Source organism: Anguilla rostrata, chromosome 8 (genome assembly GCF_018555375.3).
Source record: "Anguilla rostrata isolate EN2019 chromosome 8, ASM1855537v3, whole genome shotgun sequence".
Lineage (NCBI taxonomy): Eukaryota > Metazoa > Chordata > Actinopteri > Anguilliformes > Anguillidae > Anguilla > Anguilla rostrata.
The window spans coordinates 20018505-20140860 of record NC_057940.1 but is presented as its reverse complement, the minus strand read 5'-3'; the positions used below and the strand labels follow the sequence as shown (position 1 = coordinate 20140860).

The 122356-nt window shown below is 38.3% G+C and overlaps 1 protein-coding gene across 2 annotated transcripts; it reads right to left on the bottom strand.

Annotated features, from left to right (window-relative positions):
- Positions 1–5173: 5173 nt before the first annotated feature.
- Positions 5174–108653, bottom strand: pth1r (parathyroid hormone 1 receptor). Of its 2 annotated transcripts, none has more exons than XM_064346933.1 (13): positions 107279–108653; positions 56422–56524; positions 41755–41865; positions 39903–40027; positions 33630–33724; positions 24607–24793; positions 24081–24234; positions 15383–15443; positions 13310–13376; positions 12853–12947; positions 9497–9638; positions 8479–8520; positions 5174–8008 (listed from the first exon to the last, which is right to left on the bottom strand). In XM_064346933.1, exons 1-13 carry the CDS (start codon positions 107351–107353, stop codon positions 7646–7648), a joined length of 1620 nt encoding a protein of 539 aa, XP_064203003.1. In that variant the 5' UTR covers positions 107354–108653; the 3' UTR covers positions 5174–7645. The 2 variants fall into 2 exon arrangements, with proteins under 2 accessions (XP_064203003.1, XP_064203004.1); XM_064346934.1 differs by having other exon boundaries at positions 107893–108653.
- Between the last annotated feature and the right edge of the window lie 13703 nt (positions 108654–122356).

The following is a 122356-nucleotide window of genomic DNA, read 5'->3' as shown; positions in this document are numbered from 1 at the left end:
GATTATTGTAAAATATTGGGAAACATTGACAAAAAGTCATTTCAGTTATCTGTATTGATTCAAGAGACTATTGCAGGCTTTTAAGGAAGCTTGGTTTTGTAACCAAAGGAGCTGGATAGTAGCACCAAATAATAAGTTTCAATGATTCAATGGTGCACCCCAAATTCTTTACTTCATTGTGCATCTCAGCAGACTTGTGAGAGGGTCCTCTTTAAGTTCTTTTACTTTACTGCCCTTAGAAAAATGCCTTTTCACGTGCAAATTTAAAATTTGCACATGTGAATTAAAATATACACGTGAAAAGAAAATGTCATACGTAAACTGGACATAGTAAATGTGATTAGCTTTTTTCACATATGAATGGAAATGTCCACATGTAAATAGAAAATAGCTCACATTGAGTCATTTGCATCTTCACATTTTCATGTCACTGACTTAGTGAGGATATTTCTATAGTTCACATGTGTACTCTTCACATGTTGGGTGTTCACGTGTGGTTTTTGAACATGTGATGTTTTTGTAAGGGTGGCATTAAGCAGATGATCTTTTTGAGAGCGACTTAGTGTGCTAACACATGTGCACCAATCAGGGATGAAAGTGCTATAATTTCCCAGAGGGAAAATATAGTCCCAGGGGAGATCTTTTAGAATTTACCTTGTTTTGGAATCGCTGATTGGATTTTAATATAACTGTTACCACTGTCAGTTAGGGACAGGACATACTAGCATACCCATCCTCTGAAGAGCATGCTACCAGATGTCTTATCTTCTTCCATAGCTTTCCAATCAGTATTCCACCAAATGTGCTACACAGCACACAGCCATTAGGTATACTTTATGGCAAGAAGGTACAGAGTATGAATCCTGGCCAATTGCATTTCTGTGTGGAGTGTGCATGTTCCCCCCGTGTCCGTATGGGTATACCCTTGGTATTCTAGTTTTTCTCCCACAGTCCGAACTATAAGTGAATGGTATGTGGGCCCTGCAATGAATTGGTGATCTGTCCGGGGTGTATTCGCGACCTTCACCCAATGTGTGCTGGGATTGACCCTGAGAAAGGGTGAGTGCTTTTGAAAATAGATTTGAAAATATTTTCACTGCAACATGTTTTCATCATCCAAGACAAATCCAATCATCCGTAAATCCTTAAAATGTATTTCTGCTGGATCTCAGGAGGATGCACAGCTGCCTCTAGCAGACCGGCCAAAGGGTTCACTGTTACTTTTAAACAGGGTGATAAGATGCCCCTTCATCCCTCCTTCCCTGGATGACATAAATGCCAACTAGTCTCAGTCGGTACTGGTCAAGATTTGATACCATGCCACAAAGCATGGCACTGAACTGAAAACAAGTGCTTTGAATAGACATGCCATTTGGGAGCATCATTTTTTATATACAGCCAATGAGAATTTTTTTTAAATGTGGAGCTAAATGTGCACTAAAAAACCTGACAACCTTCAAATCCAATGTGCTAGTATACAGTCAAAACAACAAATATTGTATCCCTGTTCAAATACTGCACATGTTGGAAGATAGACCGTCAGGCAGACACATAGATAGATAGATAGATAGATAGATAGATAGATAGATAGATAGATAGATAGATAGATAGATAGATAGATAGATAGATAGATAGATAGATAGATAGATAGATAGATCAGGAAACCTTGATGTATAAACACGGGCCTGAATAACATTAGCCATGGGAGTCTGGATGGAAAACATATAGTCAGATAAGGGATGATGATTATGTTCAATTGCTCTGCAACTCAGAAATTCCCAGCATATTTTGCATCTTTCTTGGGAATGGCTATGGAGTGCAAATTATATACAGTGAATTCTTGCAGACTGTAACAGCTTTACCCACCACCTCTCATGTTCATACTTTATTTTGCATCTTGAATTGTGAAATGTGATTTTAAAGCAATTTTATTTAATTTGTTTACTTCATGTTTTATGTTTGCACAGTGTATGAGTCTGGTCCATACTTGTTTTTTTATCTGTTGGTTGTCCTACTGCATTTAATCTTCCGAGCAGCATTTAATCACGAGACCGGACACAGTTTTGATTTTTAAATGAAAACATACAAAGCCATTCCCAAGTGCCCAAATGTGACTTGACACAGTGTGTGCACACAAAGAAATATATAACCTTTGCCATTTTGACTTTAAGCATTTTTGTTTCACAAGATAATCCACAATGAATCTTCTAAATCACTTACTGTCAGCATGCACATGTCCAGCAACAGTGCCATTTTGTCATTTAAAACTACATTTACATTGTTTCCAATAATGATTCTAGCATATTTGTATTTACTGCAGGGGGGATTATAGATGTTTATTTTAAAATGTGGTTTCAGACTGCAGTTTATATGGCCCTAATAGTTCCTCTTAACAACACCCCCACCCCCACCCCCCACCAATTATTTTTGAGGATTAGCACATTTGCCAGTGTAATATGATATAAGTGCTCCAACAGCCATTTAGAACATACATTATATAATACAGCTCTGGAATTGTAACCCAGTTGCAATTAACCATCATAAATCAAAACCCTGTATGGCAAGATATTATATACAGGGATGTATCTAAACAAAATGCATCTATAGATTAGCTGTTTTTTTCTAGCTTAATTATGTTTTTATTTAGGAGTTAATCATTTTTATTCATTTCCAACAGGAATATCTGGGTCAGTCAGTGATTGACTGTACTGTTTGTGTTTGTAGTAGTGCATCACTCATATATGTCATGATGATTACATGGGGCTGTGGGACTGTGGGGGAGGAGTGCACTGTGAAGTTGGGTCATACAGTAGGTCATAGACAACAAGAAAATGCGTGTCAGTCATTCAGGAATAATATTTATCTTATGAATTAAAATGAACTTTTTGCTGTGTAGTCACCATGGCAGCACAGTCATTCCGACAATGACCGCAGTTTAGAAATTCTGCAGGCGAACAGCGCATGAAAAAGTAAAACTGTGCTAAAATTTGTTCCCTTGCCTTTAGCGGTGGGAGTAATGAATTAGTAGAATGCTTTACCCCACAGGTAGTGTACTCTTTGTTAGGCCAGCTTTATAAATTTTAATGCATTACATTACATTACAGGCATTTAGCAGACGCTCTTATCCAGAGCGACTTACACAACTTTTTTACATAGCATTTTACATTGTATCAATTTATACAGCTGAATATATACTGAAGCAATTTTGGTTAAGTACCTTGCTCAAGGGTACAACGACAGTGTCCTACCTGGGAATCGAACCTGCGACCTTTCGGTTACAAGTCCAGTTCCTTACCCACTGTGCTACACTCCGACGTCTAATGCCGTCTCTTTGGAATTTTTTTACTTCATGTGAGCTTGTCTACATTTTCCAAGGTAGGCTATGCAACAGGATACATCAATTTTGCACTTAAAAGGCATTTATTCCATTTGTTATTCAATTTTTATTATATAAAGAAAAATGAAAATGAATGCTGTAACATTAATATATTTCAAATTAATATTTCATGTTTAACAGAACCAATAAATAAGCTATTTAGGCCTAGTTGTTGTGCCAATGTTTTATTTGTCGTGCTGACATTAAAGTATATTAAAATGGATGAATGCACAACCTATTTAGGTTTATTTTAGTTGCAAAAACAAATGTAGCTTGCTGAGTTGAAACTGTTTCATTTTGAAATTTTTACATTCCACCTTTTCATTTTATTCATCTTTGAATATTCATTAGTTTTTATTGAAATAGTAGTAGGACCCTTTCTAATCAACTTTACACAAGTTCATATTATTTAAACTTGTTTTCAATTGTGTGCATTTCCAGGTGAGTTCACCCAATGTCAGTCTGAAAGGCAACTGAAAACTGCTTATCCTTAACAAACCTGACTTAACATAAAAAATGTAAAAAGTAATAGTTTTGTCAAACAACTTAACCACAAGTGGAACAAGTGGTGACAATGGAAGTCTAGCCAGAATGACCTTGGCTTGTTTAGTGGTCTCAAGCTGGTTTGTCTTATTGGGGAAAATAAATACATTATTTAATGGATTTGATGTAGATCCTCCTGTTAACAACTGCTAAGCTTAGTTGATTGCAACTCAAATACATATTGCTCTGGCAGCACAACTAAACCACAATTTTAATAACCGCAGGACCTAAATCAGCTGTTCATTGTAGAGCTCCTCTGAAATCAGTATGACTGTTTTCCTGCCAATTAATTGCACCTAGGAGTGAAGGTATCATTCATCAATATTTCCCATCTTTATCTTTGGTTGTTTCTATTCCTAATGGCTAAAGCATCTGCTTCATACCCAGGTTTAACATAAATATATTTTTTTTTAATTAAAAAAAAAAAAAAAAAAAAATACATTTTTTAAAATCAATTTATTATTCTAATCCATTTGACAGTCTGATTTCATGTTCTATCTGTTCATCTTCTCTTTGATTAGCAAAAAATAAAAAATAAAAAAGGATATCTACAGTGTAATTAGAGAATAGGTGTTTTTCTTTACATGGCTCCTTGCAACTGACATTGTTCTCAGATGACAAATGTTTCCTTATTTGTGTTGTACCATAATTCCAGTTAACCAAAAATCTTCTTCTAAGGATTTCATAACCACTAAAGAAATCATGTCCATGGAATATACTTTTGTGCATACCCTTTTGTTGTTTTTACTTACCATGTGAAATGCACTTTTGTGATTCACTGAAAGCACCGGCTATGAATAAAATAAATACATTGTACATCTGAATCTCGATAACCCTGTTATAGTGAAAACGCGGATACATCTTGCTGTGGTCATAACCATTATTAGCCTGAATGTTCTGATTACCCTGTTTTTGTAACCCTGGGAACCCCTGTAGTGATACTACAGCAGCATGCAGTATAGTAGTAGTATAGTCAAGCTTCATGAACCATTACTTGGGTGGAGCTATCACAATGTATGAAATAACTCAGTGACAAAAAACCAAAACTAATTGTAGTTTTGAATGAAGTGATGAATTCTCCACTGACAGTGCAAAGTGACCCTACACATTACAGGGTTTGTGATGCCCAGTTCCCCATCAGTCTGCTCTGAGAGACCACAGGTTTGCAGCTCTGTACTTCTGCCACTCATAGCTTTCGTGGCTTTTTATAACAACAATAGAAATATTTAAAAAAGACTCAACAACAAAATCACATCAGTAGAATCTCCATGATATTTTACTGACTGAATACATCCACAATCAGTATACACGATACAATCAATAGTACATATGAGGGGGGTGTTAAAGTGCTTAAATATGCTCATATTGAAAATATTAAATGTGTTCTTTGTTTAAATTGCCTCTTTATAGTTCCAGTAATTTTGCTAATTGTTTCCACTTGAGCAGACACCAAACAGTATTGGGAAACCCATTGCAGCAGACTAAAATTGATTTTGGCCAGGATTATTTTGTTCACACCAACTGAGACAAGTTCTAGATATTTCTTACATCAGCAATTGAGTTCAATAATACATTATAAATACATTATAGTTAGATGCATAATGTATAGGGAAACCTTTATCAATATAGGGATTAATATTTCCACATGGTTATTAAGCTCTTTAAAATGTGACAATTTCTCTCTGAATTACTGAAATGAGAAATAAACCATATACTTATCATACATATATTGCAAATGCAAATGAGTGTTTTGAATATTCTTTAAAACCTGTGTTTATTTTGTTCACGTTTCATTGACAAATTATCCAAAAAACATTTAAAATGAATAGCTACTCTTAATATACAACATAATCCAACATTATTAAGACATTAATTTACCATGTATAATACCACCAAAGCACCTTTACAAATGACATTTTGTGACCGTGTTAAAAAGATATAACATACATTTTTAATCTTCCACATTACTTTCCAGTCTTCGTAATTGTACACCACCACACTTGTACCTCAACATGTGAATCACAACTAGATGGAACTTGTAAACATTGTGACTTCTATTTAATGGAAAGTATTTAACATATATACAAGAAAAGCAGCATAACACTGGACCGTACACTAAATACGTGTGCCATTCCTTCTATTTAGATATTATTTGTTTATTTATTGTTTTAATATGTTTACAATGTAGTGTAACTGTAGTGACTCTCATTATTTGTTTGGAATTATAATTGTTGACTAATGGTCTGACTTGCTCATACATGCCTCAGCATTTAAAAGGCTCAAGCACTAGTTTTATAATCCAGAGGTTTTTAAGGGATGCTTGACTAGCTACCTGGCAATGCAGACATGTTTTATTTTCAATAGACTTCAGGTGTCACATGCATCCTTTGTACTTACTAGCCACAGACACAAATCTGTAATACATTTAGTGCAACATAAATCTAATACTGACCACAAGTTTCAAATACTATATTTTCATCTGTGTTTATAACTGTAATGTAATAGAAATGGAATGCACACGGTCAATATAATCATCTGAACCAAGTTTTAAAATGAGATGTTTTCTTAAGCTTCGAACCCTCTTTGGCCAAGAACTTCTTACCCCTGCTGCAAATGACTAAATTAAAAAAATTCTCTTCCAAACAGCCCTGAAAAAAATATTCCTGTATAAAAATGCATGTCAGCACCTGACAGTGTCTTACATGGCAAACCATCCTACAGGTAATAGCACTGTTCTCCATACTTGGGCACTTCCTCAGTTGACAGTGACGTGAGCTTTGTTGCTATCCTTCCATCTCAAAGTCCTTTTCAAATGGGCACTTGAGTCAAAACTCCTGTCCAAGCTCTGAGATTAAGTCTGCGGAGAAATGAGTCAGAACCACTGTGCAGAAGCAGAAGCCAATTGAATGCAAGCATCCAACGACATTAAACACAGAAAGATTATTTGTCACTGTAACTGTCACTCAAAGGTGACAGACGGCAGTGGTCTGTCTTCCACCTCTCGGACAGTCCCCAAACTATTAGTAGCCTTTTCCCTTCGGCCCAACAGTGAGAGAAAATCCATCTACACCGAATCCAGCCATGCACTGGATCACTCCCAATCAATAACCACAATTTAAAAAAAACATGCAAACAGTGGTGCTTTGTGTGTTTTTTTACAAATGTTTTTCATTCATTTTAGGCCTGAGAGGGACAAGAATGAATTGTGGTCTTCCAGGCCTGGTAAGCGTTACCTAGCTGCATTCCAGAATATGTCAAACATGACAGATTTCACATAAAATACCCACACCATGGGGTAAGCATTGAAATGATAGGAGTTAAAATATTTTTTACAGCCATTACAGAATCAAAGCCATTACAACACAATAAAGTAAGCAGAAAAGATGAATAGGAGCGTGTAAGAAGTGCCACATCACAGGCTACCTGTTCGTTTTTATGTTTGTTTTTGACCTGATAGCTCCTCGTGTTACTGGTGGAACCCCAGAGACACCTGTGATCCACAACTGCGCTTACGTGTGATTGCCCACACAGTATCCCCTAACGGAATGCTTTCTACCTCTCTGATTCACAATATCCAGCTTCAGATCGTGCTTCAGAGATGTCAGATTTGTTATAGTGTTGTTGTGTCTTTGTACATCGTCCTGAGAAAAAAAGTACTCTCCCTCCCTTTCATGTTTATTTCAACCAGTTCAACAGCCATCAATGTTAAAACTGAGGCTCGGGAGGTCACATGACCGTCTCCCTCTCCTCCTCCACCAGGGGCGCAGGCTTTTCCTCTTCGGCGGGCCCGGCCCCGTTCGGGTGGTCCTCCTCGGGGATGTGTGCCTCCTGTCCCGTGGAAGGGATGGAGTTCTCCGAGACAGAGCCATTCTTCACGTAGCCCGGGAGGTTGCGGTGGCCGTTTATGGACACGGGCCCCAGCCGGGTGGTGAGGTGCAGGGCCAAGGGGCCCCTCGCCGTCACGTTGGTCACGCTGGTGTGCGAGACCATGGGGCCGTAGCTGTACGTGTTGCTGCCGCTCCTCGCCTTCCTCTTAAAGTCCAAGGCCAGTGTCCTCCGGCTCCAGGATTTTTTAATTTCCGCCTGGACCTGAAATGGCAACAGAAAAAAAAATCTAAATCGACACTAGAAAAAGTTAACACAACATACTTAACAACAAGGATTCAAAATAGGTGAATATATATATATATGAGCTTGAAAAATATTGATGTTATTTTCAGTACACACTGTATCAAATAAATAAATAAATAATCTTAAAAACTAGGACCATGCATGATAAGCAATCATTGTTACTTTCACTCTGCAATTTCATCCACATTACTGCTCTCCCTGTAATAACCATCAGTGGCCACTTTAATGCTATAGATTCAGTCTTACTCGAGGCAATTACGTTTATTAGCTTTGTGTGACACAAAGAGGTGGCAAATGTTCCATTTCGTTAAGTGCAATGAGATGTTCCGTGGGTGTATGGTATGTATTGTGGAGAAGATTAATGATTATGCCAATTGAAACTTCACTAAAGTAAAACTGAAAGGCATCAAAGGAAAGTGTGCACTTACCTCACCATTACAGAAGCAATATATTATTGCCACAAAGAATCCCTACAAGAGAGAAGCACATCATTATATACATGGTACTTGGACAGCTATTATTGCATGCAAGATTACAGCTAATGTGATATTGTCTTGGTGCATCACTGAGGATTAGGCTGCTAATTTATTTGCAATGCAAAGCAGTAAGCCTCCTGATTAACACTGCTTTGTTGTCAACCTTTGACAGAACCATTGGGGGGGTGGTATTGTATTTTTGTGTGTTGTCTGAAGTTTGACAAGGAAGACTTGTCCTTGTCAGTGTCATGTGACATGGCACCATCTTTCTTGCACATGTGCAGTACAGCAATGGGTAGTATGGCAACAAGCTAGCCATGACCAGGTATATTTCATTACATGGGTTTGGAGGCTATTTTGCTATTAGTGTATCTGTGTGTGTGTGTATGTATTAATTAATTCATTTTCAATTAATCATTTACTAAATCATTTAAAGCACTGGAGCAGATTCAAATCAACAGCACATTTGTGCCAGGTTTTTTTTCTTTCTTTTTTTTCTGGCCCAACCTGGTATTTTCAATAATACATTTACAAACATTTCTAGGTATGTATTAATCATACAAAATATATTTTGGAATGATATTTTAATGGTTACATTACATATAATCTTGTTAAGAATCACTTATAAATAAAAGCAATAATATGCAGTGGTGCCCAATGGTATTTATGGTCACTGCACTGGATTAGATTCTCAGGTGCATGGGGAGGCAACCCCGGTTCTGGAGTGCCAGGGATGTTCCTGGTTTTTGCTCCATCCAAACTTCTAACTGCATAAGAGGATTCATTCTGAGGTGTAAAGCAGGTGACCTTCTGCTCAGCGTTTCACCAGTCAGGCTCTGAATATTCAGGAACATTCAGACTCTTAATAACTGTTCAAAATCAAGCTGAGGTGGAAAAACCAGAAATGGCACTGGCACTCCAGGACCACGGTTGCCTACCCCCACACTGTTAAATGAGTTCTACTGAGTACCTGGAATGAATTAAAGAGCATCTCGTAGTGCATCTGTATCTGCCAGGGGACCCCTGTGACTTCTGTGTAAGGCATGGCCATGAAAACAATGTAATGGACTCCAAAAAGAGGCATGAGGACCAGCGTGGACTTCAACAGCTTCCTGTAGGGACAACAGACAATACAAATGCTGAAGGCTTCTTAGGCCCTGAGAAACTTCAATGCTATTATTCTAGTGTGGAAAATTACGAAAAAGGTCTGTATGAGATTAGTTTGTCAGATTTGTAATTATCATTCTGAACAGAGGGATGATATTGCAATACTGTCAATATTGAAATAGTGTCCCTGAATTATCATAAAAAAATTATGTGTGACAACCTTATTTATTTACTCTATTTAATGGCCATATATTGCCACATCTGTGCAAATATTATATTCATTATGACTGTATGAATTCAATTTCAGCTGCTGCCAAAAATAAAATAAAAAAATAAAAAATAATTAACATTTAATTGTAAGGTGAAGAAAAACAAACTTCATCTAACAGCTATCTAATTTCAGAGCTATCTGAATAGCCATCAGGGTTTCCGCCAGTGTACTGCAAGCCCGGCGGCCCGCCGGGCCTAAGTTGATCCCCCGCCGGGCCTAAGAATCGGGGAAATTTTTTTAAACAAATTTTAAAATGTATTTTACAGTTACAGTGGGGCAGCCTGGTTGAAAAGCTCACCAGCGACATCTGTTGGTTAAAATGTGAACGCAAAAGGAAAACAGCAGGTCTGAGATCAGTGTTCTTCACCCTCATTGTGCGTACAGTGACATTCAACCTTTTTACAGTCTCTGCATTCAACACTTGACGCTTTGAACTATCACAAGCTAACGTTACCTAGCAAGCCACCATTTCTTATTTAGTAGGCTAACTAACCTCGTTACAAACTGCGTTATCATTCCATCTCGTCGGTAAGTACATTCTTTTTATATTAACTTCTTAAGCAGTGTGTAGGTAACGTTAAACTAGTAGCATGAATGTAACGTTCGATATATTGTAACATTACATGACTTATTAATCGCCAACGAAATAACGACTTCACTTGTTTATTAATAACGTTAGCTTGATGACATTGATGTGCACGACAATGTTGTCATAAAAATTTTCCCGAAAACTGCCTGACTTGTTTACATTTTGGACAGATGTGGCTACAGAGTAAATCCGTCGGTGTTTCCGTCCCAGCACTTTTGACGGTGAAGAGTGCCTGATCAGCAACCGTAGAAATGTGTTAACACAGCGGCAAAATTAGGCTATATCTAGAAATACCATCTTTGGGAAAAAAACGCTACGGTTGAGGCCGGTCAGGCATTCTTCACGATAAGAAGAAATTTCAGGATTTTTTCAATATTGCTTGTATCTAAAGTGCTGCGGCGGAAACAACGATAGATTTACTCAGGAGCCACATCTGTCTAAAGTGTAAACAATTCAGGCAGTTTTCACGGTCGGGAAAAAATTCATGACAACGTGGTCATGTAGCTAACTTAGCTAGCTAGCCAAACAGTCAGTAACACAGATACTTCCTTGATGCCATTTAGGGATAATGTCAAGGAGGAAAGGTAGCCTACTGTAAAAGCCACAAAACTTTAGACAGTTTTTTAGATGTTTAATGTGCCCAGCATACCAAGGCTTGTTGAAAGATTCAGTAGCCAATCAGGACTTGAATACAAGTTTTTTGTAGAGTGCAAAAACCTTGATATTATTTATTTTAATTTAATTTCTTTTGTTGTTGTTGAAATGTGCCCAGCATTCCAAGGCTGTAAGAATCAGTAGACAATCAGGACTTTTTTCAAGTTTCTTGTAGAGTGCAAAAACTTCGATATTATTTATTTTATTTTATTTTAATTTAATTTAATTTTTTTTGTTGTTGTTGAAAACACAGCATTCCAAGACTGTACATTGTTGTTAGATTCTTTGTAAGACTGCTATGCTGTAAATAGTTGTTGATTTTTTTAAAATGTGTGTTGAATAAATGACTTATTTATAAGAACATTCACATTATGTAGTCATATTTTCAAATCTGCAGTCAGCTTTTAGCTCTGACTTAATGTAGGGTCCTATGGAATCTGTGTTAAAGCTTTTTTAAATACTCAATTCTGCGATTGCGTCTGTGATTCTGTTATCACAGAAACTATAGGGCCCTACCTTAATGCTACTATCAGTCTGTCGCTGGCCCGCACCGGGCCCTGTCAAAAGATACTTGCCACCGGGCCTAACAACTTTTCTGGGGGAAACCCTGGCTATCTTATTCAGAAGTGTAAGACAAAAAATATAAAGTTTATTTTTTAAAACTTTGTACCCCAAAAAGATTGCTAAACGACACTGAATGAGAACTATGAGAAGTCAAGAAAGTTTTAATGGATGTGGAGGGAGAAAGAGTACATTCTGGCTGTTGAAGTTTTTCACCAGAATGATTTCTGACCCGCTGTCTTTGGAGGTGATGATTTTGAAGCACTTTATAAAATACTGGATGGGCCCTTTGAGACTCCAGAGAGTGCAGATAAGTGCATCTAGAGGACAAAGGAAGTGGACTGAACAGGTGAATGGTGGAGTGGGGGAAGTGTAGATGGAGGAGGTGTCTGAGAGGTAGTGCCATCCATTCATGTCAAAACAGAAGAGACTTGGGTGAATGCACATGCATACTATATTATTTATAAATGTGGACGACTGCTCAAATTGAAATACCTGTGCTGCCCACACAGCTATGCACAAACATTTCTACTTTAAGTGGAGACTGTGATAAATAAAAAGAAAACATCTACTGAAAAGCTAAACTATGATATTTGTGAAAATGCTGTTCATTTAAATTCACTCTCAAAATATATTTAACTCATAACACTGCCTACCATACCTCTCAAATACTTTGCATATTCAGGTAAACCTTGTGTATATGTACAAACTACACTAATAACTTGAGGATTGAAATCTTTTTGATAATATATGAATGACATCAACCATAACTCTAAATTGAGCAGAGCGGGGATAGAGTAGCTTTCATCTAGCATGATAAACATCATCTGGACTACAGGCGGGCTTATTCTCAGGGATCTTTCTTCACAGATCCACAAATCCTCATAGCATCTAGATACCTCAATCTAGTCATTTGAGCCCCCTATAAAGCCAACGCTGGCCACAGATGGATCACTGGACCTGCGTATTGCCAGGTGTGTGCTGTTTTACATGAACAAAGAAAGTAAGATAGTTAAAATTAAAATTAAAATTAAAATTAAATAAAAAACATGAATGGAGTTTGGACCAGGAAAGGGTGCATGTAGCAGTTTCATTTTCTTTCCAGTGAAGAATGAAAATAAGAAAACTAGTCAAAACCTCCTACCTGTACTGTTGCCTGGTGTCACACCTGCCTGCATTCGTCTCTCTCAACTTTGTTGCCAGAACTCTGATTATATTCAAGAACAATACAAAATTCACCTGGGAAAGTGAAAACAAACAGAAAAAAGATCAGCTTGCTTTATTTGTTCTATTTGACTTTCATGGTGATGAATTGCTCCACGCTGCCTATGGCAAGGTCCAAATAATAATAACAGAATTGACAATGAGCCAGTTCATGGAATTCAAATGCTTTTCACATACAGGTTTTCATCATAAGTGCAAATATGTAAATAACCCATTTCCAGAACAACAATAATGCAATAAATAAAATAAATACATTTTAGATTCTGGTTTCCATATGTATTGCACAAAAACTATGACTCACATAGATATAGTAAATTTCATTTTACAATATACAACTTTGTATTGTTTTCTAGAACCTTCTGAGCCTTCACACTCACCACTATTGCAGCCAAAATTGGAACTTGGACAATCCATTTAAGGTTTCCTGCACTGAGGTCCCAACATCTGTAAAGAAACGAATCCCACATTTATGAGCCATGTGTATAAAATTAATCACCTACCATGCTCAATTCCAAGATTTGGCCAGATCTTATGACTGGTAGTCAATTGTGTCACAACATTTGATGAGATGTGTTGACGAATCAAACAATGAAACATTACAATTTGCTTAGCAGACAGCCTTATCCAGGACAACAAACAGTATTTACATGCATTAACCATTCCGATATTTGCCATTCCATTCGCCATTCTGAATATTTACTGAAGGAATTCAGGTTAAGCACCTTGCTCAAGTGCCACAGTACAGTGTTGTTTTCCTGAATAACATTCAAATATGTTCATTTGTAACCGGGCTACATCATCTACATCATATGTTTTCTACAATCATCGGTCATGAAATGAAATTTGCACTTTTTGTTCAGACTCTCTATACTATGTATTCTATTTTAAGCACATTCAATTACATTTGAGTGTAAACTGAATCTGTGTATTTGTGTCCCCATAAAAACATGGTTATCGTGAGTTGGTTCACTGAGGTGTGACAGTCCATGCTTTAGTACATGAGTCTGTGTTTGCTTTGATGCACATCTCGCAACAAGCCGCTACCTCTGGGAATCAGAGTCTGTCTGAACTCATTGAAAGTCAATGTATGGACCTTGTGCTTATTCATAACAAAAGGCCATAATGGGCTACTAAATCACTGTAAAATCTGTACATACATATATACACACAAACAGTGAGCTCCATATATATATATATAAATACGCACTTGGGGACATTTAAGCTGAGATGTTAAAGGTTGAACAACAGAGACACACTTGGAGAATTCACTGCTGCAGGTTCCAAACTGCATGTCTCAGCAACCACTTAAATCAGCGGTCATAATGGGACTTTTATCCCGGAGGCCCACAAGGTCAGTAGGTTCTCATCCTGCAATAGTTCTTGATTGACCCATGGTTGAGGTCATTATTTAGACAGGAATGCAACTCACCACATGTCCTGACCATATACCATGTTTTTTTTCCGGTCATTGAAAGATGACTGAAAAAACCACAGGCCTCGCTCATATAAATACTGCAATTCTTTGTTTTAGCTAAACTCCACTTTCTTTTCTGCATGAAATAGATTATATCAAATAGTTCTGAACATTGCCTACTCACTGAATTCCGGTGAGTGTCATTATCTTACTTTTGGAGCCCGGCAGGTGACATGAATAAAATTTCTTTACAAGATATAATTTGTGCTCGCAAATTAATGTAATTTGCGCGCACAAGATATAAATCGTGCTCCTGACTTATAATCGTGCTCACAAAATATAAACCATGCACACAATTGCTTGCCCAGTGTCAAATGCATCTGTGTGTATGGCCGTGCAGAGACCTTTGAGGGGCAAGTGCCAAGAGGCAAGGAGGGCAAGTGCCAAGTGAGAAAAGGGCACGCCAACCTAGAAAAACTGTTTTACAGCAGTCAGTTACAGGACAGGGTAGATTTGACCAAAATGAATTAATGAAATTTAATGACAGCATTGCAACAATAATAATAGGAATATTATTTTTTTATCCGATCAAAAGAACATATCAGATACTTGGGGCAAAAGGGGCAGGTGCTCCGGCACCCAGATCCACCCATGCACACGATTTACATTAAGTTGTGAGCACGACTTATATTTCCTGTGCACAATTTACATTCATTCATGAGCACCATTTATATATTGTGCGCACGACTTATAGCTTTATGAGCATACATTTTTTAAAAATCTGCGGGGCTCCGTAGTTCAGGTGCAGCATTATATAACCATGCACTAAAATATGTACTTAAACCACCTATGAGTACTTATGGCCTTACGCTTTCTTGATTATAAATGACATACTACATGGTAGATAATAGCTTTCCTGACTCTCGGTTTGTCCTTGAGTAAGGACACTATGTGCCGTGGCTATTTCAATTTCTCTGGAGCAATACAGTGTTCATTTCTCTCGAGAAATGCTGATGATGAGCTCTTGGTTACTCACTCTGTATCCGCCAGAGTGGCTCTGACGCTTGCCCACACCGTCACAAATACAGCTGGAACCCCTGAAAAACAGAACATCAGAAGGGTGAGGGTCAAATTGCACTGTTGTCATGGAGATAGTTTTCATGAACAGGTGCGCAAATTTGACAGAATTCCCAGCTGCCAATAGACATGATTGCAAACGTTAGTAAAGGAAATTAAGCCAAAGCAGAAGCTTCTGTGGCACTCCAGAGCAAGAATAAAGAAGACATTTCTCTTTAAACCAATCGAACAGCAATTAAAATTTTCCAGCTGATGCACAGCTGGAGAAAAGACATTTTGTTGTTGCAAACTGTAACTATTTTTTACAAACCATCTTGTGTAAAGTGCTTATTAAATCAACCAGTTCAGTGAGAGAAACAGTCATGCTCCAACTGAGACTGAGTACCATGATGACACAGAAAGGTACTTTTTCAGTCTTTTTCAGTGGCATTTGCAGCATGAAGGATGGCTGTCTGTTACTCAATAAAATTAATAAAATTATTTTAAGGAAAACTAATAGTCCAATTAAGAAAAATAAACTTTTAAAAAATCAGAAACGAAAGCAAATTTGCACCACATTACACAATTAATTTTGAGAATTTTAATGGAGGTCTTCTTCATCAGAGGTAAATCTGTCTATTCGATGTTTTGCTAAGTCCGCCATTATATTAGCAATATGCCATGAAGCAAATGCAGGTGGCTTTAAAGGGAAGGGAAGATGACACTCAGATTGGTTTATCAAGTTGCACCCAACACACACCTATTATTTTATTTAAACCGCTAAGTTCAGCCCTTTTGAACCTAGCGCCTTACTTTGCGCAAGCAAAACTAGCTGTTAAACTAGAAAAAGTTGATCTGGCCATGCCCTAAATGCACTTGCGCATTGCGCTTTAGACCATGTGCTAAGCTTGCTAAAATAGAGCCTTGATTATTTTTCACACACTTAGAATAATATCAATGAAGTTTTTCCTGAAAGTACAGAAGCTACAAAATGTTAACTGCAAACACAGGTGATGAATAGTATTTCTTCTGGATCCTAGTTCAGAACCAATGAAATTAGATCCATCCATCCATTATCTATACCCGCTTATCCTGAGGAGGGTCGTGGGGGGTGCTGAAGCCTATCCCAGCATGCATTGGGCGAGAGGCAGGAATACACCCTGGACAGGTTGCCAATCTATCGCAGGGCAGCTCTTTTATTCATTTATTTATTCAAAAGGAAAGCAGACAGACCGCATACCTTTCAAATTTTTTTTGGTTTATTTAAACCGAGAAAAAGCAGAGTCATGGTGGCAGCTCAAACTACTTGAACTCCAAAAGTAATTTATATATAGCCATTAGAACACAGCCCTGAGGAACTATCAGGGTTCATACACGTTTTCACCAATGATTTTCAATGACTTCTCCATGACTTCTCCACAACCTTTAACTGAATTTCCATGACCAAAACAAATGACTTTATCTCAGCGGGACGATTTAGAATTATTTATTGTAACAGCTCCAACTACCCTGTACCGTCCAACAGACCCTGAATGGTCTTGATATCTGGGTAGAGGAGCACAATGAAACTCAACCCAAAGAAATGTAAAGTTTTACATGTCACCCACATGAGGCATCCACCCGCCCTGCCGACTCTCTCCATTGACCAGGTCACCATCCAGAGTAATTTGCGTTGGGACAGTCAGGTGGACCGGAAGCTTTTTGCTCTGCGTCGCCTGAAGAAATTTGGTGTCCGAGACCCAGAACTGGTTTCCATCTACACAGGCTACGTACTCCCGGTGCTGGAGTATGCAGTCCCCGTCTGGCACAGTTCCCTGACTACAGACCAGGCTAAAAGGCTGGAAAGCACGCAGAAACGGGCTTGTAAAATCATACTTGGCCAGAGGTACTCAGGGTACCCAGAGGCTCTCTGCACTCTCGGATTGTGCACACTATCAGAGAGACGCACTCAACTGTGTCTTGGCTTTGCCAGAAAGCTGCTAAAGTCCAACTTCAGTGACTGGCTACCCCCCCTCAGGGAGGAGGTCACAGGTCGTCAGACAAGGAACTCAAACAAACTGGCCATCCCAAGATGTCGAACTGAGAGATACAGGAGATCACCAATCCCCTATATGTGCAGACTCCTAAATGACAGTGGATTTTAAATTTACATTTTGGATACGAAATTAGATCTCAACTTAGATAATTGCAATATTTACCATTTTTTGTCTACTTAGTATTGATGTTTTATTGTAACGGCAAAATAATTCCGTGTTTTTAATGACAACTGTCTTTATGAACCTGTAATAATGCTGAAAGGTCAATAAATAAATAAATATATTCGCATAGTTTAACATTTTTGTTATGTCTCAAACAGGGCTCGAAATTGCGACCAATTTGGTCGCATATGCTCCCGAAATTTACTCTGTGCGACCTCAAAATATAATTGGGAGCATTTGTGCGAGTGCAAATAATTGTTCTGGTGCGACCTTTTTTTTTCCCCAGTCGAACGTCTCTTTCTCTGTACATTCGCTAGTTAGTACACTCAGCATGTCCCTTGTGAGCTGACGGTGACCCTTCTAACCAATCGCGAGCTTGACATTCTTACCTTTAATGCTGATTTTAAATTGGTTAATATTAGCCTTCAATCACTCCCTTTCGCTGCACTCCACTGTCACGCGACACAGAGAGCTAACGCGTTAACTAATGTTACCTGAAGACAAAAGTTTATGTTCAATTTATTAGCGTTATCGAAAGCTGAAAACTTGAAGCGGACGTTTTGTGTAGCGACCCGGTTGGAACAGCTAATTTCTCCGATGCAGTTTACTGGCGGTTGATTTAATTAGCGGTATTAATGTGACGAGAAGCGCTTTGTCGTTTGAATGCATAACACGCAATTCCTTGAAGAGTCGACACATTTTATGCGTGACAGTTTAACTGTTACTTGTAAACCGTACTGTTATATTGTCGTTTTCTAACCAGCTCTCTGCTTATTTCTCTGAGAACAACCTGCTTGATCCCCACCAGTCTGGCTTCAGGCCTGGCCACTCGACTGAGACTGCACTCCTCTCGGTCAGTGAGTCACTCCATGCCGCACGAGCAGCCTCCCTCTCCTCTGTCCTGATTCTCCTAGACCTCTCCGCTGCATTTGACACTGTGGACCACTCTACCCTCCTGTCCTCCCTGGCAGCAACAGGGATCCGCGGCACAGTCCTTGACTGGATTGAGTCCTACCTCTCTGACCGCTCCTTCCAGGTTGCCTGGGCGGGTAAGGTATCACCACCCCGTCCCCTCACCACCGGAGTTCCCCAGGGCTCAGTCCTTGGTCCCCTTCTCTTCTCCATGTACACCAGATCCCTTGGCCCTGTAATATCTGCCCATGGCTTGTCCTATCATTCCTATGCCGACGACACGCAACTCTTTCTCTCCTTCTCCCCATCGGACACACAGGTCCCCGCCCGCATCTCCGCTTGCCTGAGGGACATACAGAGCTGGATGGACAATCACCACCTGAAGCTCAACCCGGGAAAGACGGAGCTAATCTTTATTCCTGCTCTATCCTCTCCCCTCCTCGACTTTTCCATTTCCTTAGGGGACACCGTAGTGACATCATCACCCTGCGCCAAGAATCTCGGAGTGATGATGGACAACAGGCTGTCCCTCTCCAACAACATTGCAGCAGTAACCCGGGCATGCAGATTTTTCCTATACAACATCCGCAGAATCCGCCCCTTTCTCACCACCTACTCAACCCAGCTCCTGGTCCAAGCAATGGTTCTATCCCGCCTGGACTACTGCAACTCTCTTCTGGCTGGACTACCGGCATCTGCCACCAGACCCCTGCAGCTCATTCAGAATGCTGCGGCTCGTCTGGTCTTCAACCTACCCAGACACTCCCACGTAACTCCCCTGCTCACTACCCTCCACTGGCTGCCTGTTATAGCTCGCATCAAATTCAAAACATTGGTTCTAGCATACCAGGCAGTCAAGGGATCAGCCCCAGCATACCTTCAAAAGATATTCAAACCCTACATGCCAGCCAGATCCCTCCGTTCTGCTACCTCAGGACGCCTAGCACCTCCCCCTCTTCGCACCTGCACTTCCAGAACACGTCTCCTCTCTGTTCTGGCCCCACGATGGTGGAATGACCTCCCTGTGGAGGTCAGAACAGCTGAGACTGTGACCCATTTCAAACGACGACTGAAGACCCACCTCTTCAGGCTGCACCTCTCCCCATCCCTTCCCCCCCTGTAAATGACTAAACTTAGGGTTGTAACTAGGCAGCTGTTTAATAGGTGACTTAGTTGATGCGCCAGTCTTAACGACTACTTGTATCTTTATTTATTTTATTTTTCCATAGATTGCGTTGTTGCCGTTCTCGTTGTTAGTGTTAATCAGTTTAACCACCAGGGTCCAGGTTGAACTATGCGGTTGTTCCCTGTACTTGGACCGGTACTTCTCTCTAGGGGTTTCGTCATACTTGTTCCTGGTTATGGTTATACACTTTGTTGTACGTCGCTCTGGATAAGAGCGTCTGCCAAATGCCTGTAATGTAATGTAATGTAATGTTTTTTATCAATAAAAAATCTATTGCATATATTGTTGGTGCTCCTTACATTTCGGTGGCTGTTCCTAAGTTTTTGAAGTTGGGAGCACCAGTGCTACCAAGTAAAAAAGTTAATTTCGAGCCCTGATATATTATTGAAGCTGCACTTCCCTGGCATATTGTCGGCACAGTAGGGCCTACGTTTACTAACTGCTACATCAGCAGAGGCGTGCCTGTAAACAGACTGAGCCGGACCGAATTAACTTCTCACACCACCAAAATACCACGAAGGTTACGTGCCAATTTACGTTTTATTACTATACATACTATTTTTATGATTGGATTAATTAGTAATTATATTTGATGCAACTTTAGCTATATTTCCATTACTTCTCCAAAACTTTTCAAAAAATATTATTTTCCATAACTTTTCCAGGGCCTGGAAATTGCATTTTAAATTTCAATGACTTTTCCAGGTTTTTCATGACCGTACGAACCCTGAACTATTGTGTTCTTAATGATAGTATTAGACAGCTTGCCAAAAATTGTGATACACAACTCTACGACCCAGAAAACCATTGAGCTGTCTATAAATGAACAATGATTCTCTACAGGTTCCTTGATTCAAATAAATTAACAGACACTTTGGGGACTGACATAGTTTTTTTGTTTTTTACTTAAAGAGGGCATCTGAAGAATGCCATATTGATTTTTACCAGTTGTTTTCAGCCAGGCTCCAAAAGTCGGGCTCAATGATGCTTATTAATATGCAGGACAGTGTTTTGGCCAATTCGAAATTAAATGAATACAAAGTCGGCTGTCAGCGCACAAAAGGCTGGAGACATAATTTCAAATTTGCCTAAAAATGGATGCACAGGTGCCTAATTTTGCTTCCACCTGTCAGGGATAGACAGAACAGCATGGGAGACAATAACCTGTGTGAGTAAAATTTACATATTAAATTGATTAACAGGAAGATTCAGAAATGGTGTCTGTATGGTGAGACATACATACGTACATACATGCACACACACACACACACACACGTACGCACGCACGCACAAACACATGCACACACACACACGCACATGCACACAGGACAGACTTTATGAATTAAACAATGCAGCAGCAACATCAGCAGCAGGAACATTGTAAAGAAAGAAAGAAAAGGAAAGAAGTAATAATAATTGAAATAAATTTGGTTGCAACAGAACTCTATCAGTAAGCCTCTATTATTGTATTTTGATATTATTAATATTTGGTATGTATTTGTGTGTATTTGAGTGTGTGCATGTGTACGCATTCTGTTTGTCTTTCTGCTCATAGACTTTTTTGTATGTATGTATGTCTCTTTTCCTATACTATGTAGGGGTACATACAACTTTCTTGCAAGTCAAAATGTGGTCAACCACATGATTGCCCTTATGAAAAAATCACATGAAATTTGACTTCTCACATGTTAACATCAGAATTTCACGTCAGAAGAAAATGAAACATGTGAACTGGAAATTTTAACATGTGATTGGCTTTTTTCACATGTGAATGAAAATTTCCACATGCGAAAACACTGAAATCATGTGAAATTTCTCATGAACTACAATTTTCACATGAAAAAAATGTGACTTGAATAGCACCTTTTCCCACTGTTATCTTATAAGTTGGACTATTTTTCCAGTTCATGTGTGTACTCTTCACGTGTTGGGTGTTCACAGCTGGTTTTTGAACACGTGATTTTTCATAAGGGGAAGCAGACTGCTAAATGGTTATACCTATTTAGTACGTGAATTGGCTGGCTGTATCATAACCTTTTCATGCTAACAACAAAATGAAATGCTTTTGCCTTAAATCAGCGTAATTCATGTTCAATCACAAATGAAGAGAATTTAAATGATTTCCCCCATACTATAGATAAAACAATGAATGGGTTTAGATCTGATTGAAGTTTTCATCCAAAGAGAAACACGAAAGCTAATCCAACACTATTGCAATGCTAATACAGTATATATTTTATATCCCCTAGTAATGACCACATGGCAAGATTACTGCTAATAAAACCATCCTTTCTATTAAAGCACACATCGACAGTATGAGGGCATGCATATAAGAACACAGGCGCCTTATCAATGTTGGGACAGATTACTTAAAAGCAATGGGGACTGCCTCACATATATACTTTATTTATAATCTCACAGGATGTCAACCATCACCATTATGTACCCACATATATATAACACAGTGATGCATATTAACATAATCATGTCACGGTGCAACTGATTGCTTCTCGTCTCTCACAATGCAATGTCAGAAGGGTGGCTACTGGGGCTAAACAGCATCCACATTGTATGCGCTGTGTGTGCAGAACTGATTCACACAGTGTGTACAATGCAGGGACTGTGAAGCCTGTCTTCTTTTTGTCCACATGTGTCCCCTTCCTTATAGAGTGTAAGTAAATAAAACAGACTAATTAAAGAAAATGTATGAATATCTGCATATCATGGTAAATAAATGTAGATTTCTTTTTGTTCTTGTGTTCACATGCATTGACACATGAATGCTGACAGATATTCTGACTGATATGGTATACAGTACTACAGCCAACATACAATAATGGCCTTCTTCCCTGAGGACTTTACTCTTACTATATTTATGTGTAAAGACAATGTGTTCATGAATTAAAAGCAGGTTTAATTAACATAGTGTCAGTGATATTTTATTTACTGAGGGACAATAAAGTATTGTATTATACATTTATAGTAAGGTTGTCAACACTGGGAATAAATAGGCATTAGAATTTAACGTTATAAAACTGGTATGAATTCAAATATATGTGGATATCGTTGGGTACAATATGTATAATACTAGTCAGTGACACTTCCTCTAATCTGTTAGAGGCCAAAGTAATATCATCCACAAGGGTGTAGTATAACACAGTAGGACATTGACAACATTATTCAAAATATTCTTTGTTTTAGTATTAGTACAGCCTTAATTTCTAATACTTGAAACAGTTTTCAACATGTATTTTTTTTAAGAATGAGAATAGCACAAGTACCGCAATGCAAAAGTGCATCTGAACTTCAGCGAACTGTATTAGCCACTACTAAATTGTCACTCATGCCATTTTGTGATTTGGCAGAAATCACAAGTCAGTGTTGCTTTTAAAGCTGTCCAGTGCTGAAGACAATTCTAACATGTTTCCTGATGAGCAGTGAAGTAGTCCCTGTGCACAGCCTTTGGACAAAATTCATCATTATGCAGTTGTCAGCTCATACAACGGGGACTGACAAAATAATATTCCTTGATGAGCTTGCACACAAACTTTTAGTGAAAGAAGGTGTGTTGGAAAGGCAACCACTCAACAACTTTATCCTAATGTGAGATTCCATTAAGCGCACAAGTGCAAACCTGCTTACAGGCCCATAACTCCACAGACCACATGTGCCCTTTTCCAATACCATTGAGGATCTTTCTTCAGCCAGGTGCTGGGAAGTATCTGACCATTTCCCTTACCAGCAGGAAAATTCCAGAAAGCCATGGAGGGGTCCATATGAATATATCAATTCTGAGCAATGGCATGCAAGAATATGTTTTTTTTCTTTAAGGCAACTTTTTAATGCTTTCTATCAGACGCAGTCAATTTCTAAAACTTTTTTATGAACCTTTACCTACAATGGCCCATAGAGTACAAAAATGCATAGCGGAAAAGAAAAGCTCATTCAGTTCCAGAAAAAAGTGGGATGTGAATGATTTAATTTGAATTAAATTTTAATTCTTCCCTCAAAACTAAACATTTCATTTCATTTTCACTTCACGGTACAACCCTCTACAGACACTCTTACCCTGAGTGGAAAAAGGCAGAAAACAAACTGAAATTTGTGCAATGAGTTTAGTAACAGTCATTCTCTCTGGGATATGTTGCTCCTGCTTTATGAAGAAGGTAGAGATTGGAGGTCTATAATCACACTTTGAAAGGAAGTAATTTAATCTGAAATGGACCACTGTAACATTTAAATCTCTCTCTTCCACGTTAGTATGGTTGTTTTTCTTTTTTGTTCACAGGTCAATATCCCCTCCTCCCCTTTCGCCTCTGTCTCTCTGTCTCACTATTTCTCTTCCTCTCTCCCTTGGTATGAATGGTTGTGCATTCACTCACCCCATCCAATGAGAGTGAATCCCCATAAATATTTTCTGTCGGAGAAGAATGTCATGAAGATTAGGCTGTGGAGGTACAGGCCCTCCACCAGAATCCAGTAGTAATTTGTGGCCAGGAAGTACAGAAACAGGGTGACGGCCATTTTGCAGCCAATCTAAGAAAAGAAAGACAAGACACTATAACCAGACCGTGGTATACACACATCATCCCAATCATTTCAATTATCACACACGTTGACGTCCGGAATTCACAATACATAAAAGGCTGTTTAAAGTAAAATAAACAAACAAAATAAGCAATGATACAACAAAGGCTGTTCAAGAATCTTCTACAAATGGGGTCAAAGTTTAATTTGGCCATATACAAATAGGGGACACAAACTTTCAGTCTGCTGTTCACTGCAAATAAGCTGGAAGCAAATTGCTCAGAGCCACTGAACAATCAGCCTTCGTGCCTCTTTTATGGGAGCCGACAGTGGATGGCAGCTAACAAACCGGGGAGGCACGCAGTGCGCATGGGGCCTTACAAACTGAGCTTTGTCAGCAGGCGGAGCTTCGGTGATGGACTTCAGGTCCTCCAGGCTGACCCGCTCCATTTCCTCCAAGGCCGAGCCCGAGTACAGGACCACGTCTTTCACGAAGATGCTGATGGCTCGCAGCATGAAGGAGACGAACAGGTGCATGTGTATGTAGTTCCTGGTGCAGTGTAGCCGTCTGGGGAGGGACCGAGAGAAAGGGAGGGGACCAGCTGTTATTACAGTGTCCTGGCATTATATTGGCAGTTAAAAAACAAGGGGAACATTGGGGACATTGGGGATAGGAGGGGGGCAATAAAAGAAGAGTGGGGGGGGGGGGAGAAACACGTGTGAACAGCACACAGCGCACAGCTTAACCAAATAAAAGTTTCCTATCCATTAGTTCATAAAATTGCAGTGCATTATACAGGTTCTCTGTCTGTTAGAGCAAGGACACTTCTCTCCAATACACAAGCCTTTTTTTCTCTTAAAACATAATTTATAACTGGAGCATTTTTTTGGCAGAAAACCACATCAACAAGTCTTGTTTTGAATCAGAATGCCTTTGGTGGTGTAGCTACCTAAGTTAAGCCACTTATCACTCACATACAGAATTTCTTTTTGACAAGTTTTGTTACAGACAACAATTCATATATATTCAATTCCTCTCAATGTTACGCAGGTGTGTATTTTCAGGTGGATATTTTTCTTTTCTTTTTTTTGGTTGGCAGCATAGCGAGGTTTTAGGTAATGGAACAACAAGCGTATTAATATATTATTATGCATTACTTGAATATACCCAAGCTGTCAGAAATATTAATTGCTTGAAAGGAAATCACTTGATCTTGGACATACAGTATAGTATGACAGGGCTACCATATTACCCCAAGCTTAGATTTAATTAATATCACATCCTGCGGAACCCCCTTCTGCCTAAAGATGTCTTCACATCTCTCCTGTACCATCTGGAGAAATCCCTACAGCAGCGCATTTGATGTGATGTTTACAGTGCAGGCTTTGCTCAGATATCTTCAATAGGATTTAGGATAACTGTGACTGCCAATTCATAACCTCCTCCTCAACTTGGGGTGGGAGTGCAGCATAATGGTAAGGAAACAGGGCTTATGACGCCAAGACTGATGGTTCTCTCCCTGTCATTGTATCCTTAAGCAAGGTACTTAACCTGAATTGTTTCGGTAGATTTCCAGTTAAACGGATAAATGGTTTGTATGTCAAGAAACTGGGCCAGTTGTTCTATAATGAAATGCCTTCACACCATGCTTGCATTATCATGATATGTTCATATGGGAAGAATTTTTTTTCTGAATTTGACTTGGAAACCAATTCAAACACTATGTTCAAAGCAAAAAATGTTTTTTATCATTCATTTTTGTGATCACTGAACTGGTCTTTGTAAGGGGATAACTAGAATTTAACAAGGACTAAACTTATAGGACAGTTTTCTTCCTAGTTTCAAACCATATCCTAATGATTCCTTCTTACATAATCTGACCCCACACACTATCACAAGGTACTCTACAACCTCTGGTTACCTGGTGGTTCTTACCTGTTGAATGCACCCAACCCAAAACCAGCTCTTTTCATCACTGCCCCCCAGTGGTAAAATGAGCCATTTTCAGTCATCAGAACTATACAGTTCTTCTGTAAAAATCCATTAGACTACATCAAGGTTACATTAGAATCAATGGGTAACCAATGATTATATTCTGGTACATGAAATATGTACTGTTATGGACTAGTGTTAAGCACAGTGTGTGCTGTGAGATGTACAATTTTATTTTAATATTTTAAGGTTGTTCTTATGATAGTCTTGTCCTTACTTGCATGGCTCTTATATCCTTCCTCACTGTTGTGAACAGAAGGGTGCAGACAACAAGGCATCATGGAACCTGGAGTCAACAGTGGTGTTTTGCACACCAACTGAGGTTTGGAAGAAAAATTAGCACCTTTTCACCCAAGCTTTGCTGGAGAGGTTATGCTCAATGCTCAAAATTCTGCTTTGCTGGGGTTTATCACATTGCTGTTGTTTTCTTTAGCTGATGCTTTCTTTATACATGTTAATGCAGTTTTGTACCCAAGCCCTTATTCTTCTATATGTGTCTTGACAATTAAATGCATAATAATAAAGGTCTTTGGTTAAGCTTAGGTTAAATGAATGAACGAATGAATGAACGGATGAATGAACGAATGAATGAATGAATTAATGAATAAATAAATAAATAAATAAATAAATAAATAAATAAATAAATAAATAAACATAAATTTAAGGTGACTGGGTGACATATCCAGCATGCAGCTGTGGCTGGAAGCCCCCCAGGAAGACGGCATGGCTTCACTGGCAGGGTACTGACTGACTCATCACACTGCAGCGACTGCTCTAGCGGCTAGGGCAGCTCATGACTGCCCGTGGCAGCCCGCTAGCAAGATTTCTGCGCGGCTCATCTGGTGGACCGGGTGAAAAGAAGCGGCAGCTGACCGCATGCGTCATGGGGGATGTTCCTGCCAGCCTGCGCTCTCCCGATCTGACTCAGGAGGGCCGGAGAAACAGACAGGGCTTGCTCCTGTGATTGAGCATGGCAAATCAGGAAATAATGAACACATGGGGATAACAGAAGTTCATTAAATACATCATAAGGGCATGGATGTACATTAGCGGGTACATTATATTGAGCAGTGGGTGCTTTTTTCATTAGATATTCATCAAAGCATTGTCTTCTGTTCATTATCAAGCATCATTATCACTGAAGCAAGTGATCAGATATGTGAATATCTTTACACTGCAACATTTTAATATCTTTCTGTCTCTCTTCCACTTTACAAGCTAAAAACCCCATAATATCCTTTATTATAATTATGTCAAAAATCTGGGCTTATTTTTCATGTGTTTCACTCCACCACCACCAAGGGGTCAATACAGGTTCTTTAATAGTTAAATAATCATTGAATGAATTTGGCCAATTATTTTAGTTAATGATTCAATACTATTTAATCAGGTGCACAATAAGAATAACAAGGCAATGGCTGGGATTCAATCAACATTGTGTCATTAACAAATATTAAAAGTTAAATTATTCTTCTTGAATATGGTATGCTCAGTAACCACTAAAAAACAAACTCACAAACTGTGTATGCAGAAAAAGAGTGATTAAAAATGATGACATGTTTTTAAGGACATGTTTTTAAAGTCAAATTTAAGGACTACTGGTGATTGAATACAGGTCATTGGTTTATGTTTGTTGACACTCATCAAGTGCCGATAACACTTAATAGATTTTCTTGAGATGTTTTCCATGAGGAATACTGTACGGTAAAAAAATAAAACAAGCTTTTAATCATTGTCCAGTGGTTTACTGTCTTCTTTCCTGGATTGATGCTGATATGTGACATGCCCTCAAGACGACACACTTTTCTTAGCAAAGCAATTAACTGGTGGCATCAGTGTTGCATTCACCATCCGCTCAAGTTTATTGTAGGTTTCTTGATTTGTGCCTTCCTGACTCTCAAACCACTGAATGAGGTCAATCACACTCTTGGCATGGTTCTCACTGAGAGAGGGTTATTTCTTAAGACTGTTAATGCATTCCAGCAGCACCCAAATCTTCTTCAATGCTCTGGTGTAATACCCATCTTTATCTCTACAAACCTTAAATAAAACCTGATGCCATTTAACAGCACTCTGGGGCAGAATGCCAAGCTCCCCATCTGGCTTAAATGGGGAGCTTGGCATTCTTTAACACAAACACAAACACAAACACGCACGCACGCACGCACGCACCCACGCACCCACGCACGCACGCACGCCTAAATATTTTGTGATGAAATTATGTTTGAGCCATGTATGTGTGAGTGCTTCTGTGTTTTGAATATGTACTTTAAAAGGAAGTTCTTACATGGGTTCTTATTAGTTATAAAAAATTATATTTTAAGCACAGGGATATTTGAGGAAGGATCAGAACGATTTGAATGTCTTGTCATTTTTCATTATATGCTATACCAACCCAATACTGCTGTCATACCAATAAAAGCTCAATGAAAATGAACTTACACTCCACCCCTCGTTGCTTTGCATACAGTAACCATCATACTGTATACTAGCTCACCTGAACTACACGTTTAGTCTCACAAATTTTGCAGACAGGGTCTCAGGAAGAGCTAGTATTGGGACGCTAGGGTGAATCCAGAGAAACAGAATGGCTGGCAAGCATCACACAGGTCTAAAAACTGACCCACCATCCTTCCAGGAGACTCACGAGAGTCCAATTCGAAGCCCTCTACAAAACCACTTGCATCACTCAGTCCGCGTATTGCTACAAATCGTACTCCTTGCACAAATTAGCATCACTGCATGCTCCGGTATGGTCTCACATCACTGCGTGAGTGTGTTAAAACAGGCTGTAAAGAGAGGTGCTCCAAAAAGTGAAGAAAAACACCCAAATAACCAAGGGGTCGTTGGTTCCAAATAACCAAGGGGTCGTTGGTTTCTTTGGAGCTGCCCATGCAACACCAGTCTTGTGAACACTGAGTTGTTCTACTTGTAATAAATGCAATTCTGTTATACATTGCACCACACTCGGATTATGAAGTATGATACAAATATTAAAAGTCCCTATTTGATGTTCAATACTCGCCATCCACTTTTTATTAATCAATGATCTTAAGCAAGCTTTGCATTTTTTATGAATCAAGTTTAGAGATGTCTGTACTCATAAAACAAAGTTCAGAACAAAACCCATTGTGGTCAAGATGTGTAAAAATCATGACGTGCCTACAGGTCTAGAATAGAAATACTGAAACTAAGCACACACTTCTTGAAAACTGAGAGAATATTTCCCAATATCGTCATTCTGTACAGCAAGAGAACTCCACTCCTGGTGTAATGCTTTTTAAATTAGGGGAATACAGGTCACTTTAATCACTCCTTAGTGTTCACTATGGCATAAACTAGAAACATGTGTGAGGGGAAAAAGTATTTCAGTTTTTCGTTTTTCGTGTGCCGATTTTATTTGAACTATTAAACGGGTCTGAAATGCAACTTCCAGATGCTTCAGCGTAGTCATAAAGAATAATTTCCTGTTTTAAATGCAGTTGAAAAAAAAAACGATTTTAATGATTGAACATTATTAAGGCAACATTCTGCATTCAGGGCATGGGAAAGAAAAGGACATTTTTAATTGTAGGTTTTTTTTCCTTCTTTAGTAAATCCAATCTGTTTTATTTTGCATAATAAATCAATCAGTGAATCACACTTGGAGTATACTGAATTATAAACAGCACTATTATAATGTGAGCTACTTATGAAGGGAATGTATTTGCTGTAGCAAAGCACAGCATTGCATGACAAATGGCATAATCTCTTTTTTATCATTGTTGCTGTTATACCTTATTTGGTACTGATGAAAATCAATGGCCATTTTAATTCATTATTTAACTTAAATTAATGTATTAATGTTGAGCAATAATCAGATGCGTAGGTTTACTGACAACTACAACAAATAAAATCATATAATTAACTTTTAAAAATAAAAACCTTGCATCTCATTTTTTTAAAAATCTTAGTTAAACAGTTAAATAGAAAACTTGCATCATGCTTTGTGTACTGTTTCATGGCTATTTGACAAATAGTTAATCCAAAACACTGTGTAACTAAAATGTGTGCCATATAGTGTACTGTAACAAGAAAAAAGTGTTTTCACATCTCGCTGAAAGTTTTTTTTTTTTTTTGGAGAGACGATGTTTATGTTCATGTTTATGTTCAAGACACAGAATTTGAAAATGTACCACAGAAAAGTTCAAGCAAGCTTAATATTTGATTTCTAAATACCACTTTCACAGTACAACATCCTTAGCTAACTTTCTTTAATATAGAGCAGAAATGAGTAAAGAGTAATTCCTTTATTGGAATAGAATTAAAAACAGATTGGTTTTGGTTGGCTTCCTCAGGGCATGAATATTTGTTATTTTGTTATGTTAATGCTCAGCAGTAGTTTGAAACTAATTGCACTGCCCTTTCTTCACAATAGTTTCAAAGCGCTGTTGATTGTATCATTCCATGATAATATGCACCTAATTCCAGAAAACAAAAAAAACTATCTGGAAGCAATGCAGCTAAGGCAAATCAAACAGAGCTTTATCTCAGGGTGCTGTGCGATAAAGCTGGCTGTGGCTTTTCATCCTTCACTAAATTTAAATACAATAATAAGGTACATAATGCTCTAAATTATTTTGGAAGTCATTATGCTGATTTCCTGCCGCTAGCCTGCTGTGCTTCTTTCCTTGCGCTTGTTCAAACTGACACCTGTTCATATCAATAAAAAAAAAAGTTATGTCAGAACTACAGAATCATGCAAATATGTTCAGACACACTGGGACATCTGGGACCGTGAGATATTTCTATTTCCTGCCAGGAGAGACGAGCCCAACTGAGTCTGACAAAATGTCCTGGTGAAACTAACACCCACTGTGCAATGTTGGTGCAAGTAATCTTGGGAAACAAAGCAACCTTTTTTCCACCAGAAGTGACTTGGAAACACATTTGTTAACTACACATACACACAAAAAAAAAATATTGTTTCAATTTTTATTTTTGTTTATGATTTGTTTTATGGGCTGTTGGAATTGCCTTTTAAAATTTTACCCAACCATTATTTTTCTCCTGACATATGGAATCTGCACTTGAAGTCAATTTTTGCCCGTGTTTTCACGTCAATCAGTGACTTAATTATGCAAACCAATTAATCATTACAGAGACAGGCATATTTAGGATGTCATGCCAAAGACTCTTCAATTTAGCATTTTAGAGGGCCTTGTATTTGACTAGTGGCCCTTTTGGGAATATTGATTCTGACGCTGTGAGGAGGAGAACTGTTCACCTACAAATATCCTCTCTCTGCATGTGGTGCAACACTGCTGCTAATGTGGAGTGTCCTTCAGTTCCCCCTGAAAATATTTGCAAACCAGCTTATCACGGACTCCGAACCAACATCATGTGAAACGCAGGGCACGGAAAGGTATACGATAGCCTGAGGTGCCCAGGGGAGGCCTTATTAAATACATTTTGCTCACACATTTCCAGGAGGAAAGGCGAGGGTTCTCTTAAGAAAGTGATTCAGTGTGCAAGTTCGATGATTAACCAGAAGACTTGCAAACGAGGCACAGAACAGGGCTGTTTATCTGTTTGTGTTTGGACTGCGATGTAAAAACCAAGGAGGCCATCCACTGCACTATATACAACCCCCCCACCCCCAAAAAATAACACCCTGTCTTTCCCAATTAAGCATGTCCATGCTTAATTGGGAAACCAATGGTCTCTTTCATTCACACCACTGAACGCTAATTAGGAGGGACTCATCCTTAGCCTGTCCTGCACCATTTGATTCAACTAAAATTTTCAATAGAAATGCAAAAAAAAAAAAAGGGTCATTAAAAAAAAAAATGTTGCAGAGAATTATAGATTAAGTGGCCATCCAGCGAAGTGGTGCAGGAGCCGTTAGCAATCAGATATTTTCTTTCCAAGGTAGAATCTATTCATGTTTTACTTTTTGGGCAGTCACCCTTTCGGAACTGGTGAACGTCTGCGCATAGTATGCTGCAGTCCGGCTTCGGCCGCAGCTGTTGCGTTGCACACTATGGGTCTGTTTCTGTCCTTCCTGTGTGCCGTTAGACCCACACACTGGACGTGGCAGAAGGGAAAGCATGAAACACACCAAGATAAACATCGAGCTGTCACCACTTGGGCATTTTGGCCGAAAAAGCAGCAACCATCCCTGATTTATGCCATCTCCTATCGCCCTCTTCAGAATATTCCTCTGAGCAAAAAAGAGATTCTCTGTTCTTTGCTCTCTTGGCATGACTGAACAGCTTTCATATTCTCCCCTGCTTCAGAAAACCATAGCAGAGGACATTTAATATATTTTGCTGCGACCGTGGCAAAGTCTGGCAACTGATTTCTGATGCAGTTGCCTTTTTTAAACTGTTTGAGGGATCCTCACCTCTGTCACTACATTGGATGTTTGCTAATGAGCTAGTTTGACAGCTGAAGTAATTTTACTCCATCATGATTCCTCAGCTGAACCAAGGTAACTGTAAACCAGAGCGCCTTTATGCCTGAAACAGGGTGAAGGGACAGAAACATGCATCTCATGTGCAAATTCAATGAATAGCACTGTGTGTTCTAATGACATAAGAAGTAATATTTTATTTGGAGTTTATTAAATTTCAGTTTGTTCCAGTTTCTCTCTTCTGGTATGCAGAGGTCAGCCCCACAGGGCCTGAAAGTTTGGCTTGCGCTGCCCAAATAAATACCTTTTTAATAAAAATGTAAATTTCTATCAAACAAAATTATTAAAAGTATGGAAACACCATTAAAAAAAAAACATGGGTGCTAAAACAGGTCCCACCACCTGATAAATATCATTTAACCCTTTGCTGATGCAGACAACAGCAGCAGGTTGTCAGACTATAGTTTTATAGTTTTTAGTTCCATTGCGGGATAAAGATTAATTTATGAGTGATTTCAGTGGCTATAACTCAGAGGTGTTTCGACTGGATCATTTTACAGTTCACTATTCAGCCTACTAAAACCATCTCAACTGTGATGCACCGACAAATAATACAAACCTTTGTTTAGCTAAATAACAATGATTCTCAGGAAATCTGTGGCAGTTTTGCACAGTTACACACAAATTGACAACAGTCCACATACACATTATGGCCTTTTTCTACAAAGCACTTTCATAAAATATTATTTTAAATGATATTAGCACCTTTTTTAAACATAAACAAATCTTAAATTCTAATGCAGTTCCTATAATTGACTAAATGTTCATATCCATACTTCAGGTAATGTGGCTTGATCCAGCTTGGCACTTAGAAAACCTTGAATTATGAAAGCATTCACATCTCCATGACAACATCAAAGAACACCAAGGCAAAAAGGCGCATACAGCATGTGTTCTTTCAGGAGATCTTGTGGGGAAAGAACATAATGAACACTTTTCAAAACGACGGCTCCTTACCGGAAATATCCCAAGATGACAACAGCTACCATGAGCGATCCCAAGGAGACAGAATAACCCACAGTGTAAATGAGATACAGGCGGTCAAAAACTTCCTGTAGGAAAAAAAGAATAACACTTGAGAGACTCATTTTCAACAAGGGCTTATAACCTTGTGGGCCATTAAACTTAAGAGTGTTGCAAGAACATGAATAATATGAACAGGTGAAGAAGCGGAAAGATTGTTTTCACACACTGTGCACACTGTAAGGAAAGTTTATACTATTCTCTAATACAAAGATATACTGTATATAAGGAGTGATTGAATGAAGGGATTGTTCTTAATGTGATTATGTATTACAGAGTAGCAAGCACCACTCTTTTTGTATACACTATACACTATTGTACACACTACGTAAACATAATGTGCATTTAGCAATTCATTTGTGTATTCCACTCTTCCCCTCAGGTTTCTAATGTACATTTTCACATTTACACAATATATGGGAGTAAATTTTTACCCTTAAGCACATTATGCATTTCACTGACTTCATGAAAAAGCAAACAATAACAGTTTTCAGTGTTACACTAATTTCTAAAAGAAAAAAAGAACAACATTTTTATGTTATTATAATATTATGGACACTTTACTCTTGTATCCTATTTTATGTCATACTTGTGTCATACTCTGGAATAGGATTTCACCATAAAGTACATGCAGCTGCAAAATGTATCAGAATTTCTGGAACGGCAGCTAAATGTTCTTAAATCAAGTTATAGAATAGGATTATTTTATTTTTCCCAGGGGGAACTTCAGGATTACAAAATCCAGTTATGATCTTTTATTTTACAGCATACTGTTTCAATCAATGATAAGCAGCTGCAGTTTATATCTGCAGGATCTACACCGAGAACAGGGGGAAAAAACATTCAAAATTCATGACAGAACTATTACAACCTTTAAAAACAAAACAAAACAAAATAAAAAATAGATTTTATCTACTTTCAACTTTAAAATTCTAGAGTAGGCGATAAATTGTTATGTGAATGCCTGCCTTCAATTAGCCAGGAAACCTGAGTCCTGTATTTTCAGTAAGTGGATCCTGGGTGACTGAGGTGGCTCGAGTAACTGATGGTTTCTAATAAAAACATTTGGCCAAAGCCAAAATGGAGCTGCTCCCAGCTGGGACTGCTCAGTCGGTGGAGGACGTTCCGCTGACTGAGCTAACCACGGTAGCCAGATCAATGGCCGTGCGTCGGAGGGGCATGGTGGAGCTGATGAAACCGAAGCTTCCACCGATGCTATCATTTACGTAGCATCTGAACACACAGCCAAAACCAGGCCTAGGTTTAGCAGCAAGCTGCGATTGCGCAGTAAAACATTTCCCTTTGCGAATGCATTTTTTATAAGACACGCAGACGACTACTGGGACGAGCATCAATGTAAACAGCATCCTAGACCCAATATATAGATTCTTTGGTAGACCAATGAGTCAAAGCCTTAATTCCTGCATTTAAAACTTTTTTTTAATTAAAAAATATATATATATCAAAATGGAATCATAGTTTATTTTTGAAAATATTTAGTTAAACATTAGTCCATGTTCAGTCCATTTAATTAATTTCTTTAAACAAGGGATGCCAGCTTTTGATGTATTGAACTGAAAAAAGGGGAAAGTATCATGCAGTATCATCAAAACTTCAATAAATACAGGGACACACATCTGAACCAGACATACAGTTGAATGCAAAAGTATTGGGAAAGTTGTGTCAAATCGGTTGTTTGTCCTCTATGCTAATCACATTTGAACTATGTTACAAAAATACTGTTCAATGGGTCAATTACCACATTCCAAGTCAGCATAGGTATCGGGAGAAATGACCGTCTGCTATTTAAAATTTCACATATTACTGTAATTATTTATAAATGGAAAGCTGTGAGTGTCAGGGCATGGATTATTTCCTTTGGAAGTATTTGAGGAGTCTACATTATAAGCAAAGCAAGAAAACTGCAGATGAGCCTGATTACTAAGAATGACAACCAAGAAAATTATTGTGAGGATGAAAGAAAAGAGAAGAAATCATACAGGTAATGCGGAATGCTTGTGTATTCAGGAGTGAACATTCCTAAAGAAGAAACAAACTTCTGGAGTACTTCAAAATCACCAGTGATCAGGCTGTCCACGGAAAACATCAGAAAATGATGACAGGATGATTATAAGGGCTGTGAAAAAAAATCCTGAATCGTCAGCTTGAGTAATTTCTGACGATCTCCATACACTGGGGGGTGAAAGTATCACAGGGCACTGTGCGCAGAAGACTGAGCAAGGAAAATTACAAAGGCTACACTTCCGCATGTAAACCTCTCATCAGCACCAAAAACAGAAAGGCACAATTGGAATTAGCAAAAATGAAAATAAAAATGCAAAGATGAGCCTGATGAGTTTTCTAAACAAATATTAGACAAATGAGACAAAGATAAACCCAGAATGAAGGAAAGGTGAATGTCAGGAGTCAAGCAGAATGAAGGCAGTGTGATGGCTTGTGCCTGTATGGCTGCATTCACAACCAGTTAAATACTCTTTATTGATGATGTAAGCAGTGATGACAGAAACAGAATGACAGCTGAAGTGTACAAAAACAATATTTTGCAAAATGCCACCACACCATTTATCATGCAGCAAGGCAACGACCCAAAACACACTGCGACAGCAAGGAACTGTTCGATGGGGCCCAGTCAGTCACCAGATTTAAACCCCACTGAACACCCTTTTCATTTGCTCAAAAGGAAACTGAGGTCTGAAATCCCAGCAAACACACAGCAGCTGAAAGAGGCAGTGGTAAAAGCTTGGCACTACATCTCAAAGGGTCATGGACCTGAGGACATCCATAAGTTGCAGACTTGATACAGTCATCAAATGTAAAGCCCATTTCAGAACAAAGATTTCTGAAGTGACAAGACTGTTTTAGAACATTCAGAAAAGAGTTGCAGCAGTGTGAACTACTCATCGCAGAATGTATGATGCTGGTGACTCACCTGGTCTAATCGCAGGTGGTGAGTTTCAGAATGTTGCAAAGAGTAACCAGTTGTACATCTTGGACTGAACTAGGCTTGAGAGGTATGCAATGAAATATTGACCTTGCAAGCAATTACATTTATAGAAACTTACTTGTCATATCTATCGTGACTTGACACAGGGGGACTTTTACATTACATTCGGAAGATACTCTTATCCAGAACAGCTTACATTTGCATTTTGACATCCAATTATATAGCTAGACAAACATACTGAAGCAATTCTCAATTCTCAAGTGCTCAAATACCTTACCAACCTGCAACATTTAGGTTACAAGCACTGCTCCCTAACCATAATACCACACTGCTACATGACTCATTGTGCATTGTTGTTATATTTGTACTGTTGTAATATAATTCAATATATTTCTTTAAAAAGTCATGAAATAAATGCAGACATTTAGAATTATGCCTCATAGTCATTATTTGAATTGAAGTGCAACTATGATTAGTACAGAGGAAAAAACAGCCAATTTGCCACAATTTGTAACAGAAAGGCATGACAAACATTTTATTTGTTTTTGTTATAAGAGTAATCACTCAACTCAAGCAGTCTGTAAAGAAAAGAATTAACAAAACTTTACTTAACTATAAAGTAATTATGTTACCCAAATTTCAAGCACAAATCCCTTTGGTATGCAGTTCATATTCAATCTGTAGCAATTATCTACAGAATTAAAATATGTTCTTAGTAACATTCTTACATGACTGATTTAAGACTGCTCTATAAGCATTATAAATGTACACACAGAGCAAAATATATTTTCCAGCACAAAGAAGGAGACGTTTTGCAGAACATGAAAAAAAATTAGATCTAACTGTAATGGTCTTATTGCTAAACTTTAAGTGACACATTTCTGTAACAGAAAAATTCCCAGTGCTCTGTAAGTGCCTAAGTCTTGGTGTAAAGGAAACACACAGAAATGAGGACTGAGCTCACTGTGGCTCAGTGGAATCTGGCCTAAAGTATCTCGGTAAAGCCTTTTATAGCTATTACATTTTACAAGGGAAAAATCACTCCTTCTCTCAAGGACCCAAATACAAAGCCACTGGCCAGTTCTCAGGGATGTGGGCAGCCAATGCATGGCTCCTTTTCTTTTTTTGCATTACGCCATTGGTTTGCATGTGAATTTTTTTTTTTTTCCACGGAATCCCTGCTACGTGCATGAGTCTGTTTCCAATTAATATGTTTGTGTCATTGCCGTGACTTTGTATCTCACACAAAGAAAGAAAAAAATGTGCATTCAGCACTGCGGTGGTGAGGGGTGTTATTATGGTTTCCAGTTCAAATATCATTCTAAAGACCCAAGGTCCATTCCATTTGCCAACATTTCTCATGTAAATATGAAGCAGGATATTTCCAAAGATCTTTAAGAGGTTATATGTAATTTCATTTTTAAAATGAAAAAGGGGTCCAAATATAAATCTGGAGCCACTATATGATTAGACTGAAGAAGGAAAATATATGAATGGAGAAACCATAAATTGAAGCAAGTTTACATACAGTGGTATAGCTTTATTTCTCATGACCTCCTCATACAGCAACGTCTTGTCGGCAGAAATTGAAATTAATGAAGTGGAAAATTAATTTTTATGCAAATATAAGATTTGGACATATAAGTACAACACATTTATCAAATGCTTAGGTCCAAGAGGCTACAAGCCAAACACTTTCCCGGTGTTTAATTTTCAAGTCCCTTTTTGTGAAGTTTAAAATGACGTCATGACTTATCATTTGTGAAATGTTTTAATCATTAAACCCTCGTCATTAACAACCATGATTACCCCTCAAGTGACATTGACTGCTGCGTATGCAAACAAAGCCTCATTAGTCAGGGAGGTGTGATTCAATAGCCTAATTTCTCTGGCTGAAAGTCAAGCTTGGTCAAGTGCTGCACATTGGAACACAGAAGCCAACATGCAGCACTTATCAAAACAGCAACACCTTTGTGCCATTTCTGCTCCCTTTGATGTCTTTTAATCAAATTTTTCAATATTTCTGTGCTTTTAGTGTTTGAGTTAGAAGGAAAAGAAAACATAAGGGAAAGGGAAGAAAGAAAAAACATTTACTTTGATATCTGAGCCATGCATTTCACATTTTTTTGAATGTCAATTAGTTAACTGAATATTGAATATTGTATAAATAATCTGTTTTGGTTTAAGCAGATTTTTATGAGTATGAGAACTTCCCAAGAGGCAAAATGGTGCATTGAGAATCAAACACTCGATTTTTTAGGGAAAAATTAAGGACTTCCTGCTCATAAGCTGCTGCTGGTGAGCTGTCATTCATGCCTGTAAGTGAGTGTAAAGGCTAAGGCATGAATACATGCACTGGGGTTGGACTGCTGTGGGAACAAATAGCTGGGGAGGAAAGGCACATTCTGTATTTCAAAGCAAAATGTGATGCTGCAGTGTGGGGAAGGAGTGGTGACCCATGAGATTTAGGTAATGTATAGGAACTTCTGAAAACAAAGGTTTAAAGTTAAAAGTAAGAATCACTCAGCAGTAAATATCGTTTTAATTAATTGGGGCCTAAATTCAAATGCACCCATTATTATTATTTATGAAATTCTTTTCAAGGATTGTTCTTATTTAAACCGTTTATTCGTCTTGAAAAACAATAAAAACGAGTACTTATAAAAAAAAATATTCTATATACTTTATGTATCACTATTGTATACTATTATTTGCTAGTCAGCTATGCATTGAAACAAAGAAGAAATTAAATCCATAAATGTATTTTTAGCCAAGAAAGCTACAGTACATGTGCTCAATCATGAGTTTATCATTTTTATATACAAGTCCAATGCAGGCATCAAATTGTCTGGTCTCTAGCTGCAGAAATAACTACAGTCTATAAATCAAACTAACAGTGAATTTGGAGAAATAATGTCAGTCTCTTGCTGTTGCACTGCTGTAAACTCTTAATTTCTCCAGAGGTGACAATGCATTTTACATGGTCGTGTAAGCAAATTCATTTAGCCAGTGCCTCAACAGTACATAGTTAGGAACACCCTTTAGATCTGAGTATAAGATTTTGAACCTCAGAAATCAAGAAACATGCTTATTTAATTTTTGTGTGGCCCATTAAAAGAGTACGTTCAGATTTAACGTACGTTCCATGTCTCTTCTTCTAGCATTGTAGTTGACAGTGAAAAGCAAATAAAAATAAACGTGTAAAAAAATAAACACGTCATTAACTATGACTATGATCTCACCTTCTCGTGGTTCTGGTTGTAGTGGGGCAGGAATTTGGCACACTCGCTGTAATTAGCCCAGGTTTTATTGTTACTGGTGGCCAGTTCCCATGTTCCGTTCATGTCACAGCGACGATACGCATGCCCTGTCAACAAGATATTTTAGAAAATCAATAAATAGAAAAACGTTTTTTTAACAAGTCTAAGGAAATGCGGATATAGCTTATTGTGTTTTCACAGGAGCTGAATAGTGTGCATGTGGAACAATCCAGAGCACTTGGCTGCATTCCAGGCCACACATTAAAATCAGACGAGTAGTAGCAGTCCCAGGTGAGGCTGATCTCTCAGCGGGAGAGCAGTGGGCTGCGGTTGGCCTGGCGGATGGCAGGGAGCAGCTCCTGAACGGTGGCACAAGAGCGCCCTGACTGTTGGCTAGCGCCAGTTTGAACCTGCGGTTACAAGCTTCAGATTTTGTGCCCAGTCTCTCTACAGACTCAACCCAAAAGTGCAATTTTTATTTCAAGAACCATCCGTATCAATATAGACTACTCTAGGGCACAGATTCACAGTAGGATTATATATTGTTTATTTTTGGCCTGCTTGTGTAATGTTTACATTTAAAATGATTCCTAAAGGAAACTCAGGGAGTTTTCATTGTTTCAGTTTCTGGTTCTATATTTCATTAAAAAAATTTGCTGATGTATTTGTGAGTGTCTGAAGTGGGGAAAAAAAACATCCAAACTGATGTTCTGATAAATGACCAAGTCAAATTAATAGACTGGCAAATCATTATAAATGAATCAGTTGATCATCAATTGACCATTTGTCAGGATTACTGTCAAGATCTGGTCTAGCACATTCATGCAGGAACACTTGTACACACAGACACATAAATACATACATGCACACACACACTCACACACTCACAATATTCATAAGTGGTCCTAAAATTATAGGTCGACTGGGTGGGTGTAGTGCCGGGGTAATCTATCACAATTAAGAAATAAAAATTATTGAGGAAAAGCAGGAGCTAAAAATATATATTTAGAACATTAAAACCTCATTCTCCTCTATAATTAACTTTAAGTACACATGAAAACATCTAGAGGTACTGAATAAACACATAATATACAAGAAAATGATAGCTTCCACCCCTTTACCTCAAAATCCCTCTATTCTTCCAGAGACTTTGTAGTAAAGTTCTTCTGGGGTCTCACAAAGAACATGTCAGTTGATGAGACTTTTTTCCTCCTTTTTTATGGAAAGTTTCTCAGTGTAAAATAAACCAAGAGTACTCGGATATAGTACCTTTTACCTAATCCAGTACCTCTTCTCTTTGAACACTTGATCCACAAGGTTTTACTTTATACTTTATTTTCACTTTCTTTATACAGGGTAGACAAATGGCTACATCATAGTGGGTCAACCATAATTTAAAACCCGTATTTCATGACCGGAAAAACAAAGCCCTTCAACATCAAAACAATCCACTTGAATATGAGGGAGGTCTGTGGTCTGGAACAGAGAGGCTTCTGGAAGTAAAAGGGGTCACAACACAACAAGAAGGTTGACATTAAGACTTTTACTGCGCACACTCCTTTATCTTCTCTGATTCCTGGGGCCTTTTTTACCCATACTGACCCATAGCCTTTGATACCACTGCTGATCTGATGTTCTGTTGGCCTTAAGATTTAAACACATCCCCCCAAAAATGTATATTCACAAATATAATTAATTAATAATAAGAATTAGAATGGGGATGGGGAGGTCAATGAATGAGCAAACCTTTGGACCATAGTTCCCCAACATATCTGTGCAAGCCCAACTTGTTCATACACTGTGGATTCAGGAGGAGCGGCTGGGAAAGACTTACCCTTATGGTTGAAGTCGTAGATGTATTCTGGGCATGCAGTGGACACCATCTTTCCTGGGGGACCCTCCGGCCAACAGACAATGCCATCCCACTCTGGCAGGCAGAAAGCATCTGAGGAGCAGAATGACAGAGGCATTCAGATACAGAAGCTAAAGTGGTAGACCATGGTACTTCCGTATGATACTACCACTACTAAATAAAGTAAATAAATACATTTAGCTGCATTGAGTTCTTCATGTAGTTCTGGTGCAATTTTACAATGGTTTCTTTTGGTAGACACCAAAAGATATTTGTCTACTGCCTCTTGATCTTCCTGGTCTTCTCCTGTCAACATTACTACCCATCAGCTGGGCCCTTCTGAGTGTGTACTGAACACTGCACCTGAACTCTTAAGCTTCTAGGCAAAGGCAAATTATTCATCCAACTTAATAAAATTTTTTAAAGTGATTTACAAGATATTGATTAAAGGTCATATGACCATCATTATATTTGAACGCAAGTTTCTCGATTTGAGCATGACATTTACTTACTAATTAGTTATTAAAATGAGTATTCATTTATTTATTCATATTACTAGTGTACGTATGGTAAGTATGAATTACTAATACTGAAACTTCCAGATTTTATTAATAAAATTAGTTTCAACAATAATCATATTTCCTTTCCCCTGGTTGAAATCTTTTATTCGGGTTAAAAATGGATCTGGGAGGGGAATATTAAGGAGGGAAGCAGATTGAATCTGATAGGTCTACTATTGTGAGGCTGAGAATCATCTCTTCCACCACTGTGTCCTTGTCCTTTCCTTCTTTATAATCATTCTGTCAAATCTGACACTCTGGGAGAAGAGAAGATTCTCAGCCCTACAATAAACGTCACTCGCATTTCTTTCCCTGCCTGAGCACCCACAGATTCCCTTAACTAGTCCAAAGCTTTTTTTTTTGCTTTTTCCCTTGTTAATAGTGTGTAAATTAATTCACAGACCTTGTCAGAACATTTAGTTTAAAATAAAGGAGGGAACAGAGTGCAGTTCGTGCTGCTTACTGCGCAAGAGCTATGAATGCTGTCTGCTGAAAATGAATGGCTGATGCACAAAAGCAGTGATGTAAAGTAATGGAACTGTTCAATCGCTGAAGAAATCGGCCAGCAGCCATACCACCACGAACCCTGCTCTCGCTGAGCAGCTGGTGCTAGGTAAGTGTGGGCTTGGTCAGTACTTGCATGGGAGATCTCCTGAAAAGGCCAGCAGGGGGCAACCTTCCCCTCATCGAATAAGCAGTGATAGGGACACTGTGCTGGAGGAGATGGTGTCTTTCAGTTTAATGGGTGCAAAAGCATCACAATCCTTTTCCTTTTAGATAATAGACCGGAGGTCGTATTATTGTGCTGAAAACAACTGCTTTACTTGGGCACGAGCTGGCATGCCCTTTTGAGCACAACTGTTTGCCAATGAAAATGATGTAAATGGCCATTATAATGTGTGGGTGCTCTCCTGTTGCCATATTGACCAGTTGGTTCCCTGAGGAATCCAAAGTAACTCAAGTTACCATCACTGATAGTAATTTTAGAATGCTTTATTATTATTTTATTTAAGATTTTTTTTTTTTTTTTTTTTTAATTGATTGAGCTATTTTTCGTCAGTTTTTTTCACATTTCACCATACAGATAGGCAGTGTGGCGTAATGGTTTGGGAACTGGGCTGGTAACATAAAGGTTGCAGGTCCAATCCTCAGTAAGGACGCTGCTGTTGTACCCCTGAGCAAGTGAAACTGAGAAACATGTGTTACTATGGATAAAAATGCCTGCTAAATGCCTATCATGTAATTTAATTGAATAATTTGCATAATATTATTACAAAAACAATTGCAAACATTTGCAAACATTCCAGTTATAAAAATAAACCAAAACCGATTAGTCAGTTGCATTAAATGAATATTGTAGTCATTTTTTTAAGTAAACTATTCAACAAATGCTGAGGTTTGACAGCTTAAAGTGTGGGGAGTGATTAAGATGTGAAAATTTGACATTTCCAGAAATACTGTGTTTTTAAGCCCCACACCAGAAAATTGCTCATATGGACAAACTGCCATTCATATAAGCAGAGGGAGAATATCTCTGGTTTCTGTCTATATGTGATCACGGTCTTTTTCTGACACAGTAATGTTTTTTGTTTTTTTAAATATACTAAGGTACAACTGCGTCTTTGTTTAACTATCCCTGTACTGGTTTGCATTTCACCACTCGTCTATACCAGATATAGACATCTGAAATGCTGCTATGGATATTTCCTCCAGAAAGATAACTAATGGCCTTGTGCACATGTCGCTATAAACATATAACATATAGCAGTCCAAAAGCCTTTGCCTAACTTGTCTTCCAGCGTTTATAAGATACTGTCAAGATACACATCTGGCTGCTGGGAAGGATAATTACATTTTAAATGAGGTGAATTCAGGCTCTTTGAAATGAAGTGTAGAGGTGCAGTATTGAGGCTGTTAGTGAGTCACCGTCAGTTAAACGCATAATTATTATCTTTTACTGCTGCCAGTGGTCATGCATACAGATGCAAGCATCACGTGGTACAGGTGCTCATATGAAAGCCGGGACTGAGCAGATCTGAACCGAGTCCATGTTGTCCTTCCCCTGATTACATCGGTGCTGTTCTCAACTCTTCGCCTTCTGCTTAATTTGACTGCGGCCTTCCTCTCCCTCTCTCCCTCTCTCTCTCTCTCTCTCTCACTGTATGTGTGCATGCTTGTGTGTGTGCACGTGTGCATGTGTGTTAACTCTTCCTATAATCTCATTACATCATAATGTTGTTCTCTTTTTTGTATTTCTTTGTCCAGACCTGTCACATTTTATTCTATTCCTAATACAATGGAATTTACATGTGCTTTCATGTGATATTTCGATACCTTAGCACCTTGGCCGAACTACATTAAAAGAAGTTATATGTCAATGCAAAAGTGAGCATACACACTTTTACATCATACACCGTTTTGTATCATTATACTATGTAGCTGCTAATAAAATATTGTACATTCAACTTTTATATATACTTACTATATTCAGTGTTACCAAGTTTGTCCACCTTTACTTAACCATAATCCAATTGTGGACCTGCCTTTTTCCTTTTTAAACCTAACATATAGCTCCGATGTATAGCTTTTTAAATCTGACATATACCTGTTTCACATGATAGCCGTCCCTTAGTTTAATGGTGCAAAGGATTGCGCCATTAATCCCATTTGACAGCAGAAATATAGCATAAATAATGCAAATAACATTATATAACATTATGGCATGCAATAAATTTTAACTTTTTCTAAAAATCACATCATAAATTAACCTGGTTTACACATTGATGGTTTGACATCAAAACAGGAACTGCACTCTGGAATTATCCTCAAGCGAGCGCTGCTGTAAGAGATGTAACACTCTCCTACTGATGATGCATAAAACTGAAACCTGCACCAGTGAGCATGAAACCAATTTATTCCGTAGATATTCTCATTACTCTGATGAGGGTCTATGTTCCTTGGCTTAGTTTGCATTTCCCTGTATTGAAACCAGCTGTCCCCTCATTCACCACTAATATATAGGTAAGCATAAGCTAAACTGGGCTTTTTTGTGTGTTGTAGACCTATGATTTGCCCATTTCTGTAATCTAAATTTCAAAGAAGGAATGAGAAATGCTTATTATGTGCTTTCAGGCTGATGCTACCAAGACTGCCTGTCACATATGGTGCAAAATTAGAGAGCAGACTGGGAGCATTTTTGTGTGGTACAGTTCACGTTTTCAAAAATCACAATGACCACAGGTCTGAGGAGCTACAGTGTAATGCGCCTCACATTCTTCCATTCGTTCCCGTACCCTCAGACCACCTACACATCAGGCTCAAATTAAACCTTGTGCAGAAATACAATTTCCTGCAAATTCCGTGACCGCGATTTAAATATAAACGCAACCGCAGGGGAGAGGGGCGGAGGTCTCGGTTATCAGCGCTGTCATTCGCGGTTTCTCGAAAGTTTCTCCCAGCTCTCCTGCGATCCCGCCCCTCAGACGTCAGGGATACATATCGTGTGGATGCAAGCAAGCTTTCGCTGAAGATGTTATTTTCATCGGGTAAACGCAGGGCTATTTTCACACTAAATCTGCGTCCCTTCACCCACATCCCTCCACTGTCCCACCTAAGCAAACCCCACTGTCTCTTTAAATCAGACACATGTATCAAGGGAGCCATTGAGACTCCTGTTTATGTGAGAAACTAAATGAGAAATAATAACAAATAGGTTTAGACTGGCATCGGCATTGGTCAGCCCCTTCTAAAATAACTAAAATAGCAATTAAGGAGTTTTTGTTAACGTCATACCACAGAGCACACAATTTAAATTACTTGCTGTCACTCAACTGTTCTAATAATAGTTTGGTTAAACTCCAGTTTATAATGTCACCTATCATCCAGGGTGGGCCCAGTGACCACAGAGGACTACGTCTGTCTTGCTCCTCACAAGCAGCGTGAGGAAACGTGTACAGTATCACCCGTTACCACTGTCACTCCACAACATCCAGAGGAAGAAAAAACCACAAATTTACATTTAGAACATTAAAGGCAGAACACCGAACACACTGAGTGGAAGGTGTGTGTGTGTGTCTGTCTGTGTGAAGGGGGGGGGGGGTGATTTTGCCTGTCTAATTATTAGCATGTGTGGATATTCCTATTAATCTCAACTTTCGCATGCAAGGTTCTCACAATACTGAAAAAGGTTCACCACAGGAAATCAGATTTCAGTTAAATTGTGCTTTTCCAGACCAAAGCAATTTCTCATAATGAAAAGGGCACAATGCCTTTCACTCAGATGTACACTGCTCCTGACATTCTTGCCAACAAAAATTATTGATATAAGCTCTCTTTGGAATTTCTGTGATAAAATGAGCGCATTAATGGTATCCAGCAATGACGTGAGGCTGGAAGGCCTGCAGTGTCACCTCTGCTGAAATCTCATAAATTGCTTTTAAGCCTCACATAGCTGGTTTGTGAGATACTTTATGGCATCTGGCAGTCAGCGGACCATGCAACGCCATTTTCTTTCACAGCCAGGAGATTTTAAACATCCTCCTGCTGTTCAGCTTTGGGCAAGTGACAGCCTGTGAACCGCAATCGATATCATTGTGTTCAAGTTTTGTTAAATACGATTGGCTTTGCAGTTTGGCGGGAAAACCAAGAAGGGGCCAGTTTAGGGAGCTGGGACTACTGTGGTGAATCTCCTTATCCACAGCAGTGCAACTGCGAGGCTTCAATTGTCCTTTAGCCTTCAACTGCAGACATGTATGAACCAATTAAAAGACTTGGATCTCTATAGTAAAAATGGACTGACACATTAATAGCACGACTGCTCCAATTATTTTTGGTTTTGTGAAGACTGATTCGCCTGCCACTGCTTATAAGTGCCGGGTACTGGCATTTCTTTGAAGGAGGTGCTTACTTGTCAGCCGATTAGTGAGTGTGAGCGAGCGAGTAAAGGAATGAAGGTAAAGTGTTTATAGGACTGCTTAGTCACAGCAGTGAGTCTGGGTGCCGTGTGGTTAGCCTATTTGTTTTGACTGGAATAGTGTGAATCACAAACACGGTGCAAATCCAAAGCACTAGGGAAGATGAGGTTGTCAGTGCTTTGAGGCAGGACAGGAGCATTGCTCTTTCTAAAAAGAGGCAGAATGCTTCCTCCGGTCTCTTCAACTGTGCTATGATCAGAAAGACATGTGCAACCTTCCAAAAGGGGCCGCGACAGAGCCACAAGAGACAACAGGCCCCCGAACCACCAGTATCTCCCGTAGCAGAAATAGTTGAGAGAAAAGAAAAAAGCTTGGCTTTTACATGCTTCTTTAGCTTTGGTTAAATGTGTGTGCTGACTTCAACTGCTTCCAAGCTGGTCTACTTATTTTGTGAGACTGCACTCAGACTGCCAATCAGGCAGTAATAGTTTTGTAATTGAGATGTTGCATCATGCCCTGTGGAGTTGGTCTTTCATCCAAGATCATACCACTTCAAACACACAACATTTATTTAGGATTCGTTAAGTTTCCAGGGTTTCAGTTTTAAAAAATATCTATTCCCCATGGGCTGAAAAGTCTTTAAAGACAATGAGTTGAGGGCATCTTCTGGCATAGCTGCTTAAAAGGCATTCCAGGCACTCTGTAGTAGGAAGGTGACCAGCAAAAGTCTGTGGCACTGCCAGCCGCCAGCACTGCCAACTCAAGATCCTCAACAGCTCTGAGTCATTCTCACAAGTCGAGATCCTGAACTACTATACCACACAGCCTCCCACATATCATGTGGTAACATGAAGTTATGCAGGCCAAATTTATGTGATCCTAAAATAACAAAACTTGTTTTTCCTACATAGTCACAGTCGCAGATAGGATGGCCAACCTTCTGCTGAGATGTTTATTCAGAGAAAATAGTACAGGCCTGTAGATGCACACAACCATAATTCACTCCAGGCCAGTACAGGCCAGTAGATACACACAACCGCAATTCACTTCAACACATATTCTATCAGGAATATTCTTTAACCAATTTCAAATATTCTTTCTAGCCAACAGGCAGCTGCCTGGAAAAAGCACTGATAACAGGTTCCAAGAATTATCCAAATCCGGGAAAAAAAAGTTAAGGCAGTTGAAGAGAAGGTGGTCACAGCACACAGCACTGCCCACAACTAAGCACACAGTGTCACGTATTATTATTATTATAATTATTATTAACCTAAAAAACAATAGTAATTATGATTAAAATTGTTTGTGTGTTGCGCTGTCCTCAAATGAAAACAAAATGTATCTGTTTTCTCGAAAGAAATGAATCACAATGAATCAAGTAGACCTTGAGCATTTTAGGCCATTTAAAAATAATTCTGGTGACACTACTGCTATTATGAGCCCATTGCTGGGACAACAGTACTAACCTCTATAAAATGGAACAACCACTAAGATCTCAAGCACTGGGTGACCTCTAAGTTCTCACAATTACTCATTGGACAAAAGTCAAAATAATGCAGACAAAAGAGTCTACTCATATAGGTAGGTGACAATTATGACCTTGTACATTAGCCATAGCCATATTTAAGGACATATGCAATGTCTTTTTAAATTTTTTTATTTATTCAATCGAACAAAGTTTAATCATGAACAACACAGAAATATCCAAGAAACTGGAAAAGGTGAAGCCTGAAAATTATGTTGACCAGGCTGGAGGCAGGAGTTTTTATTTATTTTTTTAAAGCAAGTGAGCTTGCCCATTGCATAGAATCTGCTGGCCAGCTGACTATACCTTCACAATACTCACCATTTTTATACAATTAATAACATAATAAACAAAGTTCAAAAACTACGCAGCAAACTCAGGAATGTTGTCATACTTGATGTATCATTAATGTAACACTTTAGGAACATATATGAAATAATGTAGGAATATCCCATGTTCATCTTTAATATTTGGGATATGTTTTATGTTGAAAATTATTTAATGTAATTATGAAAAGGAGAGAAACTAAGTAATAAGTTGCTTGGAGCGAAAGCTGTTTTTATCTTATCATAGTATAATTGACCATTTAAACATTATATTGTTTGCGTATGCCACACAATACATTAATAATTCTTGTATTTGGTAGTTTCTGTATTCTGATTTGTTGATCAATTTAGCAAATACATGTTCTGCAGCTTGCTCATGGTTTAAGTAGTTAGCTTTATATCTGTCTGAAGTAGATTACAGTGGGTGAAACAAATGTACTGAATATTGTACCAAGGTGAGGGAAAGTTGCCTCATTCTCGCTCAAGCATTTGGTCAGGCTGTATGGTGCTGCATAATAAAACACTTTTCTTTCTACGAACAGAATGTTCCTGGCCTCCTTTTATGTAGTAAAGCAGACCAAGCCAAATGTCAAAGACCATCGAATGGTAGTTAGCCTACTGGAATGCTAATTGATATTTTATTCATTGTAATAGTCAGTTTAAATGCAACACGGCAACGATACCACACCCTCAAATTGCTCTTTACTTTCTGTGAAGTTAACTTTATAGGAACGAAACAGAAACCAAAGCAGGTATCTTCATCTACCTAAATATTAAAAATGGTGTAAGAAATGATGACAGCTACTGCAATAGGAAAAACGTAACCAAATTAACTGTGCCAACTGTGTCCTATTCATGCCTGTATAATATTTCTGGACATAAATTAAACCATTTAAATAATTTCACAGGTTTTGGCAATGAAAACCAAATAGACTGTTTTTTCAACAAACACAAGTGAAGCTGACCGTTTCCTGGTAATGTTTTATGTAATCAAATGAAACCAACAAAACAAAATGAAACCAATAGTTCCTTAATTTTTTATTACTTTACTTGGAAAGACATCTCAAAGTAGCAACAGTCTACTTTTCCACAGTTGGCTATGTACCTGTGTGGAACATTGCATGCTCGAAAATGTGCGATCCAAAGAGTTTTTAGCATGAAAAGTCAGGTCCTGAAAAAGTCTGACCAATCAATTGCAGCAATAAGTGTCAATCACTCCTGATAAGTCGGTGAAAAGTCAGTTGTACAGTGAATGAAAGTTTTCTAGCTGAAGCTGTATCTGCGTTAAACCTAAGCTATATTGGGGTTAGCCTAGTCCATTTATGTCAAAACATCTCACAACCTAGATGTCCACCCCTCTAGATGTCTAGATTCACTGGGATAGTGTCCAGGAAGTATGACTCATATACCTGCTAGCATGACTAACAGAGCATGACAATAACAACAATAATAGTACTACACCACTGCACAAACTCTCAGTTTCCTCTTCTTGATGCCAACACAGCATTCTCTTGAACATGCTCCCATAAGATGAAATGCAAGTCCTGCCATTTTGAATAATGAACTCTAAGGTGGTATATGACAGAGGTTACCACTAATGAGCAAGGTCACTGCCTTATTTGCAATTTTCCCACGCCACAGCACTGCACTGCCTTCTTTAGTTTTTTTTCTGTCTAGCGAAGAGATAATGCTGACTGTTATGTCAACTACAGCAGTTACATTGTGAATACTGGTTCAAATGTGACCCTACATTTACCTTGCCTTCCTAAACTAATCAACCTGTTTAGTTACTGTACAATCAACAGCTATGTTAGCTTGTCTGCCTTTTCTTCATTTTCTGAGAGAAATGGGTAAGACAAGCATGATACAGGCCAGACAAACCTTTTGCTTAATGTAATTTCCTTGCTCTCTATTACACCAAACCCCTCATGCAATCTCACATAAGCCTATGAATGTTACTTTTGTGTGTGTTACAATAAATTGATTCTTGACAGATGGCCTTCTGTCCTTACTGATGATTCATTTCTATTTTCACTTGCACGTATGTTTTTGGTAGTGTTTTCTTGTTGGACTGGTGGCCAGGGGGTCAATTGAGCATCTGCACCCTGAGTCTGTAGGATTAACTAAGGAAAAGCAAAACAACAGTGCACCAGATGCTACTTGATAATTGCATCTCAGGCTGAACTCGTATGGCTTTTGTGTGATTTGTGCTTTTTTTTTTTCCACATTTCTACGAGTGGAATTATGATTGGAGGGGCAGAGACAGGGGAGCGGAAGGGTAACCTTCACAGGGGAAAAGAGCTTACAGGAAACTGGAACGCCATGCTGCCAGCTTTCCACGATGACAAGCGAGTCATGTCAGGAGGTATTAAGCATAACGGTGCTCAGATCTTCCAACAGAGACCAAATGTACATCAGCGCTGTGGGCCAGGGGGCCGTGGATGGCTGTGAAATGTTAACGTCTGCCATCAGTGTGATCAAACCACTATGAATGGCTGCGTGCACTGACTTTCTGCTCCATGACAGACTGAAGGGTACTTTTGTTTTTAGAAACAGTCAATGTATCTGGATTGTGAGAAGAAACCATGTTGTGCAGTGCCTTTGAAGCCTAGATCATAAATGCTACAGCACTTAAATCTGCACAGAGCTCTATGTCGCACAGATGGAACAAAGCCTCTCTTAATTGTCTGTCTGAAGCATCAAAGGGCTTTGGTTCATATAAATGGCCAATATAAGGTGACATCAACACAGGATGTATCTACTGTATATAAACAGCTTGACAGGCATCTATGTCCCTGTAGAAAAGTAAATACATTAACATACAACAAAAATAACATTGCATGAGTTGAAAAGAGAGGGGAATTGTGGCAGAGACAAATATGACAGGGCCTTGCCAGTGGTTGAGAACGTCATGGGCTATTCATAACAAATGACACTGAACCAAACATCAAATAAAGCAGCTCGCAGAAACCACAGAAAGAGAGCAGCTGAGCTCTGCACTAAATAGAAACCTCAACCCACCTCCGGCTAACAAATTGCACCCTTGAAGGCTAGTTTGGTCATGGCAAAATATCTCTGGCAGGGGAAAAAGGGGACATGAAGTACTGGCTTTGTAATTTGCCATTGGCAAGCCATTGCCGACTCAATTTCCATATGTTTGTTTGCTGGTTTTGGCATCTGTGAAAATATAGACTCAACCAGCAATGATGCATTAAAACAAAATTTTGGACAGATCTGAAATATACAGGTCGCACAGTGATGGCTGTCAAGTCCACAAATACAGGTGGCCTTCAGACAGTGTGAAGGGTAAGCAGTGTGAACGCATTGTGAACGCTTGTGTCTCAATACATACAGCTTCAACAAAAGTCAGTTGGGTTCAGACTGATAGATTGGTGAAAATGTGCTGGTCCATGTTGCGGTGTCTGCTAATTATATTGTGGAGTGAAAATTTAAAGGTTTTCAGTGTCAATCCACACCTCCCTCTTTAGAAGATTTTCCCAAGTTAATGGATAAGATCCATTTATTGGATAAGCTCAACGGCAGACTGCTATATAAAATGCAGTCCATAAAATGCAGTCAAGAACAAAAATACACGTCCTACAAGTGTTAGCCTGAAGTGTGAGCCATTCTTGATCCATTCATCACGTACAAATAAGTTTGCTTGAATGTGGACCCAACAGATGCATTCAAATTGAATGCTACAGATGAGCATTGCATGTGCATGGGCTTTGGGGTTTATTTGACCAAAAGAAAAATTGGCCCCTTCTGGCCCACCAACACCACTTCCAGGAGCAAGCAATTACTGACCATGCCCACACCTGCTTAGCTTCAGCCATTCAGCAGAAGCTGGGTACAATAACATAGCATCATACACGTTAGAATCAAGTCGACTTTAAGCCTGCCATCCATGCGTTGAAGCAAAACCTAGCCACTCACAAAACTAAAGGTTTAGAAGAATGCCGTTGAATGAAATTTGCACAAAATGTAAAGAGGTGGAGTAGCTCTGAGCCGAGAGAAATGAACTTATATGATAGCTAGGTGTCACTGTTTTATTGCTTACATCAACAAAGAATGTTTCATAAGTTACAAGTTATAATTTGTATTATTAATTTGTTGAGTTCATCGCATTAGCCAACCATTCGATCACACAATGGTTATGAACTGAGGTGTTTATTTTATGGTTGACAGTTTGTTCCTCTCTCATGGTAATGGTCAGTTTGCATTAGTAATTGTTAGCTATTTAGATCTGTGAGTATGTGACAATGTGTTAGTGTATTGATTGGCCTTGCTTAAACAAATTTTCATGCGAAAAAGTCAAAGAATCTGTTGGTATGCATGGTTAATAATTTATGTCCCTGGTCTACAAGATGCACAATATATAAAAAAGATATATTCTTCGGGGATTTAAGTAATTTGGTTACGTTTGAACCAGTTAAACCCATATCATTTATCATAAAAGACATAACAAGTCAAACCACATGCATTATTGTTAAACTCTGCAAGATCTCAGCAAGATCTGTTTTTTATTATTTATTTTGTAAATGCAGTGTCTATAAAATCAACATTTCTTTCCTTTCCTATTCTAACATTTATCTATTTATGTACATGACATCACATAACCAAGAACCACAGCCTGAAAATATTTTCTTAAAGGCAGCAAAGCTGGTTTTGGACAGCTCTATTTAAAAAAGAAAGAGGTGTTTTGTTAAAGATGGCATACTTATGAATGGATATGTTTAATGCAAATAATCTTTAGCCTTGGGTCAGTTCAAATATTGGACACTGCCCAACCAAAATTGATTCCAAAAACAGGTAAATTATTCCTATTTGCAGTTAACAACAAAATAATTGTCGATTACATATATGAAAAACATAGAAAGTGTATCTTATGTAATGTTCTAAACCAGAAAAAAGTTGAATCTCAGGATATTAGCTCCCTTTTTGAGGTACTGTGAAGGATGCTTTTGTTATCTCATAAGGTCTCCATTCACATTAACAGTTTCCCTCATCCTTCATTAGTACAATACATTTTTGAATCTTCTACAAATCAGGATGTTCCCTTTTCTTGTGCCATTAGATTTACTGCAGGTGAAACAGTTTCCGCTACTTGAGTTCCGTTGCAAAGTTCAGTGGAGCATGAGATACTTAGACCTGACATGCCAACATAGACGGTACAGTGCCCCTGGTGAACACCCGGGCATTTCACAGCTGCTTTCATGGGGGGACAGGTTCACTACACTTTCAATTAAATTAGGTTAAGAGGAGTGTGTTTCCCATTTACAGACATACACTGTCATATTTAGACACTAAGGCATGGGATGTCCAATCTTATCTGAAAAGACGCATGGAGCAAAACAGGTTTTTGTTTTAGCCCAGCACTATGACACCTAATTCAACTAATTAACTAATCATAATCTGCAGTCAAGACCTTGTTAACTATAAACAAGTATCTTAGTGCTAGGCTAAAACAAAAACTTGCAACTACACTGGCCCTTTTCAGATAAGATTGGACACCCGTGCACTAAGGTATACATCGGAAAAGTTTCTGGGTATTGCGTTGCCACCCCAAGAAGGTGTGAATGGGCTTGGATGCCCAGCAAATAATAACAGATATGTAGGATTAATTTAGGTCAGTAAATAAAACATTTTTCCACTCTGTCCCGTCCACTTCTAACATGAATTTTATCAACTACAAATGAATGAGTATTGCCTCCCCTGTGCTCCTCAGTAATCAGGGTGATTCAATTGAATGCACTTAAACCATTTAAGGGCACATTTAATTCAATCAAACCCTTCATATTAATCTGCCACCATATTTCAATAAGGGCTATTCTGATCGCCCGCAAAGTGCTGTGCATGATAATAAGACCCTGCTGTAAATTCCTGCTAAGACCACCTTAAGACCAGCTTAGAAATGACCTGGTCAAGCTCGTTTTAGCTGGTGTATCAGCCTGGTTATGCCTGAAAAAAAACAGCTTATGCTAGTAGCTGGTAATGAAACATGGTAGCTGGATAAGCTGGGAGCTTCTAATTGATAATTGGTGACGAGATAGAGTTGGAAACTCATCAGTCTCATCAGAGGCTCAGGTTAAGAATCTTCTTTGATCACTGCCTTTTTCAGTGTTTTGCTCCATGCGCCTCAGCATCACCAAAGCTTCTTGTGAATCCATTCAGCTTTGTGTCATGGTAGATTAATAAATGCATGATCTCTCTCAAAGTATACAGGCCAGTGTATGTTTTTCTCAGCTAAATAGGTCTTGGCAACGGAAAATGTATACAATTTTGATAGAGGTACAATAGAACGGCTCAGTTTATGATACAGCACAAATTAAGACATTGTATCTCTCATAATTATTCTGTAATTACCAGGTCATTGTTTAATATCTTTGTAGCACATATTGTGATCAAACAGTTTTAATGCATTAATCAGACCTTTGTGATCAACAGGGTTGTCTGAACTTCACGACCACAAGTCAGAACAATCCAGCTCCAACAGCCATTGCCGTGCTCAAATGGTTAGGTGAGATTTGTTACATTTTTAATATTATGTCTGCACCATCTCACCCCTGCTGCTGGAGAATGCAGATCCCTGCTGACTGAACCCTCTGTAGCCCTGGGTGAAGCCACCGCCAACTGTGTATCATTCGCCACGCTCAGGATTTGATTCCAGGCTGTCGGGCTCATCCATGCCCACATCCTTCTTTATTTTATTTTTTTTATTAATATTTTTAATCTTTATGTAGATGAATCCACACACAGAGGTTTTGTTCTGGTTCTTACAAAAAAAGGTAAAAAAACCCACATCTTTGACGCTGTCCAAAAATTGCACTATTGCATAGAAACCAACAGTCAATTTTATACATCAACATTCCAGTAATTTCCAGTCCAATGTCATTGACTTGTACCACCTGCTTTACTTAAAAGCTATATAAAAATGAAGTGAGGAACTTGGTATTTGGTGAAAATATAATGTTTGTTATTATGTGGCACCACAAGGCATCACAAAATGGCTGAGCCAGAACAAACTTTGCAGCTTTCAACCCACCGTAGTCTTCAGGATGCAGAAGAACTGTAATGGATAAATTATTTTTAATCCTTCCATCTTTGATTGTGCAATATTTTATTAATTGTATAAAAAACAGGAGGATTGTAAAGCTGGAGACAAGAAAACAGATATTTTGCTAAAGGGAAGCTCACTTGCTCTTTAAAAAAGGCTCCTGCCTTCAATAAAGGCACTACGATTTTCAGGCCCCACCATTTCCTTGTTGATGGATATTCTTTTGCCTTTGTTACTGTTGTTTATGTATCCATAAAAAAACACTCACCTGGCAATTTATGTTTGGACTTGATGGCTCTCTCGCACCTGCGCTTGGCATTGATCAGAAGGTACATCTGCTCCTCTTTGGTGAGAACATCATCAGCATCGACCTGCAGGACAAACAACACATTTGCAATCAAGACATGAAGACTATCTTACAGCTTAGTGCTATTTGGGCAGATGTCATATAAAAAAGGCTGTAATTCCTATACGCATCATCCAATATGGATGTAAATATTGGTGAATATATTAGAGGCGAGATTCTACACTTTAACATCATCTTCATTGTTTTATTTCAAAGCCAATGTGCTGGAGCCAAAACAACAAAAATTGTGTCACTGTCCAAATAATTACGAACAGCACTGTATATATACAGTGCCCTCCAAAAGTATGGTAATAGTAGAGTGAAATTTGTTATTTTTACTACACACTTAATGCATTTGATATCAAAAGATGAATATGAGACACAAGTACAGACAAACACCTTTTATTTCATGGTATTCACATGTATATATGTTGCAGAATATATGTTTACAGAAACAGTAGTTTTAATGCCAAATTAAGTTAAGCAAAATCGATAAAGAGTGTCTAGTCTTGGTTTTAGCTTTTGTTTTCATATGTGAAATTGCATTTGAAGTTAGAAGACATACACCATCACGAAGACCAGAGAACTAACAAACTTTATTTTCCAATTAATGGCAATAATCACTTCCACATTAATGATCACTTTCACTTCAGCTTTTCTGATCAGTGAGGCCACTGTATTCTGTGCCATAACTAACCAGCAAATCAGCATGATATGTGACAGCATATGTGATTTATTACTGTTTGTAATTTTCAGATTTGTACAGAAGTGCCTAAGCAAGGAGAGAGTATCCAAATAAACACTCAACCCAAAGACTCCGTTTCAAATGCTCATTGGCTTCTTCCACCAAACTTAAAACTAAATGAATACTCAAATCAGTTATAGTAAATGATGGCTGCAAGGTAAAAATCATAATAATTTTTTTTTTTTCTAGAGGACAACCCTAGGTGCCCTTTAAGTCATTCATATTAATAAGGGCATTAAAGCCAATCCAAGAAAAATTAACTGTGGCCTCTGCTTCCTTGATTAGTTCAGCTGGCAATTGGCACAGAGTGAGTACACTACAGCCCAGCAGTAACCTGAGCCAGAAATACCTTTTTCTTCTTGCTTATAAATCCAGTTTAAAGACTTGATGACAGCTGAATTGCGTTAATTAACTCAGTCCCCGCTGCGCATTCTTTATGAATGGGATTCGACCAATATTGGAAGGCTTTAGGGCTTCTGCTCAGTCTTGGAAAGTATTTCTACAGGGTTTGAAAGTTGCCTGTGTTCTTTGCGTACTTGTAGAACTTCCTATACGACAAGGCTGAGCACATAATATTTCATATATTTCATTTCATGACATTTTTAAAGGCCAAAGGCTTTCTGAAGCTTTCTGGGGGGAAAAGTGTCAAAAATGAGTGTTGAACAAAAACACCTTCATGTACATTCATAAACCTGCTAAGTGAAAGTTGTGCAATGTGTGAACTTTAGGAACAAATGCCATTTATTCTAAAAAGGACTTCACATCTCACAAACATTGAAAGTTGTGTGACTGCATGGAACTGGGTCAATTAATCTAAATTAATTATCTAAAACAGTCAAATTGTTTTATTAGGAATTAAATCAGTGAACTACAGTAATTAAGTCCAGAATTTATTTGATCACTATTTGAAATGAAATTAGAATTTATCGCATGTATCACTGCATACCACTCGTTCAGCAAGTTATACATAGCAAAATGAGCATACTGCCGCAAAACTGTCATTATTGTGAGAGCATAAAAGAATAAATTACTTTTTGTAAACACAATTTTAAAATAAAAACTAAAATCTCATGTCCAATTTACCAAAAAGAAGGTAAATGCTTTACAAATTCTCAAGGACAAAGGAATTGGGTTGAAGTAGCCATTAAAAATATTTTTTAAAGTTCCAAAAAAAAAAGAACCGTTTTATTGCATAAAACAATATTAATAAACTGTAACTTTCAGCCATCCACACACAATTATGTGTTTCATTATGTATGCATGTGTAAAATATTTTGGGTTCCTCCAATTTGATGCTTCTGCTTCAGTGACTTTGATTCAAGATGCAAGAGAGCAGAACACAGTGCCTTTAGGTCACTAAGAAACTCATGCATCCTTTTCTTTGCCATTTAAATCATGAACAGCTGCTCACTCTGAAATAAAATCAAAACTACCAAATACAAAAAAAAAAAAGTCCACTACCGCAGGGCTCAGGAAGTAAAGTGGATGTAACAGAAGTTGACATTCTGGGTCCCTCACTTCCAAGACAGCTCTCTCCGGGGAGTCTCTAAAGTCACCCAGATGCATTATTAACCTCACAGAGTGAAAGAAATGGCCTCTTCAGCTCACTCCCTGACAAAAACTCCAAAAAATGCACCCTATGGAGTCGAGGAGGTAACATCACTGAGGATGTTCTGTTATCTGGCGACAATATAAAACTATGTTGGGGAGTAAACAAGAAGCGGTCACTTACTTTCATACAACTTTGCCACAGGGCAGACAGGATTTTGAAACATGCTGCCCTGAGAATTGCCTGTGGTTGCTCTGAAAAGTTTCCAAACTTTTTTTATTTCCCCATTAGGTGAAAACTGGCACCGTTTGGTTATTTGGGGGTCTTTTTGGCATGTTAAGGTAAGTGCTTATTTAGGGTAACTTTGGAAAAATTTACATCCATATCACAGAGGATGTTATAAGCCAGATGTTAATCAGATATGTCTGTCTTGGAGAGAAGAGGGCCAGCCTATACTTCACAGCATGTCTTCTGATATATGATTAAAAAAAACACCCTCTCTACTGTCCCTAGTGGTACTGTCTGGAATCACTCAGCAGTGCCCTTCTCACTTGTGTCTTGTGCTGGTTAGCTTTTACTGTACTTTGGAGATGGGTTCCCAATTCAGATCAAAAATAACAAGTCACCAAATACACATGTGCTCTTTATAACATTTCCACTCTAATAAAAGTTCTGCCAAAGATAAAAGTTTGAGAGATTATACAGGCACAACTTTCTTGGGAAATTCTTGAATTGTTATGTGAACATAACACAGTTCCCCACATACTGTGGTAAACTTTTACTGGATTGCATATAATTGCTTGTTGGAGCTAACTTTTAGGGGTAAACTGCCACTTGGAAATTTTCAAAGAATGCTTATTATATTTATTTATTTATTTTATTTTTTTGCAAAAACCACCACAAAGCTAGATGCAAAAACATCACAATTACCTTTACTTGATGACAGCCATAGTTTTGGAATCAGCTAACCTGAATCAAAACATGCTTCATCCCTAAGTTTATTCTAAGAGTCGGCATGGAAACAACAGATGAGCTGTCTGAGACTTCCTGACTGAGCCTCGACAGTAAACACAGACGGAAATCCTCCTCCAGAGGACACAACAAACACACATCATACCCAGGCAGACTGACGAGCACAGTGTGTTACATTTCAGATATACAAAATGAAGTAAAGGAGGAACAAAATCTTTACATTTGTCATTGACTTGAAAACAAAGGCAGTTCATTTTGAGTCAATTTTAATGATTGCTGAAATTTCAAATTGTGTTTGTGACCCCCTATTTATGGGCAGGGAGGGAGAATTGAGTTCCAAAACACTGACTGAATGCAGTCTTAAATCCACACTAAAAACAAAGATGAGTGACAGAGATGGTTATTAAAATGCTCAAGGACAGCTGAAGGAAGGTCAGCTTTCTTACAGCACAGAAAGCTTTCAGACAGTCTGCCACTGTGTGTTTCCTGACATCCAAGTGGGAGGGATTGGGGTTGTTGCAGACTTACATCTGTCATGCATTACTCCAAACTGGACCAGAAAGCTTAATCTATCTATAGAGCACTTCCAAGCCTGGACGTTATTGCACCTGCACAGGTACAAATGAGAACTTTGTAGAATGTTTCATAAACATTCCTGAACAAATCAAAACCATTTTCCTTTTTTTTTATTTTTCATTTAAGACATAAAGAGTGGGAAATACTGTCTGCTGCTGGAATCAAACCAAGACACTCTCAAGGTCTGTCAGGGATGTCTTTGAAAAAGAATTCCATGGAGGGGAGGCACAGCAAACATTCATATTCAAGTTCCATTTGTTTTAAAAGACATGCCCTTTGCTGTTATGAAACCCTTCTGTTATAAATTCCAAAAGGTACAGCCTTTATATGTTCGTTAGATATTCTCTTTTCCTCAATTTTTGTGCACCATTTATTTTCCTGCTGCTCTCAGTACAAGATCACAGTGTAAGCATATTGAGTGCAGCATATGTGGGCTGCAGATTAGACCCAATCTGTCAAATGCCTCACAGTAAGACAAACCAAGAGTCTAGCAATGTTTTTTGTTGCTTAATGCAGCAAATAAAATAGCATTATACAACCCAATGATTCAGGCACAATTTGTCAAATAAATAGAAATGCCATTTTTGTCCCAATGCAAACAGTTCTGTCAGATTAATTGTGCCCACTTCTGAACCCACAAACTGTGCAACATTCACATTTCTTTGTGAGTCAGGCCTGGATTCAATACATATTTGTTGTCACTGAAGTGACTTTGACAAATAAATGGAAGTTTATTTTTTATTTTAACCCATTGAATACTCTATGTGTGGTGCAGAAAGAGACAATATTTGGAAAATACCCGCTTTGTAGTATTTACAATTTGGTGTATCACTTCAGGTCTAATTACTACTCAAAATTTCACAGCGCAGATCACGAGTAAGCAAAATGAGTGATTCCATTTTGTTTTGGAAAACTTATTTCACTGAAACAAGACTAGGCAAGCCTAGTTCAGCCAGACCCTTTATACAACCAGGGGGAGAAATCTCTCCCAGAAACTGAATCATATGACTGCATCATATGGTGCTGCACCCTTGTTCTCCTGCAGGTTTTTTTTTTTTAACCAAGTCCGTCACATTTTCAGTCACCAGATAGCTAGGTCTAGTCTTCAAACAGCCTATAATGACATGACTGAAAGAGCGGATCTACTCACGGACCCGAGGGAAAAAAACCAAAATTATTCATATCATGCCACCGAGTTTCCAATTGGAACAGCCAAATGAATGCAATACCAAGACAGCGGAACAACTTGGGAATATATTTATATATACATATATACACACATATATATATATATATATATATACATATATATATATATAAGCACTTGAATCTAATATTTATGATTGTTTTCCACACGATTTCCATGTGATTAATACATATTTTTTAAATATTATTTTTAAAGGAATTGCCTTGGTGAAAACAAACAGTACATAGTCTAGGCTACTATCTTTAGGCTAAATCGGTCTTGCATTAACACATCAGTGTTTATTCTAGGCTAATGAAGATCGAGGCTTATAGTTGTGTGAGTAGTTCACAAAAACATATTTCATATGATATGATCTGTCTGCTATGTTAGTCTATAAATTAACAATAGCCTGTATTTTCCTGCGTACTTTTATTCTCTGTAGCCAAAAACAGGTTGCATATGCAGGTGTTGTTTACAAAACATGATTGCACATAGTGCAGGAGACTCACACATTTTCTCCTGCGAGCATCACACAATTGTCACCCCCTCTCTTTTTTAATTGCTTTGGGTTGGAACCCCTGTCAAGTGTAAAAGATGGTTGACTTCATTTAGCACATTTATTCTCTACAATGCCTCATTGTATTGTTGTCATCCTCTGTCCCCTTCAGTGCAGTGCGCACGAGAGACACACAGCTCTAGGCATAAGGCATAAAGGTTTTGCTATCTTAAGCCATGTCTACAATGTAGCCTAGCTTTGTCTATTTTAATGTCTTTGTTGTCCAGAATGGCTAAACAATAACATCTATAAAGTAATGTCTCTAGCCTATCAGCCTACTAAAGCCTGATAATTATTGGAAAGGAGACAAAAATGGGGGCTTATTCATTTATTTTAGTCCTGGCATTCTGCGAGAAGTAAAGTTCAAGAAAACTTTAGAAAAAAATGCACTGCAATGCCTTTAAGTGGGGCTGCTGGAAAACTGGCATTAGGCACCCAAAAAAGAAAGCACTCGAGCAACTGCAAGGACAAATCAGATTGTCATTGTAAAATAATGTCCCACCACTATGTGTAAATACACATATATGCACACTATAACTCCAGTGAATACACACTTTCTGTCACATTATCAAAATGACTATCATTCCACCTATGCCATGTGCTTTATAAACAACAAAACAGCAATGATGTGTATATAAGTTTTTGCATTACAGAAACTAAATTGCCTTACTTGACCTAAAGAAACTGCAGTAGATGAGTGTTAACACATTAATTCAGAGCATTGATAACTTTCCTGTACTTTTTCCTCCAAAATGAAATGGTTTAGTCAGATTTAAATAGGCTCTTGGGACTGTGCTTCACGCATGACATGTTTTAAATGCATTAGGTATTCAAGTCACAACATCCAACAACTAATGTTCTTTGGCACTACATGTGTTGGCAATCTACAAATGTTGAGTTTTACAAAATATTAATGAGATGGTTCAAATATGTTCCAGTAAAATTCATATCATGAATGGTTGCTCTTTTATTTTGGTGCTGAAATATTGAGTTCCTCTCAATCAAAGCAAGCAGTCTTATAATGTTTATATATGATAATGAGAAAGACATTCCGTTCAGGAAATTTGTAATGCGTAATTTCCAGTGTTTCAGAAAAGGAAAGGTTATCCTGAGAAATCCTTCCACATTATGCTTAGTGTACACATGAAATATGTGTATTTCATAAGCTCTGAATAACTCAAATGAATCGTACAAAAGTCAAATGCTTTTAAATAAAAACTGCGCATGTTTTTCTTCATGTGTGCTTTTGTATTTGTCTATATGTGGGAGAACTGAAGTGAATCGCAGGATTCTCCTTGAACATACCACTCATATCTTCCCACAATGTCCAAAATGTTGTTATGCATTTCATATATCTGGGATAACCTGTGGTGTTTGATAATAAACACTATCTTAGTGCCCAGAACAGTACATGCAAACTAAGAAGTGCATTTATTTTATGTAATGGTAAATGGTAAATGGACTGCATTTATATAGCGCTTTTATCCAAAGCGCTTTACAATTTATGCCTCTCATTCGCCAGAGCAGTTAGGGGTTAGGTGTCTTGCTCAAGGACACTTCGACATGCCCAGGGCGGGGTTTGAACCGGCAACCCTCCGACTGCCAGACAATTGGTCTTACCTCCTGAGCTATGTCGCCCCTGCATGTATGTATGTATGTATTATGTATGTGTTACCTCTAGGTTTATAGGTAGTTAATCTATCTGTAGATAAGTGAATCTTCAGGTACATACACACTAGCAAATAGGTAAAAAGGGTTATGAGAATCTATTGGTGGTCCTGATTTGGATCCTTTTGGTAATGTACCAAATTCAATGACCATAACACTACAGACTGCTTCTGTTGAAAACTAAAGCCATATGTTCAACAATGGCAAAGACAGCCACTTTGAATCAAATTTGAGCTTACATGCATATGTTACTGCATTCAAACTGGCATAAACCTTTTTTCTTTAGTTCACGGGAATTAAAATCCAGCCAACATGTTTCAGTTAAGAATGTTTCATTAATTATATGTGTGCACTAGCACAGCACACAGTGCAGTTTGCTGTGATGAAAGAATACTGTTATTGAAACACACCGAATGTCCTTGTGCAGAAAGAAATGTGAAATCATGACAGTTTCTCACTTGACATTTGATGGTCAGCCTTTTGTCCTTGAAAACTGAAAAAGGTGACAGTTATGATAGTTATTTTCCATCAGTTGTGAAAGGCTCAAGCTGTTTCACTGCCGTAGACAGCCTGTGAAAACAGAAGTCCATCTAACAATAGGAAGTCATTTTTCAATTAACCTCGGATGAAGTTCTCAGCCAGTTAATCTCAATTAACCTAATAATAAATAACTGCAATAGCCTGTGGAAACAAGTAAACAGCCTCTAATTATTCCTTAATTATTCTTCAAATGAGTCAATGAGCTTCTCTCTTTTGGGCGTATCACTATAGGATTATAATTAAATTATGAGGACATACTGCCATAGTTAACATAGATGGCTGAAACATATTACTGTATAATATAACATTTTATGTCTTTATTTAATAGGGACAGATGCAATGATGCAGATACACTGTTTAAAACAATTATCTGAGGCTTTGTAAATAACATTTGTAGCTTATAGTAACTGCTCATTTCCGATGTGTGTCCCAGTAAAATCCAGTTTTACCTATATTGGTTTTTAGTGAACTTTAAACTTCTGCGAATGGCACTAGGTAGTGAATAGCCATAAGTTAAAAAGAATATTTTACTTTACGGCATAGTCACCAAAATTTTGGAGTTCATAAAAAGCCATATTTGGCTAAATAAACAGGTAAATGAATTTTTTCCATTTTCCAACAAGTGAAGTATAATCAAGCTGGTTTGGGACAAATTGGACAGAAAGGTCAAGGAGAAGCAACACACAAGTGCAGCACACCTGTGGGAACGTCTACAGCACTGCTGGTGTGAACTTTCAGAACCATATGACTGCCCCTATAGAAAAAAGCACATGGATATTCTCTGCATTCATTACTTCAGAAGGTGCCTATTTTGATGAATTGAAGATTTATATATATCTTTTTTTAATTATTATTATTGTTTTAAATAAAAGGTTTTTAAAAAAAATGTATTGCTTGAAAATTGTGGATGTACTAAAACTTTTGACCAGTGGTGTATTAGTACTGCAAATAAATAAGATCTGATTGACATGATATAACATTATAACAATTTAATTAAAAAGAAATTACTGCAAATTGAGGATTTGCACATAATTGCATCTCTGATGCAGTCTGTCAAAGAGACGGATTAGCCCACTATAAAATACTTTGGGGGGGGTGGGGGTTGATAGTGCTTCCCTCATTTACCCTTGTTCATTTTAGTGCTGAGGTTTTCTGGATTGATAATCAGTCTATAAATGTGTCTACGGCAAGGGCCTAATTTGTAACAGCCAGGATTTCCCCCATTTAAAATCATAATGTGGTGCAGCAAATAAAAGCTTCTCTCAGAGTCACTATAGACCATAGAACTTTATCCATCAATATTTTTACTACTTGCAGGATTGACATAAGGAAGTCCATTCTGAACTCTGAAAGGAGTTACAGAGGGAAGATGTTTATGGTTTTTTGCACTGCAAACAACCACAGGTAGAACAACATTTCACCACAAGCGAACCAGGATAGATACAACCTATTTACAATCCTGGCTGCGCCAACATAGAATATTCCACAGTCTATTCCAAAGAGGTATAGATAAATGAAAACAAAACTATCTTTGAAAATTGAAGTCCAGCAAGTAGCATGGGGAAGAAAAAAAAAGATTTACAAGTGGTTACCTTTCAGAATACTTCCAGTCATAAAGTATATTTTGGTCTCCAGTTTCCATTCATGCTGTACTTCAATATGGAAAAAAATGGGCCCAAACAATTTTTTTTCTTAATTTCTTACAGGAAATGGTCAGGAGTTGAAGACAGGCTCTCTTTATCAGCAGTGCAGAATGTTGATCCTTGAACATGTGATTGAAGCGAGGAGTGGGACATACCCAGTGGGAGGATATAGAAGGAGGATCTTATGATGTATCTCTAACACTGGCTAGTATTTTAAAATACTAAAAATGTTAATAATAATACTAGTGAAATTAATGTTTCACAATGAATTTTTGTACACTTTGTGCCCGTTGTAGTGGGGTTTGCTGCATCTGTATCTATTCTAGGCAAAACATACCCACACCCAGACACGCAATTCAGTAAACGCTGGGAAAATGCAAACATTAAATACATTAATTGATTCTCTACTCTTAATGTGAGGCTCAAAGAACAAGCTCGATAGCTTATAGAAGTCAGCTGGCAATGTCTGAATATATGCATCTTCAGATGTGTTCTGTGCCCCACAGATGGCTCATGAATTATACATGGGAATTAACAAGAGAAAATTGTTTTCCAGGTGGGTAATAAATAAAAATAATTGCTAGCTTGGAATGATTAGACAGCTACTTAACTTCAAGCCATGGGGCTATCTTTACCAAGCATGCATCAAATTAATGCCAGTACTGCAAAACTCTGCATCCCTGCATGTTTTCAATTTAGCGGGGTATTTACTGGCTATGTAAATGAACGCAACTGTAGCGAGTTGCTGCCGGTATTTAAGATGCATCTTGCGCATGGCAGGAAAACAACACTTGTCCCGCTCCATCTCTGGTGAATTTTTTTGGACAGGTGTCAGGATACATGGATGTAATGGATAGGCACCTTAAAATTCTAAAAGAAGTTCTGTCCTTGAAAAGTTAGTACATTTTTCGACGAGTATTCTATCAGGAATTGGAGGATAGATGACCAAAAATGTTTAAAGACAGTCATCTAAAGAGAAAAGAAGATGGTTGGAAGCCAGGGGGGTCATGGAGAGGGCTACAGATCTGGAGATTAGAAACACTAGATGGTCTATATGTGGTATCTTTTTGGGAAAACTATAAGCATTTTAAATGGTACTTAATTTTTATTAAAGAAATACATTTAATGTTAAATGTCAAATGCATTCAGCTAATTTGCTTGCTGTGTTGACAGCCTCGTCTTTTGGATGCTCCAAGTGGTTAATGGAAAAGAAACAGCTACCGGGTCAGAGAATTTATTGTATGCACACACCAGATTGGTCCATATGGTTGGCTCTTTGCTTTGTAAAAAGCTTACCTGGATGTTAAGAAACAAATTCAGCTTCTCATCAATTTGGAAAATACAGTAACTCACTTCACGTTAAGTTAAGAAGTTGCTTGTGCGTCAATGTTTACATTGTTTTTTTGTTTGTTTTCTTCATAAAAAAGACCATTACTTCATCTGAGGATTTGACAGGTCTCATGTTACTATTGGAAATGCGTCTCCTTGATAACCATTAGTGTGCTGAAAACCTGCGTATGCATGTTATAGGGCATTTAGAGTTACTGTTAGAATTATTCCGCATCACTGAAAAAATCTTGACTGACTGACTAGGTGCCATGAATGTAACATCTCACTGTGTGTACCTTGGTTTTAATTGTATCTGACTCAAATCATTTATGAATGTAACTGAAACAGCTAATGACTACAAATATGTAAAAATCTGTGCTAGTGCTAGGCTAAATAGTTTTTGATCTAAATCTGGAAACCGTCACATTTATTGCGACTCTCCCCTACTCTAACAGGCTGGTGATGTCTCCTCTTAAGAATGGCCATGCTCTGAAAAGAAGATAACACCTGCTTTTAGCAGACATAATTACCTTCACCGCAATGGCCACCAGCCATGATAAATCAGCTGTAGCAAGTCATATGCATACATTTCCATGCTATCCAACCATATTTTTGCAGTCTACCATCAGAACATCCTAAAATACATATACATTAACGCAAACATGCACATTTTAGGGATGCCACATTTCTCTCATTTGACCAGGGCAAACGGAGCAGAAATAAATCAAGAAAAGGCCAATCTGCCAACCAAACAGCTTAAAGGGAAAAGGAATAACCAAAAACCTGTCACCAATCCACCACACTGTGTGCTGCCCAGCTCCCAAAAGCCCTGAAAACACTCCTCCCCTCTAGGCCTGGAAGCTAGTCCTCTTATAGAGCCCATAATTAGGTAATGAGCCACAGCTGATGTAATTGCAATGAATCACAGCTGCGGCCATACCTGTCTGTAGTGCTCCCTGGTGGGCAGCACCCCAACTCCCTTCCTGGCATCACAGCATTTATGTATGTGTGTGTGTGCGTGGGTGAGTGTGTGGGTGTGTATTTTTGTGCACACGCACTGATTCTAGGCATGGGAGGCAAGGGCAATTGTCCACCATTCATCCACGGGGTACCAAACAAAAGGAAAAAGAGAAAATAAAAATCCATGCATTGCGTCCATGATATTTGGCGGCATGAGAAGTCCACATACCCCGGTCGGCAATCCAGCCAAAGGAAGCAGAAAGGCTGTTTCTTGTTTTTAAGTCGCAGTAACGTTTAGTCACTGCTGTCTAAAGCAACTAAGTTCAGGTATCTTCCAGTAAACAGCAAGGAAATTCCATGTGTGCTTTGAAAGATGGCTCTGATAAATGAGATGCTGTGTTATTTCTAACAGTGCTCTACGCATTGTTATACTTACTGTAACCTAAACAAATCTGGGTGACACGATGGACAGCGGTCGCCGTTAAGGAACAGGAAACCACTCCAGTTGATTGGAGCTAGGGATTTTCCAATAAAAGCAGTTCTGTCTGCCTTATTTTCAAATGAAAACCATGTGTCTCTTTCCAAAACAATCCCGTGCAACATAACCTTCACGCCAGTCAGTATGGTCATTTGTTTTCTCCTTTTTTTTTTTTTTTTTTACATTCGCACAGATCCAGTGGGACACCTACTACTTCATTGATCTGAAAACTGTCAAAGATGACACACCAGCATTCATTCTTCCCTCCTTTATAGAAGGACAAGCACAAGAATAATTTACTCATTTCTAGGGAGTAAAACCATAATAACATTTCAGAATGCTTACACTAAAATGTGATTTGGGATTTGGCTTTGAAACCCTCCTTTAGGAATCAATTACCCAACACAACAAACATAATAAAACAGAACAATGGAGAAGAACAGTCAGGAGGCATTTATGCAATCTCTGGCCAGCTGCCAAGTGACATTTGTGAAAAAAACAAGCCTATAGCTCACATGATGCAATCTGCACTGGGTTTAAAGTACGAAAAGCATTTTAAGCAGAACCTTGTGAAGTACAAATGGCTTTTTTCATTTTTCTTTCCCCTCAAACAACATTAAAGATTTGCTTTAAACTGGGAAATCTGGATACACTTTACTCTCTTGGCTCCAAGAAATGTGCGGGGACAGATATGGCACCATGGCATAGCTAATTATTGAACACAATGTCACAATGATACGGTTATCTGTTTGTGTTCATATCATGTGTGTTTTAACCCTCCTGTTCTGTTCATTTTTTAGGTACAGCAAAAATGTTCCCGGGTCAATCCCCATACAGGGGGGGTTTGCAAATACATGAAATGAACCATTTTCATTTAAAATGTTGATTACACTAATTAAGGCCAGTAGAAGAAGTTTCATACTGAAAAAATAATTTTAAGTATTTTTCCTAGATTTTCAAACTTTAAAAAGGGTCAATTTGACCCGCAACATAACAGGAGGGTTAAAATGTGTTATAGAACAAACTCCAACTATGACCTCTCAGATTATACTACAATTGACACTATATGTGCATACAAACAGACATACAGTAAATAATACACATGTATATTTTGGTATGCTCCGGTTCATATTTCTTTTTTTAAACTGTAGCTGTTGTGAGTTGTCTGACAGCCACCCATCGTGTGTAAAGTCTTGATCAGAAAGGTTGGAATGTAAAGTGGGCTGGAAAGCGTGGAGCGTTTACTCTCAAGACCTGCTAATCTGCATGATAAACAGATGTGCACCACCTTTGAGCACTCTGTCGGCAAGGTGTAGTAATAGACAATGAGGATTATAAATGGTATGGTTTTTAAAAATATCTAGGATTCTGTGTTACAAGACAAATATGAGTTACAAGGCACGTTATTTTACATCCCCTTCCCTTCTCATTATCCTCAAGACTACGCTGCTTGCTTATATAATCATCCCTGGGAACTGGGCACCAATGTTAACTGTGCACCAATTAACATGGTTCCCAAACTTAAAATGAAGGAGGCTAAAAACAGCTGTCTTGAACCTGCTTTAGATTATCTCACGGTTAACAGAGATGTCCATTTAAAGAGAGGTCATCCTTTTGCAGGCCATTCTCATTTCCCTTGATGGCAGCTAAAGTGGAATCGTGCTGTATTCGGTAATGATTATCCCATTGCCGCAAAATCCACCATTGGGTCCACAGAGAGAAGATTAGCCACCGGTCACAGCTTTTTCCACTCCAGTTGACCAGCTGGACTGTGCAGTCATCCGGTGCTGGCAGAGAAGCAATACATTTACCAGGGGAGTCACTATTGCACAGTAAGGTGGGAAATACTCTGTCCACTGGGATCCTCCCTCCTTGGTGACGCTACAACCAATGACACACTGCCCCCCGGCGACCCCCAAGCATAATCCACAATCAAGATTCAGTTCCGTATGATGAGCTAGATCACTGCACAGAACCAAGAACCTGTTTAGCTGGATGCACTACTCCAGAAGTTCACCTTGAAAATATCATAAAGAAACCATGCTAGGTCATTACTATGACGCACTGGCAATCTGTGTCTGTGTGCACTTCTGCCCAGTCCTTGCTTGTGTGCCTATATTTGTTATTATTAAAAGTGTTCAGGATGTTTCTAGGTGTGGTCCTTTTTTCTTTGGAGCTGAAAAGCATCTTAAAAGCATGTGGCCAATTGAAGAAAACGAAGAAGAAGAACGCAGACTGCCTACAGTGAGTGATGCATTTTCAGCTGGGTTAATGCTGGAAAGACAGGGTCCCCTTGGTGGCTAGCCTAATGCTAAGTAGCCAGTCAGCCTTCAGGATAGCTGCCTTTATTAGTAAAGTAAATTCAGTTATGTTTGGCAATGTTACCAGGTTAGCCATGATGGCCAGAGAATTTGCTGTGGGTCCAGTATTTCATGTAACAACTCGATTACTGCAGAGCAATATCCTTGGTCAGACGACATTGCATGTTTCAATAAATTCATATCTTAGGTGAAAGTGCAGTAGTGTGCCTTTGTTGCCACAGTGGTTAGCTGGTAGGCCACAGCCTACAGCTCTTCAAGAGTATGTCCCCAAACTGCTGAAGGGAGAAGGCGGCCACCCATCACACCACACAATAGGAGAGGCATACGACTTTGCTGCAATAGATACATGACGGTAGACTATGTGAAGATAAAAATAACGAATTGATGTGTTTGTGCATATGTGAGCTTGCCATGCTTTTCAGGCAGACTGAACCCCACTGGTGCTGTGCTAGCAGTGGCTAGCATAAGTCCCTTCCATCACTAAGTTAAAGTTGCTGCCCTATAACTTTACTGCATGTCAGTGAAGTGGGAGTTTTTGCTTTGGGTTTTCTGGTCGAGCATTTTGGCATACATGTGACTACCTGACGGATATGAATGCAGCCATTGTTGCATTTTTGAAAGAGACACATTTCCAACAGTCTGCAATACAGTGTTATAAAGCTACCGACATAGCTAGCCAGAGCGAAATATCTTTGCTGTTATGTTAGCTTCATCATCCTGGGGGTGTAGGTGGGGTTGAGAACGGAGGGAGGAGGGGAGATTTTTTTTATTGTAAACACAGGAGCAAAGCAAGGAAAGAAATCCTGCAAATTATGAATTTAATGACAAAATAATTAAGAACAACTGAAAGGCATTGAGTAACTTCAAGGTCATTTATGAGGTCAACTACTCTCAAGTTGGTGACAATCACGTACAGCCCCAAATAAAGATTATGAGCTTCAGCAAAAACAGATGTTGTCAAGTTTTTTTGGTTTAGTGTAAAAAATCTGCATGACTAAAATCTGCATTTGATTGCCCTGCCTATATCAACAGTATATCAACAGGAAAGCGTAAAAAGGTATGCACAAGCCATCCATTTACTTATACGCAAGCTTCTGTCTGCAAAGTTTCCAGCACATGTTTCAATACTGGCAGTAAAACACTGCTCTGAAGACTGCTCATTGTTCAAAATCTGGAATAGGACTCAGGAAAATGATAGTGCTTCTTTTCATCTAGACTCGAGGTGTAATTTTGGATTAGGCCTTCCCCAGAGGAGGATCATGGGTAATTAGTCTGTGCCTTACGATTATTTTTGAAAACTATTCCCTCTCCATTGGCTGAACTCCCAGCCACCAAAGTAAACACAACTCTCACAGGGGAAGCATGCACATTCTTATTTACAGAATTTCATTCAAAATACAGTATTCTTTTTGTTGAACTCTCTTGGCTGCAGTCCAAAAAGAAAATTAAAAAAATATACACTGTATAAATATACACTGTTTTTAACCATTCCAGTTTCACCAACACCCCCCCTTTCAAATTGCAACTTAACATTTATTCAAATCCTGTTCCCAGAAACGGATTTGGACTTTAAGGACTGAAACAAAATTGTCTTTTTGAAGGAAATCACTATGCTAATATTGAGATTATTGTGTTTAGGCTTAGGTGAAAGCAATATCCACATTCCAGACTAAAATAGCACATACCTGTGCTAAGTGAAATCATGCAATATTAATTACATGAGCAGCACTTACAATAAATGACAGTTTCCATTACTGACTGAAAGCATAAATCACAGTGCACAAAAGTGTACACTGAACCAGTGGTCATAAGGCCCACTGTTTACTTCCAGTGGGCTCATAGGTTCTCACTGTGACATGCATGGTCACAAATATGCTGTCTTTTATGTAGAAATAATAAGGAAAGCACATTAATTAGTAATCACCGTGCATTTTTGTAAATCCCATCCAATGCCTTAAAAACCTGCAATATACTGTAAAAAAATACTGGCCAGGTCACCCAGCCCAACTTTTATTAACTAATTTTCAAAAAAAAATAAATTGTACAATTTTCAGCTACTTAAATTTGGTCCTTATTTCATTTATTTCCCCTAATATACATAGAAAGTAATATAACACAGGAAACTTTCATTTCAAGTCTGTTGGAAAGAGTCATCTTGACATACAACATTTACACATGCAAAGACACAATGTCCATTGTAATGCTCTGAGTGCAAGTTTTCAGTGTGTTGTCAATCCGAAACCTTGCACCATATATGAATGAAAGGGTAGTGGGTAGTTGCTATTCAGAGAAAACATTCCCTTTATATATATAACAAAGTAGAAATTACAGAAACCTTAAACTACAGACAGGCCCACTGCTTCAATAAGCCTAGGCACTCCACACTAAATAGCTGGCCATGAGAGAAAACAGATTAACGCCATTTGTTCTCATTTAAAGACATAATCACTTGGCGATTTGAAAAAAAAAAGCATCAGAACATTTCCTTACAACTTCATTGAATGGCCTGGGGCAGATATGTTTTTTTTTTTTTTTTTTTTAAACGATTAAAATTATTTTTGGTTAGAAAAGGCTTATCTGACAGAACTGAATTAATTCCTTACTGCATTCCTTAATTAGTAGCATACAGCTCAATGAATCGGTTGTGACATTCTACCAGACACATTAATTGCTAACCACTCATCGCATTCATAAAATCATTCTTTCAATCTAGTGGTGCTACAAAAAAATTAATACATGCATAGGCAGTCATTTTAGGATGGAACAATAGTGACATTAACAGATTCTGACACTTTGTCCTGGATTCAGTCAACATTTGTTCTAAGACTCACAATTAAATTCAAGTGGATTAAATCAATTTTGGCGAGTTGAACTTCCACAGTAAAGCCAATCCAATGTAAAAGAATTAAAATGTCAGCACAGATAATTAATCATTTTAATGAATATGCAAGGCATGGAATTCAATACAATTCACATTAGCAAAAGTATCACCCTCCTATTGTCCCCACAGCTCTACCCTTACCCCACACAGCAAAATGTTCAGTGTACATTTACATTACATTACAGGCATTTGGCAGACGCTCTTATCCAGAGCGACGTACAACAAAGTGTATAAAATCGACTCTGGTTGAGTCACTTTAACTATACTACACTACATATGGTCATTGTTGGGGTGATCATACTCTCTAAGATGCCCTGCGATAGATTGGCGGCCTGTCCAGCTCCCCCGACGACCCTGCCCAGGATAAGCAGGTATAGATAATGGATGGATGGATACACTCTTAGACTGATTTAACTCTTACAATTTTCTGTGCACCCATGGTCACCTCAACTTCATTTAAAGGTTGCTACTAGCAGCTTCTTGTAATGTCGGGTGGATGGGTACATGTGGTTGATTTGGTTGCTTTCTCCATGATATGGTGGAATTAAGGTTACTCTGTCAAGTTCTGATAAGATGCTCTAGTCCACAGCCTCTGTCGTGGTACTCTACTGCATGTTATTTAATTTGAGTTTAAAAAAGAGATTTGGGAGAAAAGTTTTCAGACATCCTCTCAACCAGTTTTCACTGCGGGTATAAATCGGCACTCCCCCAAATCTGTTGTTTCCAGCAATACCGGAAATAATATTTGCACTCAGTAAACATAATTGTTTCATAATTGCTATAATTGTTCAGCAGTGTGACGGTTACTAGCAGTTTTGTAGTTTGTTTTGAGGGCTGCATCATTCTCGTTTTGAACTAATGTATGCTAAATATCCAGCCCAGCTCTCACTAATGAGCTATTTCATTAACACTAGCAGGCAAACTGGTAGTAGCAACTACCACAGTGATGCAATATAGCTTTGAAATGGATTAGCTATAGGTATAGCTTCTTGCCTTCATAGCCACATGGTTGTCCTATACTTACTGTACTTCCTGAATTTAAGTCAAAACTGCATGTTTTGTTCTTCTAATAAATATGTTTTTGCAAAAAGGATCAGTTTATGCGACCAGTTCCCAAAGTGAAATGACCCCTTACAGAAGATTCTGCTTTCACTTGAAGCCATTTGGTAATGCCCATATCAAAACTCTCAAGGGAAAAAAATATACAAGACAATTACAGTAAACCTAGCATACATTTGAACACAACAAAAACATGTTATTGCTACATTATTATACATATACCATCCATCACATACCTGCCGATTCTTTGTATGAAGTTAAATTTTTTTTTGATGTATTCAGTTTGCACCATTCTGTTTTTCCTGGAAAGGGATAGGGAATTACTTAGGTAACATCTGTTTAGGGTGGATAATGGAAAGGATATTCCTTTTAGAGACCGAAGAGAGATCCATCAGTATCATTGCTGGTTGCTCATTTTTGCAGAGCTGGAAGGTCCATATGATAATTGAAACACCAAATGACAAAATTAGATTTTTTCCGATGATTTTAATTACTGATGCTATTTCAGTTCATGGTAAACAGCAATCAAATCAGAGAATAGGGAATATATTTAGCCTGAGACCACTTTGCGACAATGCTTGAATCTAGTTTGAATGACATTGTCCTGATAAGGCTCTACTGAATTCGATAGTCGGGCCAAATTTGCCAGGGTTTGTTTATTTGTGTGTTTGTGTAACTTCCTCTTTGAAATACTTAATCTTGAACTGCCACACACAAATAAATAGCTGCATTGCCAACAGCACAAATGTAAACCATGGAGAGTTTAGAATGTCTTAACTGCATATTTAGCACAGCATTAATTACTGGGAGCCATTAATACACCACTGGGACTTTTTTTTCTTCTAATTTTTAATAGCGGCCGTTTAGAATGAGGTTGCTTGTACTCAGCTTATCTGGTTGTTTTTTTTAACTTAAATACTCCCAAGTAATGCAGCATAATAGCCCATGATACAGTAACACACAAGCTAATCTAAATGCCCCCATTCTAAAAAGGCTGTCGCCTGAATCAAAAATAGCCCGACAGTCTGTGAAAAGTAGAAATCAAAATCAAAATATCAGAAGTATATTACAGTATATATATATATATATATATATACAGCATGGTCTTGAAAACGCTTGCCTATTTAAAATAAATAAATAAATGTTGTCCAAACTAACACATTCATTGGAGTTACAGGATTAATCTCTTTTACTTTTCCAGGTGTATCCTGTCTTAACACAGCCTGGTCCCTGTCAGGCACCCTGAAAATCATTTCACGAGTCAGATTCTTTCCTCTCCACCCAGCTCATGTGACTGTTCAGTGCCATAGCAGCCTGCTACTGTTTTTATCTCATCTCTCAGAAGGCACACATTGCACGCATCAAAGCTGAGCATCTCACGAGACACACTACACATCTGACTTGCTTCAGTGTCAAATTAACAGTTTATTACTTAATAATCCCAGTTAGTGCTTGATGATGTAAGTTTTGAAGACCCAGACACAGATGAGATGTTTCTAAAAGGCCAGGCAGGGTGGGAACACCGAGGGCTGAGCTATCTCTTTGAGGTGCCTTCAGGACCTTGGACAGTGCCAGCCTCACCTATAGTTTTGCACAGCTGGGGCTGATTAGAAATGAGGCCAGGTATTTCTTGGTGCCTTCACTAGGTGAGTTATAAAGACAAATGGGTGGACCGTGGCTATTTTATCCCAGAGCAAGGTTCTGAAGCTATATTGTTTTGGTTATTATTAAGCCATATAACTGGATCACATGTCCAATATAACCCAAAAGAGCATGTTCCATTATTTTTGTTTCATTGACTGTGTTTATATCATGCACCTAGCCATAGGGCTTTCTTTGCATGATGACTGCATATTTTGGTTAAATATAAACTCTTGTTACTTCTATAACTTCTACATTTGTTATGATAACAAAGACTAACAGACATAGCATGCACACCATTACCAGACTGGTTTACTATTTATCTCTGCCAATTATTTCACATAACAATGAGGATTCACTATAGAGACGCACATAAGGTAAGCCAGCAGTGAAGCACTACTTATTTAAGATTTGTGAGTCTTTACTCACTGCACACAAGCACAATATTGTTCTAACTGAAGTTTATTGATATGTGAAGCCGAACTGCCCTTCAAAAAGAGCCAATTTATACCTTAGCAACACAAAAAGGGTTTTTTTCCCTTACATTCTCATGTAAGTAAATACTGCAAATTTTGAGCTGTAAACAGATTATGGATTAATAGAGATGGCTGCAGCTTAAACCGTTAATAACAGAATGGAACAAATCCTCGATCAGACAATAAACGCACTTTCTGAACATTTTCTATGAGTGCAAGCATAGCTGTTGTTGGAAAAATGTGATGCAGACAGCTATGACATGGAATACGTAAGGCAACATCCCAGACGAGGCAGTCAGCTATAGGGAAATAATGACCGAAGATGGCAAATCAAAAACTGACCTAGTGTTAGCGACGTTACAGTACAGGAGTGAGGCTGAATCAGACGCTGGGGAGGAAATGAATGTTGATGACACTGACAGTGTCAGAGAGTGACAGTGAGCCAGAAATACAGAGGCAGAACAACAAAAAAGAGTTGTCCCAACTTCATCATACAGGCCTTGTGTGCTAAAGTACAGTGTTTAGATAATAGCTCCTAGTACATCAGAAATTAATTTGAGTGTTTCAGCTCGTAGCTCTTTAATGGCAAGCAGCTCAACATGGCTTTAACTATCAGTAACGTCATTTTCTAGTTCAGTCAGTTTTGTTATCGCCTGGTGCCACAGAGTAGTTATTGACCAGCTGATGCAACTCTGCTTGATGTACCAATTTACACTCTCAGCAATCTTCTCTTTGTGTCAAACCTCAATCATAATTTGATGAGTGTAGCATGGAAATAGCTAAGCTTTTAAATTTCAGAAAGTTACAAGTTTAACATTAATATTTGCATGGTTATAGACACCCCACATCATTCTCTTAGAAAGGAACCATAAATACTCTGTGTTCATGTATGCATGCTACAACTAAAACTTTACCTGATTAAGGAACAGATGTTTCAAAACTGTTTTTTTTTTTTTTTTTTTTAAATAAATATTTGTTGGATTGACAAAAATGCCAACAATTGAAGTTCTTGTCTGCCAGTCTCCCCTTGTGCGCATTCTGAATTTTCATTTAATATAATCATCAAAGTATATCATTCAAATAATAAATAATGCCAGACACAAATATTCTTAAGCCCAGCTAATAAAAGAGGGCTACATGTTTGCTTCACAGCCAGGACAGTCCAAGAAACATACAGAAGGATCCCCACCTTCAAAGGAACTAACCTGAAATAAGGAGAGCTGGAGCAGTCAAAGCTCAAAAACAACACCTTTAACTGATGGTGAATGACATTTCAGCATCTGAGACATCTCCCATATTCCTGTGATGTAATCCAGGTAAGGATCCTTCTGTATGTATCATATGCATATCATATCATATAGTGTTTTCTGAAATAATTTCAAGAGGTGCAAATGTCACATGATAAATTTAATGTAATGAATGTTATGTATCTCCTCTGTCATTCACAAATCACATAATCACAACACCATTTTTGGTGATACTTTCACATTTGTAGATAATAGCACAAGGCAGTGAAACAAATAAAGCCTAAACTGGCCAACATATTTACAGTGCTTCCAGCCAATATTAAACTTCAGGGGTATCAACATAAGGCCCTACATCATTTAGCAGTTTTGATTTGATTTGCTCCAGCTGCACTGCGATTTGTATCCCCAGGACTATTTCAGTGGTTAGGTCTCTGATGGAATAACCACAAAATGTGTGACATTCTGCAACAGGTCCCACTTCATCACACCTGTGATGGGCAACATTCAGATAAAATATGCATTGCTAATTGTAAAGCATCAGCATTTTCCAAAGTCAAGTACATGTTTGTTTGTACTTTTCGGTCAACTGCCTCTGCATCATGGTAACATTTCCTTCCTTGTTGATGGCCTATTTTCAAACTGTGATCCCAGGCTTTTTCTCTTTTTTACTAAAAGAGAGGGAATTTTGAAAATTATAGCTCTGCAGAGTCTTGTTTTTAATGGCTCTTCCACAATCTGGAAAAAAACATGAATATGTTACTTTTGACATATCGTGCCATATAAATACTTGCAGATGACTGAGTTTTTTGGATATTAAAAACTCTGTGAGTCAGTGGCGTTCTTCTTCAACTGTGCAATTTGCATTTGATGACAAAAACCACAAGCCACAAGAGGAGTTGTCCTTTGGAAATGCCTGCAAACCACATTCTGACTGAAGGCAGCATTCAATTCTTAAATATAGCCTCTCTTGGCCAGATCTGCCTGAAGAACAACATTTTCATTTTAAATGGAAATTTTGTGTGGTACCCATGCACACCATTAAGCCAAAAGTGACAATGTTTGCCTTTTTTTGACATCACTTGAAATTTCTGTATTTTTAATGCAGCATTTAGTTATTTTTTCACTGCCTGTATACTAGCCAACAGACAACAATGTAATATAACACCTGATGGACTCCACACATTTCTTAATATCCAAATGGACATTGCTCAGATGTAAATTAATCAGAGAAAAATACAGGTTTCAGCTCAGCTTAAGGTTGTAAATCCGTGCTTTTGCAAGATGTCTATACTATACTGTATAATGTGTTATATACGATGGGTGATGTCTTTGAATATTTCATATGATTATATAGAGTAAGGATTTAAAATATATTTTAAAATTATTTTCCATAAAGCTTTCTATTTTTAGAAATATAAGATCAAGAAAAGTTTTGAATATTTTTACTATGAGTTAATGCATCATCCAACAATCTAGAAAATCTGTAATATATACTTTAATTCAAGTATTGGGACAGTAACACATTTTTGGCTTTTTCCCTACCATTTGAAATGAAGCAATGGATATAAGGTTAAAGAGCCAACTGTCAGTCTAATTTGAGAGTACAGCCCTATTTGGTGACCTGTGTAGGAATTGTAGCCCTTTGTTATACAGAGTTCCCCCTCCACATATTTATTGTTTCTTTTACAGTGCATAAGTGGCCATATTCTCTGCAGTGCTTCGTCTGTGTTTATCTGTTTATCTGGTGAGAATGTGTATGATTTTAATATACCGCTGCTGGGTTTGCACCAGATGTAAACCTTTGCATTCTGAGTCAATATTTTGTCTCATCTCACCACAAAACCTGACTTTAATGTTTTCTTGGAAACTCCATGGCATTTTAAATGGGATTTTTCCAGTGGAAGCTTCCTCTTGTCACTCACATACAGGCTAATTTAGTGGAGTGATCACAATAGTGTTGGCTATTGGACATTTATTCCTTACCCAATGAACACTGTTGCTCTTTCAAAGCCACCAGTGGCCTCACAGTGGTTTCCTTAGCCTGTTGTGTCTACTAAGCTCACTTATGCATTTGCATTCATATTAACCCATTTAGGAGACACTCTAGTGTGAATTTCAGAACAGGGCACACAACTTCAAAAGTAGACCAAATGCCTGAGTTCAATCAACACCTGTCCACATGCTTGAATCAAAACTTGAGTGTTATTTTTAAAAAGATGTATCAGCAATCAAAATCAATAAATAAATAAAAAATATGTGTTTCGAATAGAAAAAAAAATAAAGAAACAGATATTGGTCTTGTCCAGTCCTAATTCAAATCAAAATGATTTTTCCTCATTGTAATGCATATTCATTCCAGCCCTCTGAAAGGATCTGACTGGCAGTTGAGAGTGTATTTTTTAGTTTATATTCCTGAAGATTAATAATTAACGCATCACCTTGAAAATGAAGGGGACAATTTGATGCAACAAATTGGATGGGCCTGTCATGAAAGAGAAGGCAGGTGTCCCAAATTACATCCTAAACTACAGTTCAGCCTAATCTCAGAGTAGCTGACCGATTAATGGACAAAATAAAATTCCATCTGTATTAGTAATATCCACACTTTAATTGCAGTAATTTAATAATTATTTGGAACTAAATAAGTGACTGAACAGCACTTTCCCTTGAATTAAAGTTTTTTTTTTTTTTTTGAAAACATTGACAAAACAGCAGATATTGGGTTGGCAGGTATGCTATTCCAAGTTATGGCTTGGCGGGGCATGCCCCATACCTATACAGCACTGAGAGGTTGACACTTTTCTGACAATCAACTGAATTTTCAGATATCTAGAAAAATCCCTTCTGCACTGAACAACAATTCAGCTGTTTCAGACCTGTAAAGTGTATTCTACAGATTTTTTATTTATTTATTTTTTTAATTGTAACATTCACAGTGACTTTTATTACCTCGTTTGATTTTCTGCATTTCAGGCATGTGACATAATCATTTGTGAAAGTTAAAAATTCAAAAGATTTAAAGCTTTTTGTTTTGTTGCTGTATTTGAGTCTCTGCATTTGCATTAGTCATATGAGAGAGAAAATTGCTGAGCCAGTAAGTTGCAGCATTCTACCAATAGACCATGCATTTTTTTTTTGTCTCTACACCTTTAAAAGTCTTTGATGACTGTGCTTAAAAGCAACCGTCCACGTGGTTTTATAACTTAATAACTCCAATGGTGTCCTGCGTGTAGGACAAATCACAGTGGCATATAAATATAAATCCAGCAGAATATAAACTTCCATCCTCAGGGCACTGCCTTCATCAGTGATTTTTTTCATTATGTCCTGAATTAAATCAATCTTTGTCTTAAACATTGACTATCATATAAATGCTTTTTGTCAGGGCAAACGGAACATTTTGTTTAACTCACCAAACTGAATTTGTGAAGAAAGCATAAAGATAAAATTGAATTTGCAAGTCCAAATTAAGGTTACATTTTGATTGAATCCAGGGCAGTAACTAAATCAACATTTCAAAGATTGAAAGATTTCAATTAAATGAAATTCCTCATTTTAAAAGTCATGAGTAATAGGATATACATTTTCTCATATACCGTAAACCTAACTTATTATACGACTGCATCAATGTCAGGATACCCTCAATAGGTACATGTTTTTTTTTGTTTTTTTTTGTTTTTTCCCCCACAAACTATTGACACTCTCCCTTCAATCTTGGAAGAGTCATGTTGCAATAATGGGCTGTGTGAAAACCAGGCACCTTAACAAGGGATGAAGAAGATTGAAGCAAAAAAAGAAGAATAATAAACTAAATCAATCAATGCTCTCCATTTTACATTTTATTATATCAAAGCCTTTATACAGACTTAATTTTCTGAGATTCTGACATGCAGAAGGTAATACTACTACAAGTATCAAGTCTTGGTTTGCCAGAGCTAAAACAATATAGCATAGCTATTTTTACATATAGAGGCCTATTATTATTATTATTATTATTATTATTATTATTATTATTATTATTATTATTATTAATAATAATAAATCAACATGTATCCTGGACTCTGACCTAAGTAAATGCGTAAAGTGTTACTTTATCCATGAAAATAAAGGTTGGATCATTAAATTAAATACTGACACATTTAGGAAATTTCAATTCAACAGCTCTGGATGGAAATCAGTGACTAAGATTGCACTCACTGTTTTAGCTTGGCTCCACCTACTACACAATTCTGAAAAAATGCATCCTGATGTGGGTGGAGTCCATCTCAATTGTGTAAAGTATTCTATATGCTAATTATTTGTACAGCGTATGCTCGTTAAACTGTCAAAAAAGGTGTTGCAGATCAAATATGAACCAAGATTCATAAATAACATGGCCAATTTCTATTTCTTGCCTCAAATGTTTTCAGAAACATATTTTAGTCGACCCTTTAGGCGGAATATGCGAGAGTTTATGAACAGGCTGCCATGTTTCTCTGGTTTGAAAGCACTGAGCCGAAATCAATCTAGCCAATCAAGTGGCGGCAGTATTCCATCATTTAAAAAGTAAATAGACAAATTTGTGAACGGCAAAAATTTTCCAACTGGATATCTTGATCTACAAGACACACATGGCACATGACGTGGTAGTGTCTCAAAAGCAAAAGTACTACCACATCAGATATTACGATTGGGGCTAGAGTGGAATGCAGAATGCATTTTTCAAATGTTAGAGGGCAGCACCAAAATGTTTTTTTTTTACAATTTTTTTCCGATAAAATTATATTATTTCAGAAATGTAGAAACAACGGCATGGATTAAAATGTTTCATTATAAAGTAGGCATACAAACATGTTTACAGCAAAAGAAAAAGTGATCTAGAGTGTAATTACCCTTTAAGAAACAGATGCATGCATGCATGTCTACAATCTAAGAAAATGTTTGGCAATTCAAAAGCAAGCTTCCATTTGGTACCAAGTCTCTAACAAGAGTCAGTCTCATTCAATAACATTTAATAGAAAACCATAGAAATAAAAAGGATTGCCTCCTATAATAGTCCTAGTAGTGAAAAAATCAGGAACTTGGTAATGGGGAAGCAATAGTTATCTTACAGATTTTACTGGTGTGGCAAGTCACATCATATTTGTAAACACTGAACCAGCAGGGATGCAATTTGAAATGGACCACAACTGAATCTCCGAATTGAAGAAGAAAAATTTGGCAAAAGTTGGCATAAAAATTCCACAGCCCGAATACAACTAAAACAGATTTCAGTCAGGACAACTCATGTATTAAAATATTTACATGAATATGTAAATACATTTTTTGGTTTGGCAGTTAATGGATTTACTTCAAGTATTACCCTATCTAACAGGGTATCTAGTACTACATCTCCCCTACTAAACAGGAGGGATACCAGAAAACCCCCCAGTATCTAGAAGCAGATCCAAACAACAGGTGGTGCTGGGGTGGTGGGGGTGAGTGCAATTCTGAGCAGCAGCAGTGAAGCATGTAAATCAGCGCAGGCAAGCAGCAGCACTGAGAGGTCTGATTGTTGGTTTACAAAGGTGCTCCATTGGTGACGTGTGCCTGTGATTGGATGGGTAAGAGAAAAGTGTTGTGTACGCAATTGGATGATTGTGGGAACGCGTGAGTAAGCGGTTAATGGAGCTGACCGATTGGTCAGCTGCAATTTTGAGTTTCCTGACAGAACTTGCTTTGCACATTCCGTGCATTCACAATGATGCTCCTGGTATGTGTAGACAAATATAAATACATTCTCAACTCTCCTAGCCTCTCCTGTATCCTTTTGATCAAAGATTTGTATTGCAGGACTGTGAAAGCCTGTCAGTTCCAAGCTTCCAATACCAGTGTCTTTGCTGATGAATGAGGTGTACATTTGCTTTACATTAGAGCACAGTGGTTTAGTACATGCCAGACTAAGAAACCCTGGGCAGAGTCCAACAACAGGTCTCTGACAAACGTTGCAAGCAATTAAATGCCTTGTAGGACTTTGCTTTCTTTTTGAGTATTGTAGCCTATTGACTGAAGTTTTGTAGTAAATGCAATTTAATTCAGAAATGTTTCCAAATCTCTTTCTTTTCCAGAGCTCTTAATGGTTCAGCCGGTGGTCTTTGATGAAATCGGTGAGATGAATATCTATTTTCACACTGGCTCCTGTGACCTACAGGTGTGTCATAGGCATAATACACTGCCTGGCCAAAAAAAAGTTGCACACTCTAATATTTCATTGGACCACCTTTAGCATTGATTATGGTGTGCATTCGTCATGGCAATGTTTCGACAACCTTATGCAACATCACAAAATTTATTTTCATCCAGAATTGCATTATCTTGACGACAGGAGAGTCGAACCACTCCGTAAAGTCTTCTCCAGCACATCCCAAAGACTTTCAATGAGGTTAAGGTCAGGACTCTGTGGTGGCCAATTCATGTGTGAAAATGATTCCTCATGCTCCCAGAACCACTCTTTCACAATTTGAGCCCGATGAATCTAGGCATTGTTGTCCTGGAATATGCCCGTGCCGTCAGGGAAGAAAGAATCCATTGATGAGTCATTCATGGTCATTCAGTACATTCAGGTACTCAGCTGACTTCCTTGTATTGCCGCATAACATTGCTGAGCCTAGGCCTGACCAACTGAAGCAACCCCAGATCATAACACTGCCTCCAGAGGCTTGTACAGTGGGCACTGTCCAAAAAAATCAATTTTTATTGGCCGGGCAGTGTATTACCTATGACCCTGCACAGTGAAATGGCTGTTGCTAGTTGACTTCACTGTATAGCAGCACAGACATCTCACAGAGAGAAAACATCTTACTTTTAGCTCGCCTCTAAGTAAGTCTTTTTTTTTTTTTTTTAAAGATGACAGGTGGTTGGTTCTAATGGAATCATTAAATTTTAAAAAACCATGGCGAATGTTCCACAGGTATTTCAAAAATCCAGACTCTTGAGCGTGTCTGAAAGCTTTCTGACTGAAATTTTTGTTCTACATTACTATGAATGAATGATGACTACAAAAGGTAGAGTCAACCATCTCATCAGGCAGAGCAAGACAGCTCATGATTAATGGCTTCATGCTAAACTGAGATAAGTATCATGTAGGTCAATATATGAACCTTCATGAACTGCAGGTGGAAGGGCTGTGATAATAATAAAAACAATTATACTGGAGAAATTGAATAACCAAAATTTCACTGGGTCTTAGAGATTTTTTTTTTCCAGAAAATGTCAAATTTTGCATTTGTTTAATAACATTTATTTGTTTAATATCATTGTTCTTCATTTGGCAGACAATATTATCTTCAGTGATGGACTCTAATGCAACTTTAGCATTGGTCAAATGAACATCAATATAAAAAGTCATTACACAAAGAAAGGCTACTTCTTACTTCACTTTACATAAAGACAGCTTGGTATTATTTTAAAAATAACTATCAAAAACACACAAAACCAGAGATTTCAAGCCCAATAACCTCATCCCTCGTACAGAGAGCCTCCTGGAGTAATTTGTTCACATTCTGTATATACCTACCTTAAGCAGGGCTCGAGAATAATGGCGTCTCGACATCTCTGAGACGCTAAAAAATGCATTTGGGATGAACAGAAATCAACCCCTAGACACCAAGGGGATGAAAGGGGAAAAAGGTTTCCCCCCCCCCCTTTCTTGTTTCTCATTACGTAGATCCAGTATCTACGCATAGATACTGACAGACAGTATGTGAAAGTGGCGTGAAAATAATATGACAACAAAATGAATTCCCTGGCCGCCGGCCAACCTTCGTTGTACAGCAGTCACTACCAGCTCAGGGGCATCGTTTCAGGGAAAGCTTGAGGATGGCAAGATATGACGTAATGAATTCACGGTTGAAGAAAAGATAACATTTCTACGACAGTGTTTATGACACCGGTAATATTTCTAAACCAATTATTATATTCCCAATGTGACAGGGTGTGATTACATGAAAACAGAGATGGTAGGTACAGCGTGTGGGGGGGGAGTTGGTCGGAGGCATTTCCCCAGGGCCAGGGATTTTTGGCTAATGGCCTTTCAAGGCAGCAGCAGTTGCCGTTTTCCCTCCGTCAAAAGATAAAGAAAATTGCACACTACTAAGCTGCAGAATGGGTGAAACAAGCATGACTGGTGACAAAAAAGAAACAGATCCAGCATTGTTTTACAAAAAAGTACAGAATGCCAATAGAGAATTTCAACCCTGGCCCTGTGGCAATCAGATGAAACAAAAAGGCCATCAAGGTTTCCAAACAAAGCAGTTTAGCAGTTCAAAATTAGTGCACTGTTTTTTTGTTTTTTTTTCTGAAGGCACATGAATTCACGTGGTTTCATATTTTTTATAAACACATTAAAATATTAAAATCCAGACATTATGAATACTAACAATTCACACGTCCACAAGAAGCACTGGCCTTGTATAACGTTTTGACTCTGAGAACATTGAGATAAGGCAAAAAATTTGGTTTAAAGCATAAAGCTTTCCTGCTTTGCTTTTCCTGTGCTTCCGTGCGTAAGCAGAACTTAACTCAGAATTTTAGAAAAAAGAGGGCAGTGCTGTAGTCAACTAGGCTCGCAATCCAAAGTCTTTCACAGAACAATGCAGGATTTAGCAGGCCTACTGAGAGAGAAAAGGCTGCAGAATTTTACAGTTCATTTTGATATATTGGACTGAATGAATTTACCGGATTCAAGAAAGCAGGGGTGGGTTTGCTTTTTTCTTATATTGCTTCTCCTAACTATTTAATTCCATATTGGCTTTGTTTTTAATGACTTAAAAATGTAATATTAAAAGATGTCATATGTGATTACAGTACTGACTGACATACAAAATCTAAATAATGTGCATATGTACAACTGTCATATTGAAGGACAGGCTCCTACAGTTGCATGGCCTCACCCTCTGGAAGCTGAAACAGAATGTCACCAAATCACGCCGTTGTGTGAATAACTGGATGTGACACACTGCCGTGTCAACCAGTGTGAACTAATTATTCAGGCCAAAAGATCCCCAACGGCCGCTATGTACATCGGGCTGCTCGCGCTTTACAAATATAATGGGGGCAGCATTCTAGCACCTCCATTGTGTGGAGTAGTTTGATGTATGTATTCTGCGCACTCCTCACAGCAGTTTGGAGGAGATGATGTTTTCTTTCAGAGGTCACATGCTGGCCAAAGGGGGGTGGGGCAGGGGGGTGGAAGAACTTTAAAAATTCCCATGGGAATGCGCAGTCATGCTCCAGAAACAACACAGATGAATGCACATCCCCCTGTTCTAAGGCCAATTTTTTAACTTGTAAAAGTACACACTCGACAGCGTGCAATGACTTAGGTAACAGTACCTCAGCTCTGACCATTTTAACAAACTAGAAATCTAAAACTTTAAAAATACAATAAAACGAATATAAAATATGTAATTGATGTGTTTGTGCATATATCTCATGGACATAGAGTGTATCTCCATTGTACTCACTTGCATTGAACCACTAATTAAGTAGTAGTTAAAGGCAGGAAACCATCTTTATAATAAACTTGCTTGAGGTGCTGCACAGGTGAAAATCAGAGTTGAATGTAGAATTTAGAACTGAGATCAATTGTGGGTTATTGATTAGCAATAGACTGATATTCACTTCAGGGGATGTACACAAAATTGCTTCACACTGAAGAAACCGAGTGAGGCTTGGAAGCTATTACCCATCAGAAGTCAAAACAGACTATTCGCAGTGTAAATTCATGTCCTAGTGTCCATGTTGGACGTCAAGTCCTCTAGTGGCTATGCGAATGGTTAACTCATTGAACATTCATAATGTGTATTTTTAAGCTTGTCAGTTCTGGACATTTTTTATTTATGGAGGTCTAATCAGTCAAATAACTGGGGTACCCAATAGTTCAGCTGTCCTCAGTGGTCAGTAACATCACAAAGGGCATTGTTTATATTTGTTATTTAATAAAATGAACAAGGATATACAGGCTTTACTCATATATCCCTTAAAAACCTTAAGCAATCAGAGGAATGGCTGTCTGAACAAAAGGGCTGAGACAGCTTTAACATTTTTTTTGCCAGATCCAGGGCAAAGCTTTGCTTTGAAACCCCAACATGATCTCCCTTTTTACCCCAACTCCCCATTCTTATCCCACCCCCCTCCCCCACCTTACCAAGCCCCAAGGAGACAATCTCCTTCCAAACTGCACAGTGAGTATCTTCACTTTGTGCTCATCAAAGAAGTGCTGATTGCAACAGCATAACTGGCGTGGCTTCATCTGGACAGGCCGCAATCACCACCTGCTTAACTGTCAGAGAGGTGACGCCCCCCAACGCTGATTAGCTTGTTAAGGATCCATTGTGATTGTGACCCTTGAAAGGAATGTTTGAAAAAGCAACCCAGATTTCCAGATAGTTCCATGACATAAAGCCAGGATAAACAAAAATGTTAAATACCAGGGACAGTGGATAACACTGTCGCCTCACAGCAACAAGGTACCGGGTTCGAATCGCGGCTGGGGCCTTTCTGTGTGGAGTTTGCAGGTTGTGTGTCCCCACGGGTTTCCTCCCAGTACTCCTCCCACAGTCCAAAGACATGCGGGTTAGGCTAATTGGAGACTCTAAATTGCCTGTAGGTATGAATGTGTGAATGAACAGTGTGTATGTCCTCTAATGGATTGGTGACCGGTCCACAGTGTATTCCTGTCTCCCGCCTAATGAATGCTGGGATAGGCTCCTATCCAGATTTCTGGTCATGCTTTCCTTTGCCTACCTTTTCCATCATACTGCCCTTTCACCCAACACTTCAGAACCTGCTGAATCAACCAAGATCTCACGGATGCTGACCATAAAGCTGTTCAAAATATGTGTGATGGCAGTGTGGAATTTACTGACCTCAACATCCAACAAAGCAGTCAATGCATTACAGTGTGCGTTTTACCATTGATTTTTCAGACAAGGGTGTGCCAGTATGTCTGATGACTAGCTACAGTCACCGCAAATATGAATGCATTTCTCCTAAAAACTAGTTTACCCTTTTTTCCCCAATCACACCAATTCAACTCCACGTGTGTAAAGATTATTTAATTAATAATACAATTCCATAATGAATACGCTCAGCCAAAAAGAAAGGTTAAAGCTACTGAAAAACTACTGCACATTTTGACTACATATCATATTTAAACAAAGCCTGAAATGTATTTTCAAGTTTACAAATTAAAATCCACTCACTCACCAACTGTAACTGCTAGGCAATGCAATGAACAGAATGGATGAAAATAAGAACACTGAATGTTGAGAATAGGCCATTCAGCTCCTCAGGGTGTGTCATTTCACCAACTACCTAGAGAGTCTCCAGCACTGTGTGAAGCCTGGACCGCCAAGCACATCGGCTCCAACTATGACTCCTCGTGATCAATGCCACACATGAACAACCGCGAGGAGAAGAAAACACACTCCTGTATCAGTGCCGAATCAATGGGTTCTCTCATTTCCACCTACGCCCAATTGTTCTTCCGAGAAAACTCAGAAAGACGAGATAGTATCTGTAATATACAATGTTAATGTCTTTTAAGAACAGAAAAACTTCAAATACCACATTAGTCTGCTTTTGGTGAGCGAAATGAAATGAGGTATCTTAAGTCTCTCTTTGTAACTTTTTGGTTTGATTTGATTTTAGCACTCACATGCACGGCTAACCTTACCGGACCTCTGTTTATATTTGAACAGAAATGACAGGGGCTTCTCGGGGAGGGTGCCTACGTCAGTAGGCAACAGTGAGCAGGTATGTGAACTCCTACCTGCTCCAGTCCATTGAACACATTTACAGCATGGCATATGGTCCCTGCATACATTAGCGGCAGTGCCATGCGGGCTTGCGCCTCACTGGATAAATGAAGCCCTGTGTTTCACACACGCCGTTGCTGAAAAAGTGTTCCAAGTCTGTGACTCACTCCTTTTTTTTCACATTTGAAGTTGTGAAAGGTGGGCCAAGGAAGTATTTGTCGACTCTTCATTTGCATCCGCGCAAAACGACGATTGACAAAAAAACGACTTTCTGTTTCTAATAGTTTTTCTACTGTTTTACCTCAGACACAGTCCACAAAAGGTATCAAACTTAGTTTCCCACAGAAAAGGTTTTCATTTTTGAAACAGCTTGTGAATGTGCTGTTTTTGATGTAATCTGTGAAATTACATAGTGGATTTCTACCTCTGAGCCTGTTACCTTGCAATCCAGTGATTACAAAAGCTTAGGAAGTCTCCATATTGTGTGTTAAATACCCCCTGAAGACTCCCTGTCTCAACTGAAATGAAGTAGCTTAGATGCTGGGGCCAGCTTGCAAGATTTGTGCAAGAGCAGTGAACGGCATACTTATAAACCAAAAGCTCCAGAGGTTTGAAATGAAACTAATAAAGGTCCTTTCAAGGAACTCCCCCTCCTCCACACTGGCCCAGTTCTGTCAGGACATGGAGCTGCATCTCTGAATTAAGCAAACATTTCTGTAACATAACTGAGGACACTTCCAGGCCTGGCTTCATGTAGAAGTCGCATTTTTGTTGATGGAGACCAAAAAAATGTTGAAGGTGTGCGTGCGTGCAGGTGAGTGTGTGAGTACATTTGAGAGGTTACGCTTAGTGCAATATGAGGGAAAGGATTCACAAGGCCATACATTAAGGAGCGCCATGGAGACAAGACTGAGGATTTTTATGCCTCCGCTATTCAGTTTACTAAAGGATCACTCTGAGACCAACAAAAATAAATTATTACCATCAATCTCAGATCAAACTGAATTAATTCATTGACATATAAAAAATAGATGTATGTATATAAATAACATGTTTAGAACAGCCAATTGTACACTTTCACAAACTTGCACAAAATAGAATGCACACTTGCAAGGATTTGGAAATCTAGTCTCCCTTTATCACTTTGTGCATTGGGGGATGGGAATGTCATGTGCTCACATCAGAACATCACATTCTTGTGGTAAATGGGCATTTCTCCACAAAAAAAGAACATGATAGAATTTCCTTGCCTTTCAGTGTCCACTGCTTGCAATCTGCAAGGTGACAGCACACGGATGTCTGGTAAAGTTACCTCCTTAGGTCACAGGATATACACTGATTCCAAACTCTCAGTATGGAATTATTTATGAGCATTTGAGTTTCAGCCTTTTAGCATTTGACCATGTGCACCTATTTAATAAGCAGAGTAGGTTTTTAAATAATACTACTATTAATTGTGTTACAGGTATTCAAGCAAATAATGCAACTTATGATACAATTTGTGACATTTTGTATGCAGTAGAACTGTTTATAATTCTATGAATTAAATGGGAATAGAGGCTGTTTGTAACTAGACTTTAACGTTCAATGTTTGAAAGTGACATCAAAACAACCATTTTAATCAGGAAAATCCATTATTACATTACTATAGCCTCGTTTTCAACAGGCAACTCCGATTTTGTAGCAACAAACCCTAATTAATTTAAATTAACCAACCAGTAATCACACCAGTAGTAACTGAGATCACATTGGAATGACCCCACAGTTGGCAATGTAAGTTTAAATCGTTTTGAGTCACGAATCCTAGAATAACTGATGTCCATACTGATATGGAGTAATTGCATGAGCTAAACATAATGCATCTCTTTCATACACATTTGGTTGTCCTGTCCGTCAATATGAGGTTCGTATTTCTGAGGTTCTACTGATTTCTCAGAGCCCTCTTCACTCTCTCCTGCATTTAAAAAAAAATGCTAATAATCAGTAAGGACCAGTCAATTGAGCAAATGAAGTGTCTTCATTTGTTCTGGCTGAACATCACATTACTTCCACAAAGTTCTGTCTTTGTGAGAAAAATAAAAGCCTTGGGGCAAACATATCGTTTGACATTTTAAGAGAGCACACGTTTCACCAGCTCATTTAGATGAATGCAATCCAGTCTGGTACTCTTCAAAATAGATTATAAACCTTTGCATAAACAAGGGACTCATTCAAAAATAGGAAGACTCACTAGTTATGAGGTCTGCTTAGTCTTCTTTTTGTTAATGGTCTCCAAATAGAATTATTTAAAATTCTGTAAAAGTTTATGAAAAAAGATAGCTAAGGTCATTAATTGCAACTGGGTATATTAATTATTTACATTACAAATTCTAATTTGAGGCTAATATTTAAACACTGTAAAGTCTTAGCAGAAGAAGATCCTTATTTTTCTTTAAGCTTCCATAATACTCAGTGTGGATAGGCTAATTGAAGTATTAAACATCAGATTCAACGCTGCGCCAAAATCGATCAGAATTCAGTGCAGATGAGACCAGCATGTGATGCTAAATTGTACTGAACATAATGTAAAGCACATTACCATCAAATAGTCCTATCGTCTATCTAGGTTTAAAAACAATATAGAAACAACCAAAGACTCACACTCAGAACCTCAGTAAAGAACTAATCAAACATAAAGGTGCAGGCAAACAAAGGGAAATGTTTTCAGCCAAACCATAATCAGTGCTGTGCACAAACAGGATGGTGTCCCTGTAAATAGACACAGATAAGTAGGGTGTCTTAATGTCATGGTAAAGTCACAATTGCTGGTACACAGTCATGGTTAAAAAAGGGGGAGAAAATCATGCATTGCATAACAAGTTATACAGGTAAACCAGCATATATTCTAACAAATAATTATTGTAAACACACATACATCAGGAGTGTTTTTTGAATTATAAAATTTGTTTACATTACATTTAGGCCTACTTAGCAGACGATTTTACCCAAAGCGACGTACAAAAGTGCATATCAAGGTAGCTGGAACAACTACAAAACACAGGTTCGACAAGGTACAGTACTCATTACGTACAGCTATTCATAGCTAAGAACACAGTTCAGTTCACGCAGTGAACATTATATATAATTGACTTCAGTGTCCCTCTGGTAGGGGTGGTGGTGGGGTTCATGCCATGCATACTACGCAGGTCAGAGTAAGGATGAATAACATGTTTTGATTTTAAAAAAACATTTTTCCTATGCTGGCAACTTTACTGTTTGTTTACCTCAGTGTTAAAAAAATCCTGTTGTGGCTATATAACATATATCAACAATACCAGTGTCAGTGATTATAATGGTAATAATTGGGTATTTTTGTCATTTTATACAGCTTCCTTGTTAAACTCCACCCACTTCCAGTTTATACCATGCCCACTTCCAATTTTATTTGAATACAAATATAAATAATATTGTTGGTTCAACAAATACAGATACAAATACAAATAGTGGCATCTTCTTCCACCCCTAATAGATGACATACCCTTACATGCTGGATCTTTGAAAGACCTCATTATTGACCTAATTGTTATCATTAATAATGTATGTACCCAAGTCTGTTAATTTCTGAAGAACGGGTTCTCCTTTCTGAACTAATAGGCAGGCAGGACAATGGAATTAAGTCACATAAACTGGAAATTAAAAATGTAAACTGATTTTGCCTAATGGATGACAGCTCATTAAAGCCAACAAAAAATATTCAGCAGGCTGTCAGAGGGCTTTGCAGACTGGACTCAAAGCACAGCCCTTTGGGATGAAGAATCCTCATTTGTCCAAATTAAATGGACCAGAACTCAATGAACTGAAATTCACTCAAATTAATTGTTTAGCTAAGGTTTTGCATATGGTTTGCGTGATTGCTATATAAATCAGACCAATTAAACCACAAAGGTTCTGACAATACAGAGATACAGTTTCCGAGAGGCTAGTGTGCAGTGAATGAGGCTGAAATGCAGTCATGAGTACTCCAGCATAGGCACTTTGTTTCCTTTCCCTTATAAATTCTTGGCATGCTGTGTTGAATGGAGAGCAGAAAGTGAAGGGAAGTTTTTAGATGTTAAAACGTGCTCAGCATATAAGCAGCTTTTTTACTACCTTAATAAGTATTATACGCTGCTTCAGAAACACTGCCATCGGTATACATGAATATTATAACCAAATCATACAAAATGGCTTCCATATGTTATGAGGTTACATTATTAGTGCCATGATGCTCATCATTATCTGCTTCATAGTCTTATGTTAGTCGTTACAATTTTGTCATGATATTTATATATGAATATGACAATGGTAACTTTGTTTGAGCTGATAAAGGAATATAAAAGGCCACTTAAAATATAGTGTTATCCAAAGGTCAATTAAATATAAGTAAAATTCTGTACATATTTTACAGCACCTGCTCAGAAAAAAAGGGGAAAAAAGTGTTATTAGCAGGCCCATTGTCTGTGATTGAGTTTGCAGTGATTGAGTTACATATTTTTGGTTGTTTTTAGCTTCTTTTTTTTGTTTTGTTTTTTTGTACTCCAACGATTTGAAATAAAACAATGAATATGCAGTTAATGTGCAGACTATCAGCTGTAATTTGAGAGTATTTATATCCATACTGGGTGGTTCATGCAGGAATTACAGCCTTTTTTATTCGTAGTAACTCCCCCCCCCCCCCCATTTTCGAGGACCATAAGTAATTGGACAAATTAACATAATCTTCAATAAAGTCATCCTATTTCATACTTAGTTGTGAATCCTGTGCATTTGATGACTGTCAGAACTCTGCGACCAATGTCATTTTTTCTGGGGCATACTGCCTTCAGTTTTGTATTTAGCAAGTGAAACGCATGTTCATTTGAATTCAGGATGGGTGATTGACTTTGCCAGTCAAGATCATCCCACATTTTGGCCCTGAAAAAGTCCTTAGTTGCACTAACAGTATGTTTGGGGTCTACCAAGCCATTTGCTAGTTCTGAGTGCACCAGTATATTTGCCTTCACAACAACGTATCAGTTGACTTTGAGTTGACCCCCCCCCACCCCCACCCCCCAATCTTTGGTCATCATGTTCAGAGACAACAGCAACAGACTCCAAATGCAAATTCCACACCTCGAATCAACTCTAGACCTTTTGTTAGCTTTCTTGTGCATGAAATAAAGATGAAAAGACAGCCGGCTAAGAGACAGCTGAGCACCCAAATTGCTCTTCTACAATGTGGGGACTACATATAAAAAGGGCTGTGATTCCTACATGGATCACCTAATATAGATGTAATTTACCTTAAATTGAAGCTAACAGTCGGCACTTTAACCTCATTTTCATTGTCTTATTTCATATCCAATGTGCTGCAGTAAAGAGCCAAAACTTTCATATTTAGCTGTATCCCTATACATTGCACAGTATTGATTTTGTTTGCTGGATGTCTATAGCACATTCTGCGCTATTAGGAGTTCCATGCTCAGACATGATTGCTTTTAAAGGGGCGATTCCATGTTGATTGAGCACCACACATATCTATTAAAAGTTAATGACACAATCTCTTCTGGTAGCATGTCAGTGAAACAACAGGCCTCGGTTTTCTAAAATGCATCAAAGAACATTCTTTGCACAAAAAATATTTGGAAAAATCTTCTCGCTCCAAAACGAATTATTACCACAACAGGTATCTAGCTTCTTCACTCCTTCCACGAGGTATGACTCGATGGCAAGCTCGACATCACCATTACAATACACAATCTTTACTGCAAACGTAAAACACTTTCAGAGAAATATACAAGCCATACACTCTTTTCAAAAAGACCTAAAAAAAAATAGTATTATCACATTCTATTTTTTGTATGTAATTTCAGGATTGACTTTGATTAGGCCCACATTTCAGTTTGTTGAGGTAAAAATAAATGTTTGAGTTTGATTCCCTGTCATTGGCATGTTAATGTGAAGCGGATTTTGGCCTCTGTCACACAGCATGGTGGTGCAACATTTTGCAGACCCCCTTCACTTTCAGATCTCTGTTAGACAAAGGTGAGGATGACGTAAGCATGGCTCTACAAACCTCTCCAAAGGACGGAAGTACTATTTCTCTGGGAAATGTCAGAAAAGCCATGAAAGCAAAAATGTTCTTTGCTACCCTTGTTGAAACACATCAGATCACCTGTCAGGAAGTTCACCTGGTCAGATGAATGACAGACCTAAGGCCTCTGTTCAATCACACTGCTTTCAAAAAAAGATCTTTGAACTTTGGCTAATGGTTTCACTAAGTTTATTTATTTAATGTTTTTTTTTTTTTTTTCAAGTTGTGGAATTGCTGAAATTACTGGAAAATTGCCTAATAAGCACAATACAAGAGGCAGGGAGATATAGCTGCTTGACACAGAAAACATGGCAATGACAAAAAAAGAAAGGCTAGCAACAGAGTGTAATAAACAGCAGCAAACTGGCTGGCATCTTCCTCCTACAAATAAGTACAATACTTTTCAGCTTCTTACTGTATCAAACCTAGAAAAGCTCAAAACCTACTTATCCCAAAATCAGTTATTCAGGGCAAAATGTCCTTCGGGTTTCAGTTCATTTAGAGCTGAGTTTCCATATGGATTACCATAGTCATTCAATCAGGCAGGCATTTCGATGCCAATTGATAAATTGAGAAACTACTTGCACCAACGCAGGAACAGACTTCGCCACAGATTTCTCGACAACTCTAAGTGGCTTGTGGAGCAATCCAAAAAAACTGAAAGATAGAATATTTATCGTTCTGTCTGCGTTAAAAGTGCCACTAGTTCAGCTTGGTGTAAAAAGCACTGTTGAGCTACACATGCTCACATTCTTGCAGGGGGGAAAAAAAGAAAGAAAAACAGAGGAGGTCAAGAGAAGTCAAGAAAACAACTTTTTTCTTTTTCCTCGAGTCAAACACCGCCACGGTGTAACCTTACCACGTCAATGAAACCGAAGACTTAGCTATTAACACGTGAGTTATGAGAATTTGAGTCATGAACTTTCTCATAAGCTCACAATGAGTCAGTCATCCTATAATTAATGGCCCTTTGACAGTTCTGTATGAATTCCCAATTGCAGAACGGAGGTGTGGAGCTCCCAACACACGTGTTTTCAAACAAATGAAACACACACTAAAATATAGCTGGAGGTTAGGCTTTTTCATCCCCATCTAAGTTTATTTGAAGAAAGCAACCTTGCACTAAACCAGGGAATACCAAGGCAAACACGCTTCTCTCTGAGAGAGAGGTCCCGACACTGACCTAGTTCCATGCAGCAAATCCACGAGTGGAGGAACACCAGCGATGCATGAACTGGGACACGGTTCGTCCCTACAACTTCCCTGCGGTGTTGTAGCAGCCTTGTCTTGCCACCGCACTACGACAGCCATATTATGACAAAATGTTTCATATTAGGTTGAGACGATCCTCCGAGCATTGGGACAGACAGCTCACTGAGGTGTTTTTAAGTCTACAGCAAATGTCAAACATATGCCTGTTCCCAAGTTGTTAATTCCTCAGTGTTATCACAATGTAATGATATTTGCCACTATGTTGTAGAAACACTGTAGGAATGGTATTCCAGAGTGCCAATCCCCCGGACAAATCACCGTGAAATGTAGGATGTGTGTGTGTGTGTGTGTGCATGCTGCTTCTTGTCATTAGGATGGTGTTCTATTTAGGGAACCATTATCCAAACAGGACTTCAGAATGCCATTAACATGTTTTTGTCATTCGTAAGTGAACTGATAGATGAACGGGAAAGCATGGATAATGTGACTGATCCTTTCAGTCACATCAAGTTGAGAGCATGATGATTATAGATCAGTTATCATCTAGAGCCACAAGCACATATTATCCCAAAATCCCAGAGAGATGTCTGATCTTTTAAATTCTTTACACCTAAAGAGAAGCCAACTAATTCTGTCAAATTTCAAAAGCTGTTTATCAAGGGGGACGGGGGGGGGGCAGACCATTCAGCACCTATTTTCTGATTAATCTTCAATAGCGATGACAATCTCCCAGTTTCTGACTAGACACTGCTGGTAATACAGAGCAAAGTGAGACTAGGTCTCTTACAGCTTTCAAAACAATTCAGAAATTTCCAAAGCAGAGCATGTGTGTCACTGTGCCTTTAAGATGATCTACCTCTACCGAAAAAGAGCAGTGAGATATGAGAACTTTCAGGTAGGAATACAACTGAAGTGACAAAATGTGACCAACTCCCTTCAGTCAGCTGTAATTTAGCCATGAATGCCATGCAATAGAATAGCATCTCTGAGCCATTGAGCCATTGCTTCCTGTATCAGCCATACACAAACCACAAACCCTGCTTGCAACAGGTCTTCTGCTTCGTAGAACACACGTTTCCTTTTAAAAGACATATTTCTGTTTAAAATTTTGCTTAATCTTTACATTACATTACCTGATTAATTTCAATGATGTATAAAAGTTGTCAGGTAGTATTTGAAATAATTGAAGTCTGGCCTTCTTGTCTTGTGTCCTGGTCTGCACTGTGCATTGCAGGTTGTAATATTCAACCATTAGCTTCTTCTAGATTATTCTTTGAATGATCAATGCTAAGAAACCCATTCATGTATTTATTCCTGGAAAATAAACCACAATACAAGCAGTTTCCTGATAGATCCTGCAAAGTGATATTTTCCTTCATCAGCTCTGTTGCTAGCAGCTGTGATAGGGCAAAGCCATTCTTCATTATAGTTTGCAGATCAGAGATTTGTCCATTTACTCTGGTACCAGCAAACAAGTATAACAGCGACTGCAATCATAACACCTACCTAGGATTTTAATATGTACCCTCACACACATAAGCATGCACACACTCACGCAAACACACACACACACACACACACACAAAACACATGATACAACTGTCATGGCAACAGTGATGTGCCGAATAATACTGCAGGCTCAAAAACAAAAGGCTTTGTTTAAAACATTTTAATAAATAAAAAACTGTGCTATCTGACAATTCCTATGACTGCCAATCCTTCATTTGGCCTTACCAAATTGACCAAATCAGCTGCCTCACATTTGTTTATCTTGAAGGACATGCACATCCAATAATGCAGGCTGACACGTTTTTTAATGCAATGTATATCAGTGTCCTGGATGGTGCACGCTATGTTGTTGAGAAATAGCTAGTCCTCCAGGGGGATGTAAGTTTGCTTGTCTGCACTACAGAAAGAAACGGAACCATGCACTGCTTTCAGATTACACAGAGGAAATAACTGCAGGCGTGGTTACAACAATAAGAATGGAAATGTTCAAAACTGAAAAATGCCTAATCCATTTGTCCTTTGATTTAAAAAGTGCAAATGTAGACATTATCATTATTTTTGATGTCAGGCACAAGCATTTTTTCCCATGTCTCCAATCCCTTATGTTTTTAAAGATAACACTATCAAGCTAATATGCCTACTATATACATTGCCAATAGTAAGAAGCTTGAATACCACTGCAGCCACCTCGGTAAATAAATTAGCTATCAGTGTTCTAGAGCTAACACAGGGCTAGTAGAATTACAAATATCTTGTCAGGCTGCTTTGCCATATATATTTTAAGTTGCCGACAATTATTGATAAGAAACCTGTCAGTCATCAGACTTCTTATCAACTCCAGAAGATGTTCCAATCATGCACTGGAACAGTGCACTTCAGCTAGTGTGGCAGACTGCAAATCACTCTAGACCATGGATAATCAAATGTGGACCTCAAATCTAAATCTGGCCCTGATTTTCTTTTCCCCCATGTAATGAACTGAACAATTAGTGCTATTGATTGGCCAGACTGTATTCACACCTGACTCCCAGGTAAAGGGAGAGTGTAAAACCAGCAGTTCTTGGACCTCAGGGGCCATTCTTTGAGTAACAGGGCTCTAGACCTATCAACTATTTTTTTTTTAAATATGTTTTTAAGGTATTTTTCAGGAATTCAAATAAATCTTTTTTTTTATGTTGATTTCTTGACAATGTGAATATAAGTCTATTTTCCTTTAGGTAATCACATTTTTATGGTATTTTAATGTGTTCATTAAAATTTTTTAAAAAGACCAAAATTTTTATATTGTACTTTGTAGCTGAAAAATGATGCTGACCTTCACAATGACAAAGCAAGTCCTACCTTAAACACACACCCACACACAACACCCCCAACAGTCTCACACACATGCACACACACACACACACTCCAACGTTAATCTCCAGGGGCTCTTGCACCAGCCATGCATAGTTCCTTCTGCGCAGAGCTTCAACATTAAGCCCATTGAACACAGCAGAAACCGGGATCTTTAAGCTACAAGAGGGTTTATGTGCAGCTGATGCAATTGCACTCTGGGTAAGGCTATAGATTTTTCAGCCTTTCAAGTTCAGTCTCGCCTAATCACCACAAGGGTGGATGATTTTGGTTTTCTAAAGGAAAATGTATAACTTGTTTTTCTCTCATTCTTTCTACTGTTTGCAGTCAACTCTCCTTCCCAATTGGACACTGATAGTAGCTCTACTTTTTGATGTCAGATTTTGGAGCTATTTACAAATAGTTGGCATGATAACTTAATATGACTTCTCTCTGGACCTTTTCACAAAGCACATACAATACAAGAGACCTATACTAAAATGTGTCACAATCAAACAGTTTGATTCCCAGTAAACGAGCCACACGTATCCTAAATGGACCACCAGACGTACATGAAACGGACTAGAGAACCCCCTCGAACAGCCTTACTTTAAAAATGTACTTGTTTTCTCCCGATTAGAAATGCTCAATTTAAGTGTATTGGTGCCATTGCTGAAACCCCTTCTTTAAATTCATGAGAGTGCAGACAAGCTACCCTCTCTTCTGAGACATGTGATGACCTTGCCCTTTGACCCTCAAGCCCAAAGCCTCAAAAGTCTAAACAGCTCAAATCTCTCTCACACAATTGTCTGTCTGTGCCAGCCAAGCAGACTGAACAATATAGAAGACCAATTACCTTTGAGAGACATTAGCCTTGACTCAGTTAACACAAAAGTAAATGCTCATCTGCACAAAGATTTTAGTAAGCTTAATGGTCATTTCAAACTATTTTAAAAGTGCATTTAGATTTAATAAGTTTAATCCTATAACTCAATCTTACACATTACCATCTTTTCATCACTAAAAAGAGAACATTGTTCTGATAACAGTGTGCTGAGATATAAAGCCCAAAATTAAGGACAAAGTCCCATAATAGATAAAGTGCTGATCTCCCCCTTTTTCAGGGGTTGTAGGTTTACTTTCTCAAGTTGAAATTGACATGACCTCATAGCACAAAAGAATCGCACTGAATTATCTTTGACCGCCAATGGCTTCAAAGTACTTTATTAAACACTCAAACATTTAGTCTTGCCATCACATGCGCTTTCAATAATAATAAAAACTTAATCAAATTAAGTACTTGTTTTGCAAGTACGGGAAGGAATTGTTCATTTGCGTTCGCTGTCAATTACCAATATTTATGGTGTTCAGCCTTGGAGCCAGGGGCCAAGTAACATGGGAGTCATTAAGAAGACATAAACGGAGTCATAAGGCTGACATTAACTGCTCACCCAGGGCCTGGGCTCTCCAAGCTGGGCTCTCTTTCAGAGAAACACTATATCAGGCTGACACTGGAGACTCCCTGCCCAGACAATAAGCTGTGTAGAACGGGGAGAGACGTGCAGCACCCGAAGACACATTGCTGTGACAGTACCAGGTACAGAAAACACACTAGGCCAAACAACACTGGTGAATGTTGAAGAAGAAAAGGCCTGCAAATTATGTAAAACATGCTTTCTGTTCAATGTATCCCCTGGGACTAAAAGCAGCCAGAGAAACGTCTTTAATTTCAGGACTGACAGGAAGTAATAAATTGTTGGACTATTTTTCCTTTTTTTCTATTGTAGACAACAGCTATGGTTTTGACTGAACACTGCCGCTACCCATTCAACTCCTTTTACTTGTCTTGACCCTCTCTAAACTCCTTCACTGTTAAAAGTACACTCTTACAATTTTCTTCAATTGCTTCAATTTCAGAACCCAGGCAGGCACACACAGACACACACACTACAGAAATTAGGGAGTGTTTTTTTTTTTTGTACCATACAGCAACAGTTACTCGTTCAATGAACTAATTTCTCTTCTCCCAGCAAACTCCAAGCAAATTTGCTTCAGTCTTTAAAATCATTCCACACTTCACTCTTCTGTCTTTTTGCCTTGGTTCAAGTGGTCTCTTGTACTCACTCTAAGTTTGATTACCCTAGTGAATTCACCCTGAACCACCCCATGCTCCAGTTCATTCAAGTTTTAAAGCAGCATTCCTTTTGCATCTACTGTACTGAACTACATGTACATTGTTCTGTGTACTCTATAGGATACTGGTATGGTAATGTCTGTTATTATTTTCTAAAGTCTGCAAAATGCTTAACTTTTAGTCAATTTATCATTTTGCAAATGTGAAAAGTATGATGCTACAGTATATACACATTGAAAAATGTTAAATTTGTTTAAATTATTTTCTTTTAGTTAATTAATCATAAAACCATTACAATCACCTTGAAAATATTAGGAATACATTATATATGAACCTAATGAATAAATCAATCCTTGACAAATTAATTATTTATTCAGTGACCTTAAAATAGTGATCTGCTTGCCAAAATAAGTGCAAACTGGTGGACAGACCCAAAAATACAAATCTACTAAAGAACGTGTTCCAGTCAAATGGGAGTAGTTTCAGCATAGACTCCAGAATTGCTATTATACAAAAGCACCTCCAAAAAAACCACATTCCCGTCATTTTGGAAATTTTTTCCCCATATATACCCTATACATTTCTTCATAAACATCAACCATATATGCAGATTTTGCAAAAGGTATTTCTTAAAACTTTTAAGAAATTAAAAAATTTATGGGAGATGAAATATTTTAGAAGAAAACAGTTTTTTCACAATATGTCACAGCAAAATGAGATATTTTCCATTCCTTCAATATTATTGTAATTCTGATGGTGTTTGGCAGATGGCAAGTTTCTTGGAATGGTGCTATAATTTGACTCAATGCAAATTAAGTGAAAGTGTGGCATCTTCACAGTAAAATCTTCAGTGCTAATTCAACTATAACAGAGTCTATATGAGCCCAATAGCAGTGTTTGCCAAACAGGCTTTACTTGGGCAGACCGTCCAAAATAATTAAAATGCACTTGCAGACGCATTTTTACAATTTTCTGTTTTTTTAGCCATCCAAGACAACGCCATCCTAGACCGAATAACTAACAATCACCCCTCACTCTACCCCTCCCATCCCTGTTCATACTGCTTGTGCAAGAAGGGGATGTAGGCTCCACAATCACACATGCTCTCCAGAGTTGCCATGTCATTTTATAATATGCAACTTCCTGCTTTTTTATTCCAAAGTCGCTCGAAAAAGTCAAAAGTTGCAGGTTGCCTATTTTTGGGCTTGTGTTTAAAAATCTGGGTGATAGTTTGGAAATGTAACAGGCGACCAGGTTTTTTCACATTTCTGATTATTGATTATTACCCCCCACACACACACACACACACACACAATCACGATCACAAAACCCAATCTTTCAAAATGTTCTTCTACAAGCACAGACAAGGTAAAACTTTCTCCTTTTCTGCTTATTGTGTAATCGTTCTCAGACTTTGGAATTCTATGAATTAGCTAAATCAGCAACTGGGCTGCCTTGGGTGTGATGCAGTGCACTCGTAACGTCACCAATTCTAAAAAACAGCAAACTTGCCGAGGCCACTCGTCAGAAAGATTAAACTTTTCTTTTCTCTTCATACTGTCACAGTTAGGAAGACAGACTAACTTTAGGTCAGGTTAGACTACAAATTTTTAATGTATTTACTCAATAGGTAAGCTGGAGGGGAGGCGGGGGGTAAACCAATAATTAAATATTAAAGGTGACATGTAAACCATTTGTTTGTCATATCCATTAAATATATGTAAAATATTGAATATATTGATTTTCATGAATTTATTCTAACATACGTAATGGACCATTTTTGTGCCAATGGGTCACAGAACATTGCCACCCCCACCCACCCCCACCACAGACTGCCACCACAAATACATTTCAGACCTATGAGAAACACTGCAATAGGGACCATATGTACTCTGTAAGAGTTGATTTGAAACTTAACATTTTACTGTGTTGCACGTGGTTCCCAAAATCACGTGTTGATGCAAGACATGTGAAAGGGGGGGATGGTATGTGAAGGGGGGGGGGGTGCGCTTCAGGAAATGGCAAAAATGTTGCAGTTTGGGAATCTCCTGTGTGGGAAGATGGCTTGTCAAGTTTTAAAAATATCTGATTCACAACTCCTGTTCGGACAGCTGGCTGACTGTACCCCACTATCTTCACTAGTCTATAACAGTAGTGCCCCTTCCATTTAAAGGCAGTGAAAGCTTTGCTATGTATGTAGATATGGTTGATCCAGTGAGCCAGGTCTCAGTTCTTAGGGAATCCTAATTTCAACTATTAGCTATTCTTTGCTCTCTTAACTATTAGTACACACCATTACTGTGTACGCACAGTTAACCCTGATGCCATTATAGTCATTGTCTTGAAATGAAAGGGTCACTACTGTTGCACACCAATGAAGATAGTGGGGTAACAGCCAGCCAGCTGTCATACAGTACTCCATTTGCAGTGTACAGTACATCAGTACACTTATATATTACACCACATGAAAAATTATTTTAGATAAGCATGTAGGCTGAGTATTCAGCTTTCATTCATTATTTCATCAGAAAGACCAAATCAATTATTGTGGATCAACAACAGCAAGTTCTGTCATGATTTACATAAACAGATTTGCCTTTCTTGAATGTTTCTGAATTAATTGTGGCTCAGTTGTCACGTTCAGTAAAGCTTAAAAACGGCTGTTCTCAAGCAAAGATTGCTGATTGAAGCGGCTGCCAAAACAGTCACCCACAGACAGCAAGCTGACTGCAAAATGCCCAATATCTGCAAAAGGCAATGCATTTATCATGCTGCAGATCTGGATCAGTAGCAAAGGAAATCCACTAAAAACCTTGTTGCTGGACCAACTACACATGTTCCAACTATGTCCTAACACTGTTTTCTACTGTCCGTGCTGTCAACACTCTGAGCCAGCATTAGAGGGCGGACTGTGGTGCTGTGATGAACCACATTACTAGGGAAGCACTGTACCTCAGCACTCTGCCTCACTCAGTTGAAAGCATGACGCATTGGCCTACAAATACCAAACCCAGCTTAATTCACTCACTGCCGCATAGTCACTGTACACGTAACCACTATGATGGGCCTGATAGCTAAGTATTTTTATACCCAGTACACAGAAGCTATTCAATCTGTCCAAAGCTTGGGTCTATCCGTAATGTTGACTAACATTTTGAAGCACCCTTTCATCCCTGGTTAAACACAAACAACATATTGCCTTCGGAGCCCCAGCTTTTGTTTATGTATTTTGTAAGCAATGAATATAAAGAAAACTTAGATACAAAGGGGAACTGAGATCAGGGGATTTAAATATATCAGTAAAAGTGAAAACCACCTCAAACTGAAAAGGTAAAGGACGGAGTTCCTGTGTTGCATGCAGGCACCATGATCTGAAATGTGAAGGAAAGTAGTCCTTTTCCATGAGAATTAGATGACTTTAACAAGCTGTACTTAGGCCTCCCGTAGCAGAGCAAAACCTTCCCAATCTGAGCAATAAAAAATAAAGTAAGAATAGTTAAAGATACTGATTGGACACTGATTATCATGCGAGATACTGATTCTGTTTTAGAAATTCCCAACCAATGAATGAACATGGTTACTGTTAGCATGGTAACAGTAGCAACTCATAGTTTAACAGAAACTAATTACCAGAAGGGATATCTGACATGTAACACTACAGAACATTTCCGTATAATGTTAATGATTACCACAACAGAAGAACCTGGAGCTTGCTAGGTATCAGACAATCAACTCATGAACATAACAGTGTGCCTTGCTAAATTGAACAGCAACGTCTTTTTTAACGGTTTAAATCATCTACTGTCTGCCTATTTACAGTATAAACTCATCCTCAATTTATGACTTTTAGAAGAATTTACTTGTGATTTCTGGATTAGGCAACTCCAATAATTTTATTAGGATTTCCATAGTGTATACATATTTGAATTAAATGGCAGCACTCAAAGGGATAATGTTCAAAAGCCATGGAATAGCACTGTATGTAGCATATGCAAAATGTTTCTATTTCCTTGAGGACAAACGTTCAGCTACTGTATTTTTTTAATACAAAATTAAATTAGCCTAAAGTAAAGTATGCTTTCTTCAAAATGTTTCACAACTTGGAACTCTGTTCTATTTGATAGTTCAAACACATATGGAATATTCCCCGACTCTTTTTGATTATCAAACAATAGATTTTAATCATAAAAACACGCATACACACACAAAAATTACACAGTTAAAAGTTCAGTGCTGAATCAACAATGATATAGAAGGCGATATTTCAATCTGATCGAGGGCATTTGATCCATATTCGATTTCTATCAACTCGCCTATGTTGAAGTTGAATTAACATACATGTTCTATTGTGTAGCATAATACCAACGTTTCTACAGGGAATACTGAGCATCGTCTAAATGCCACCCTGACCAATAGATGATCTCCTTAAAATGCTGAAACAAAATTAAATAGAAGTACCTGCGTAACCAAAATATGAGCATAAAGCAATACATGCATTTATTCGTTCTTGATTCGCATTGGACAAGAGTTGTAACTGCTTAATTGCCCATGTGAGAAACGAGATTCAGTTCCCTGTCATTGAAGCGTTCAAACAGCTGTACATAAACCAAACAAGCTATTTTCCTATGGGTATGCATACGGGGTTACTTTCCAAATAAGTTATAGATGTTAAATTTCAATAGCCTATGGTTTTAATGCAGAGCTACAATGGTGTGCATGTTAAACGTAAAAAATATGGATTCTTCAGTTCGAAAAAACGTCTCTACCAAACCATTTATAAACAGCGAATACATAGAAACACACTCAGATTCAGGTAGGCTACTGTGAACCTTCCACCACCCTTCAATCTTGACGTGGGAACATGCCACATGTTCGAATAGAAAAAAGGGAAACTTACCAAACCGTAGACGCTGCTCAGGATCGAGCAACATAGAAGAATGCCCAAACTGTTGAACAGTAGAGTGGATCCCATAACTAAACCTCCAAGATCCGTTATACGAAAGCATACAGTTTGTCACTTAAATGTGTTTTCTCAGACGTTTTCATCCACTCAAATCGGTGCCACAGAGCTAGTCATTTTTAATCCATCTGTTTCCCCATAGCGTAGCGGATTGTGGCTCGTAAAATTATATATAAAAATAATATCTTGGCTTCCCCCGCTTTCAAATCTGTAACGCATTCAAACTGAGCTCACTCTCTGTTTTATTTCCCTGCATCTGTCTGTTTTTTCCCCTTTTTTCAGAAATTACATCCACATGTCAAAACTATTTATGTCCCGCTCGCTCTGCGGTGGGAAGTTCAAATGATTCTTTGTGGAGAAGAAACCAGCGCTTTATTTTTAGTTCTTTATATTTTCCCCCAGCCGTATTTTTCAAAGAATTTTCCCTCTCAAGTTTGTAAATTGTTTCTCTTAAAATAAGGAAAATAAAACTTGAGTCGCGGGGTGAATTGAATGCACATTACACAAAGCATAACCTATATATGGTTGAAATAAACATGATAATTACATACGATGTTAGCTTGTCTCAGGGCTGCAGTAAATGAGAACCATCTCGGAAGGCGTATTTCATCTGAAAAAAGATTAACGCATGAGAGTTGATTGATTATGCACTCTTGTTTCACCTAACCTCCTTTGGAAAATGTTTAATAAAAAGGGTCCATCTGGACATCCGAATCATGTTTTTGTAGCCTCCTTGTAAGCGCACAACTTCTAACAGCATTCAGTGTATTCGAATTACCTCAATGACAGTCTTTATTTTAACAGCATGAGCAAATCTAAGTAGCTATATGGGCTAATCTAAGAGACAAACTAACGAACTGATTGCCTGCTCGAGTTGAGAACCTAAGCAATATTTTACACGCAAATTACTTTCTTAATGGATAGTTTGGTCACGTTGAAACCAAAGTTTTAAAGTTGAGTCATTTTTAGATCTGTAGGAGGTGCCACTTTAATCATGGTACGTATAGGCTACGTTTCCTCCCTCTCGGTCTTTATACGTCTTGCTACGTTCAGAACCAAAACAATCACTACGAATGGGGATGCAGATAGACCGTGTAAAATCGTAAAACTACCTCGTGACGTATGCTACCAACTGCAGAAATTAATCGGAAACTTGTGTGCCATAATTAACGCCTATTCGACTGAAATATAAAGACGCAGCCTTATCTCAAGGCAAATAAAGTCGTATTTCTTCTGACTTAAGACGGCTTCAGCGGTAAAAGATGACGGCTCCAAGCGACTCTGTACGAACTGAGACGACAGAACAGAGGCAGGCATTAGAAAGAACCACGATAGCTTCTGATTGGCCCACTTCTACATATAGAGTAAGCCACGAAGCGACGATATCCCACCCCCTCTACAAATTCACCCTCCTAACAGTTTTTTTTGGACATGTACCCAGAATTTTCTACATGTACCCAGAACGTTAGTTTTAGGTTCCAGGGGATGCATTAATTAGAGAGGCTCTCAGAACGTTGTCCAAAGATTGTGGTAAAGTTTGGGGAAACGTTTCCAGAACACAGCTTTTGGGCAGGTTTTTAATTATCCAAGACTGTTCCTTTTGTTCTCCTAAGGCTATCGAACTTCTTTTTTATTTAAACATTTTAACTTAGTCTAACGTATTTCACACAATGTTGGGTTATTGAAAGGTTATATAGAAAGACATACTGCAGACTACAATATTTCTGTAGGCTTTGGTAAAAACTAACAGTGGGCCAATAGGTTTCTGTCAGATAGCGACACAGGTGTTTTCAAAGAGGGACGCTTCCTCAGTTAATTAAGCAATATCAATTCATCATGCTTGGGCTTGTGTACAAAACTGCTGGGCAGGCCAGATTGTCTATAATTATGGTTAGCATGGCTAGAAAGTAAGACCACTGTTACTTTCAAATGGGGAGATTGTTGGAACAGATTTTGTGATCAAGACAGCTGAACTTGCAGATGATCATGAGGAATATGGCAATGCATGTGTACAGTACAGTAGACAGTACTGTGATGCAAAGAGCGCAGGCAGTGGAGAAAAGTGATATGATAAGAGAAATCATCCTTCACCAAGTTCCTGAAAAATAAACATTTGTGGCTCATACATAAATAAATCTACAAGTGTGACTGAAGTGATTGTAATGTAATAGAATGAGCATTTGGTTTCAACAGTGAAGGGTTCTGGCAGTTCCTGGCATTGATCGGGTGCCCTCATCCCCTTAGGAGACAAGGTCAGTGCTAAACATTGAAAGATTCTGACTGATCATGTTTACTACACGTTTCAGCATTTCCGTACTTCTGGAAGTGATGTATTCTAGGATGAGAATGCCCCTATCCACAGAGCATGTGCAGTCATCCAATGATTTGATGAGAATAACATGCTATCCATGTGCTATGGCCTTCTCAGTCACCAAATCTGAACCCAATCGTGCATTTATGGAGGACTTTGTAACGACATCTGTGGTGGTGATTTCACCAGTGCATGAGCTCAAGCATTGTGGAAGAATGGTGCCACATCACATCCTCTCCTGCACCATGGTGGATTCAGACTGTTCTGGCAACATATTGTGGCCCAGGGATCTTTTAAATGACTTCACATTGGTGTACTTTTTTGCTAATACCTGTGTGCCTGTATATTATGTTGAAAAGAACATCATACTAACAGTAAAGTATGGTAGCAGTTATGGGGCTGTATTACATCTACTGGTTCTGGACTTCCTGTTTAGGTCAATGGAACCATGAACTCCAAAAACCACGAAACCTTTGGCCAAAACCCAGCATCCCTCTGGCAGAAAGCTCAGACTTAGCTGCAAATTAATATTTAAGTAAGACAATGATTCAAGCATACCTAAAAAATCAACAAAGAAATGGTTGACTCACCATAGAATTACTGTTTTGTAATTGCCATTTCCAGTCTCCAAATTACAGAACCTAGTCAGAATGTGTGTTTTGAATTGAAGTCCACCAGCAGAAAGTAAAGCATCTGAAAGATTCTGAATGTTAGAATGGCAAAAATAATAATAATAATAATTTTCCAATCTCATGGAACACTATTTAAAATGAATTATGAATTGAATTACGACAAGATTATGCTTCGATCAACATGATCTTCCCGTTAGCACATTTTCTGATTGGTCAGGTGGTGATGTCTTCATGTGGGTTAACCTGAACAAAACTGCTCAGGAGCAGGTAAGCTTTGCAGCATAAGTCACCATGGTTATTTAGCCCGATCAAAAGAGAGCAACTTGCATGATGCCTGAAACTCTAGCTAACCCACTAAGTCTGGTTTGTGATACATGTGATACTGGCCATAGCTAATGTGATAACCTTCTGGGCTATCAGATCAAGTCCATGCCTGTGATGATAACCTTTACCACCTGGAGCACTCAGGAGCCTGAGAAAGAAGTCATTTCTGTAATTTGGTGTGTCAGTAATAATAATAATAATAATATTATTATTATTATTATTATTATTATTATCATGAGCATCAACACCACTTACAGCAGTAGCAGATTATTTGCCACAAGAAGTTTCCAATTTATCTGCTAACCAAGCACATGACTGTTTTGTTTCAGCCATTTGGCATGAGCAGGGTATATGGTAGCACAGCTACTGACAATGAATGATAGAGATGAATTACAGTACCTAATTTACCTGAATGAGTCATATACAAATTATTAAAATTATATATGATTAAATTTATAGATGACAAAATTATATATGATTTATTGGGAATATCCCTTCCTATAATTAGTTCTCCAGATATTATTCAATTTCTACTGGAGGATTGCTGTATCATTTGTTCTGAATAAATGAATGAATCATTGCATTTATATAGCACTTTTCCGAATGCTCAAAGTGCTTTACAGAGATGAGTGGGAACTCCCCTCACCCACAACCAATGTGTAGTTCTATAGCTCTATGTCAGTCCAGCACGGACAGAAAATCTTCATGCATGATGAAGGTCCCGAAACGGGTAATCTATTATCAGCCAAGATGATTAACTCTTTACTGACGGTAGATATAGACATAAAAGGCTATATAAAGGCACAAAAGGCTGAAATGTAAGTCATTCATTCACAGGTTCTATTTTCTGGCACCTGTCCTTTGTTGGAGGGCAGACAGATCAGCACCCTAGTGCTGAGGGCTAGTCAAGGATCATTCATCCCTTTCTGTGATCGATGATACCTGTAAATTGGTGAGACTACAGTCACTCTGACCTTTACTTACAACTTTGTGATTCTGGTTTCCCTGGAGTGGCCAACCAAACAAACAAGCGAAAACCAGAAACTCTGCAATGGCCAATTACGTGAGAGGGACTCTAGAGGAGAAAGGCCCTTTTTAAAATAGCAGGGCCTTCCCAAACCATCTAGCTTAGCCAGTTTCTTGTTATAGAACTGTTTTCCCACCTAAAATGCACTCCCTTTGGAGCTTTTGGGTAGGAGGACCAACAATTTTCACTGATTAAGGACACACATTTTGCATAGCTGTACTAATTGGAGTATTCTGTGTTGGTTCAGATATCCTTCTGGTCACAGAGAACTGGTATATTTGTCCTGACTTTTGAAATTTTTTGATAAGCCTCTGGGGTCAAAGGTTTGATTGCTCCTATTTTCTATGTTTGTACTTCCCCAAAAGGGGATAGAAATCATTATTCATGTGTTAAGCGAACAGTTTTGTCTGTTTATGTGAATGTATGCTTAAACTATTTAGCCTGAGTAAATGTTCTGAGGTGCTGACACCAGTGTTCTGCTAGGTGTTCATTTCTGCAAACAACACCATGCAACCCATTATTTTCATGACTGCATATTTATCATTGCAAACCTCTTCTGGATACCACAGATTCAGTTATTCAGCTTCTAAAAAATGAGCAACTGGCAAGCTTATCTATCAACTACTTACGAGGCACACAACTGTCACTATCACAATGGCTAAAATTAACCAACATTGCTTTTTCTGGCTGACAGCAACCACTTTTCAAAGACACCATTGAGATAAAGTCACAGAGGGGAACGAAAGAATGTGGCCTGTTGCTCCTTAGAGGCCGAGGGTGATATACCATTGCCATAATGTATGTGTGGGTATGTGTGTGTGTATGGTGGGGGGAGTGTTGTTTTATGGGTAGCATTCTCCAGGAAATCCAATTGATCTTTCGCTCTCCCATTAATAACAGCTGTCTTGCTATATGTCACTCATCTGATCCAAGGCACACTTTTGCGAATTGTGCTCTCAGCCAGGGAACACAAGTTTGCATATAAAGTACTCTGGAATGGGGCCTTCTGGGTGGCACATTCAGCTGTCAGCTAAACCAGTAGCCTTCAATGCAGTGAGGCACCCCACTATCTGGAATTATAGCCTGATCGCATCAGTGCTGACTGTGACTGAGAGTTCCATGGGGCTATTTACAATTTGCCATCATATAGCCAAGGGAGGGAAGTTTGGATGAGAACACTTAGCCAGGTTAATCATGTTTATTTTTTGCATATGTTAAAATGTTTGTTCTAGTCAAAGATGCAGTATATTTAAAATGTCATTGTGATATTCAGGAATTACATCTCGCTTCCTGTTCGTCTTCACCAAAATGGTGGCGAGGGAACCCGTGGGAAAGTTCTTTTTTTATGCTGATAGGAAGAAAACAAGCCATGTGTTATCTGTACAAGCAAAACAGGATATAAGATTTGGTCATTTGAAAAGTGCATGTACTGTATGTGGCACTATAGAGCACTACCAGATGAGCTGTAAAACTCTTACTTCACCTTCTGTGTCCTGGGTGATCCAAAGGGTTTGCGTTGATCAAGGCAGTCTGGGAATCCAGGGAGTGTGTTGGGGGGGGGGGGGGGCTTGGTGGAGTTCTGTTAAATTTGGTAGTCCAGAGGACAGGTTGCTTTACACAAAACAGCTACTGAAGCCATCTCAGATGTTTCATGATGTTTCCTAGGTAATGCTATATTTATAAATGTAAGACATAGTACAACTCCTCAAATATCATGAAAAATATATTACTTTAACAGTTGTCAAGTGTAAAGCAGCCTGTCCTCAAGACTACTCAAGATGTTCCCAGTCCCAGGGTTACATTTACATTGTCCTTATGTCAAAAAAAGACTATTTTCTGAGTTTAAGAGCAGCAAAAACAACAAACATGGCATTTGATAAATTTTCCAGGAGTGACCCTACAATTAGGAATGTTTAACATTGCACTTTTTAAATATATTTTTTTTAAAATATAAAAGCAGTACACAATCAGGATACAGAGATTGTCTTATGAGTCTTTTTTAACCCTGAACTTAGAAGTCAAAATCAAAGTCAAGCGCCACACATATATTACAGGAAAAAAAAACAATTATGTGTGTTTTGTAGTAAAAAAAATTGTGGTGTAGACTGAATAAATACGGCCATGCTGGACAAAGAAGTAGGAAAACAGTTCTTCACTGATTATTGACGAGTGACAGGTTGTTTCTACATGAAAAATAGACTCAGGGTTTAAAATTCAATGAAGAGGCTTTATTACAGGTGGTCTGGTAAAGGTGGGTCGTTTCTGACCCTGTGGACACATACATAATATAAAGACAACACAAGAGTTTTAACATGATGAGAAAATGACAGGTGCCCCCAGTGCTACAGGGTTAATATGAGCAATAATTTGAACTGCAATTGAACCTTAAAAAACAATTTCATACTGCAGCATACACATGTGTGCCATGAGGTAAGAAGTGCACATAGGTGACAAGAGGTAAGAAGTACACATGGATGACAAGAGGTAAGAAGTACACATGGGTGACAAGAGGTAAGAAGTCCACATAGGTGACAAGAGGTAAGAAGTACACATAGGTGAAAGTAGGTAAATGGTACACATGGGTGACAAGAGGTAAGAAGTACACATGGGTGAAAGGAGGTAAGAGGTACACATGGGTGACAAGAGGTAAGAAGTACACATGGATGACAAGAGGTAAGAAGTACACATGGGTGACAAGAGGTAAGAAGTACACATGGGTGACAAGAGGTAAGAAGTACACATAGGTGAAAGTAGGTAAATGGTACACATGGGTGACGAGGTAAGAAGTACACATGGATGACAAGAGGTAAGAAGTACACATAGGTGAAAGGAGGTAAGAAGTACACATGGGTGACAAGAGGTAAGAAGTACACATAGGTGAAAGGAGGTAAATGGTACACATGGATGACATGAGGTAAGAAGTACACATGGGTGACAAGAGGTAAGAAGTCCACATAGGTGACAGGAGGTAAATGGTACACATGGGTGACAAGAGGTAAGAAGTACACATGGGTGACAAGAGGTAAGAAGTACACATGGGTGACAAGAGGTAAGAAGTACACATGGGTGACAAGAGGTAAGAAGTACACATGGATGACAAGAGGTAAGAAGTACACATGGATGACAAGAGGTAAGAAGTACACATGGGTGACAAGATTCCATTACATTACATTCATTTGGCAGACGCTTTTATCCAAAGCGACGTACAAAAAGTGCATTTTCATGATCGTAGACAACTGCTGAACACGGGTTCAGTAAGGTACAATTATTTATTTTGTACAGCTATTTCTAGCCGAGAACAATGAACACTATCCTGGTCTAACATCTGCAAAGCCAAACTAGGCAGAAGAATAAGCTACAGTATTAGGACAAATACAATTTACCAAGACGTGCAGGGATGGGGCAACATGTAACAAGTGACAGGAAAAAGGGTTTTTTTTAAAAAAATATACAGCATGGTGGTGGTTATTCTAGGTATAGTCTTACAAGAGGTTAGAAGTACACATAGGTGAAAGGAGGTAAATGGTACACATGGGTGACAAGAGGTAAGAAGTACACATGGGTGACAAGATGTAAGAAGTACACATAGGTGAAAGGAGGTAAATGGTACACATGGGTGACAAGAGGTAAGAAGTACACATGGATGACAAGAGGTAAGAAGTACACATGGATGACAAGAGGTAAGAAGTACACATGGGTGACAAGAGGTAAGAAGTACACATGGATGACAAGAGGTAAGAAGTACACATAGGTGAAAGGAGGTAAGAAGTACACATGGGTGGCAGGAGGTAAATGGTACACATGGATGGCAGGAGGTACAGTAAGTGGTACTCATGTATGACAGGAAGCAAGTTGTACACATGGGTGACAGGAGACAGATATTACCCTACACAGGGGTAATAGGAGGTAAGCAAGCATTTGGGGGCTTATGCTAGTGGAAACAGAATGCTAATTTAGTAGGTTAGTGGGTTTAATTGGTTATTCAAATCTTACTTTTTAACATCAGGATATCTTTCAAATGTTACAATTCGAATCGGTCCCACAAAGTAATCAGTTAGTGGATACTTGTCAGCTATATCATCATTTTTTTATCAGGAACATCAGTTGAAAGGCACAAAAGTGCCCCCTAAACCAAGCTGAGAGGTTCCTGACAGTGAAATTCTATTTGTTTTGCAGAATACATATACTAATTATTATTCCCTATTCAGGTAGCCCCTTAGCAAATCCGCAGATAGCCATCATTACGTTTCTATCATGGATGCTCTTGCAATCAGCACTTTTAGCTAGATTTACTTCTGTAATGTTTAGATGTTTCTGCTGGGTAGATGATAACATATGATCTTTCAATACCTTCACAGAAACTGTTGATACACTTGAAACTTCAAATCCAGATTTCTCAGGACCTAATGAATACAAGCAATAACCAATCATTAAATGATGTCTGCTTGATGAAGAGCGAACAATTTTCTTAAAACACTGGGTGCGATGAGCAACTTATTTGAAAAAGCAGTGGTTGGTCTCGAATCTCATCCAACCAAGGACCAAAACCTTATCATGTGAGGATAAGGCTCTAGGTAGTGATGCTTTTCAATAAGTTTTAGGTCAAAAAAAGTTCCAGCAAAACCTGCGATTCCATGGGCACCATAATTGTCAGTGACTATACACTGTACTGTGCCTTTGACATTGTTTCCCATTCGTGGGATAAACACCCCATTTTGTTCCAAGGTAACTAGATCGTGTCGAAGAGGTTGGAGCACTCTATCATATCTGTAGGCCTTTATATAGTCACTTTTACAGTAAAGTAAATAGATGACAAAGAAGAATGCTGGCCTGGGGCTAGGTTTCCTAAAGTCCAGTACACAGCACAGAGTTTCTGCTTATTTTTGGATGTACCAAGAAGGCTACATTTTTCCAAATCATAGATGTGAAAAATGGAACTTCTTGATTTCCCCACTGACAAGAATTCATTTCTTTTAAAGAACTCTCTGTCCTGAAATGACCTGTATTTTTGTGGTACATTTTCATTTAACAGAGCACTGTAGTTTCTAACTTAAACAGCTACACCATCTTTGCTAAGGAGCTACTCCAAGGACAGCAATGATGGTACATACTGATAGGTGTGATTGCACTTCTCATCTAATACACATTCAGCTGGTTCAACTACTTGGAACTTGTCTTTGAAATGTTGCTTCTGCTCAAAAGCAGTTCTAAGTGGACCATGATATATCCAATTGTTTTTTGTCAAGGGGTTTGAAGTACATATTGCAGAGGCTAGCTCTTCGAATACTGACTGATCAATGCTAAGATTGTGTTTGTCATAAAAGTTTGAAATTATACTTTTGTTGCAGACAAGGAAGCAGAACTCATAAGTGCAGCTCTTGAAGTAATTCATCAAGAGCACAGCTGGGAACATGGAGTACATTTTCCAGCTTAAGCAAAACTGCTCCAAATTTCTGTTCTATTACCTTATCCAAGTTGTCTGGGCTATCTATCTGTAAACTGGTCTGAGAATCACACTGGGCATCTGTTGAAACTTATATTACTCTTCAATTGAATAAACTTGTATTTGAGTGTCTTGCAACACAACTACTAGGGATAAAGGCACTGTGTGAATGAGATAGGTGCCTTCTATTCTTATGTAACTATTATGGACTGCATTTATATAGCGCTTTTATCCGAAGCGCTTTACAATTGATGCCTCTCATTTGCCAGAGCAGTTAGGGGTTAGGGGTTAGGTGTCTTGCTTAAGGACACTTCGACATGCTCAGGGCGGGGTTTGAACCGGCAACCCTCCGACTGCCAGACAATCGGTCTTACCTCCTGAGCTATATCACCCCTTTAAGGTCTATTATATGCAAGTAACCATTTTTTGGCACCTAAGATGCACATTTATATCGCAAAATACTCTTTTCAGTAGTAATTTCTGAGTACACACAAACAAGACAGCTGCAGAGATGAGATGGGAGTGCATTTCATTACCTAAATGTACGTGGACAGCTAAAAAAATGGATAAGGATAAGGGTGCCTGTGCCCCTAATGTGGATGCTGTAACCTATAATGTTTCAATAACTGGCACCTTCTGGAGGTCTTTGCATTGCAACCTTTACACTGCCAAATCCAAAACCGGGGGACCAAAAAAATAAAGAAGTGTCAGTAAAGAAACAGTGACTATTGTAGAAGAACATAACATATTTTCAAACCTTTTTGGTTGGGGTTGATTGCAAACATACCTCTAATGGGCCAACGCAAGCTCCTCAATGTCCAAAAAATGAAAGAGGTTTCATGAAAAATTAAAACTGAGCCATAATATATGTTTAGGCAATGTTCTAATTCTGACGGAAGAAAATCAGAGGAAATTCAAACAATTTTTTATTTATTTATGAGATTCATTCAAACTCAATTTTTGAAAAAAAGGTACAGCCCAACTCCCAAAAAAGAATGTCTTGCAAGAAACATCTGATTAGTACATCATTATCCTTGTCTTCCATTTTAGTGGTAGACTATGAAAATTGGTCACACGCCCAGAGCAACGTGCACGGCTTTTGAAGGGAATGAAAAGAGGTCATTTGATTGGCTATTAATAAATACAGTTGCACCACACCCACTGATAGTATATTCAGTATAACCAAAATCTGTTTCCAGGTGTGCCACATATTTTGCGTAATGAGCCCTTTAAGTCTACATATAAGAATACTTAAAAAGACTGACTTCCAATCCCACCAGAATTTGGAATGTCCAATTTGCAAACTAGGTAATAGGCCTGCTCATGTACGGCCTGTGCTGCCGGCTCAGGAGAGCGATGTTCAATCCACGATTCTCCTCGGTAACATGCACCTGCCAGCGAGCTGCTTCTTTTCACACCTTAGTCACAAGCCACACGTGCACAGAGCAAGGGCGGAGGTAGCCAATTCATATGTATCCGCAGAGTGCTAGTGACAGGAGTTGCTTGAGCAATGAACAATACTATATATCTCTACTACCTGAATCCATGGAACATCCCTGAGCAATGCAAATCCATTTATGCGCTGCTTCTTTGGTAATGGCACGGGTCAGATCATGCACTGCCGGCAGACCTTTTCTGAGCAAGCTACCCAGCAGTGGAATATTGCGATAAAAAATAAAATTAGTAACAGTGTTCAGTATCCCCACAATGAAATGATGAGGGAACCATTCAGAACTGTTTCTGCACATGTATCAGGTAAGTGAGGTAACATTGTTGGTAAGTGCTTTTTGTGTGCCTCTGCGCAAGACTAAATTTAACTGGAGAGAACATGTCAGCTCCCATTAGCACACCACTTATGCCAACGCAAGTGGGTCAAGCGTTTTGATTCAGGGTACAGGAAATAAGGGCCTGTTTATGTTTTGAAAATTTCTTAAAATGTATTTAATTATTTACAATATAACATTTCATTGAATAATCTGTAAAACTGTTCACTTTTTGACCTTCAGGGGTCAGGTGGAAATAATTGCACAATCTGTTACTTATTCCATTGAGGCATGAGAGCAGCATGTTGTATACCTCTGGGAGGCAGAAGACAGACTGGCTTTGGCAAAAGCATGAGACAAGCAAATGTCTTAACACCTAGAGTTAACCTCCTGAGGTGTGACAAGCCGCTTTGTCCCTAACCTTCCCAACAGAGATGGCGACATGGCAAACTGTCCAGGAGGGCTCATCACAGAATGGCAGAATGGATAGTAGATTCTGGAAACCCATACTGTGCAATACTGGGCCGCCTCCCAACCCCCTTTTGCTGTGATAACGCTCTGTTTTCCATTTTCTCACTCCGAGATAAATAAAGAAATAAAGATTCACATTTTTTGTAGAGCAGTGCTCAGAATATATTAGGATGACAGTCCAGAGTAAGTGCCATTTTTCACCTTGACTATCTGCAGGGCTCACCACTAATGCTGTCACACACAAATTTCTGCTTTGGCCATGGACACAAGAAAATTGATGTGTTTAATGGGTGACTAACCCGAATTTTGATAAAGCTGGCTTTGGACATTACTGGAGTACAAATTCATTAATTTCAAAATGGATACATAAGGTTGTAGGTTTGATTCCCAGGTGGGCCACTTGAGCAAGGTACTTAACCTGAATTGCTTCAGTGAGATATCCAGCTGAACAAATGGGCTGTAAAAAGATTGTAATGCTTTGTAAGTTGCTCTTTGTCGATTAAGTGAGAATTTCTGATAAATTGAAAAATGTAATGTTGTACATTTCACAAGCAAAAATTTTGATTAGCAACATCTGTGGTGTTGCACGAAATAGCATAAACTCATACTATAATGAATTGGTGAGTGATGTACAGGTACAATCAACAAATAACATGACATCTTTTTAATACTGTTATAACCATGTAAGGTAATTTCACAATATCTGATATGATACTTATTTGTGACATGTTAAAGATCCATAATCAACAAGTGGTAATGCAAACATAATTTTTTAGTCACATTTTGAAGAGAAGTCATGAAAGAACTTGCTAATTCTGTACATTATACAGTATGAGGTGTTCACACTACAACATGATCGGCATCTGAACAAAAATGAATGAGTTATAAATGGGTTTCAAAATATTCTAATCCTAAAAGGATGTTTCTGTAGATTTTTTCCCCTCATTCCTGCAAAAGATGGTTTCCAGATAGAATCCATATGAATGGAATAATTTAGCAGTATAGAAGGTGTTGAAGGGAAGAGATGACTGCAGTTGAGTATAGTTGGTTTGAGGTAATCTCAGAGCGGAATGTGTTTGCCATCAAAATCATGATGCTTTTGCAGCATTATCTATGGGACACATGGCTCAATGGAACCAGATGCAAGCTAGCGAATACAATGCGGTTTATATAAAGCCCTGGCATTGGCATGCACACTAATAATCTGCGCTATAATGGTTTACTGACAGGAGAATTGACCATCTATTTTGTATCCTTTTAGCAGCTGATTCACATCTCACTGTCTCACCTCAACTGTCTGCTAATGAATGGCTGTAGTGCCAATTTGCAAAATGCTGGCAGACAAACAGATGTACGAATGGCAGGCTGCTAGCAGGCAGCTTGTTGCCACTGTGCTGCAAATGTGTTCACAGTTGTCTTGTTTTTGAGCAACTTCTTTAATGAACACCATAATAAGACAGATGTGTTCCCTGCTGAAATACCTTTTAAATCTTTTAATCAGCAACAAAATTGGGAAATTACTTCTGGCAAATGAGTACCAAGTATGGAGACCAAGAAAGCTACTGTGAAGGTGAAACCAAAGAAAAAAGTGAATTAGAGCTATAGCAGAGCATTTCTGTGTTGCAAAGTCAAAGTGTGGAATGTCCTAAAGATTAAATTAATTATGGTCATGTGTGGAAGACAGAAAGAGGTGACAGGATGATTATGGGAGCTGTGAAAAAAAATTATAAGCTCAAGTAATTGCTAATGATCTCCAGACAGTGGGAATGAAAGTATCACAGGACACTGTGCGCAGAAGAATGAAACCTCTCATCCGCACCAATAAAAGAAAGGCAAGATTGGAATTATCAACAACAAAAAAAATACGGACAGATGAGACAAAGATAAACTTTTACCAGAGTGATGGACAGGTGAGAGTGTGGAGAAAGAGAGGGCCTGCTCCGGACTCTCAGCATACAACTTCATCTTTCAAACAAGATGGAGGCAGTGCGATGGCTTGTGGCTGTAGTTCTGCATCTCTATTGATGATGTAACCAGTGATGGACCAGTGTAACCAGTGAATGAAACTGGTTTAAAAAAACCCAGCAAACACACACCAACTTATTTTATTTTTTTATTTATCGCTGATATTTTTCTATTTTTACACATGACAAATGTATGTCAAATCCCTGACAAAATTTATTTCTGTTTTGTGCCTTTAACCACCTGAGTTGATGATCAATGTTCAGCGAGGCAGAAACCCTAAGAGAGGGACTCAGGTTCATGCCCCTGGCTTGAAAACAAGGAAAAAAGAAAGAAACCAGTTTACTACTCTGATCTGAGACACACAGCATACATTGCTTGAAGTAATTTCTTCCGTCAACAGAACAGAATGAGTTTTCAGTGAATGTTATTTTAATGTTAAGTTGATCTATAATTTATATTAGAATTAACAGATGTAGAATATATGCACTGTATATGCTGCCACACAACAGTTTTTTTGATGGAAGCTGCATGGGGTGTATATACCTGCTGTGAAAGACCAATATATTATTTTAACAATTTTATACCCATTTCTGCATGTAAGTAGATAGAAATCTTTGAAGGCATAGCAGATTTCTGAAGACATGCAAAACAAAAGGAAAATGTGATGAGGGAATGAATAGAAAGCCTGTTCCATATTCATCCTTTACTTTGAATGATGAACATAAATATAATGTTTAAGTCTTTTATACAAAGATCAAGAATCAAAAGGAAAAGAAAATTTATACTTGTTAACATTAGTTACTCCATGTTGAAAATAGGGTTGTTCTACAAATACTACTATTCCATTTGTGTATAAGCAAATCTGCTTTGTCCTCCATGATGACAAACAACCTCAGGATCAGCATGTCCAATGATAGTCTGAAGATCATCCTGAATACATAGAAATGTCTAGAATTGTAGGGCCAAAGTTATGGCCAACATACGTCACGCAATCAATGAGATGGACATGTACACCGCTAACTGCCTTGATGACCTGGAATCTGGACTGTAGCATGCTGGCAGGAGATAAAACCACCATG

Coding starts and splice junctions, on each gene's coding strand:
- pth1r (XM_064346933.1), bottom strand. CDS start 107,353: ATGGGATCCACTCTACTGTTCAACAGTTTGGGCATTCTTCTATGTTGC. Junction 41,866..56,421: donor GTCCAAACATAAATTGCCAG/GTGAGTGTTTTT, acceptor TCTGCTCCTCAG/ATGCTTTCTGCCTGCCAGAG. Junction 8,521..9,496: donor TGCTCTTTAATTCATTCCAG/GTACTCAGTAGA, acceptor TCTCTCTTGTAG/GGATTCTTTGTGGCAATAAT.